This window comes from Dermacentor albipictus, chromosome 1 (assembly GCF_038994185.2).
Source record: "Dermacentor albipictus isolate Rhodes 1998 colony chromosome 1, USDA_Dalb.pri_finalv2, whole genome shotgun sequence".
NCBI lineage: Eukaryota > Metazoa > Arthropoda > Arachnida > Ixodida > Ixodidae > Dermacentor > Dermacentor albipictus.
The window spans coordinates 248,153,335-248,297,513 of record NC_091821.1 but is presented as its reverse complement, the minus strand read 5'-3'; the positions used below and the strand labels follow the sequence as shown (position 1 = coordinate 248,297,513).

Sequence of the window (144,179 nt, the reverse complement as noted above, 5' to 3'; positions counted from 1 at the left end):
CATGGCCAATGTTCCGCGGTGTATCGTAGCTGCTGCTCTTGAGGTTGTATCAAACCTCGCTGAAAGTTTATCTTCAGCAGTCGGTGGAACGGGTCGGGAAGGCTTAATTAACGGTCCGTTTCATTGTTTATTTTTTGCACTTTACATCGGAAATTTAGATTCGGGAAAGCAGTGCATGGCAGACAGTCTCTCTCTTTCTCTCTCTCTCTCTCACACACACACACAAGTGCGCAAACACGCACATGCGCGCGTACACATAGACACGCACTCACGCGCGCGCACACACGCACACACACGACACACACAAAGTACATTAATGCGCAAGTTGGTACTACATAATTGAACAAAAGAATGGCGAACGCACAGCGTAACGAATTATTGTGCTGTTCTCGCGTGTCTTTCACTACTTCAGGAAAATGAAATAACTTCATGGGAGGGAAATGTATCCTGATTTCGCTTCCTGGGGGGAGTCTTCTGAAACGCGTATCAATGAAGCATAAAATGCAAACGCACCGCAGTTCGTATAGAATATTTGTTTTTTGAACATGACAAGGGGGGAGGGGAAGCACGAAAAGCAGAAATATCTTTATAACACCTATAGGAACGTTACTCTCTCACTCAACAGCCTTGTTTGAGATAAAGATGATATATAAATCTGAGAACAGCTGGCTGTTTTATAAGTACAGCAAAAAAATATCTGAACAGAGCTCTTAGAACGTCTGTCGAACCTATAGAACCTATATTCGCGCTTCTGCGCACAGGTTTCGCTTAATTGTTTACTTGTACAGCGTGCTTTCTTTGCCACAATAATATTACAGCTAAATACCCACTGTGATGGCTTAGCGGTACGGCGTTCTACTGCTGAGCACGAAGTTGCCGGCTCGATTCCCAGGCGCAGCAGCCGCACTTAAGTGCGGCGGGCAGAATAAAACAATAATAATAAAAAAAACCCCTGTGTCGCTGTTTGTGTGCATGTGAGAGAACTTCAGATGACAAAAGTATTCCAAACTTCAAAATGTGGTGTCTCTCATAGCCCGGGCTGTGCTTTGGGAAGTTAAATGTGCACTGAATAGTAATGGAGCTAAATGTACCACATGTGGTGAATATAACTCGAAGGAATAATTAGGCGAACCGAGGGGCTCGTTTTCTTCTTAGCAATCAATTTAGAAAGCAACAAAAGCATACTGTTTTTAAATTGAATTGCAGAAATAGTAAGGAAATGAGAAATTAAAGTGGAATAAAGGAAATCTTGCTGGCCCTGGGAGCCGAAACCATGCACGACGTTTGCGATACGCTGTAGCGTTTCAATGTTGCCGCGCTGCATCGATTCTCAACAGCAGTATTAACACCAGAGTTGCAGAGTGGAAGCTCCGGGGAAACAGCATGGTATTCTACACATTGAACACTTCTGAAGATCCAGATACGTTTATTCTCTACAAGGATAAAGTGTACATCAAGATAGCAACTTTTAGTTGTCAAGAATGATTCGATTTAACGAGAGCATCCTTGGACCTACGACATAATGACGGAGGCCAAGAATGACGCGCAAACAGTATCGCTCGAGTTCACGGTGATTTGGAAAGCGTGCCATTTTTTTTTTCGCACACTGTCGGATATCCACAAGCTGCGATAACCGGCGGGCAGAGAGGTGTGCTCAAGAAGAAATGTTGCTCGTTCAAGTGCTTTTCGTTTTTGTGTTAGTCGCATCGACGTGACAAAAGAATAGTACCCACGCAAAAGATATGGTATGTAACGTTATTTGTAACCTTGTTAAGACCCCAAAAATCTGTTTTTACGCAAGCGCAAGCCGTAAACAACCAGAGAAAGCACCGTATGCTGGGCGTGGTGGTAACCGCGCTTTGTCCGTAATCTCTTCATTTTCGTACTGTGTAATTTCGCGCTGTAGTTTCAAGTACAAGAGAAAACGTTTCACTGGAATACGCAGAAAAACACCTGGCCACTAAAAACAGTGTAGTATACACGGATGCAGCCCTATACCCGTGGGACCACAACACCAAAGAACATAGAGTTGTGGCAGTAACTGTGGATCACATGGGCGAGCTGATAAGCAGCGCAACCCTAAGGAGCTGCACGGTAACAGAGGGGGAAGAAGCAGCTGTGGCTCTAGCAGCGGCGGAGGGTTACCGTAGAAACAGATCCCTGATAATACTCACAGACTCCAAAGAAGCATGCAGAAACTACACGGCAGGTAGAATCAACAAAGGGGCGCTGCGAATCCTCCTCGAGGCAGGGCTTCCGAACGAAAAGATATTGCATACGAGTTTCTGGGTGCCGGGTCACACCGGAATAGAGGGTAACCAGAGGGCCGACAGTCTAGCTCGCGAGCTTACATACCGAGTGGGACAGTCAATGGACCCGGATACCACTATGACGGTGGAACCAACGTACGCGGAAATAGTAAACCATCACAGAGGCAAAAGGATAACATATCAACCACCCCACCCATCTTTAACACAACACGAAGCAGTCGGCTGGCGAAGGCTGCCGACAGGAACATTCTCCAATCTACACATCCTACATAAAATGTTTCCCAGTCAATACAGGGATACATGCCCATGGTGTGGGGCCATTCCAACACAATATCACATCACATGGGAGTGCAGAAATAAATTCTCTTTCCACAAAGAAAAAAACCCAGTGCGGAACAGTGGGAGGGCCTGCTCACCAGTGGCGTGCTCACAGTCCAAAAAGGATTGGTGCAGCACGCTCTCAAAGCGGCCAGGCTCAGCGGTGCTCTGGAATATAGGGGCGCCGACCACTCAAGACGACGGAGACTTCAGTCTGTTAGCCGCTGAAAGCTGTAAATAGAGCAATAAAGTTTTTCCTTCCTTGGCTGGAGTTGGAGGAGTGCATTGGATCAGTTCAGCCGCGCAAGGCGTGGGAATTTTCCAACTCCCGCCATTGTGAGGGGTTAAGAGAGAGAGAGCAAATGATAAACGAAAGGTAGGAAGGTTAACGAGGACTGAGCCCAGTTGGCTACCCTACATTGAGGAAAGGGAAAAGGGGACGGCAAGATCAAAAGAAGAGAAAGTCCACTGGGGATATAATTCGGTCAATCAGTCCGGATCACAGACGCTGACTCAATCCAGTAGCTTTCAAATATCGCAGCAGTGCTTTTGTGGCCTTTTGTAGCTGCGATATGCGAGGCCATGGTCCCAAGATCTTGTTCATGGTGAACGGCTTTCTATCTAACTGATTGAGAGCTGTGCAGAAGTCATGTCTTTCATTTTCAAAAGATGGGCAGTATACACAGTAGATGTTCTATAGTTTCTTCGACACCGCAGGCATTGCACTCGGCGCTATTAGCCATTCCAATCAAAAACGTATATGCATTGGTGAATGCGACGCCCAAGCGTAGGCGGCACATCATTGTTTCCTCATTTCGCGGAAGCCCTTGTAACAGCCGCATGCAGATGCATAGATGGGTCGAGGGAATGCAATCGATTTTGGGTGAATCCAGGTGTGTGCCACTTCTCCGATGTCATACGGTGCGCTAGCTTGCTTAATTGTTGGGCTGCGTCAGTCCGCGATAAAGGTACAGAAACAAGGGTTGCTCCTTCGTGTGCATTGCTAGGAGCTTCGTCAGCGAGGTCGTTGTCGGAGATACCGCAATGGTCAGGCAGCCACTGAAACACGGCGTCGTGTCCTTTCGCAATCATATGATGGTGTATTTCTCGTATCTCCGACACGAGTTGTTCACAGGACCCGTGACGAAGAGATGACAGAAGACATTGTAAGGCAGCCTTCAATCGCAGAATATCGCCCACCGATTAGCCGGTTGGTTGTTAATATAATTAACGGCACCTCGGAGGGCAACAAGCTCCGAACCGGCTGATGTTGTCAAGTGAGAAATCTTGTATCGGATGTTTATTGATCGTGATGGTATAACCACTGCGCCGGTGGAACTGGTCTGAGTGGAAGAGCTATCCGTATATATGTAGACTCGGTCAAAGTAGAAAACGTGCAAACAATCCAGAGCTGTTTGCTTCAAGGCCAGGGTAGGCAGGTCGGTCTTCTTTCTTATTCCTGGAACCGTAAGAGGCACTTGAGGTTGTTTTAAACACCACAAAGCTGAGGTTGAACGTGCTGAGGGTGTGAAGCCCGATGGTAGGGAGGCGCAATGGATTGTGACATTGTTGGAGAAGGACGCCTGTGCTCGTCGTTCTGGCAGGCAGGCAAGAGAGCTTGATTGCATCCGTGAAACATGACGAGCATGGGCCCTAAGCGTGTCGGTGCTAATGTAAGTCGTGATCGGATGGTCTTGAGCCATTATAGTGGCTCCTGCTGTTGAGGCGTTCCTCGGAATCCCTAGGCAAACACGTAGTGCCTGTGCTTGCACGCTCTGAATTTCTCGAATATTTGACTTGCATGTTTTAGCAAGCATGGGAGAGCTATAGCTTATAGAATCCGATAAAAAGTGCTCTATATAACTGGCGAGGAGTTAAAAGGAGTGAAATTGCGGGGACATCCACTCTCTGGAATGGAGTGGGAATAGAATGGAGGGCGCCACACCTCAACTCTGATTGACACTCACTGCATGGTCTTGTTGCATGGTGAGTCGGACGCCCGGCTTCATTTGCCCTATCGTTACCGGTAATTCTGCACTGGTTCGACAAGAACTGAAATATAATGTCATGGCCGTACTCTATAAAGCTTGGCGGCGAGCATGCATGTCTAATTTCGTATAATACTCGTGAGATCCACGATACAGGGCAAACTGTAGAGTTTGTAGGGTGGCCTTGGAGTCGCTTAAAATTGCCCATCGATTAGGCTTTTGTTGAATCCCATCATCCTCACCACCTTGAATAACCACAAGTTCCGTCGTTGTCGATGTCACAACATGCGAAAGGTTGAGCTGTATGAAGGGTTGGATGGGACAATCACTGCTCCGCTAGAGCTGTTGGAACTGCAGGGTGGAACCGCCTGTATAGTTGGGCGCCGCTTTCACGAACGCTTATTCATTTCTTATTCCAACAAACCTTCAGGCCACCAAAGCGCTAATGCACGTCTTCAAGGCAATTGGACTAGACGAGCGCTTGTGTCTATAGACTGTTTTTTAATGCGCTCCGCCATATTGCGTAGGCAGTGGCGTCATCTACGGATAGACATGCTGACTTGGGCGAGCGCTCCATGTTGTATTCCAACGTATACGCTCGGCGGCAGTTTCTGGTGGTTTTCGCATCGCGCGGACTATTTCTTACGACGTGGCGTCTTCTGCATGGGAAACGTTTCTGTGAGATGTACTGAAGCAATTTAAGTCAGCGTGACCGGAGTTTCTGCGGCGATGAGGCGTACAAAGCACCCAGTGGAATGTGTGCGTGCGTGTTCGTGCCTATAATCAGCCTCGGCGATCAGTTGTGGGTTTCTTTGTGCAGGCAAGCGGGGAGGGGGGGGGGCGCATTCTATTACGGCTACAACTGTGCATGCGGTGGCTGCGCGCGGTCGTGCAGCCGTATCTTGAGAGTGTATAGGTGCGTCGGGAGCTCGTAGCTTTGTGCGTGCTGTGCATTCTTGGCGCTCACTTTACATTGAAGCGATAGGCAGCGCGAAGGTCATTTCGCTCGCTGCTACTGCCACGTTTCCTTACGCCAGCGATTTGGCAGCGAGTGTCCGCGGTCATCGAGTGAGATGTGTTCGTGTTTGCTTTGCGCGCTGACCCCATGCTTGTTACTTTAGTTAGCAAGCAAATGTTTACAAGTTGATACGGCCAGTAAAAGTAATATGCTTCGTATCTATGTCTGCTAATTCGCTATCGCAATCGATGCTTCGCCCTTCGTGCGAAGCTGCAACTTTTTTATTTATTTCTTTAGGCGACAATCGCACGGATTCTTCTATCTTCCCAACCCCAACTATATATATAGCTATTTGAGATTATCGTCGCTTGTGTCAAATTGCGTATAGCGCGGGTGCGCTAAAGCTCATGCAGTAATGCTAAATGCAGTACGCATAATGCATTGCGCTAAATGCAGTAATTAAAGGGACAGATTTACAGAATCTCATTATCCGCTTCACGCGGGCTTCTTTCACGCTCGACAAACTTTTTATGTAGCGCGTATTGGGTAACAGAAAGCTGTACCGGGACTTTTTCATGTTGCTCTACAATTCTCTTATTGACACTTTTCGTCTAATCATAATATTTGAGAAGTTGATTGGTAAATTAAGACTAATTCTGTAACTAGGCAAGATGCAAAACATAATCTGAGTATCTACAAGCGTCGGCAAACAACATTACCTTGATTCTGTCCAGCTACGTGGCATATGCATACTTTTAAAGTTTCGCTGAAGTGACTGAGTCACCGCGGCAGCTGAAACCAAAGTCACATGGGCATCAAAGGAGCAGTGTAGAGTGAACTCTTGTAATGAAAACTGAACGTGTTAGTCCTGCTATAATTCAGGGCGTGCTATTTGAGGTAGAGGTTGCTGAATTTACTGTAAGCACTTTTTCATGATTGAATATGTGGGTTTGAATCGTTATTGAATTGGTTGTAGCACGTTTTGTTTTCGTTCTTCCGTTCCTTTTTTTGCTACTTCGATTAAAATAGTTTCGTAGTTCAGTTGCGCAAAGAAAAGACAGGATCATTATAAATTATTTATTTTGTCAATAAATATGAAAATAGTATATGTACAAAAAGGGACACAATGACAAGAATGGTGAACTTTGAGTTTCGCGCTAACAACAGCGGTGCTGTCGATGACTCAGAGATGCATTCGCTGACAGAATCCAGGGTCCTTGGAGTTTTCAGGACAGGTCACACACACACACACACACACACGCACAAAAAAAAGAAACTGTAAAATAATTACATGCATCGTTTGTACACAAATCGAGGCTGTTGGCAACGGCCAGCTTTGAGCAAGGATGGGCTCACAATGTTGAAAAGCGCCTGCACTTATAGCGTGCGTAATCTCTGAGCTTTGAGAAGTACAGTTTCACTGGGAGGTTTCAATTGGCTGGTAACGATGGTGATATAAAATAATAGTTACAATTTTTGCGTGTATTGTAATTCGGAACCCGTATCGACATAGAGAATCGATATGAATAATAATCGGTGACGAACGATGTTTTCTCTTTAACAAGACATAAACAAATTAGAAGTTCGTGTAATTTAAGGTTTAAATTAACACTAAAAGTGCTGGTAAACATGGCACTATACATATGGTATAGAAAAAGGGATGAGGCCAGAAAGGTTAGTGGCAGCTGCCTCAGGGGTAGCATATATCACAACGCACAACTACTCAATCCTATGACGCATTCACTGATAATGCATTGTTCTCACAGCAAGAGAGTTGTAGAAATATGTTCTGCTCTGATGCAGACGTCTGAGCACTCATAAAATTTGCACATCAAAAATAGTTTTCCTCACTTCTGAGCACACTTGGACCCACTGTTGAAATGTGATGCGAAGGCAAGAGAACGTGAGGGCATGCTGCAAGGTTACCCGGCCCTGTCGTGCTCACTTTGTGTAGCAATGTTTCTTATGGCACTCATTGAGTCTATGTATTTGTACAAAACTATAATATTTTATGTACAAGTTTCGCTCATTTTGTACAGGAGCACTATATAAATATGCTGTCATAAATTATCAAACTTTCTCGTTCATCTAGCACACTTCTTTACTTGAACACTGCAGTAGAAGACATTACTTGGAAAAGTTGCACAGGTTAAGCTTCGGAACTGGTCTCACGTAACGCTTACTTAGCCTAGCTCATGACCAAGGAGGCTTAATGTCTCATGCATGCAATTACAAGAGGGCAGGTATCGTTGAGTCGTATTAACGCTTTAAGAACAGCGATACCTTCGTTAATTACTGGAAGAATGGTAATTTGGAAGGTTCTCTTAGTTGGACAAATAATCACACGCTAAAGAGCTGCAAGGCGAAAAAAAAAAGCAACAACGTAGAGTACAGTTGTCCTTCGAGGTGAACCAAGTCACGAAATTTTCTCGCTGTGCATACATCGGGTTCGTTCTAGACCCCACTTTTTTTAGCGAGGAGTGGCAAGCTCCAAGCAGCGGCCAATTGGTGATGCTGTCCTCGGAGAATGCTGCACTGTTCACAGAAAAGACATTTGCGATGGGTCATCAGAAGTGTGTCCATTTTGTCGGTGGGGCTCACATGAAGAGGAAGTCCGGCGCGCCGCCGAAAAAGTAGGGAAGGCCAGGAAGCAGAGCTCGCTCGTGCGTCTTCACGTGCTTCTTGAGGTGGTCCTTGCGGCCGAATGGCTTCTGACACAATGGACACGGGAAGGGCCTTAGTCCCGTGTGAATGCGCTTGTGTCGCGTGAGCTCTTCGTTCCGGGTGAATGTCTTGCCGCAGCCCTCGTGCTCGCAGGCGAACGGGCGCTCCCCTGCGCAGACGTGACAAAGAACAGGCCTTGAGTGCGGCGGAGATTGCAACACTTGTCACGATAACAGCACATCGTCTGCTTCTGCAACCAAATTACCAGAATGAGAATCAATGATGGCTGCGATATATAGTGTGCATAAGTTATGATAAACGCAGAAGATGCATTCACCTTGGCCGCGGCCCGCGTGCGAGCTTTCTATAGAATGCATATATACTCAATCTCGCAAGTCGTTTCCAGCATTGCGGAAGGTACGAGGCGTACACAGGCAATATCCTTGCGCAGCAGAAATATAGTTCCGAGCGTAACTGTCTCATTAATGACAGGATTGGAGAGTTTTGGTTTTGCTTGGTACATTATGTGTTACATCAATACGTGTATTGTTAGAACCTTTGCATATGCACGTACCGCGAATTTAGCAGCCTCGGAGCAGCCGACGCGGCGCGGATGAACACCTCTCTAGGGTCATTCGGCCTTCTTACTGGATAAGGAGTCCGGCAGCTTCCACAGTGCTGGAAACAACTTGTGAGATGGAGTATAGTTACGGTCACCACCGAACGCTTTCCGTCTTTGCCGCAATAATACTTTTTTGCATGACATTTTTGTGCAAGGTGAAACGCACCTCGACAGAAAGCGTCACGCTCTAGCCAAGTGATTTCCGAGTGGCTATTTTGTCTGCAGTGCCTCAACACAAACTTTTACTTCTACGCAGCGATATCACTTCATGTGTTTGCTTTGTTCCAACTTTTCGCGTAATATTTTCTGATACGACAAAGGAAGGAGCCATTGGTACTATTGCGGAAAAATGTGTACCGTTCGTCGCAATCTTTGATTTTTTTTAATACAGTACCCAGGCAAAGAGCTCTTAGTTCAAGAGACAATAAAGCGAAAATATAAATTACGGCAATTAAGGCTTCCATCTTTGGCCAAGTAGTCACGAGCCAGTTAGAAGTCACGTTACTGTCCCAAGTTCTCATATAGCATTTTTTTTCTTTTTTTGGATTCGGACTGAATCCAAAAAAAGAGCCACACAAATTCTAGAAGTTCTTGCAAAGCCCCGTTGATGGCATCTCATGGGTTGCGATGTATACACAATGCGTGTAATGTGAACATGCAATGTGCGCAATCTGAATATAAACTGTGGACGTGTAATGACGGCGTGATGACGTACTCGTTGTTGTGTTGCAGTTTCTGCTGGCGCTATACTGCCTTGTGATTGATCAGGTTATTTTATGGCAGTGTCGAAGATGTTGCACCACCTCTTTGCGGCAACCGAACTAAGTTTGCTAATTTCGATCTGTCGAGAAGAAAATATTCGTAGCAGATTACCGACCGCATTTCTGGAGAGAACAACAAGGCGCAATCTCTATACTTATCAGACAGACATACGGCACACATAAGAATTTCAGAGGTTGGGTTATTCTGAGTTTATGACTCAGTCTTGAAAATTCAGATTGCACACGTATGCGGCGAAAACCATTGAGAGTGTGCTCTTTAAAAAAGTCACCGCCCAAGCACTCCGTACAGATGGTTAACCAGCGAAGGTGAAACGTGCGGCTCCGGTGTTCGTCACTGGGTTAATCCCGACGGTTCATTAAACGACGGCTTTGTAGGCTGCCGGATTCTCGGTGCGCAGTTGCTGCTTGCGCTCGGTTGCACAAGCCTGTTCTTGTGCCCGGGCTCCAGCATCGGCACGGCGCATACGAGCTCGTTCCTGGTTCTGCTCGCGGCGTTGCCGATCGAAAGCTGCCTGCTCCTCAGGAGTACGTACAACGTGTGGCCTACCCATTTCGGAGCCGGAGAGAAACTGCTGCGCGCGCGCTCGGCAACGACAGAGAGCAATGACGTCACTACTGGCACAGCTAACCCGACACCACCAAGGTAGCACAATGCCTTTTCACTCTGATCCATGACGTCGTGTTACCTGGCCAGACTGCCATAGAATCTAATGGGGATGCTCCCGAGTAGGCAACAGGGATTTTCAAGTCACCGCTTTCATCACGCCAGCTTTGTCAATGGAAATCGCGGGCCAGGTAGCGTGACGTCATGGATCGTGTAGTAAACAGGCCTTGTGCTATGTAGGTGGTGTTGGCTAATTGCATGCCTCTCTCTTTCTCTCTCTTTTCGTACATGCGCCCAGTGTTGCGCCGGAGGAGTTTTCGGCGTACAGGCGATCGACAGACGGACGGACGCATCGGCTATCCATATACAGCTTCGCTGTAAAAAACGAAAGCCGTCAGCCTCACTTGAATGCCTGGCTTGTGCCGCAGCAAACATGCCACGATACACGAAAGAACCGGGGCACATATTGTTACGTCATTCACCCTTTAGAGGTTAAAATGCAATATGGCATTCGGTTATGATATGACGTAAAACTTTATTTCATACCAACCATATATGTGACGGTTGTCTACATGTTTTGTAGGGAAAAGCAAGATTCAATGTACACTGTCGTCCTTTATGAAAGGGAACACGCGAGCGCATGGCCTGCGCTCTGCGGCGGCTACCTACAGTGCCAACAACCTACAGCTTAAGAAAGCACGTCCGCTTTTGGCGTCATCTATTGGCAAACAAAATAACGACCGTGCTTGTGCACCACGCTCGATTTGTTGGCGGCAGACGATGTGCTACAGCCATCGCCCGTTGCGCGAGTGAAGAGGGAGCGTAATCTGGCAGCGCTTGTGCACCGGCCATGACTCGTTATTTTGTTTGCCAACAGATGACGCCAAAAGCGGACGTGCTTTCTTAAACTGTCGGTTGATGGTGCTGTAGGCAGCCACCGCAGAGTGCATGCCACGCGCTGGCGTGTTCCCTTTCATAAAGGACGACAGTGTACTTAAGGGAAGTATATACAGAAGCCGCAATAAACCAGTGTAGAATACATGTCAGGTGCTGTGTATATGGCAAATATACAAACAACTTGAATACCCCCTCATTTTTATCTGTATCGCTACTAGAAAGTACAGGGGCGAAATAAATAATTTGCCGCATATGCCAACCCTAATAAAGATGCATTGCATGTTCACACAGGAATACGTGTTTGAAGCCGCACTACGCTTTACCGCTATATAAAAGTGAACTTGCTTAAAAGATCGCCCTTCTTGCCTTGAACGTCCTTGTGCATTCCTATATTGCCTTCTTCAAGCTTATCACTTTATTGAAAATTCATTGGATGAAAATGAAAATGGATGTTCTCACTTCGCCTAAAATTTCTATTCTTCGGAGGTTTTCAACCCATTATACAAAAAAATGTATGTTTAGAATATAAAGAATTGCGCATGGTGACTATGACCTACCAAACTTAAGTTGAATTTAGTGGCGCACATTCTTGAAACTATTTTCATTTATTCGTGCTCTGAAAATTAGGTCACAAAGTAAATTGTGTTACAAACGTGAAAGACTTCACTGCTCTAAAGAAGTGTGTTGCAACAAAATTAACTTCTGCCAGCAGTTATAGCATGTAGTTCCATGCTGGACGATGCTTTAATGTTAAAATTGCTGCTAGCCGCTGATAGCCGAGGAGTTCGTATACAACCTGAGCTTCTTAAGCAGCCGACGAAAGGTGTCTGTGTAGAAACACACAGATGGGCAAAAAAAAAATTGGAATGGAAAAGAATCGCGTTGGCAAGGAGAGACGCTTTATGAAGTGCGAGCCACGTACCGTGGCTGCAAGTTCTTAGTTGACGACTGAAGCCACGCGGAGTCAACGCACAACTTTATTGTACTTAATGCTGAAACTTGCTTTTGTAAACTCACGGCACGGTATGCATATATTTATCCTCTAAGTATATATCCTCCGCTTTCCCGAGCGTTCACTACCATTCGTCACCTTTTTTGTGCTATCACGTTAAGAGAGGCTGAATCTTTCGCGTTAAAAAACTACATTGTGCTCCTCTCTCCCCAGGACAGATGTCTTTAAATGTTCTTTCTTTCCTAGGACCGTATGGGAATGGAATTTGCTACCGGTGGAAGTCGTGACACCAAACTTTGCTGATTTGTTTTAGTTTGCTCTATCCCCCGCGCAATAATGCCTGTTGGCGCTGCGGGATTTGTTTGAATAATGAATGAAGATTGTGCGTGGCCATCTTACCCGCACAAGAGTGAGCGCATTTTCTTTTCCCTTTAAAGCTCCATCATAGAGCGTGAGCGCATGGTGGCAGCGTTTAAGGCTTCAGAGTTGCGATAAACATGGGACTGGTGAGCAAATAACGAACAATAAAAGACCAGAGCAGAAAGCCAAACAGCAATGTCGTGTAGAAAGACACAGGGTAAATATTTGTACCGAGTCTTTCAACTATAGCCTGCCTTATTTTCGCTATAGTCTTTAGTTATTATTTCCTGCGGCCTAAATATGCTGTATTGGTCGAGTAAACGCCCGAACGAGGGTCACCGACAGTTCAGTGTAGCTCCCACATACGGTGCGCACGGGCCCATATCAGGTCTTCTCTGCCCCTTACGTTTCGTTCCTGGTTTTCCATCTCCCACAGTAAGGTATACCAAACCGGATCTTGAACCTCCCTATATTTATTCCTATCCTGCTATCTCTACAGAACGATTCTCTATTACAGACAAAATGCTGTAGATGTGCTCACGTGAAACCAACGTACACCAAATGCGAAACGACTGCAAGATCGAGTATTAAGCTTGCTCACGCAGCTGACGTAATCCAACCGTATACGTGTGGCACGCTTTTCCACTAGAGCAAAGCGTGAGCTGATTTCTTTTATTCTTCTTTATTGCATGCATGCAGCACTAATACACGGGCAGATGTGCAGGAAAATGCCCCACCCACGCGCCTTTGTTCCATAAGTGAGGAAATATTCACCGTCTCCAGTTCTGTCTGCGCTCGATCTTGCATGCGTGTTACAAAAGCACCTGGTAGCTTTTGTAGCATGTGGGGTGGAATCAAAACGTTTGCGAAAGATTCTTGCCGACAATATCTGCATGTTTATATTTCAGTATGCCCGTGAGGAAAGAAAGTCGGATGACACGCATATACCTGTACATGCAAAGCAAAGCTTCATAAATCAAAAACGAAACTACACGAGTAGACATTGAAATCGCATACATTACTGCATGATTGAGCAGCACCATTAAGGACTCCGATTATATAAGGTTTTCGAACATTATGAATGATTTGGCCAGTATGTCTAGAACGATGTCAGAGAGAAACCTCGTACGCAGAAAAAAAAAATAAACAGCACAAAGCACGATTCAGATTTGTAAAAAGGAAAAAAAACGAAAGTGACCAGAAGGTTATCGTTCAAGCTACAGAAGACACACACATACACTCTGAGTGAGGTCGGTCGCTTATTGGAGTTGCGTAACCAAAGGATCACCGCTGTGACAGAACACGACGGCGCAACAGTATGCACCAGTCTCGAGCTGGCCACCGCGCGTGTTGTGCCACTGCGTTTTCCTTTCGTGCGAAGAGCAGGAGAGGAACGTACCGGTATGGATTCTCACATGTCCTTTCAATTGTCCATTGTTCGAGAAAGACACCTTGCAGTGCGGACACTGGAAGCGCTTGGGCCTTTGCTTCTTGGCCTTCCACCGGGCGGCCAGCTCTTGCTGGAGGAACGCGGGCGCGTGCGCGGATGCGTGGTGGTGCGCGGCGGCGGCGGCGGCGACATCCCACGCGGTCATCGGGAAGGCCGGTTGCAGTGCCGCGGGCAGCAGGTACACCGGCTCGGGCTGCACGATCCGGGGCTCGGCGCTCTGCTGTTGGGCCCAGGGCCGGAAGATGGGCGACGCGCGCTCCTTGCCAGTCATGGCTCGCTCTGGCCCTTCGGTCGAGAGGGCGACTCTACTCGTCGGCCACCGCGGCGGCCGGCCTGGGGATTGGCCCCCGGCGGGACAATGCGCCGGGGACGGGCGTGAAGCAGGCGGAGACTCGGGAGAGAAGGGGGCCGCTGCCCGCCCCTCTTTAGTCGGGGGCTCGGGCTGACGTCATGGACCCCGACGGGGGCTCTCCCTTCGCGGAGGGGGGCAACGTGCTGAGTGTTTAGGGAGAGCGGCATCGCGCGCGGGTTCTGATGGCCGTCATCATGGGAGGATGCTGCTCCCCGCTCCCTAATTCAATAAGACCGCGCCAATCCAGGGCCCGTCGGCGGAGAGGGGGCGCGCCCTTCCACCCGCGGCTGCTCACCCCTCGTGGCGGGAGGAGGGCGATTGCATCTGGGCTCTCGCTAGCCGTGCCACGCTTTTGACGCCGGCCGACCGACACTGGACCGTCTGTTCTGCGATAACGAGGGCAGCCGAGACTGGCCGGACGCGCTCGCTCCTATAAGATGCGTTGGAGTTGCGCGCAAACTTCGAAAGAGCGTGATTCATTCGCCCTCTTTATAGGAAAAGAAAAAGAACATATACAGCGAGAGGAAGAAAATTTACTTAAGACAACATACAAATGCACATGCGGGATTGCATGCCTCTAATGTATCAATTCAGTAGAATCAAAGCGCGGGAAAAAATACCCCACTTAATGATGCATGTTACTGAATGACCACGCTTACTAGCTATCGCTCACTTGTAGCAATGTTGATATTGCTCTGCGCATCGTATAGCAATATACCTGTTGTGTAATGTGTCCTTCGCCTCGTTCCTCCCATTATCATCCCCCATTGTCACCCTTTTTCTTCCCCTCTTCCCCTTCCCTTACGTAGAGTAGCAGGCCAGATGCTCCATTATACGGCCGACCTCGCTACATTTTCCAGTCATTAAAATTCTTCTTCTTGATGTCTGGACTACAGAACGCCCAAAGTCGTCTTGGGTAACGAGTTTCGACCGAGACCGGACTCTCCTTTATGATGCCGCTACATTAAATAAAGGGCGGGCCACAGTCTTCCCCGTTATTAAGAGTGCAAAGATAAAAAACACCAACTTACGTATACAGTAGACAACAGTGACAAAAGAAAAGAAAAGCAAGGACGCACGAGCAGATGGACGACTCGTGTGCAGAATGCAAACTAAAGGTTCTCATAAATAAATGGGCACCAAACGGCCACGTCACCGAAAAACAGCTAGCGGAATGAGAGTAAGATATCTCGTCTTCAAGCATCCGAGTCCGAGAACCGACGTTACCACAAGTATAACCACATAACCGCAGAAGCCTGAAAAAACAAACGTGGTCGTGTTCTTAGAAATAAAGGAACAGCTGATCACGATGCCTTCAGTTGTAAGTGAGCGTCTGTCCTGTGCACTCCGTTTCTTCCCGCCCGTTTCTCCGCTAAACGACACCACATGATGCACCAACTGGCCCAACAGTCTACGCTCTTAAAATATATGCACCAGCACATGTCGGCATATATATATATATATATATATATATATATATATATATATATATATATATACTCGTGCTATACCAAAGAGTTAGCCGATGCCCACATCAAGATCGGCGTCAGTTGAGGGCGAACGCCTAAAGGCCTGGAGATATTTACAAAGTTCATTTATCAACCGACTCTTAAGAGATCACTCGGATCTGCTAAAGCTTGCATGAACGCAGTTATAAAATATGAGAACGCTCTCCGCCGGCTGCCGAGGCGTCGCGCAGCTTCAACATTCACTGCAACAGGGAATTACGGGATCTGCAATTTTACCGCACGCTCCATAAAAGAACACTAAAGAGGAGTGCTGTGGTTACGCTTCTGACACTACCCAGGCGGCGCGACCGAGCAGCGATTGTCAGCGCCTCTTGCGGCACCTGCCGTCAAAACTGACACTGACGGACCACGGTCTGCCCACGCGGATCTACCAGCGTGATCGAATGTTCATGCTAGTTTTGAAACGAACCAATGGCGCAAGTTTTGCTGTGTTGTTTCAAACCAATCTCAAAATTAGACGGTCGGATCCGCCCTGCCATTCGCCGTAAAGGGAAAAAGCCCTATGCCGCCGGGCACGTTCACAGCGTGAAAGAAGTCGCCGGTGTGACTGTGCTGGCTAAGTATCACTCCCAGCAAGGCATCCACAACTACAGCGTATCTCTGGACGTGAAAAAACTCAACTATCATATTATGCTTTTATCAAGCAGCTCAATTGAGTGAGCAGGCACGACTGAGCTTATTAAGGGTTAGGCGTGGGTGTTCTTGGCCAACCATTTGAGTTACCGTCGACAAAACGTGTTCATCCGTGGTGTTCTGTTGACACGCTTGCGAAGTCTGATTGGCCACAGATGATAGGCGCCATTTAAGTTATAGGGTTTAACGTGCCAAAACCACTTTCTGATTATGAGGCACGCCGTAGTGGAGGACTCCGGAAATTGCGACCATCTGGGGTTCTTTAACGTGTACCTATATCGAAGTACCCCGGTGTTTTCGCATTTCGCCCCCATCGAAATGCGGCCGCCACGGCCGATAGGCGCCATATCGTTTCGAATTACTAAAAGGCTCTTTTAAACAACTTGCACAAAAATTGTATTAGACTGCTATGTTCTGCCAAGCAACCGCAGTACTTTGTTTGCAACTGCCGAGGCACCGGCACGCCACCGACAGCCAAGACTCGGGTGACCGTATCCGGCAATCTGAACCCAAGTAGAGCCGCCTCAGCAACTCACGCAAGCCAGAACACCTGCAGCCACAACGCAGTACGTTTCGTACCGCAAAATAAATACCTCTAAATGATATGGAGAATCTAAAAAAAAATTAAGTCGGCTTTCCGGCAAGACTCCTTCACGACCTAAAACTTCAGTCTACTGACTACAGTACTTTCTAGTGCGATCCTTCAGGAAGGAAGCGCGAGCACAAAACCACGGCCGGCCAGAAAATCTGTAGAGTCAGAGAGCAGCCAGTCCTGCGCGGCCGCTAGAGTCTTTGACGCAGCAGAACCGCCGTCCGCACGCTTTCTTTCCTGGGCAGTTTTCGATGTCTTGCAAATTTGCCATCGTAAAACCGCGGTATATGAGAACATTATGCAAAAAAGACGTGAGGCGTGCAGACAGGACACAAGAGTAGAGAAGTAGAGACACAAGAGAAGCGTTCGCGTTGTCCACGTCTCTACTCTTGTGTCCTGTCTGCACGCCTCACGTCTTTTTTGCATAATGAATCCTTATACCAACTAGCTCAGCTTTCTGTCGTTCTAAGTATATGAGAACGTTTATCTGCAGGACAGTGGCGCACGTGGTTCAGAAGTTTCGAATCACACGCGGTCATAACAACAACACGTGCACCAGCTGGATTCTACGCCGTCGACTGAAGTTGGATCAGTGCCAGAGTTGCGCTTTCGATGCTACAGGTGGCGCGGCCGTCGCCGGGAAACTCCGCTGTCAGGATCGCTCAATCTTGCCTTAAGAGCTAAAAGGGAAACTGTGGGGTTTTACGTGCCAAAACCACGATCCGACCAAGAGGCCCGCGGTAGCGGGGGATTCCGAAATAATTTGCACCACCTGGGGTTTTTTAACGTGCGCATACATCTAAGCACACGGGCGTTTTCGCCCCCATCGAAACGCGGCCGCCGTGGCCGGGATTCTATCCCGCGACCTCGTGCTTAGCAGTCCAACACCATAGCCACTAAGCGACCACGGCGAGTTGCCGTAAGAACTAAGACCAACGGCTAAGGATGGGTGGCGACACCGCCCTGAAAGTTTCTCGTATCAGTTGCCGTGACGTCATGGATTTCGACAGCGTTTACTCGGCCCTGGTTACTTGATTATTGGTAGAGAATGACTACATTGCACTCCAAAATAACGAAGGACTCAACCTATAGCAAGTTTCGAAAGCCTGTACCGGTCGCAATAAAATGGCCTCAATACGAGAAAACACTTCGAAATTCGTGTTGTCATACTGGCATACCAGCGCTGAGGTATGAGTGCGAAAAAGAAAGTTTTGTCTTCATTTGCGCCATTAGTGATTGATCATTTAGATTGAAATGAATGAAAATGGAGAGTATAGAACGAATATTCTGCCGCTCTAGACTAAACTGGTGTCGCTCATTCTTGTCGCTTTAAGGCTCTCACTAATAAACACCGCTTATACTCGGTTCTTGTGAAGTTTCGCCTCAACGCCTTCTGACGCTGCAAAACGAACAGTTGCACGAAGAAACACGTTACAACTGTAGTCATGACAGTGTGTTGCCAACTGCGAACTGACCACACCTTTTTCTTTTTTCTTAGTCCCAGTGCTTGATTAAACAGCGCCCTGTCTGGCTTATATCTATGTGGCCATAATAAATCGATATTTGTAGTCCTGGGCACCGCATTTGATATGTTTCCTGTGTCGAACTTTTCCGCACGCTTAATGCGAGGTGTTCGAAAATACGTTCGAAATTCCTTAGAAATAGGGAAGGTGCAATCATTACGCGGATTCCTCGGGATTGCTTTTACCACAGAGGTATACATATTAAGATGACTAGCGGTGAGTAATAAGACTAGTAATTACAAAAGCTAGGCTAAATAACTTTTTAACGGAATAAGTCGGTTGTCCTGACGCCAGGCTTGAACTCCCTCACCCGAGATCATAACTGTTTCCCGACATGCAGTTAGCTGAGGCGGCTGATTTCCGCAGCGTATTGAACGCGCCGGCCAGAGAGGGATAGAATATTTTTGAAGGAAGGGAGAGAGGTTGGCCTGAGCCAGTTCGCTCTATAACCTGCTACTCTGAAAAGGGGGAGGGGGAACGGTGACGTAAAGGTCTGATGAAGGGTGATGATGACGACGATGATGACGTGGAAGAGGGATGCATAACGTGCAATGAAGTTTATCATTCTGATGGTTATCAAGATAGTCCAAAAAAATTCATTCAGGAATGGCATCCAGTTAGCCACCGGGTTCCATATCTTGGAGGCGGGATTTTGAGAAAAGTTTTCGTCAACTAGCAACAGTCGCACCTCAGTAATAACTTCCTTAGATGCTACCCTGCCTCTGCGCCAAGTTTCACCGGGAATTCATAAGCCGCTGGAAAGCGCGAGTGTCACACCTCAGCACATACTCATGAGTCGCGTGCTACGTCACCGTCGGGCGAGCATGCATGCCTTTGCGATAAAATCAATCGCGAGAAATTCGCTTATCTATAGCACATCTTCTCTACTTTTAATGCATTTTCTGAAACGTCTGGTATTATCTGTCTTCGCAATAAACCTAAACAAACACTAAACAAACAAGAAAGAAAGACTTGAGGACACAATAATTATCACCCGTATTTACTATTTATATAACTGTAATTTTAAACTTTAAGATAATGATGAATTCCCGAAAAAATGCCGAGCCTGTCCGCATTTTGCATTTACTATACGTGTTTCGGGTAGGCTTGGGTTGCACTGCTCAAACTGGCGCACCGTTATTATATACAAAAGCTGATTTGGGGACAAGACATGACGGAGTCCCATTATTTATTAGCCTAAGTAAAGAAATATTTCAAGTTTGTATCGAGCGAGGTAGGTTACAGTAAGCCCAGTATTGGCTTGTAATAACTATTTAGTGCTGGTGTCTAAATGTTATTTTTCTTACTGCGCAAACTTGTTGCAGGGCCAGTTGAATGATTATTCTGAAAGAAATATGCATTTCAACTTATACAAGGACGAGAAAGAAGAAAGACATGGACTGGTTCAAACTTTAAACTCTTACTTGTGTCGGAAGCCGTCAATTTAAAGACGTTTTTACAGATGCGCAGTGAACCAGGTGACAATCCCTATGGTGAGACCAGAAACAGGAAAATGTTGGAAAGCGATACAACGTGCAGTTGAAGTCGATCAAAGACTATGTCTTCTTGAGCGAGTTGGGGGTGACAATGGGGCATAGTCACTGCCCACGGCACTACAGCGCGTCACTAATTAACTAATTGACGAATTAGGAAAATGTCACCTATTATTATTTTAATTAATTATTTTATGTCACATATTGGAATTTACGAATTTGTAGCCGCGGTGAGTGCACAAGGCGTATCGTCTTCGAATAAATTCTCAGGATGACACCGGTTTTGCAATATGCACTGTCAAACTTACCGCAAAAGAGAATGAACTATCGTTCCACCTACTTTTTAACAAACCGCCGTTTGATGCATTGAAACACAAAACTCGCTGAAACGCCAGGGTATTTCGTCGCACACTTTGGGAATGAGTGCCGCGAAACCGATATCAGCTTGAGCATCCGTTGCAAGTGGATACGCCTTGCGTACTGGCTGACTACAAATTCGTAAATTGCAATATGTACCATAAAGTAAATTGGTAAAACTTAATTACTGACATTTTGTTAATTAGTTGATTGTGCATTTCTATGTAATGTATAAGTAACGTCCGCATCTTCAAGCGGTCCAGCTCGAGAAATAGAATTGAGCTATATGCCGAAGGCAATTTCAGTAAAATTCTGTATAGTATTAAAAAACACACTTGGTATAGTGGTCTTACATTGAGGATGGTGAGACTGGAAGCCTGATATTCTCTCAAAAGCGTGGCTAGATATAGAGGGTAACTGGGGTTTAACTGGAAAGGCAGCATTCGTCCGGCTATAAATAATTTCAATTATCGCGAAAATAGGATCTAAATTTTTTTAAAATACTACTAACCTGAAAAAGGACATTTCGCTCAACGACAGATACGAGCCAGCGCACATAATTGATCAAATGTCCGTAATGATGAATAAATCGTCAAAAGCAGGGAAAGCTGCCCTTCCAAGAACAGTATAACGTTTAGTGGCACAAGTATTTTTCGAGTAAGAAAAAAATGGAGCGCTGTGTTTTAATGTCCCTGCGTACGATATATAGTAATTAAAAGGAAGACAAAGAAATAAAAGCCTAAAGAAAGCAAGCATATCCAGGGACCTTGCTGGATGAATGGATGTTATGAGCGTCCCCTTTGGAACGGTGCGGTAGGTTGCGCCACCAAGCTCTTGCTATTATACTGTCTAATGTCCTACCTAAGTTAAACAATAAAAAATAAAAAAATAAACACTATAAACTCCCACACCCAAATTTTCTGATCCCCTATTGCTAACTGTGCTTTTGTACGTCTTCGTTTTTTGTCGTTTCCCTACTTCTCGTCCACCAGTCCTCCAATCGCCTCTTACTAATGCCTATTGCGGACATGTTTACTTTTCCACTGCTCCCGCTGAACCCAAGGGCTTCAAGGAGGCCAGTGGTGCCTAAATCGACCGCTGGGTAGACGTCTTCACATTCTAATAAAACATGCCCCATAGTTTCCCTAGCTTTACCGCAGCAAGCACATGCTTCTTCTTCCTTCTTATATCTCGCTTTATAGGTGCGTTTTCTAAGGCATCCCGATCTCGCTTCAAAAAGTAATGAGCTGCCCTTTGAGTTATCATAAATTGTTTCTTTCCTGATTTCGCTTTTTCCTCTTAAGTAGTTACCCATGGCAGGTTTCCTTTCCATTGGCGCCACCCATAAGATTATTTCATCCTCTCTGACTTTCCGCTTGACCGTCTATGTTGCTGTGTTGCCCACCCTACAGTCCACATACTTGCTGGTAAGCTTCCTAGTTCTTTTCCTCCACTGTGAATCAATGTTTTTCCTGTACAGATACCTCAACACTCTCCCAGCCTATTTACTTTCTTCCATATTTCTCAGTCGTTCTTCATACTCAGTTTTACTGCGAGCTTCCCTCACTTCAAAACTAGTCCAGCCCATATCACCATGCACAGCTTCATTTGTAGTCTTCCCGGGAGCGCCCAATGCGGGGCGACCCACTGACCTTTGATTCCCATCGAGTCCTGATTGTACCCCTGATTTAAAGCAAACAACCGCATTTCCAAAAGTAAGTCCTGGAACCATCACACCTTTCTACGTACCTCGGAGGACCTCGTACCTATTGTATCCCCATAGCGCTCTGTGCTTCATTATGGCTGCATTTCTTTTCCCCTCCACTGTTATTGTTTTTTCTTGTGTTTCCATTTATCTATTGCCTTCGTTTATCCATATACGAAGGTATTTATATTGTCTTACCCGAGGTATTTCCTGGCCCTGTATTGCCACTGTCTGTTCAATGTTTTCATTGAATACCCTAACACCTGATTTTCTAACACTATATTTCAAACCTAAATTGTTGCCTTCCTGTCCACAGATATTAGCCAGACGTTGCAAATCCCTTTGCTTGTTAGCTAGCAACGCAATGTCATCCGCATAAAATAAACCTGGGAGCTGCTGCTCAGCTGCTCTACCCACCTGTTTGTATGAGAGATCAAACCCGATATTACTTCCTGTGTTACTTTGTTTCAATTCGAGCGCCATCATATGGAATGCAGCTGCGCGTTCGCTGCATCAACCACACCTGCGGCTTCACAGGCATGTTCTCTGAACTTAAAGAACATTCATATTAACGGCTGCTCGGACGAACAGGTGAAATGCACCGATTGCGACGCTGCCTTCGTCCGCAAGGACTTGGTGCACCACTATACCGCGAGTGCCCGGCCAAGACTCGACCTTTGAATGTTACGCAGCATAATAGCGTTGTCGAAGGACCTATACACACGAAGCATGGAGCTGGAAAACTTAGGTGAGCTGGCATCGGGTGACGGAAGTCAGCAGGACGCTGCCGTCAAAGGCACAGGTTATTTAGCGACATGCCTATATAAGATTAAGGCCGTGTCTTGTGGAACACCAAAGAGGTCATCAAGCGTCCAGATGATTGATGCCTTCCTCCACCGAAAAAAGCGATGGCTGGGCCGTTTCGATCTCCTTCAAAGGCACATGTGTTTGTGGCGGCACGTGAGTTCTCAGACGTAATTACAGTTGAGCCAGCAAGCTCATGGAGAAAAAAAATGTGCTTTTGAAGACTCGCAACGCCTGCGGCCGGCTACACAGCTAAACTGTGTAAGCAGAGCAAGGAAACGAACGTGTGTTCGAGCTTGTATCGTTCGGCCTTCGTCTGCTGCAACAGCTTCGTCGAGTAGTTCGCAAAAACAGTCCACGTGATCGTGATGCATCCGAGCGACGAGGCGAAGGACGTCAGAGCTGCGATTTTGATGGACCATCATGCAGTAATAAAACCTTGGCCGGATCAATGCAGCACGAGCAGCTTCAATGCGAAATTCAGCTTGGAGATGGGAGACCAGGAAGGTTTCATTCACGACGAAAACCTGTACGTCACACTAGAGTTTCAGTGACGTGCGTGCTATTTGGCTGCTCGTTTAAGCGGTAGTATAGATGACCTGCCTCCTTTGGTACAAACATAGCTGCATCCTCGTGCTTTCTTTAGTTACAGCGATCTTTGAACCCTTGGTTTATTGCGACCCCGTGGCACACAGGAAATGACAGTAAACAGTCGCTATCCACATAACTTTTGATCATTGGTTTATGGTCGCGAAAAGAACTGGAGGGAGCTAAAATAATTTCGCCTTTAACGAGGGCCTTGCCTTTTCATTACGTGGTTCCGTTCTTCCATTCCCACGCGGCCAGCTTGCCTATGAACTGTGCAGTGGTGTGTGCTTTGCCTTGTGACACTGAAGGCTTTTAGGCGGTGTCTGTAAGTTTGAAATTAGCGTGTGACGAAGATCAATAATCAGTCAATCAATTTTATTAACGTGCCCAGGAACAACCTGGTGGTCTTGGTATACTCGCGCACGTGAGAAACGGTATAATATACATACACAGATATACAGGTTGTCCCAAGTATTATGCACCAAGATTTAAATATATGCCAATGCCACATAGCTGGACAGAACCAAGGTAATGTTTGCCGTCGCTTAGAGATACTCAGATTATTTTTTGCATTCCGCCAAATTACACAATTAGTCGTAAAATACGGGGAAGGTGGGAGATGGAAATTCAAGACGATGAGCAAAACGAGAACAAGGTGAAAACAGGAGCCAACGTTTCGACAAGGGGACTTGTCTTCTTCAAGGCCGTTAGTCGTAATCATTTAATCAACTTCTCAGATATTACAATTAGTTGAAAAGCGTCAATGAGAAAATTGTAGAGCGACATAAAAAACTATCGGTGCAGCTTCTTGTTGTTGAATACGTGCTACATAAAAGTGTTTTTCTGAGCGTGAAAGAAGCCCGCGAGTACACGCAATATTGCCGCGGGACTGGCCGCTCAAGGCATGTATTCGGCATGTATTAACGCGATAACGTTAAAGAGCCCGTGTCGCAGAAAATCCGTTGTCGGCGTCGGACGTCGTTTGACTGACTGAATAAACTTTATTGATACCAGCAAGAGGTGGTGGCTGGGCCTATAGCTTCCCACGTGGGGACGTCGGGGTGTTGCTTCTTCGCCGCCTCGCAGGCTTGCTGGGTAGCAGTTGGTCGTCAAGGTTGGAGCTACGCAGAGCAGCGTGCCATCTCGACGAGAGGTTCGTGGGGTTAGTGTCGGGGTATTGTTGTGTACAGCCCCAAAGCATGTGTGGAAGTGTAGCTGGCTGTGTCTTGCAGATATGACACGTGGGATTGGGGTAAACGTCTGGGTATATCTTGTTGTAACGTTGTAACGAGGGGTAAGTATTTGTTTGTAGCAGGTGGAAAGTTGTAGCCTGCGCTTGGGATAGTTTGTTGTGTGGGCCGGGGAAGGTTCTATGCTATAAGTAGGACTTCACAAGATCATTGTAGCGTGTCAGGCGATTCCTACCAGTGGGGGCAGCCTCCCCGTCTCCCGCGCGGTAAACTATAGGCCTCGCGCTAGGGAGTGGGTAACCTCGTTGAGGTTGGGGAGGTGCTGGTGGGCGGTGCCTACATGAGCCATGGCAACCAGACGAGTGTAACCTGATGGTCGGTTGAGCGGGGTGCTTGTTGCAAGATGCGCAAGGCTTGGTGTGAAATACGGCCGTTGATATAGTTGATAACGGCGGAGCGGGAGTCAGAGAAGATGGTATTGGCATGTTGGGTCTAGTGTGGCTAGCGCGATGGCCACTTCTTCAGCTTCCTCAGCGTGTGAGCTCGCTAGGCTGATAGCATGGTGGAGAGAGCCTTCACGCATGGTGAATGGTGACGGCTGCAAAGCGGGAACCATAGGGATATTCGGCGGCGTCGACGAAACTCACACCGTCGTGGCGAGCAAGGGATTTGGTGACAGCCGTATACGTGGCACGTGCTGTGCGGCGTGCGCGGACGTATTCGTGGTGCATGTTTCTGGGGTCAGCGTTGTGTATGTCGTCTTCGCAGTCCTTGTCTTTCGCGCTGTGCGTTATTTTTAATTACTGCAGCAAGGCCGCAGTGGCAAGCAACGTATTAAAGGGCGGAACCCAGATGGCGTTCCTGCGAGCGCAACTATATTAAGTAGAAGGTTGCGCTCATTCTAATATCTATACAAGACATGTCGCATTGACTGAAGAAAGTGGCCAGCCAGGTAGGGGTAATAGAGTTTCTTTTTCGGCGCCAGAAAAGCGTCAGTGTTGACACTCTCGTCCTGACTACGAAAAGCCCGAGACGGTGCCAGAAGAAGCACTTCATTCGTTGTGCAGAAGTAGTGGTTTAAAATGTACCACTGTCAATGGGGCCGAAGCTACATCGGCGAGACAGGTGTAAATGGCCGGTTACTAGAACACAAACAAAACGTTATGCCTTACAGAGACTGGCGCCTGTCAACGCACTGCCAGTGACTATACGGTTGCTTGCCGCTTTTTTTCAAAGGGCAGCCTAATAAGCTCCGACAAAGGTAAATTGACCAGAGAAGTTACAGCTGCAGAAGCGAAAATCAGCAAAGGTTCCAAGTATGTCCCAACACCATCAGTTCTGTTGTCGGAAAAATAAGTTTTCTTCTTAAATTCAGCAGGAACATAAAAAGGGCGTGTCACACGGCTGTACGATTATGTATATCGAAGACACGGAATTTTCACAAAACATCAGCTGCTACAGAGCGCTCCGGTACGTGCTCATGCATTTGCGCGCCTCGCTTTGCCCTTCCACGCGAACCCCAGTATCGCATGAAACAACATCAACTCGCCCAAGAAGCTGCCCGGTGGATTTCTTGCGGTAAGCTAAGTTGTACACGATCAAGAAGTTTTGGGGAATGCATACTGCTATTAACAACCTTAAAGAGGAGATTTAGCATGTCTTGACTTTGGAGGCATAATTTTCGGTACATCTGAAAGGGCTGCACTATGTCCACCAGAATGACAAAACCGGTGCTCGAAAATATATATAAATTTACGATAGATAGGTGAGCAGGAAGGGCAAGGCGAGGGGGCAAGGATATGCTATTGACACGTGTACTTGTTTGTCTTTGTCGGGCGACACGTTTCACTGCCTAATAAATGTTATCGCACAGCGCGGCACGCGCCTGCATGTATCGGAAGTTTCTGGAATGTTATCGATGCTTCAAGTTCTATCCACTGTCTGTGGCCGAACCTTGTGTAATATGATTGCATGTGTGCGTGACGCGAATAATGTAGAATTTTGTGGAAGGCACGTGGGTCCCAGCGATTACTCTGGAACATTCGACGGCTGATGTATAAAAGCCGACGCGCTCGACCCGCTGATCAGATTTTGACGATCGCCGACTGTGTTCGCCGTTGTCGCCGTTCTTTAAGTGTAGCCTGTTCTTTCGTGGGCACAGGTTCGCCCAATAAAAGTTAGTTTCGTCTTTCATAGTATTGCTACTGTGTCTTTCATAAGTCACTCCACGTGACACTATAGTCTATTCTGGTCAGTGGCTGGGCTGTAACTGGTTGGCCACAGGTAGGTAAAGCCACAGGTGGGGTAGAGTGTAGGCGAGGCTAGGCTGTGACTGGCTGGTTGGGTTGTTTGCGTTTAGGAGTCGATGCGGCCCTCCTCAATGAAAATTGTTGAAAGAAAAAAGAAAGAAGCCGTCGAAGATGATTGTCAAATTCAGCGAATAGCTTGCACGGACCCACATGCACACACCAACACTAGCAATACTTCCGAGGTATATAGCGATGACGTCGATAACGATGCTTGATGACGGCTGCATCGTGGACATGTTTCGGTAGACGGCATGACAAGGTGCACGACAACGATGGCAAAGCGACGGCGACGCAAATGATGACGCGACAACGACGACGGCAACGTGACCAGGACGGCGGGACGACAACGCAATGACGACGGCAATGGCTGCGCACCGGCGGTTTCTTCACTTGAGGTTTACTCTACGGAGGTCACACACTCCACTTTCAAGCCACAGAGATGCTACCCTCTGTGGGACTCGGGGTGAGCCGGCAAGAAGGAACTGCGCCCCTCGACAAGAGACACGCAGCAGATATCGGTGACAAACGCGCACCGTAAGCCTATATATATTGTGGGGTTCTCACACCCTTGCTCTTGGGACAAAGGAACGACAACACAGTAGTGCAAACAATCGCAAGGGCATTTATTGCACCTTGCATATATCAGTGCCTGCTAGCCGAGTTGCTATCCACAAAACATGCCGATGGACGCGCGACAAGCCGCGGAAATCCGACTCACCGCGACCGGATAGCGAGCAAATATGTTCGCCCCATGCTGGATCCCAACGCCTGGTCGTTCGCGCGTACGGTCACGCGAACGGTGGCGCGTTCGCACGAGGCCTCACGAGACGGTCTCGCAGAAGTATGGATCAGCGCACGCGCGGTACGTCCGCGCTGCTTTCCGTTCGCGAACCAAAGAGGCAGCGCCTTCTCTTTCCCGCACCCAAGCAACCCCGCTGTGAGGCGGCGTTAGCAGCGCAACACTCGCGCCATCTCTCTTACTGCGCTTCAACCACGCCGACCGCCGCAGGCCCCAGGCCACGCGGCGAAGCCGCATTGCAGGAGACAGTAGCTACGCGGGAAAACAAGATATCAGGGGACGCGTTAGAATCGCTCATCCCCACGATATATAGGCAGCGGAGACACGTAAAGAAAGGATAGCGATGTGGGCCAGTTCGTTTGGGTCCGTGGTTTAAAATTTCTGCAGCGTGCGCAACACTTGAGTGCGGAAAGAAAGGTAAAAAAAGGACGAAGGAAGAAGGATTGCAAGATGACAGCACCTTCTGTTGTCCTCTTGCAATGCTTCTTTCTTCGTCCTTTATTTTTACCTTTCTTTGCGCACTTAGGTGTTTCGCGCTGCAGAAATTTTAAACCATGGAGACACAGGGCCACCACCCATGATCACAACATCAGGTCACCGACCACAAAAACAGGCGAAAGAGCCAAAGCAATATATTTTTTTATTGAACTATTCGGTGGTGGGATTCAACCCCGGACTCCCTGCATAATAGCCCGATGCTCTAATCGTTAGGTCCCAGTCGTCTTTTTTTATTCATAATATTTATTGCAAATATAAAAACGTGCGTGCTTAAAGTTCACATACAAAGTGGCCAATTGAGTCATATCCGCGTCTACAAGAACAAAACACGCGATTCACAGGACAATTAGGAAAACAAACGGTTCTTCAAATGGGAAGCAAACAGATCCACTTCAACAGTAAATATCTCTTTGGTGGGAAGTTTGTCTGAAAAAAAAAAAAATCATTCACTTGTAAAGTGACATCCACGCATTTCGCGTGCCAACGGTAGTTACATTTTTGAGGTGATTTGCGCATTGGTTATAAATACAAGAGCGCACCAGTTTCTCCTGTTCTTCTCTCGTGATAGGTAGCGGTTTGTGATTCTGTGTTAGGCTGCAGCGCCTTTTGGAATGACCCACATTCTCCAGTCGTTTCCTCGTAGCAGCTGCAATGAATCGGCCCAGCTCGTAACGGAGCGTGTTGTAACTTTTCTTGGGTGCCGTACAAAAAAATCAGTTGTCATGCCATTACTGTCTTAATAACCTAGTCGCCGTCGTCTCGCTGCTATTGACACAAGTAGGTAACTCACCCTATATTTTCCTTGTTGCCGTTGTCTGTTGACTTTATGTAGTTGTGACATACAAAAAACCGGGAGCCTCTGCTCCCATTCTTCTCGGTGTTTAGAGAACTATGTTTTCGTAAATTGTAAACGTGTTCTAATTGCGCGCTGTTGTTTATGTAGTTTTCGTGGCGCTGGTCTTCTGTGATAATTTTTTTCTCGAAATAAGTTAGCCTTGAATAAAAATCAATGCTTGTTCTCCGTATACACCTAAACGTACGCCTAAACGGCAGAGCTCTAAAAAACATTGCATAGTGTTGGTTTTGAAAGTTAGCTATGCCGCAGTACAGCAATGTTACGCGTTGAAACATACGCATTGTATAGCGGTGAAACACACCAAAAATGGAACGGGACGACTGTGACGGGACCTAATATACAGGGTGTTTCAGCCAACACTTTCAAAGTGTTTTAAAGGTTGCCTCTGGCAGATAGCTCAATTATAGTTTATGAGCCGGTCTACTCATAGCGGTGGACACTACTTGCACAAAAGAAAATGAAATGCAAATTCGACTAATTAACAAGAATGCACTAATTAACTTTTAAGTTAATTATCTTATGACCCACATTGCAAATTACAAATTCTAGCAGTGGACTTCGTAAGGCGGATCCACTTGGAGCGAATTCTCAAAACGACACCAGTTTCGAAATATAAATTCCGAACTTCGCGAAGAAATGCATTGGCGTTCCAGTTACTTGTTTGCTTCAGTGCATGGAACGATGTTTTGTTAACAAACTAACTGGAATGCCAATGCATTTCTCCGCGAAGTTTGGGAATTTATATCTTGAAACTGGTGTCATTTTGAAAATTCTTTCCAAGTGGATCCGCCATGCGAACTCCACGGTTAGAATTTGTAAATTCCAATATGGGCCATACTGTAATTAGTTAAAAACATAATTAGTCAATTTTTATTAGTTAATCGATTTTGGATATCAATTTTTTGTGCAACTATTGTCCACCGCTTTGAGTAGACTAGCTCATTAATTAGAATTGTGATATCTGCCACAGACAACTTTTAAACATTTTTGGAAGTGTTCACTGAAGCACGTGCCCTGTATGTGTTCCTTAATTATACACGCGGGCACCCGCTTTCTCCTGTCACAGTACGAGAACCAGAATGCCTAATAAGTGTGTTGTGAGGCCGTCAGAGCTGTTTCGGACGTGGCTGTGGTGATTTGAACTCTGGTTCTGCCCACCTTGCACGCCCTGTATATCAGACCGTACGCGTTCCTTAATTATACACGCGAACACGTGTCACATTCGGTCACAGTACGAATACTGAGACGTATAATAAATGTACTGGAAGCCATTTCAAGCTGTTTCAAACGTTTCTGTGGCGATTTAAGCCCATTTCCTGTCTAACTGCTTTGTTCATATATGGTAAGTCAAGGAATTAATTTTGGCGTCACCACTGCCATTCATTTCGCCGTCCCTGCGGCGACGCACGGTCGGCGACGCAATGATGATGATAACGTTACGACAATTGAAAGACCAACAAGAATTCGGCAGGGTTCAAATTCTATGCTTCTTCGACTGTGCTTCCTCTCTGTTCGGGCCATTTAAAGAGTGGCCCCTTCCCACTACTAATATGCTTCATCTCATTGTGTTCTGTATGCTTTGCCGCATAAAACAAGTGTACTGCGCTAAAGCTAACTTTAGAAAACCAGTTTTATGCAATGTTTAGACCTTGCCAGGCTAAACTTAAAATTTCCGAAAGAGCACACCATGCTTGCTAGGGCAGGGAGACGCAACATGACGAGTGAGAAACTGGCAATGTACTGTACCTAAATATAAAATTGAAGTTATTGCATTGCATGACGCCTCATATCTTTATTATTTAACATTGTAGTTAACATAAGATTAACATTTACGCTTCTGAATATTTCTGGCCATCCGGCGCACAGGTTATACGTAACGTGAAGCTGTCTCAGGAAGATTGGTCTCCAGAAAGATTTAAAAAACGCAGCAACTTCTATAGGGTAACAAACACAAATATAGTGAGCTTGAAAGAAAATTGTGGAACGCGAATAATTCAGTGTGTACAGAGGGATGAAATACAGGAATCTAGGCGAGAAATAAAGTGTGAAAATTCCGAGGTAAGTTATGAATAACGTTGACGCTGAATAAAAAACCCTAAAAGCATTGGGCCAGGGGAAATGACCCGATTTGAACCAATAAATAAAAAAAATATGAACAGGTGGTGGTTGGTGACAGTGCAGGTAGTAATGATTGAATTCACTGTGATAAGAGCTGGCCTCGGATTTCAGCAAAGACCACTATGCCTACTTTAACGCCCTGAAATCAGGTGTCCTGTCATGAGATGCTATCCGCAAGTTCATTCAAGCGTCCGCGGACAGTTGCGCTACTGCCGATGGTGGTATATTTTCCCTTTTTCTGCTATGACATCACGTTCGTGACCTAGCGTTTTCTGCTTTGTTTCTCGTTGCGTGAAGGCATCATATTACGAATGGCAAGTAGGCCTTGTGGGCGTGCGCCTTGCGTTGGGGCCACGACAACAGCAGCCGGTCCAAACTCTGTCCACGCGTCGGTGCCCTCGTGCCGGAGCAGCCAGTGTGTTTTCTCCTGGATGGGATGGTGGCGCCTGCCAGCGGCACTTTTTGCAGTCACTGAGGGGCGCGCTTGCCCCTAATGGGGCACTACATGTCATCACGAGTGCGCTTGCCATTACCCTTTCCATCCGTGATACCCTTGCATCTTGAAACTATGAAAACGCACAAAGACGAGAACGAAGAGAGAAGACGGGACGAGACGCTTACTCACAAATGAAAAACTTTGTTGAAAGGAAACAAATATATGCACGCAATAAAACGGAGTAGGAGGGTTGCGCATGTGTGTGACGGATCACGGGTTAAAGCTTTCAAAGGCAACGTTACAAATTAAAAAAGAAAGTCTAACTATCAAGAAAGTCAAAACACAGTTATCCAAGAAAACAGTCAAAACAAGAAAGGCTGACACAGTTATCTCCTCTTTTCTTTTTGTAGTAGGCCTCTGCCATTTCGCGGGTTAGCTGATTGTTACTCTTGAAGATCATCTGAGTATCTTTCAATACAAGATATATAACAACCACATTCCTTACAGTGGGCGGCTAGATGGGAACTCGGTTCCGGGAGAGCACGCACGCTCTTCCTTCGTATCGCAAATCCACCGGGCGACCATCAAGGCGAATACGAAGAGGCAAACAAGGCAATTCGCTCTAAAGAAGGCTATTAGGTAACCACAAAAGACAGAGAGTTGTTTTCCTAAGACGAGTTTTCACGTTCGAGCCTCAAGTTTTGTCAAAAGGACAGGGCTGAAGCTTAAAAGTTTCGTAATCACTTTTTCCCCCACGCAGCCTCGCGTGCCCGCGAATTCAAGCCTGTTGGCGTAGAAAACCATTAAGCGCACGAAATACGACCACGTACTTCTTATATAAACAAAGTACAAGTCGCGCAGCAATCGTGTTAAAGCGTGCAGACAAATGGCAACATGCTCAGTGAACTGCGCAAAACGTTCTCCCACCCAATTCGATGAATTCATACCTTTCTTAACCAGCCGCGATTACTGGACAGTATCGAGTAGACATTCTTGCCTTTGCTGAAACTATTTTGGCGTACGAAGGCGCAGCAGGTCGTGGTGAGGGAAAATGCCGTGAAGCGACGTCGCACTTCCCACAAAACTTAGATAAAGTCTTTCGCAAAAAAAAACAAAACAAAAAAAAAGAACACTGAAGAGCAACAGCGCCAAGATGCGCTCCTCGCTAGTCGTTAGACGCTTCTCAAGCGAAAATGGCGGTGGAGCGCGACTGTAAAGAAACGAATCCGGCGCGAGTGCCCACGTAATGCCATTAGGCCAATAGCAACGCGGCGTCGGCATCGACCAGGGTGGAGGAGGAGGAGGAGGCGGCATTCCTCAAAGCGTGTAGCTGCTTTACAAAGTTTGAGGAGCTTTATGCTGCAGTGAGGCCATCTGGTGGTGCTGCAAGGAACCGAACGCTGATCTGTGATTGGTAGAGACACGGCGCAGAACGCTATGATCGGTAGAAAACTTTCGCTCACAGTCAATTCACCGTCAACACACCCACGCCGACGACACCAGATTTTCTGTGCCACGGCCCTTACAGTTGTCGCTTTGAATTTGTGCGACTTAGTGGTGTGGGAACTGCTTTCTTGAGCTGCTCTAGACGAAAGTCTGCAGCGACATCGCGACTGAAGACGAAGGAAGACGAAGAACACTCTCGCGGGGATCAGTAACAATGCGAAATTTCTGCCCACGACATATTTGAATGACCGTTTACAAGAATGTTTGGCCCGCTTCAAACTAAATGTAATAGTGACTGATGCTTCTTCGTGTGAAGAGAAGGCAGGCGTGGATATCTACTCACCATCCCTCGATTGGTCTTTTTCACTTCACCTACCAGATTACGCATCAATTTTTCATGCCAAACTTCCGGCAATAGTTCTTGCCTTGCGGAAATTACCCCTTCATACTACAAAAGTTATTATCGTCACAGATTCTCTATCTGTACGCAGCACACTTACTGCGTCTACAAAGTCGGCAGCATTGAACATGTTTTATACATTAGCTCCGCCTCACCTAAGTTTAGTTCATACGGTATGGGTCCCAGGCCACCGAGACATTCATATTAATGAAATAGCCGATTCCTTAGCACGAGCCTCTTTAACAGGTCCTGTGATATCTGTGCTGCCGGCAACTGCGCACATCACTGCAGCCAGATATAGGCAATTTTCTTTTAGCGAAGACAAAAAAGCCCTGTCATTAGCAATATCAACAGATTTTTTGCACCTAAATTATTCTTGGAGCCAGCAATGGTGTCCCAACCGGAAATTCGAAGTTTCATTTACTAGGCTGCCGTTGCCGTATTCCAACACTTAATTTATACTTGCACAGATGTAGTCTGGCGGTATCTCCTCTATGCTACCTCTGCAATGAGCCGAAATTCATAGATCATTTTTTATTATCGTGTCGATTGTTTTATACTAATCGAAAACGATGTCTATAAATTCCACTTCAAAATTTAGGATTGCCTTTAAGCAGTAGTGTTATGCTCTTCCTTGGGGCAACAGTATTGGGATAAAGCCACAGGAACGTTTGCTTAGCCATTTATAATTTTCTTTGCGGCACAATAAGAATACCTTGTTAATATTTCGTAGAGTTCACAATTGATTTACTTCTACTTCAATTTAGAAAATTCAGAAAGTAAAAGCACAAATTCACACTTTAAATCTTACTAGTATTATTATTCAAAATTTAACTTGCTCATATGTTTAAGTATATCCTTTATTTTATGTATTTCAGTAACAATTTTCTTCTTTAATATTCCTATCAACGCAAGACTGATTACAGTATTGATCACTGCTTTATCTCATGTATTCACAGTTTATTTTTCAACTTGGGTTGTACATCTATCTTCCTTTTTTGTGTTATTTATTTGTTAACTAATTTATTTATTTTTTAAATCATATTAATTACAACCCGATTCGTGGCATATCCTCCATAGTGGGTTTATGCCATTAATTGAGGCTTCATAATCATCATCATCACCTCGTGACATCCCCACGCTCTAGCCAACTGTTCGAAGCGGGGTGGCCGACGTTGAGCTCCAGGTAGCTCAGTTCCATTTCGGACACCGACTGCGACCCGGAGAAGTTGCTGCGCCCAGACAATCCAGCCCTTCAGGCCGAGTGTTACACCGCCCCTGCTCTGCAGCCTGGATGAGGTACAGCGGAGCCCCCAAACTACGCCGGGTGGTGGCCCCGGGACGAATCCAGCCACTCTGGGCCACGCGGCCCACCCGTGGGCGTTCGCCGTGGTCTCCGCGGTACCACCCTCTGGAACCACTGTACTTTGTGCCCATTCAGGGAGGAGTACCATTGGAGGAGTCGGAAGCAAGCGGTGGGCCCAGTTGGCAAACAAGAACGAATAAATTATTGCAAATTGAGTGCAATTGGATCGCCTTCAACCGGTACATACCTGCCGTGACCAAGAGAGCCGCCGCTGCCGCTGCTGTAGCTGCCAGCTGGCACATGGTTGCTCCCGGCGAGCCAGACATTCCACCGCCACCGTTTCGCCGGCCAGGATTGTTCGAGTGCCATCAAAGGTCCTCGCACTCCCAGAGCCGCCGAGGAAAGCATCAGCAAGTTTTCGCTCCGAGGACCCCCGCGCCGCCATGGAGGCCGGCCCAACTTCCGCAGGACAGATCGGGATCCGGGCTCGGAAACAGAAAACAGCTCGCCATCGCCGCCGTGGGCGCCACCGGAGGTGGCTTACGACCATACCGGCCCAGGCACCAGAACAATCCGAGGATTCCACGCAAGGAGAACAAGACGCCTGCGAGCCACGTGCACTTGCTGTCTTTCCTGGCAGCGGCGAACACGGCGGCGTTGCCGACCACGGCGATGCACGTGCCGGGCCGCCCATCCAGGGCCGCTGCCCTATGGAACAACTACGTGTCAGCTACTCCATTTTCACCCTCACTCAGGGCGGCCTTCGCAGCTGACGACAGCTGCGCGTCGCCAGCACTCTCGAAGAGAAACTAGGTGCCCGGTGCGCCGGTCCCACGACGGTGGCGTTCCCGAGTCCGACGCGCTGGGGGCCAAGCCCAAGAAGCTCCCGTGCGGGAACAAACATCTGCAAAGACTCCCTCGGAAAGTTCAGGTGGCAACGCCCGGTTTACAACAGCGGCAACAAGGCGTTTGCCCGAGCGTCGGCTTTCGGGGACATCCCCGGACATAGAGTTCAACGGTCCTCAAGGTCTTCAACGCCACTGGCAAGCAGGACAACGCTCGCGGTACGGCGAGCGACGGCACGCGTGTCCTCTCGGTAACTAAGGGGTCTCCCCGGGAGGAGCAACGTGTCAAGCGAGGGGACCGCCGCGTGCGGTCCAAGGCCGAAATTGTCGGCACCAACATCATCGTTACTATAGGGAAGAGCCAAGACCGAGAAAGAAGTCGGACACGGGACCTGTGGCTGTAGGGGCCACTGAACAGAAGCGACACCGTTGAAGACGTCTGCTAGCACCGGCCATTAATTAAATACATTTATATTTTCTATGAGATGGCTCTTTTGTCTAATACGAGGTGTGTCGGGAGTGATAAGGATAAGGATAAAGCCATTTTGAAAATGTGGCATGACGGCGATTTTGTTTGCTTCTGTGATTGGCTGGCGGATTAACAAAATCCCGCGCGGTCCGTATGCATTGGTTGCCAACTGCTGTTTTTTTTTGTCAGTTGTATCCCACTATAGTGCCAATTTTTCAGCAGGATGAGCGAGTAGAAACTGCTCCGCTTTCTTGTCTCTAAAATGGTTCCTATCCATTACGTGGCATCGTACAAGAATTAGGCATTTCTGACTTGATTCTACAGCGAAACTGTTTATACAGACCCTGTGCCATCGTTGTCGGAGTTTGCTAAAACTATCGTCATCATCAGTGGCGCGAGTGTCATCGTATTCTTCCACAGCTGGCTTCGTTGCCGCTCGTCATTCCAGCACAGAATTTCACTTCTGTCGTCGTAATAGGGACGCCGCGTTTCCGGTGGTATGAGCCATTGCTTAAGAGGGTATGAGCCATTCATTATCTTGGGTGACGGACGGATTTAATTTTGACTCACGCACTTTAATTATGAAGAATCGCAAGCGACAATGCCGGGTGGGTGCTGCTAACCACTCCACCGAGCATACTCGAGACATCGAACGCAAGCGACAGCGGCAGAATGCGAGCATACCGTCACTGAAGTCGTTCTCTCCGTCGCAGCCTAACGCGTGTGTAACCGCATTAAGAAACACAAAGACATCAATCGTCAACCCAATCCAAGCAGTCATATAAACGATTGCCGCGCCCGCATCCAGTGGTGCGCCCAATATCCGGAGCTTTCGAGTAGTGATTCCGCACATTCCATCCCAGCTACAACTATGGGAAGACCACGAGTAGTGCCTACTGCTGAGAAAGAAGCTGCCTACGGCAACAGCGAAAATGAGGTGAAAGAATGATGAAACAAAAGATTTACTGTATAGATTGCTTACGAACTTTGACTTGCATGGTGTAACACTCGGTGGAACTAACACAGCTTCGCTGTTCGATCACCTTCACGGACTGAAAGGGGCGCTGATTTTTTTTTAGCGGTTCATTGCAAATGTGGAAGCCTTACCTACATTTGGACTGTATAAACGCGTTTGTGTATAAAAAAATAAGGAAGTAAAATAACATATTTATTTTAATCAACTATTAGAATGTATACGATGAACACAGCATACACCATTCCGATTTCATAATACATGACCTATACCCAGCAAGACTAACGCAATATGAAATGAACGCAGTGAGATGCACGCGTCAAACTTGCAAAACAGAAATATCCTAAAGTTTTTTTTGTGTGTGTGGCCACAATAAACAACAGAACTTACATCTTTTCCGTTCTGAAAGTAACGTTCTTTTTTTTGTGCCAGTATTGTCATCTTCCTTTTCTTTTATTTACTTACTTTATTTACTTTTACTTAACCGTTCCTTCAGAAACGTTGTGCTGATAATATTGTACTCGTCAAGAGTGTTTTCTAACTTAACAAGTGCGCACATGACATCCAAGAGGCGGAAAGAGCTTTGACGTTTACCAGATAACACGCATGTGTTTTTTTTTTTATATATATGCAGTGAGGAATTCATATATTAGATGCATCTTTGGCTTTTCAAACACTGTCGCCTACTTTTCTGATCTGTTCTTCGCAATACCATGAGGCGTTGACTGTAAGGTGATCGACAATTGTGACAGAAGCTTTCAGCCGAGGTTTACCGTGCAGGTCTCACGTTCATGTTTCTGGCGCCGAGGTTACTCGGAGGCGCACATTCACTTCCCCAAGGGTTAAGAAACATGGCGCTTTTTGCGGCGCTTCGTGCGTTGCCACACGTCATTTTTGAAAGGCCCAAGCAAGTTGTGAATATTTTCGCAGGCTTCCGTTCACCGTTTCGTGTCGGCTGTGCTCTGGCTTCGAAAGGTATTACGCGCACCCATGCAACAATATTGGTACAGAGTCACACCGCAAGCGGGGCACCGGCAATTCAAACTCCAGAACTTTCCGTGTCCGCGGACGATGTCTTCCGCTCCTAACACGAAGCGGGAAAATGTATGACGCTCACCTGTTGATCAGCACAACACGTAGGAGCAGCGAGTTACCGCTGTCACTATTTTACTAGTTCTGCAACGCGAGGCTCCCTCTTTCAAGCACTGTAATATTTCAATCAATCAATCGATCAATCAATCAATCAATCAATCAATCAATCAATCAATCAATCAATCAATCAATCAATCAATCAATCAATCAATCAATCAATCAATCAATCAATCAATCAATCAATCAATCAATCAATCAAACATGTTTATTAAAGTGCCCAGGAACAACCTCGAGGGTCTTGGTGCTGGCGCACTCGGCAAAACAGTGAAGAGGAAGAGAACAATGCAAGCTCACACACACAAACACACATACACACGCGTGCACACATAAAAAAAAGGAATAATAATTTCGCGAATACAGGTTTTAACAGAGCATAAAATGTGTACACGAAGAGAATACAAAGCAAAACTGGAGAAACAGAAGAAAGGATTATAGAATGACGGAACACACAACAGACATGAGAGTTTTTGTTCAGTTATTGAAATATCTCTGCAACTCCTTTCAGGAAAATATCAAGGTTAGGTATGAAAATATCCAGGCACTCTGAATGGGCGTTATATGTCGCCTGTACTCTAGAGAGAGGGTCACAAAAAATCTGAAGGCTGAAAGGCGCGCTGTTTCCTTGTGCCTTCCTGCGGAATGTAAAAGTGCACATTAGAAAGCAAGTGCGAGCAGCAGATTTTTTCCATGTATTAATTTTTGAAGAGAAAGAACATCCGATTTGTTGCATCTAGAGGTGAGGGTAGGTAACGTGAGTGTCTGTGTTAGCTCTATGAAGATGGAAGGCTTTTGACAGAATCGATGTTTAAATATAGATGTGAACTCTTTTGCACATTTTCGAGGAGTTCACAATTTAACCTACACGTGCCGCGCCAAACCACGGAGGCGTACTCAAGAATTGGAAGGCATACGCTCTTATATAAAGTTACAAATGGTGGGGGTTGTTTGAAGTCTGTCGTCACCCGACATACTGTGCCGAGCGTTCGAAGTACACGCTGCCTTGTCTGTTGAGCGTAGGGCGAGAAACTCAGAGAGCTATCGAAGTACACTGCAAGGTCCTTCGTTCCCTGAGCTCTTGGCAGAACATCTTTAATGCTATAGGGAAATAAAGTCCTGTTAGTCTTCCGCGTAAAGCTCACAACTTTCGTTTTTGATGCATTTATGACCAGCTTGTTTTCAGCGCACCATGACGCAAAATTTGCAATGTCCTTCTGAAGAGCGGCGTAATCATTAATATTTTTTACCGCTTTGAAAAGTTTTGCGTCACCACCATTTAAACAAAATTGAAGAGTACTGAATGACTGTCGAAACGTCGTTAATAAACAGCGAAGAAAGAAGCGCTCCCAGGACAGACCTTTGAGGAACTCCACATGTAACCACTGTTAGGATCGGCCTGCAGCTATTTCAGCCCGCTGCACGTGTTCCGATCCAACCGGGACGGTGGCGCACTTCAGAGAACTGCGGATAACCGGCAGCCACGTGGCGAGGAGTCAGCTCAGGGGAGTTCTCGCTTTTCGAGACACCAGACAATGTGCTACTCGGGCGCGCTACCCGGAACGGCTCAAAGTTCTACGAAGCCCCTCTGACGTCGGCTCCGGACCATTACACCTGTATGTGTGTGCGGCACGTGTATGTGAGCCCTCCTCCTCCCAAAAGGGCGGGTCATCTTCAATGACGTCGAACTATGACGTCGAGCAGAGCGCTTATAAGCAGCGATTGTGGCTGCTGGAGTGTGCTCGTTGTCGTGCTCGAAATGTACTCGCAAGCTGTGTGCTCGTAAGCTGTTTGCTGTATGCTCGTCTTGCGGGCTCCATGTGGGAGTCACGCTAGACTGTCAATGTATCTCATGTTCAACTGTAAATAACAAGTAAATAAATCCTGCTCTCCTAAGTCATGACGAAGAGTCAAGCTTCTTCCTACAGCTACGACTGTCAAATCTTACATCTGAATGGCAGCGGTGAGATCGGCCTACAGCTCGTAGATCGTCCGACAACTCTAACAAATGGTGGCAGCGGCGAGATCGTCCGACGAATCCTACACGGCATAAAGTTTTGACGAGTTACCATTTACACTAACGTAGCAATACCGGCAGCGTATGTAGCTTCTTATCAGCGCTGTGACAGAGTGGTGCAGATCAAGTTGTGTCAACTTATGAAGGAGTATTTTGTGGCATACGACATCAACGCCTTGCTGAGGCCAAAATAAATGCCATCCAGTGGTCCTTTCTTATACACTGCTTGAGAGGCATGCATCATGAAGCTAACGAGGTTGGTAACTGTGGAGCGTCCCGATATGAATCCATGCTGCTGAGGAATGATAGTATTTTTAATAGAGGATGAAATTATTGAGTGCAAAGTTAACTCGAATAATTTAGATGCTGTGCACAGGAGAGAAATATGCCTGTAGTTACTCGCAGCCGTTTCTACCCCTGACTTAAAGACGGGAACAACCCGGGCTGTTTTCCAAACGTTTGTGAACGTGTTCGTCTTTAAAGCAGAATTAAAAATACAAGTAAGCGCTGGAACAAGCAAGGACCCGTACGTCTTAATCAAATCAGCTGGAATGTCATCAGGACCACACGAAAAAGACGGTTTTAAGCGTTTGACGCTCTTACAGACAAGTTTCTCTGAGACCGATAGACTTGAATCCAGGGAAGGTTGATTGGAAAGCTCACTAACTCCGTCAGCTTTACCGTACACAGACCCAAAGTGTAGGGCGAAAGCGCCCGAAACATCTGGGACAAGTTGGCTGTCGTCACTAAGTAGAGATATATATTGTTTCGGATTAGTGTTCACGAACGTGTCTCCAAAAAGACTGAATTTTCAGAAGTACTAGCTTCCACATATGCTACATAGATGGAATGATCACGCTTGTAAAGGTGTTTAGAGAGTGCCCTGTACATTTTAAAATCTGTATGCCAGTGTTAATAATAATAATAATAATAATAATAATAATAATAATAATAATAATAATAATAATAATAATAATAATAATAATAATAATAATAATAATAATAATAATAATTCTTTTTATTATTTCTAGAAAACAGTACATTCAACAGGGCTTCCAAAGCCATGTTGGGCTTGACTGCAGAGCTTGACAGGCAGCGTAGAAACTGTTACAGGAGAATAGCAATAGAGAAAAAAAGACAACCTAACACAAAAAAAGCAGATAAAGCCATGTTTATATATATATATATATATATATATATATATATATATATATATATATATATATATATATATATATATATATATATATATATGTAATATTTCGTATAAGGTAGTGTTCGGAGATGTCACATGACTGTTATCGGCAGTGCTTCCCAATGTCCTGAGCGAACCTTGCTCGATAGGGGGTGATCATTTTTAAGTTTTCCAGAATTTTTAAAAATTTGTCTGTGACAACATAATTCTTGTCCTCGAGCTGGAATATTCGAAGAGCCGTGATGTACTAGCACGAGAAATAAAAAATCATATTCAGCTAATTAACAAAAATTGATAATTAACTCCTTTACTTAACGGCACATATTGCGATTCACGAATTGTAGCCGGTGAGCTTGCAAAACGTATGCACTTAAAATGAATCTCCAGGATAACCCTGGAGCGTTCATGGGCATTTCAGTTACGTTTGTGCTTCAATGTATAAAAGAGCGTTTTGTTGAAGAAAAGTGCATTTTCACGGTGTTTTTGATGGCGCATATCTTCAAACTGGTGTCATTATGGAAATTTATACCAACTGGATACGCCTTGCAAACTCACCGGCTGCAATTCGTAAAGCATAATATGTACCGTAAAGTAATTAAATAAGAAGGTAATTAGCGAACTTTTAATTAGTTGAGTATGTGTTCCGACTTCTCGTTCAAATAATGTCCGCTTCATTGAATAATCCAGCTCAAGGACTAAAACTATCTTATCTGCAATATGCGATTTCTTGAAATCGGAAAACATAAAAGTGGTTACCCTGGCTTTACACTACGTTTATATTTTGTAGCGATGAAAAGTAAATGGGTATAGCGCGTAGCAAAATCTTAACGCTTATTGCCTAATTAGTAGGATTGGAAATATTTATTAAATCCTTGTTTGTTCGGTATTTTATTCTGTGTCAAGGCCATGGCTTGCCGGGCTAAGAAACACTTTCTTTGAAGGGACAGCACAAGCGAACTATGATTTTTCATGTTGACATTAGTTGCTTTTCATTTGTTTACTTATTCGGTATTTTTACAGCATTGTAAAACGCCTAAAAAGTTTTTTTTGTCCCATTCTGTCATCGTTTCCTACACTCTGGCCCTGTCGCTCCCCTTCCTCCCATCCCACTTGCACTGCTAACAGCCGTTCATGTGTCAGAAGGTGTATAGCTAGAGAGATACAGCGTGGTCAGCAGTGGTTTTCCTTACTTTCCCTTTATTCCTATTACTTAAAGTAAACACTCGTTACTACTACACTAAGCTTACAGCGGGCGGAAAAAAGAAAGAAAGATCACATGTGACGTACAGGCAAAGTTGGACGTGTGTTGGCACATAGCTGTCTTTGTAATAAATTACGTTTTTAAGCTCTCGGCACTGTACATAATAAGTGCGTTTTACGAATGGCGCAGAATTTAGCCCGCTGCCTTTGGAGAACAACAAGTTCCACCCAGATCAAATTTCTAGGAAAAGGAGTGGACACTATGTTAAATGTGTATGCGAAGCTAAGTGTGTGTATATCAAACACAGTTTTCGTAACATTTTCCATTAGCAAGGGCTCAAAAGTGTTGGACGGCACTTTACGCTATATGTTTTCCCAGGGTCCCGAGAGACTTCTAGGTCACACTGAACTTACATTATGTGGGAATGGGGGGGGGGGGGGGGGGCTGCTGATTGTGTCTAAAGTGTGACAGAACTTTAATGAATCTGGCTAATTAGGAGCATTGCAAATAATTACTGAACCCTCTTCTTTTCCCTATTTTTATGCCTTATACGCGAGGTTCGTACTAGGCGTTTTCGGTGAACTTAATGAGGCACCTTGTTCATATTTGTTGAAAACGAATGGTAGGTTATGGGTGATAAATAGGATACGAAGTGGGTGAGTTACTTCTAACCGTTGCAGTAACTTGAGTACTCAGTAACTTGAGTAACTTGAGTACTTGGGTGAGGGAACAAACGCGAGTTAATGATATATTATTTGAAATCAAGAAAAAGAAATGGGCATGGGCAGGACATGTAATGAGGAGGGAAGATGACCGATGGTCATTAAGAGTTACGGAATGGATTCCAAGGGAAGGGAAGCGTAGCAGAGGACGGCAGAAAGTTAGGTGGGCGGATGAGATTAAGAAGTTTGCAGGGACAACGTGGCCACAATTAGTACATGACCGGGGTAGTTGGAGAAGTATGGGAGAGGCCTTTGCCCTGCAGTGGGCGTAACCAGGCTGCTGCTGCTGCTGATGATGATGATGAGTACTCAAGCACACTTGTAACTTGAAATCAAGAGTTTGGTGGAATGTCGTCTGGTCGGGAAGTAACGGCATAATAAGAAGCAAAACAGAATGCCGACCAAAATGTGGTTGTCTAAATATTCCTGAACGTTTCGTCTTCCAGAGAAAGCCTTGTTCACTGTGCTGACAAGCATAAAACCTGCAACTTAAATCCGCGTCAGAAATCGCTTCAGGCATCTTGCGTATGTTGGCGGGAGATTGCCATCTTTTGTTGGTTGGCCATATGTGTCTGTAATTCAATGAAATCAAGAAATTGACGAAATCTTGTCTGGTCGGGAAGTGACTACATAATAGGAAGAAAAGCAGAACGCCGACCAAAATGGGTTTGTCTAAAAATTCTTAAACGTTTCGCTTTCTACATGGAAGCCTTGTTCACTGTGCTGAGAAGCATATGTCCTTCAAATATGGCACTGCCCCACTGTGGTGAGCAAGCAACGAATAAAATGGCAGTAGGCTAATGTGGTAAGCAGGATGATGTTCATTGTGACTTTCTTGAAAAATTGGCGTGATCTCACTGCAAGATACATGCGACGATTCGAGCATTAATGGTAGAAAATGAGAAATAAGTATGCGAACGAAATATATAAAAAATATATTAGTTAGTAACAGAGTAGGCGGCCTCACAAAAATAAAAAATTAAGAAGAAAAAGTAACGGGTGTTTATTTCTGACAGGAAAAGGGCCACAAGTCTAGGTGAATGGAAATATAGATGTAAACAGGGCGTATAAAACGGACGCATATGCCAATTACAGCAGATTAAGGTCTAGGTACATGATCTTTAGCTCTTCCAGGTCGAGAACATAAACCATGGAAAATAAGAGAAACCGAAGCAGTTCAGTGAATAAAATCTCACAGATTCTAACTACTTCCTTATTTGAATCCGTGTTTCTTGGTGTTTGAATATTACAATTTCACGTAGAACAATAAGACGTGGGAATGTGATAGAGCATGATTAAAATACAAAAACATTAGCAAAGCAATATCTTTGTTTCGCAGAGATATTCGTAGACGCCTCGGCGAACCTTCATATAGATGTTAACCCTTTAAGACGAGTATGAACCGCTGAACTTAAAACCAGAGACAAATGGGAGCCAGGCAAGGAAGTCGCTGTGCTATCAATTGACTTTTACTTTCTCGCATGCTCCTACAAATGCACAAGCGCAGGCGAAAAACAAAAATCCATATAACGCGTGTGCACAATGGGAGCCGATACGTGATCGGAAGTCCCCTGCAGGAAAGATACGCTCGTCTTCGCTATATGAGCCAATTAGCTCGGTTGAATAGTCCTTTGGCGCTCTCTTTCTTTTCCCTCGTTTTATTTTTGTCACTGCTTCGTTACGCGTCGATGTCGCGGTGACAAGAATTATTGCGTTTCAACACTATAGATACGGGAATGCGCCAGAATAAACCAAGCTCTCGTGCGTGAGAAAAGGGCACCGTGTGAATGAATGACGCCTTCAAGCCAGCGCTCACAGGCAAGACGCGACTCATTTGTGCGAACGGCGAAACGTGTTCGGGCAAAACAAAAGGAAATTAAAGGAATAAGTTGGGGGGGGGGGGCAGAGATTATGAACAAAAGAAATAAACGTTCGCAGGCCAGTCGCGGCGTGGCATGCGACCGTCGCAACCGACATCACCACACTCGAGGAGACCGTCAATGCTGCTGCGTAGGCAGCCTTCACGCGAAAGCCTAGGCCCTCGACTGCGTGTGCATGAAGGCTTTCTGTTACTGGTTAATTGATAGCACTGTTCACTACACACCACACACTTTGCACTTGTGCGCACATGGTAGTGCGCAACCGTGTTAACGCGGCACGCGTACCCTTATCAGGAGCTGCCGGTATACAAGCCAGGGCAGAAATAAACACGGGGGTTATTTTGCCCTCCATCTGCCTAATGGTGCGTCTGAGACTGTGCTCAGGTCGAGCGTGCCATAGACACGACAATGAGTAAGCCAGCCGAGCCGAATCAAAGATTAATTGCAAAACAGCAGTACTCAATGACAAACACTATATAATAGGATCGTGAAACTGCAGCACACATAGAGAGAAAGATAGAATAATGGGCTGACTCCCGCTTGTTTAGGGAGGGGAGTTAGAGTAATGAGAACCTGTTGCCCCATTCAAGAGTTCACATAAAGTCTGCGTTCTCAGTTTTTCCGCTTTAGCCGTTCTATACAGTAGAGCTTATTTCACAAACATTATGCCCGACCATTAGGGTTTATCGCACAGGGGGCGAACTTCTTGAAAAAAATGGTAGCTTACGTAAACGTAAAACCGTAAGAAGCTACTTCTCGCTTTTACCGTCTTGCCTAACTGTCACACATGTCGACACCAAGCAAGCCTTGCACGTTGGAGTGTCATTCACCCATAAGTTCGTGTAAATGTTGCGGTAGGACTCACCTACAGCTGCAAAAGACGAGAGTCACAGATGTCATTCTTCCACGTAGTGCAACCGCCAATGTGCCACGATCAATTAGTTGTCCTTGACATCCGTGAGGCAAAGGTACTTCCGGATTTCCAGCCAACAATACTCGTTCAGGTCTGCAAGTTGCGCCTTGCCGTCGTGTCGGGAAAAGCATTCAACTCCGTGCTTAACGACGCCGGCCATCTGCATGAATTGGTCGAGACCGTTGTAGGTCTTACGTGCTCGGCTGATCATCGCGGCTGCTTCCGCGGCGCCTACCCTTGCTTTGTCCTGGATCATCTCGACGAAGTTCGGGTGACCAGAGACTAGCTCCAGAGCGCGTGCACACCGCGGATCCCAGTGTCCCAAAACGAAACGCGCTGCTCGGCTGACGTTGCTGTGGTTCCTTCTTACGATGTCCTGTATGGCGCAAATCTGGGTCTCGTACCCTGGGATGCTGGGGACCTCGAGGCGAAGCAAGATGTTATTTCCCGACATTCTCGGCCACAGGTAGGTTAAGAAGGCGGCGTTGAAGGTGTGGCGACTGACCGGCAATGAAAGCTCGCTGATCAGCGGGTTGACCGAGACTGTCTCCGCTAGCAACTCGCAGTCCCTATTGCTGAGGCGCATATGCAAACTAACACTTCTCAAACTGCAGTTTGCAGACAGTGCCACAATCACGAATCGCCTGGGGTAAAGCGCCAATGAAACGTAGAATCTGCCTTGGAGAGAAAGCCTGAGGTTCCGGAGTGTTGGTGAGTGTGCTATGTGAACGCACATGGCCATCATCACAGTCTCGTCCGCTACATCGAGGTAGTCTTTCACGCAAAGCGACTCGACGTTAGGGCAACGGGAGAGTGCTATGAATGTGCGCCAAAAAATGTTCCTGTCTGCTATTTCTTTTGAGAAGATGGTTACATTCGTTAAGAGTGTACAGTCTTGCAGCACCGCGATGTTTTCGGGAATTAAGTGGTGCTCCGCGATGATGACTCTTTGTGTCATTCCTCCACCCTGGATCACGCTGCATGCCTCCCTGCACCTAAATCTAAGTACACGGGTGTTTTTGCATTTCGCCCTCATCGAAATGCGGCCGCCGGGGCCGGGATGCGATCCCGCGACCTCGTGCTCAGCAGCCTAACACCATAGCCAGTGAGCAACCACGGCGGGTTATGTATGTATGTATGTATGTATGTATGTATGTATGTATGTATGTATGTATGTATGTATGTATGTATGTATGTATGTATGTATGTATGTATGTATGTATGTATGTATGTATGTATGTATGTATGTATGTATGTATGTATGTATGTATGTATGTATGTATGTATGTATGTATGTATGTATGTATGTATGTATGTATGTATGTATGTATGTATGTATGTATGTATGTATGTATGTATGTATGTATGTATGTATGTATGTATGTATGTATGTATGTATGTATGTATGTATGTATGTATGTATGTATGTATGTATGTATGTATGTATGTATGTATGTATGTATGTATGTATGTATGTATGTATGTATGTATGTATGTATGTATGTATGTATGTATGTATGTATGTATGTATGTATGTATTCCTTAAACTTTCCAGTTGCATATGTTTATACTAGATCCTTGAAGACAAATGTATTTGAAGACAACCTCATTTTGTTTGGTATTTACAAAACGTTTATGTTCCGAGATATTCATGAAAGTTGACGCACAAGACGGTAATCTTGTATTCAGAAGTGGGACTGTCGGGTGTCACGTCTACGTGAACTGTTTGGGTGAAGGCAACTGGTCAATAAACCCACACGTGCTACCTGAAGGCATCAGAGCTGCCGGATTCGAGACCCTCGCTATGTAATGAGTGAAAAGAAAGGAAATTGAGGGACCCGATTTTTTTTCGTTATGCAGGTGTTGATCGGAAAAGTTGTGTCCACCAGAGCGTATAAACCTCCTTTGCAAGCAGCAATTTCATAGCTAGCTTAGAGTGTTTATTAAAGTAATCAATAATTTAATCTACTACTTTGGAATCTACTATTTCGATATAGTAGATTTTAATCTGATCTGGAAGAGCGACACCATGCAGTGTCACTTTATCTTAAAAACAATCCGCAGCCATCGGAAAAACTAACGTCGAAGGAAAAAAAACGCCCTTCCACTCTGTGAAAAACGATGACCAGTGGAGCTGTGTACGTGGGCCCATTAGTGGCGAACGGCACCTGCACCGCGGGTCGGCGTGGCATTGTACTATCTTCGGAATTTTTTTCTACACGCGGACACAGTAGTGGGCGAAGTAGCCCTTAACAGCTTCGTTGTAATAAACACACTCCGTTTAAGACGAAGGCATCAGCTAGTTCATTGGTAAACCAAAAAAATAAAAGTACTTTAAAATTCTTGCCGCTTACCTTCAGGAGTGCAAGCTGCAGGTGCAGAAGCATTGGCACGCCGATCACGACGTTTCTCTTCCATCATATTGGCAACACTCGTACTAGCAATACTAGCGTCTTCTTACCTCCTTCCAAGCTAGAAGCTTTTTAAACGTGCACAACCTACGAGTAAACCACACGTGCTCGCTCTCCATCTGTGCTGCAACGATGCCGTCATCTCAGTAATTGTCAGGTGGCATTGTCCTTCTATAGGTCTTTATCGATCGCTTCCGCTTTTACTTGTGCACTCCAACAAATAACTTCGTAAGCGGCACCACGGAAAACCGGCCCATGCATGCCCAATAAGTGTTATCATCAAATAGCCAACATCGTGAGAACTCAATGCAACGTGCGGTCTTTTGACTCGCGCGGCTGCCGCATCTTATACCCACAGACGCGCTTAATTAGGGACGCGGTGGACGCACAATATAAAATTTCTCTCGCCTTAAACAACTCCGATTAGACCACTCCTAAATAAGTGACTTTCGTACAATCTTCCGAATGACGTCAAGCGCGCTTCTTTACTTGGACCTCATCGCCAAACTATGTGAGCCTGAACATGACGAATTTCGCTCATTTTCACCGTTGAAATCTCTTGCGCTTCGAAGTTACTCGACCATCGACTTCAATACTCCTTTACAGCGTTCCTGCGATGAGCGTCGGCGTGCCTCGGCGTCGGCGTCGTCGACGTAACCGAGCGAACGAGCAGAACGAAGGATGAAAGCGTCAACGCGGATCGCAGCGGGAGATGAAAAGCGAAGAGAGCGCGAGGAGGAAAGCGGAGGAGGCTACAGTGGAAGCATGAGGGAAATGGGGAAGGGGAGGGTATAGGGCGAAAGCGTGGATGGATGGATGGATGTTATGAGCGTCCCCTTTGGAACGGGGCGGTGGGTTGCCCCACCAAGCTCTTGCTACTATACTGCCTAATATTCTACCAAGGTTAAACAATGAAAAAAGAAAAAAAAAACTATGAACTACCACGCCCAAATTTTCTGATCCCCTATTGCGAACTGTGCTTTTGTACGTCTCCGTCTTTTGTCGTTTCCCTACTTTTCTTCCACCAATCCTCCAGTCGCCTCTTACTAATGTCTATTGCGGACATGTTTGCTTTACCACTGCTCCCTCTGAACCCAAGGGCTTCAAGGAGACCAGTGGTGCCTAAATCGACCGCTGGGTAGACGTCTTCACATTCTAATAAAACATGCTCCGTAGTTTCCCTAGCTTTACCACAGCAAGCACATGCTTCTTCTTCCTTCCTATATCTCGCTTTATATATAGGTGCATGTTCTAAGGCATCCTGATCTCGCTTCGAAAAGTAATGAGCTTCCCTTTGAGTTATCATAAATGGTACCTTTCCTGATTTCGTTTTTTCCTCTTAAGTAGTTACTCATGGCAGGTTTCTTTTCCATTGCCGCCACCCATGATATTAATTCAGCTTCTCTGACTTTCCGCTTGACCTTTGTTGTTGTGTTGTCCACCCTACAGGCCGCATACTTGCTGGTAAGCTTCCTAGTTCTTTTCGTCCACTGTGAATCAATGTTTTTCCTGTACAGATACCTGAACACTCTCCCAGCCCATTTACTTTCTTCCATATTCCTCAGCCGTTCTTCATGCTCAATTTTACTGCAAGCTTCCCTCACTTCAAAACTAGTCCAGCCCATATCACCCTGCACAGCTTCATTTGTAGTCTTCCCGTGAGCGCCCAATGCGAGGCGACCCACTGACCTTTGGTTCCCGTCGAGTCCTGAGGGTACCCCTGATTTATAGCAAACAACCGCATTTCCAAAAGTAAGTCCTGGAACCATTACACCTTTCCACATACCTCGGAGGACCTCGTACCTATTGTATCCCCATAGCGCTCTATGCTTCATTATGGCTGCATTTCTCTTCCCCTTTACTGTTATGTTTTTTTCCTGTGTTTCCATATATCCATTGCCTTCGTTTATCCATATACCAAGGTATTTATATTCTGTTACCCGAGGTATTTCTTGGCCCTGTATCTCCACTGTCTGTTCACAGTTTTCAAGAAAAGCCTAGCGCCGCTCTGCGGTGACGACCGCTACGAGATGACGCCAGAGTATGTAGCGCGCGTCGTCTGCTCACTGATGGCATGCGGCGAACGCATCCAGTGATACTATACAGGGTGTTTCACGTAACTTGTGCCAAGGATTTAAAAAAGCGGTTACCCGCAGCTGAATGAAACCAACGGCATATAATTTGTCGTCGTGTGGTGCTCCTTAGAGTCCGCTTCATTGAATAATCCAGCTCAAGGACTAAAATAATGTTATCTGCAACATGCGATTTCTTGAAATCGGAAAACATAAAAGTGGTTACCCCGGCTTTACACTGCGTTTATATTTTATAGCGATGAAAAGTAAATGGGTATAGTGCGTAGCAAAATCTTAACGCTTCCTGCCTAATTAGTAGCATTGGAAATATTTACTAAACCCTTGTTTGTTCGGTATTTTATTCTGTGTCAAGGCCATGGCTTACCGGGCTAACAAACACTTTCTTCGAAGGGACAGCACAAGCGAACTATGGTTTTTCATGTTGACATTAGTTGCTTTTAATTTATTTACTTATTTTGTATTTTTACCGCATTGTAAAACGCGTAACAAGATTCCTTTGTCCCATTCTGTCATTTTTTTCTACACTCTGGCCCTGTCACTCCCGTTCCTCCCATCCCACTTACACTGCTAACAGCCGTTCATGTGTCAGAAGGTGTAGTTAGACAGATACAGCGTGGTCAGCAGTGGTTTTCTTTACTTTCCCTTTATTCCTATTACTTAAAGTAAACACTCATTACTACTACACTAAGCTTGCAGCGGGTGGAAAAAAGAAAGAAAGATCACATGTGACGTACAGGAAAAGTTGGAAGTGTGTTGGCTCATAGCTGTCTTTGTAATAAATTACGTTTTTAAGCGCTCGGCACTGTACATAATAAGTGTGTTTTACGAATGGCGCAGAATTTAGCCCACTGCCTTTGGAGAACAATAAATTCCACCAAGATAAAATTTGTAGGAAAAGGAGTGGACACTATGTTAAATGGGTATGCGAAGCTAAGTGTGTGTAGATCAAACACAGTTTTCGTAACATCTTCCATTAGCGAGGGCTCAAAAGCGTTGGACGGCGCTTTACGCTATATGTTTTCCCAGTGTCCCGAGATACTTCTAGGTCACATCGAGCCTACATTATGTGGAAATGAGGGGCTGTATGTTGTGTCTAAAGTGTGACAGAACTTTATTGTTTCTGGCTTATTAGGAACATTGCGAATAATTACTGAACGCTCTTCTTTTCCCTATTTTTATGCCCTATACACGAAGTTCGTACTAGGCGTTTTCGGTGTTTTCGGTGAACTTAATGAGGCACCTTGTTCATATTTGTTGAAAACGAATGGTAGGTTGTGGGTGATAAGTAGGATACAAAGTGCGTGAGTTAATTGTAACCTTTGCAGTAACTTGACTATTCAAGCACACTTGTAACTTGAAATCAAGAGTTTGATGAAATCTCATCTGGTCGTTAAGTAACGGCGTAATAAGAAGCAAAACAGAACGCTGACCAAAATGTGGTTGTCTAAAAATTTTAAACGTTTCGTCTTCCCCATGGAAGCCTTGTTCACCGTGCTGACAAGCATAATACCTTCAACTTAAATCCGCGTCATATATTGCTTCAGGCATCTTGCGTATGTTGGCGGTAGGTTGCCATCCGTCGCACTTGTAACTTGTGTATTCCAATACACAGCGTGGCAAGTGTTTTTTACGAACAGCGCAAAATTTAGCCCCGTGCCCTGGGAGAACTATGTACGCCAACAAGATCAAATTCAGTGAAAATCTGGGAGAAATTATCGCCAATGTTTTCGAAAGATTTAATATGTGTGCTGATCAAATACTGCCGTTGTAAAATAATTCATTAACAATTGCTCGAAAGCGATATATACGGACAAAGTTTCAAGCAGGCGTGTCATATGTGTACAGCGTTTTAAAGTATGTGTTTTAATGACAGACGACCTGAAAATTCTTATTTATCAGCTCCAAAGAAAGGGCTTCGCTGGAAATTGAGTTGCGATTCTGCGAAGGTCGCAAATGACTGGTGTTACGGTTCCCTTTGCACGGCAATGAATGGATCGATGCCAAACGTGTGAGAGGCGGCGTGCCTAATCGCCATGCTCGTCAACATGAAAAGACTTATCCGTCTGGGGTATGCGACGGGATTATGCGCCAGTGCAAATCCTACTCTCCTTTGTCCTACGTTCAACTATTCTACGCCCAAGAGCGGTTTCTTTATGTGTTCCTCAGTGTGAGTTGACTCGACATGTCCTGACAAGGCCCGCAACGAAGGAGCTAAAGAGAACGAGTTTGTTCGGATGGTGGAGGGTGTAAGAAGGCCAGCGAGTCGCCACGTGGAAACGCATCTTCTCTGCACTCCTCCTCAGCCCGAACGTTTCTGTATTTTTTTTTTTCTTGGAGCGCACCGCGCACCCGTAACGATATATTAAACTTCTGTTATTTGTTTTTACATCACCTCGTCTTCCCTGCCGAACCCTCTCCGATGGTCAACCTGGTTCGAGCTCCAAGCAGACGCTGTTGAAGGTCGCCGAAACCCCGTCCCCGTAACAGCTTGCGGCATCAGTGGGATATGAATCTGCGAGCCTCGTCTACCAAGTCGCAACGTAATGCAGCGTTTGCGATGTTCTTGGCTGCAAGGTGGTGAGTGCGGAACTTTCTCTGCGGAGTTTTGCCAGGTTTTGTTGAATGGTTAGAACAGAACGGGTTATTCGAGCTATTGTTGTTACCTAGTTTGGCTGTGGCAAGATAGTCATGCACAGTAGAGAGAGTAGCACTGAAAACAGCCATGAATTGGAAGTTATTTCGCAAAGCGGAGTTGGTGGTGGCGAACGAGTTGCACCTGGATGTCACTGACGCACTCCGAAAACCACACTTGATTGAGGCTATTCTTGCTATTCTTGCTGTAGAGGCTGAGGATGATGAGTTTACAAAATGCCTGGAGATCATTAAAGAGAGGGAGACTGCAAAAAGTCAGCCAGAAGAGCGGGGACATGAAGAACGGGAACATAAAGAACAGGAAGAGCGTGGGGAAAGGGAACACGCACTTGAATTGAAACGACTGGAGCTTGAAATGGAACGCGCTCGAGCAGCAGGTCAGAGGGACGAAGAAAACAGTGCAGGAGAGCGCGTATCGTTGAAGAGGACAGAGCTAATGCGGCCGTTTAAGCTCGGAGAGGACATTAGTTTGTTCTTTGTGACCTTCGAGCAGACGTGCCAGAAGCAAGGGTTCTGCCGCTCATGCTTGGACCCAGAATAGCAGCTCTGGGCCGTCCGGATGGCTGAAGATTCCACCAGAAAGCAAGGACTGACCGCCGTCTGAGGAGGGGGGGGGGCGGTAACTGGGGTTTAGTCTCCCGATCCCCGCCACCCTGGACCTCATCAAGGACACAATAAAGTTTTATCTCTCTCCCGCGAATCGTGGTCACAGCGTCTGCTCATACTGTTACCGGGCGAGACAACGGGCGTAATCGCTCGCTTAACCAGACAGGAAGCTGAGGATTATGATAAGGTAAAGTCCAGTTTGCTGAGGAAGTATAGACTGTCAGCGGAAGTTACGCGAAATGTAAAAGGCTAGGAAGGAGTCCTATACAGAATTTGCATATAAGCTTAAGTCAAACATGGAGGAGTGGCTCAAGAAAAGCCTATGGTTCTCACGCGAAGGTTGTTCAGTGCTTTGCACTTAAACAATGTTATAACTGGTTACCCGAGAACGTGAGGTACTGGGTTCAAGATAGGCCAGAAGTTAGCGCTGTAGCCAGAGCCGCTGAACTAGCTGAAGAAAGTGACACGTCATGCTCGCGAAGTCAGCGGCGGTCTAAAAGGCGATCCCAATTTCAGGCTCGGCAGGCCGAAGCTAGGGCCCGGGAAAAGAAAGGATGAGCCTATGATTGAGGGTACCTCAAAATGTAATATTTCCTGGTCGGAGGGACCCATGAAGTTAAGGCAGAGCAGCAAAAGAAATTAGAAGCGAGGAAACCCTTTCTTTGCTACAACTGTCACAAACCATGGCACATTGCTGCGCAATATAACAAGGCAAAGGTAGTGTTATTATCGGTTGGTTGCAATGACGAGAACATCAAGCTGCTCGAACCATACATGTGCGATTTTGAGGTAAACGGGAAACCATGTCGCGTACTGCGCGACTCCGCGGCTGCTATGGACTTGGTTCACAGCTCTTATGTGGAACCTGAGATGTTCACGGGTGAATGCGCCTGAATTAAACAAGCTGCAGAAGCTCACAGTGCAGGAAAATTTCTAGAACTTTATATAAAGTTATTTATTTCCTCAATCAACGCAGGTATTCGGTCTTTAGATTCAACGTAGGGTTTTACTTCCCTGTTTCTTTCACCTTCATTGTCACATTGAAGCATTGACGTCAGATGTGAGGCCAAGCAGAACCGCAAATAACGCAGGAGCTACAACGCTATAGATTTTTCTCATGACTATGGGCAACCAGCGCTGAACTTTCACTGGCCGACTGCAGCGCCGTAACACACAGCCTAGCGAGTGGCGGATACAGTTCACAGTAGCAAATTCTACGAATTTGCATAAGCAAATTCACCGCTCATATTGAAGCACATACATTCTACAACTGATCTGTTTGGGCACGGACGTGCTAGAATGCAGCAGCGCGTGCGCTCCTTGCAACCCGCATGGTCATGGACAGAACTTGGCCGGGCGCATCGGGCTCAGCAAACATTGATAAAGGCGCGCGTATGCTGTTGCCTACGACTTTTACAGCGAAGGATCCCGACATTTTTTAGCATCCGTCACGTCGACCGAAAACCCAGCGAACAAAGAGAAACAGGAATGTCCGTAACGCGGAAATCATACAAGACAAACTCTACACAGCCAAGCTAGTACGGATTCCTGGCCATGAATCCGTGCCCGGTGGCGTCCGGTGCTATCAGCGAACCCCCGCTGTAGCTCGAGCGAGTACTTTCTGCAGCACCAGGAAATGGAACGCTAGAATAGGGCACGGATACTGGCCATCCGCTGACCAGATACGCAGAGCTCACGCAATACAGATTAGGGAGAAGACGGCTACACCCCACAGCTTTCCCCCCACAAGAAGGTATAGCTAGCCAAAGAGGCTGTCGTCTGGTAGCAACTATACAGACAACGCCTACTATAGACAAATAGTTCCCCACATAATAAAAAAAATTATGGCCTTTTTGTGACAAATACGCTAACCTATACCGCGTACACTGCCTGGGGGTGTCAGTATATAATCCGGCGTTTCCAGTTATTCCCGACCCCACCCAGTCATATAGGAGGCCACGCTGCTCAGCTCCAAACTGGACGACTTACCGGGCCCGCTCGGGCCGCTCTGGAGGGTCTGGAACAAGACGCACTTCAATCGCTTTGAATAAAGAATTACTACTACTACTACTACTACTACTACTACTACTACTACTACTACTACTACTACTACTACTACTACTACAACTACTACTACTACTACGACATATTTGCTTAGGTAGTGAACTGGGTCACATGTCACGACACAAGCGGGATGAAATTCCGACCGATGTGATAAGGGAAGGTTTGTGAAAGTGGAACATCAACTACGTTGTACGTTCTTTCGCAACGAAATGCTTTTTTTAATTCGGCTTAAACTCCCGATTAAAGTTTTCTTTCCGTTTCCTTTTTATTCCTGACCTTCTGAATTTCGAGGTATAGCCTAGGATCGAGACCCAGTCGGGGTTTACTTCCAATGACTTTAGTTCGCCCTTGTTTCAGGGGTAATAATTATAGCACTTTCTCATTCACTTCCTTCTTATTTTTTAGCTGTGCCTTTCCCTTCTCTTTATTTTCTGTAAGCTGACATTTTGGCATATCCGGCCTTTCAGTTGAAAAGCTACTCGTACTTTGCAGCAACGCGAACCCGCTATTTGCCGACTCCTGGCTGAAAAAAAAAAGGAAAAGAAAGAAAGAAAAAGGAAAAGAATTGATGCTGAGAAAAAAGGAATAAACCGTCAAGGAGTTATATTTTTCAAGTGTTCTTTATATCGCTGATTTTGTTCACTTATGTGACTCACTGCCGTCGGCGATAGCGAGGCAGTGGCTTCGTGCGGCGAATGACTAAGAAAAAGAAAAGAAAACATACGGAAAGGAAAAGAATCGCTACAGAATCGGATCTGGAATGATCAATGGAGCTCGCTTTTATAATTTCAGCAATATTTTTCGCGTGCCGGAACTCAGCGAAACAGCGTGAACAAAATGGCAAGAGGAGAAGAAAGTTTTGCGCCTGTTTGCGCGTTGCAACGGCATCAGCGGCAGAAATGAAACCGAAATATATGTTCCACAATCACGGTGAAAGTTTTGTACTCTTTTATGTAAAATAAAATTAGAAAAGAAACAAATAAACAGAAACCTCAGCCGCAAGGTCAAGCTTCTTGAATATTTTATATTTTTTGCTATGACTCTCTCTTCTGTTAGTAAACAGAGGTGCGTACTACGTTTCTGCGGCTCAGTCCACTCTGTGGGTAAACAGCGTCGGCCAGTAGTTCGAGTGTCGGCGTCAAAGCAGCACGTGTGTTCTGAACGTTAAGATGGCTGAGGTGCCGGTTAGCGAGTTGCGGAAGGCTATCTCAGGTAAGAAATTTATTTAAATTAATTTTCGCGCACATTTAATCGTATGTGATAAGTGACGGGAAGCGGTTCTCTGCCATATGTGGTGGTAATTTCGCGAATTGTCTGATGTGCTTTCAGAGATGTTGGATGGTGCCGATCTCGACTTACTTTCATCAAAGAAGATCCGGCAGCAGTTGGAAGAAAAGTACGGTATCGATTTCACTGACAGGTAAGCCATGTGTTTGGGATGTTATACTTTCGTGAGCTTGGTAGTACCTCGTGTAATTGGGAAGTGGAACGCATGTAGTTTGAGAGATCGCGTGGTTCCAAAAAGCGAGGCTTAGCTTTCCACCGTACAGTGTTCCATGGTGCTGAGTCGCGTCCCAGTTCTCATCGCTCTTAATTGCTCGTCCATGTATTATGGGTTTTAATGCAGTGATTACATGTAGCATTAACAATATAATACTACGGTGGTAATCATATCAGGTATTGGCGTATCTACGCAGAAAAAGACCGCTAATATGCAGTTCGTTGGTTACATGAGACGCTGCGACGCAGGTGACATCAGACATCTCGCGGGTAACCTCACTTGTCATTTGGTACCTTGCGCGTTTGACAAGTGAGCGGCAGCACAACATCGGAATCGCATTGCCTCGTAAAACAGCGAATTAAAGTCGGCTGAAATGAAATTATTAGCTCCCGAGCGCCTGTCGGGGGGCCCCGATTGCTTGAATGCCGTGGGATCGGCAGCAGAGACGGCGGACGATGCAATCTATTTGCCAGTATCGGGCGCGTTGCGTTCGGCATAGTTTTTGTGCGTATCGATGACATTTCTTACTTTTCAGAGATTTAATGCTCAGTGTTTTCAAGAGTTTCATCCGCCCAATGCCAACTGGAAAGTGATCGCGAACGTCTTTGGTGTATGCGGTGGCGCGCATCGACTGTGAATTCGAACACATCGTGGTGTGGTCATGAGGAATGTTTTAACTTTTTGCGCACACCACGCTGTGCCATTGCGCAATGCCTTCTTACCGATCACCACGACCTACGGCGTGCTCACTGGTTATAAGCAATATTTCTGTGGTAATCTGCGAGATGGTATACATACGCTGTGTCGCCTAGCACCTGGCGCGTCTGGTGTCGGCAGTGACGGATTAATCATTCACGGAAAAGCAATGTGTATGATTGTTGTTGGATGTAGTAGTTTTAAAAGGAGACCGAAAATATTACCCTTGACGAGGTTTTAGCGCGCGCGCTTAGTATGAAATAAAAGCCAGTCCTTATAATCCTCCCTGCAGACGCCAGCTGTAGGAAAGTGCCTGCGAGCATGTAGCGTCGCCGCGCGTCGGCTGTTCGAACGTGGTTCGAACACGTCGTGGTGGCATTCATGAATATTTTAACTCTTTGCGCAAACTGTGTTGTTACGCTGCTCTTTCATCTGGTTCACCATGAAAATACGATGTGCTTTATGAATATGTGGCATTATATTTCGAGTCTAGTCAGATGGGCGATCTGTGTGGTGGGTTAGTGAGCATCGGAACCCTCAATAGTGCTGCGTCTTTGTTACCGACGTTATGTATATCATATATTTTTTAAAGCTACAAAGCGGTCCAAAGTTCTAGGGTATTTGTGTGTTCAGCACCGCTCACGTCCATAACTGAAGTTGAGGTATGTGCCTGAGGTAGAGAGCAAAACTGATCGGAATCTCGCGTGGGATTTGTAAGCTTCACTAATCGTCGGTTTGTGCCAGTGGCTTAAGGCTCAAACAACTTTGTCTGGTTTACTTTTTATGAATGAATGAATAGACTGCTTTTAACAAGTTTTAACATATCTATGAATTAGTGCCTGGAAGCATAGACGTGTTTTAGTTTTAGCATTTGCCCTTTCATGTTTACACTAGAAAAACACGAAACATGTTATTGGTAGTGCTGTAATAATCTTGAATTGTAGCGATTCTTTATTAACCTGGGTCCAAGGAAAAATTACTTTTCAAACCAACCAGTGTTCCTTGTGTAAGTATCAATCATTTTAGTATGGACCTAGGAGTTAACATTTGTATTTGTAGTTGAGTACACTTCACTTCTCTTTTGTAGTTTTTGTTCACTGTAGCTGCCCTGTTGGAATGGGGGATGTATGGTATGAGGACAGTTTTGCAACGAATGTTATTTTCTGCCCGCTTCAAGCTCCACACTGTCTGTGTCATGAGCCAACTTTGGTCTTGAATGTTTGCCAAAAGCAAGCTCTTGGGTTGTAGGTCTTTTTTGTCTGCCTTTTTCTTTTTCAAGCGATGTGTTATGTAATGTGGGCATTTTTTGAGGGGTAAAGATTTGTAGCACAATTTTTTCTTAGTTTTTATTAGTAGGCCAAGTAACACTTCTCAGCATTTTGCCAGTCTTGGAAGCACTTGTGTAATGTGTTGCACTTCTTATAGCTTTCCATTTCATAACAGCTATCTTCACTGCATGAATTTGGTGTTGGTATATCTTGCAAGAATGCTAATTAGAATCAAAGTAAAATGGCATACATTGATTTGAGAGCACACCATAAATTTTTGCCTGATTATTTAATGGAGCTGCGAATTGTTTACTATGAAGGCGGGGATGTCAATAGGCACTATGCACTATTTAAAATTGTTTGTGTATCTACTTTTTTATCATTAATTTGTCTTTGTATGAATGCATTACCCTTATCTTACAGGGCATTGCTTGTTGCATGAGTTAACAAGTCATTAATCATGAACATAATCAAGCGGTTGGTACTTTGTACAAGTTTGGTATTTGTGGTGAGGTTTCCTCTCTAGCATGGAAGTTAAGGAACTTTTGGGAGCAAAATAGGTCATTCAGTGAACTGTAACTAGTGCAAGTGCAATTACTTATGCAGTTGATGTGTGCCATTAATTCAAAAGAACAATGCCTACAGTATTTGGTTGAGAAACACTAGTTACAGTAATTAACAAAGTAATTAATGGACTATGAAATGCCTTATTTTAAGGCAGGTGCCTTAAATTTAAAGCAACCAGTACCTGAAAGTATGTCTATTTACTAGCACTTTCAGCCATGCGACTGTTTGCTGTTGGATATTGGTGTGTCCTTAAAAGGACACTAAAGAGAAACACTGAATCAGTTTATATTGATAAAGTATAATTGAAGGACTCTAGTTTTGTTGATTTCATTTTTGGAATTCGAGCCGCAACCCCAACTCTGGTGTGTGATGTCATGAATGATAAAGTATTTTTTCACAAATAAGCTCTTGTCGTAGATTAAAAGTTCTTGAAACGCAAGTTCAATCTGTGGCTCTTTTTAAATACAAATGTGATTTATTTTCTTCAATAAAAACTTAACAAGGCCAGAGGAGACAGCATTAAAATCTATGACATCACAGTGAGCTGGTGCAGTAACTTCAAGGTGACGTCGCCTCTTGTCATTTCTTTTTGCACCTTTTCTCACTTACCAAGCATCTTCTCGCAGTAAGAGTGGCTGTTTTGCTATTGTGGAAAGGTAATGTACTGATACAAAAGGACTTGTAAAGAGAGACATTATTTGAGCTGGCAGAAATTAGGGGTGGCGCCGCCATCTTGAACCAACTCGCTGTGATGTCATGAGTTTTACTGCCATCTGTTTAGGCCTAGTTAATTCTTTAATGGTAAAAAGAGCTAAATTATGTTATAAAGAAGCTAAAGATTCATCGTGGCAAATTTTGGGAACATTACTGAGCTGGTGCAGCCCCAATACAAAAAAGAAAAAAAAAAGAATTTGTGGCATCACACTGACGTGTCCCGGAATAGGGGTCTCATGCTGGGGGTCTTGGTGTGAAATTAAGAAAATGGAGCTTTGACATTCTTTCTCACTTATACTGATTATCGTGAAATTAACAGAAATGTAGTTCTTGAAGGATAGTTAAGTCTAAACGGATTTATCTTCAGTGACCCTTTCTAAGGAAGCTTTAGCTCGGGTCCAACTCCGATTTCTGTATTCAAATACATGTAAAAGTCAGAAATACCTTTATGGAACAATTGCTAGACTAAATTAAATGAAAATGGTTGCACTTGAGGAAGACAAAGGAAAGCAGAATTTTGATTTAGGGTTTGGAATTCATTACACAAGTTCCCCTTAATGGTAAGTTAGAATAAAAAATTGAAACAAGGAAGTTTACAAGTACATAACCCTGCACCGAAAACACATCTCAGTTCTGTAAACTGCATCTGTGTGAAGCAAAAAAATTGGGTATATGAATTTATAGCTTACTTGTAATTGTTACAATATCTACAAGGATTTTGCACAAGTCTTGCTTGCAAATCTGCACTTTTATCAAAGCAGTGTATACACCAATTATGCCCTCTTTAGACGTAATATTAGGTGCAGTATGCAGAATTGTGATAGTTTTTATTGCGCAGTTAGAGTTGTGAACTTATATACTTGAGCCTTTTTTTTTTTCAAATTTAATCAATTTCTGTAAAATAACTGATGGCCTAAATCAAAATCCACTTCCTACTGTTACTAGATTGTAATTTTCTTGAAAATGCATCATGCCTCGTCAAATTCTGTGCAGTGGTTGCCAAGAACAATTTTTCCGTTCTCATGAATTTATACAGCAGCCCCCTAGCTAAAAGCTTGTGAAGACGTGCAGTGTGGTCTTGGTCTTCATTTTGCAGCTCGGATACTATTTTTACATGGGAAAGGTTACACATGAGGCTTATTTTGAGAATGCAGTTATTAAACGCTGTCACTAGGGTGTGTTGAACTCCTTTTTCGTGCAGTTTACCTTTTTGCATAAGGGGAACTTTGGACTTCTCGCAGTTGATTCTTGGTTGCTCCTTTCGTGCTTGAGGCACACATCCGCTGGTCTTTGTTTGGAATAGGTTGGCTTTTGATTTGCTACGTTCAGCAGGGAGCTTCCCAAATCTTTGGAATTGAATTCTGGGGTTTTATATGCCAAAACCATGATTTGATTGAGGCATGACGTAGTAGGGGACTCCGGATTAATTTCGGCCATCAGGGCATCTTTGACGTGCCCCCAATGCACGGGACACAAACGTTTTTTGAATTTTGCCCCCGTCGAAATGCAGCCGGGGTTTAATTCCATGGCCTTGTGCTTAGCAGCACAACACCATAGCTGCTAAGCCACTGCGGTGAGTTCCCAAACCTTTTCCGATACTATAGCATCTTCAGTAGGGTTTTCTGAGTGAGTTCATCAGATGATTCCAATTCTGATGCCCCCTGGAAGAGGCTGTTATCAGTGTTCTTTTGAACCTACATAGAAATGGTGTATATTTCTGCTTCTTCAACAGGAAAGTCCTTGCCCTCCCTTGTCTTGGTTGTCACCTATGTATAAGCAAGCATATTGTCTGCATTTTTCGTAGCAAAAAGGTTGACATGGGCCCTATTTACTAACCTGCACAAGCCATAATGCAGAATTGGAGAAAGAATAGCAAGGGAAGCTGCTGTAGTGAATGAGGACATGACTTGCAAAATGTGGCGACTGCTTGTAAATGTGGCGACTTGCAAATGTGGCGACCTAATGTACTTGAGTACACTTTTGCCATGTGCGGCAGCCAACTTTAGTTGGGGCAGACTGTTCGAACAAGTTGTAATGTTTGTCGAAATATCTGAAAGTCTCATTTCGCTATTAAATGCAGTTAGGGGGAGAAAAGCTACAAAACGTTCACTTATTTTGATTCCGGTCAGAGCATGCCATCTGCACATCTGCCATCTTTGTCCCCTCTATCAGCGATTCTGTGAAACATGAAAGCGTGACTACAGGTTTCCATGCTGATGGAGATGCAGTGCGAGTTGTTCTAGTTTAGGCTTACGATTTTTCTTGCTCATTTTGGACTCTGAAAACTGCTTCATTGGTTTATTTTCATTTGAGGACACTAGGACAAAAGGGTCTACGAATCCTCGGCCTAGCTCTTATTTATAGATGTGTCAACAGATTTGTGCTTCAGGACATTCCTATCAGCTCTGAAACACACTGCATTGAATGGGACTTATTTTATCACGTCATTTGGGAATGAATATCATGAAACTAGGGCTTCTGGTATGGCCATATGATGCTATGGACAGGGGTTGTAATTTGAGAGTTACAACATGGACCCTAAAATTATTAGCTAAAGCAATAATTGTTAGCTGGTTTATCTGCTCATATTGCACACATCCCGATGTGTACTGCTGCTGATAGTGCACAGGTGAAACAAAATTTCTTTGCAAAGCCTGGCACATTGAAGTTACCTTCAGTGGCTGCTGCATTTATGTTGTATCCTGATGTGATATGAGATATTGGTTTTGATAGGAAAAAGGAAATTGACGGCCTGGTCATGGAGCTGATCTCTCAGCCTAAAGGTAAAGAAGCCGAAAAGCCCAAGACAACTGCTCAGCAGAATGGAGCTGTGAGCTCCACATCGGCTGCCGAAAGCTCATCAAGTGATGATGACGACGAAGTGAGTATTTATTAAGGTTCACCGATATTAACACTATTTATATTCATGGTGTTATTAAACCATATCTGGCCCTTGCACAATTAAACACTATGCATCACTGTGGATCAATTAAACACTGTGCTATTTGTATTCACTAGTTGCACTTTCTTTCTCTCTCTCACAGGTGTTTTTGTGTTGCAAAGATATAGACGTAGTATGGAAGCATCAGAGTTTGTGGTATTGCTGCATCATATTTTTGGAGAATTGCAGGGTATTTTAACATATGATACCAAGTTGGCAATTTAATAAAGCAGCTTTTTATTTATTTGTATTATTTTTTTTTTTCGTAGTACGATGTATGTTTCATTGGAGATCACATTGCAGAAAAAATGATGTTCCTGTGCTGTTGTGTTGAAAAGATACTGTGTGGTTGCTCGTAACCCAGGCCGGCACCTGTGAAATTGAACCTGAAAGTATTGGTTTCACACTTAATTCTTTATCTAAATCCTATAGCATTCTTTTCATTTTTAACGTTAATTTAAGAGAGAGAGCAAGGACAGGAAAGGCAGGGAGGTCAACCAGAAGAGCATCAGGTTTGCTACCCTACACTGGGTGTGGGGGAAAGGGGAATAGAAAGAGGAAAAGGGGAGAAAGTAAGCACTGAGTGCGTGTGGGCGGGACACTATAACTATCGTTTGGGAATGGCCGAGAGCCAGATGTGTGATTCCTGTGGGTGCGAGGAGACCATCGAACGTTAATTAAAGTTTCAAGAAGTAATAAGAGTTTAAGGGCATTTTGAGCATGCTTTCATGCCTAAAATATCTTGGGCAGTTTTGCCTGAAGGGGAGCATTGAAAGCTGTAGTGAGGCATCTTAGTTGCACTGAAGCTCCTCAAACTGTGTTTTAAGAATGCGCTTGGGTGACATGTCGTCATGAGACAGGTTGCGAGGCGACTACTGCTGCACAGCAGAAACATCACCCTGGCAGCTATTAGGTGGCTCGCAACGCTGGTATGTTGAGGAGTGCCGCCACCAGCATTGCAGGCATCACACCGCAATGGTCTAAGAGATGAGTCAGACGGAGAACTGTCGGCATTTGTTGCTCCAAATGTGCTGTTCATTCCAATCGCACCACTGTACGCACCATGGTGTGGTACCTGCACATTTGCACAGCAGGATGCTAGTGTTTGCGTGTACAGCGCTCATGTTAGCAGCAGAAAGCAGGATTTCTTGGCTCCACTGAGAGCCGTTTGAGCAAAGCATAAGGTGCATCCACTTGGCTTTGTTGTTTTTGAGTCCAAATTAATTGTGTGTTTCCTGTGTCTGTGGACACCTTCTAATGCTCCACCATACTTCAGCATACTCACCCACGAGTACACCGACTCATAATCGCTTCACACTCATTTCAAAGCTGGGAGATAAGGGAGATAAAGCTTCAGTGAGTGACAAAGGGTGTGAGTGAGTGCCGGGAAGTTTGACGTTACACGAATAGAAACAGGAGTTAGTGCCGGTTAATATGAGTAGAAACGAAAGACAGTAATGGTCAATTTGAGTGGACAATGAATGTGTGCCTTAGCGAGCGTCAGTGTACATCAGTGCAGGCACGTACCCAGGGGGGGCACGGGGGGGCCCGGGCCCCCCCCCTGGGTACGTGCCTGCACTGATGTACACTGACGCTCGCTAAGGCACACATTCATTGTCCACTCAAATTGACCATTACTGTCTTTCGTTTCTACTCATATTAACCGGCACTAACTCCTGTTTCTATTCATGTAACGTCAAACTTCCCGGCACTCACTCACACCCTTTGTCACTCACTGAAGCTTTATCTCCCTTATCTCCCAGCTTTGAAATGAGTGTGAAGCGATTATAAGTCGGGCCCGGCCCCCCCCCCCCCCCCCCGAAATCAAGTGGCATACCCCTCCCCACCCACGCCACCACTCCTCACACATTCTTAAAGCACCGCCAGATCAATGTTGAGACTTCCCAGCTGTTCATCGGTCAGCATTATGCTGCCTTTTTCACTCCTTTTAGATGGCGGTAGTTATCGGCATCTCTTGTAATGTGAAGGACAGTTTTCTCGTAGATTCCGCACCCGCGCGATTAACTCGAGGTGCGTTCAGTTGTCACCATCTATTCAACCGTCACGCGCATAGCTGTTGCTTTTGTTAGTTCAACCTTCTTTGTTTAGGCTGATCCTGGGACGAGGAGAGGGATGCGGCTGTTACTCAGCTGGTCTGTACTCTCATGGAACGAGTTGCAGCTGGAGAAAACGCCAATTGCGTTTAATTTATCCCTTTGCTTCATTGTTTCCTTGAGTTACGGCTCGCCTCGACGCTGGCAGATGCCCGGAACCATATATGTGTGATATGGGTTAGATAAGGTGGGAAATAAAATAATGTGAAAGAGCGTCCATCATGGAACCCTGCAATAACCCTTAAACCCATAAGCAAGATGACTGTCGCCCGTTACCTCGTCTGTTTTTCCCTAACTGTATAGCACTTTTCGTGCAAAATTGGCAACTGGAAACAAAAATCGCAAGGAGTTGAGAAATTAAGCGATCTACTAAGGGAGAGAGCCAAGGCAACAACCAAACTGCAAGCAAAAGCGAATAATAAAAAAAAGTTAACCGTTGTTTATAAGAATATTTATGGATCAACATCTTTATTTATTTAAGAAGGAAGTAGAGAAAACGCCGTCGGAAGTGGAGAACAATGACTTGTTTTGAATGACGCTTCTACAGTTATCGGTCGAACCGCCTCACGTAACCACTTCTCTGCTGTGCTTATGTGGGTGTTTTTCTAACCTTTCGCGGTGAGCGCAGTACATCAAGAATCGCAGAGTCCTGCGCTCTACGCGGTTGTATGGGACTGGCGGCCGCACAGCGTTACGCAATTCGCGGAACTGTCAAAACTGAAAAACAAGGCAAAAATAACTGATATTCGAAACTATAACATGAGAAAGACTGAAGAAGACGTAAAAAAATGAACGTAGCCTGAAATCAGTAAAAAAGAAACCTGGCATAGGACAAACCATGATGTATGCACTAAAAGATAAGAAGGATAACATCATCAGCAATCTCGAAGATATAATAAAGGCAGCGGAAAAATTCTAAGCTCACCTGTATACAGTACCCAGAGGAGTCACGATAGTTCACTTAAAACAGTAATGAACAGGATACAGAAACTCTCCTATAACTAGCGATGAGGTCAGAACGGGCCTGCAAGACATGAAACGATGAAGAGCGGGAGGATAAGGTGGAATAACAGTCGATTTAATCAAAGATGGAGGAGACATAATGCTTGGAAAACTGGCGGCTCGTTATACGAAGTGTCTATCGACTGCAAGGGTCCCAGAAAACTGGAAGAATGCAGACATTATACTAATCCACAAAAAAAGGAGACGTTAAAGAATTGAACAATTATGGGACAATTAGCTTGCTCCCAGTAATATATAAAATATTTACCAAAATAATCTCCAATAGAATAAGGTTAGCACTGGATTTTGTCAACCAAGGGAACATGCTGGCTTCAGGAAGAGATACTTTACAATGGATCACATCCATGTCATCAATCAGGTTATCGCGAAATCTGCAGAGTACAATAAGCCTCTCTATGTGGCTTATATAGATTATGAAAAGGCATTTGATTCAGTAGAGATACCAGCAATCGTAGAGGCACTACGTAATCAAGGCGTACAGAACGCTTACGTAAAAAGCTTGGAAAATATTGCTACATGTGTGAGGTATTTGTTTGTTTGAACGAGGCGCGTAGGCGCCATTACTCCAGAAAAGAGGACGAAGAACGAACTGGGCTCGCGCTGTGAATCTAACCGGTCAGCACTGCAACCGTTGTTGTAAATATAATCTGTAAATAGCTTCTCGTCTTACTGACTCGTCTTTCGCGTTAGAATATCTACAGAGGTTCTACAGCTACCTTAACTCTACACAAGAAAAGCAGGGATATACCTACAGAGAAAGGGGTCAGACAGGGAGATACAATTTATTCAAAGCTATTTTTTGCGTGCTTAGAAGAATTCAAGCTATTAAACTGGGAAGGCTTAGGAGTAAAGATCGACGGCGAATGTCTCAGCAACCTTAGGTTTGCCGATGACATTGTTCTATTCAACAACAATGCAGACGAGTTACAACAAATGATTGGAGACCTTAACAGAGAGAGTGTAAGAGTGGGGTTGAATATTATTATGCAGAAGGTGAAGGTAATGATAAATAGCCGGGCAAAGGAACAAGAGATCAGGATGGCCAGTCGGCCACTAGAGACTGTGAAGGAGTACGTTTACCTAGGTCAATTAATCAGAAGGAACCCTGATCATGAGAAGGAAATTCACAGAAGAATAAAAATAGGTTGGATCGCATACGGCAGACATTGCCAGCTCCTGACTGGAAGCTTACCATTATTATTGAAAAGTAAGGTGTGCAGTCAGTGCATTTTGCCAGTGCAATATGTCGAGTGCCAATGCATTTGCCAGTGCACTTCCCAGTGCATTGTGCCAGTGCATATGGGGCAGACTTCAGAGCAAGTTAAGGACCACGCAAAGAGCGATCGAACGAAGATTGCTAGGCATAACGTTAAGAGAGAAAGAGAGTGGTTTCGATCAGAGAGCGAACGGGTATAGACGATATTCTAATTGACATCAAGAGGAAAAAATGTAGCTGGGCAGGTCATGTAATGCGCCGGTTAGATAACCGTTGGACCATTAGGGTTACAGAATGGGTACCAAGAGAAGGGAAACGCAATCGAGGTCGACAAAACACTAGGTGGAGCGACGAAATTAGGAAATTCGCGGTCGCTAGTTTGAATCGGTTGGCGCAGGACAGGGGTAATTGGAGATCGCAGGGAGAGGCCTTCGTCCTGCAGTGGACATAAAACATGATGATGATGATGATTATGGTGGTGAAGGTGGTGCCCCCCCCCCCCCCCCCCCCCGAAAAAAAATCCTGCGTACGTGCCTGCATCAGTGTGTATGTGAGTGCTGGTGAATGAGCATGGGTGGGTGCTGGTAAATGTGAATGGAAGTGACTATGAATGCTAGTGAACGTGAGGGAGTACGTAGCCTGCAAAAATATTGGAGAGTCAGTATGAGTAAGGTAGTTTTAGTCTGCCAACCTATGCCCTCCACTTGCGAGCTGCACTTGCAGTGTCAATACCAGTGCTGCATGATGGTGGTGTGAACGCTCCTTGAGTGTCCGTATAATCCCTATCACAATAAAAACAAAATTGGAACACATTGTTTACACCCTGCAGGCATTTTACCTGTTGGAAGTAACAGCACATTGCCTTTCTTGGTAGTGTTTATACTACAGTTTTCTCATTTATACTAGTAGCTTCAGAATGGAGTTCAGAGTACAAAAGGGAGGGAAACGAAAGTTAGCTGGTAATAAAAACACCAAAGCCATAGTGTGTGACACATCTGGCGATGGCAGTGGTTCAATGTGGAAGGTGGCTGATATCCAGAAGTCAAGCTCAGCACTGGAGTGAAACAATTGTAGTTCTTTGCATTTTGTCAAGCATTGCCTTGCCTGGAGTGAGCATCTCAATAGTATCAGCATTTTGTAATCGATAACTAGAGACACACGAGACTTCTGACTCAAATTTGCTCAATATGACTCTTAGCCATTTCAGCAATCGCAACAGAGGCACACTTGATATGCTGAAACAACTTGGAAAAGAACTTTGCCATTACACAATGAAACAGTGTCTCGCAAATCACTGGCCGCTCATTGCTAAGGCCTCCTTTCACAGTACTGATACTGAAAAATAAGTTAGAATAAAGATGGAAGTGCCAGACAGGCAAGCCCAAAGTCTGAAGGAGACTACCTGCTGTATGTGTTAGATATCTTTTTTGTTATGTTCCCAGTACCTATATTCTTGCAATTTCTTAATATGCTAACTACCGTAATTATTTTCCAATAAATATTTTAAAATTAAACTTTACACGCTTCTTCATCGCATAGTTAGGTGTGCAGTGAATTGCAGTAAATAAAATCGTGTGGATACTTGATATAACTCCATCTTATAACAAAGCATGTCTATCAGATGACCACGTGTTTCTTGGTTTTCATCACTGCACTCAGGATTCTTCAGATCTCGCTAGTTTTCGTTCATTGCACAGATCAAAACTTTGCTAGGTGGTTTCCAAAAATTTTATTATTATTTATTTATTATTTAAAATAAAGCTATTAGTACTTGAGCCTACCCTTATGTAATAAATGCCTTCAGGCTATTAAGGACAAATAAGTGAAAACATGTCAGCATTGCTAAGGCAGCTCTCTGGCTCAGTGTAATGTTGCCATTGCTGGCATTGTGGCCGCAGTGGTGCTAGCCATTGATATTTGTTGATAGGCAGGCAGAGGTTGCTGCAGAAGTTTTAGCTCGATGCAGTGCGCTTGCTGGTGCATACAGGAAAAGCCTGTGAGATGAAGCTCTGCTCTTGCTGCCTTTGTTGGCCTTAGTTCGAAAGCATGGTGGAAGTTTGCTTGGCTGCAGGCAGGAACAGGGCATTGGGAAGAGTGTTAGAACGTCTAATTCCCCCCCCCCCCCCTCATGTTGTCGCCAGTAAAAAATGCTGCTTGAGACAAAGGTGTAAATAAACAAAATTGTGTCTCACTGTATGAAAGGATGCACTGTGCCTAGCCGATTCTTAGTGATGGGGGAGATTGATGAGGTCCTGTGGCTGGTGCAGATTCTAAAGCCTTTAATTTAGTGTTCTTCCTCATATACATATGCACGTGGAGTCTTTCTCTGTTCTGAGACATTGCGCTTACCTTACAGGAACAAGATGATGATGAGGAATTGGCCCGCAAGCTTCAGGATGAGGAATTTAAAAGTCGCAGTCGTGCTGTGAAGAAATCGAGGGTGAGCATGTTTTCTGCTGTAAGGGCTGGAATATTGGAGAGTGAGGCAAAACAGAGATTGTTTATCTCATTGCTTTCTGTATCATTCTCTGCACTAGTTACTGTGCTGCACTATGAATTTGCATCGCAAGCTGCATCACCAAAGATGAAAGCTGCTAACGCTAACTTTGATATGATCAAAGGTTTGACAACGTGCACCAACTAAAAAAAAGAGACCGAATGGCAAACTTGCATACTAAACATAGCTGACGCTGTAGATGTGCATCATTCTGGTGGCATAATACGTACATAACAATCCTCCGGAATAGTAGAATGCCTGGAGGCACTCATAATTGCTTTTATCTTGTAGGAATACAAAAAATAGGCGCAGAATAAGACAAAGGTTTGGCATAAAAAAGGAGGTGTGTCATGAAACTACTGTGGATATCACTGTTGTTGGACGTAGTAGTACAGAAAGGAGACAGGAAAATATTACCTTCATGTGAGGTTTCAGCACGAGGGCTTAGTATGAAATAAAAGCCAATCCTTATGCTCCTCTTGCAGACTTAAATGAGTTTAAAAGAGAAATTTTGTGTTGGGACATTTATACCATTCAGGGTGACTATACAGCTTGTGCTAACATGACTTTATATTTAACCAGACTGCCAAGAAAGAGCCAGCTAAGAAAGCTGCAAAGGCACCGGGCACTAAGCGAGGTAAGTGACCTTTCTAAACCCTCGCTTTGCATTGCACATAAGGTTTCTTCAGCAGTTCAAACCCTATGCAGTTAAGTTCCCGTTATATTCATCCATATTCTTCTTGATGTGACAATTTGAGAAAATACTGGCATACTTAACTAATCCAAACACATGCATTCTCGAATAAAGCAAAGGCAGCTTATTAATAGCCTTAATAAGAAAAGTGTATAATTGGTGCAATCTGCCAGTACTTGCCTGCAGGTCCAAAACTTGGATGATAACAGGGAAACTGTAGAAGAATCTTATGACAGTACAATTCGCAATGTAACTAAAAATGGTAGGTTTAACGTAAGAGATAAAAAGACGGCAGTATGGTTTGGAGAATGTGTATGGGCACAGCTAAATCCTGGCACAACAACATTGATAGGGCTTGTAAAAAATTTCATAAAACGTAGAGTTCTCCCCAGAAATTTCAGGTGTCAACATTTTGTAACCGAGGGGGGTTAACACGCAAATAAGCTTTCATTTTTCTTCTCTTTTTGATACCATGTAACTATTTTAAATGGTGCATTACAATTCTGCATCTCGGATGCATTAACGAAAGAAGTGTTAGCCAGTGATGTAGCCTATCACGATTGCCACACGCCTCGAGAACCAAGAAATCTACAGCTTGCCGCCTTCAAAATGCATGCACAATGTGCGCCACAATTTAAATCTTCGTCAGCAAGTAGGAATGCGTCCTGTGGGTAATGGCAGCAGTAATAAATTGCGATGCTAGATTTTCCTCTTTCACTCACTTCTTTTGCTTTTCTTTTGCAAGGTGAAATGAGTTACTGTAGTCATCTGAAGCTCTAATCTCTCCCCTTTACGACAGTGCCAAGATGGTGGCATTGCATCAACGGAAATAGGCACAATGCAGTGGCGCCTCCCTAGCCCAATTTTCAACCTGTTTTTTTTTTTTTTTTTTTGACAGCACACAAGAAAAGTGCAGTTTTCTCAGCGTCTACTTAACATTTCTTTGCCACGTTTCTCCATGTGATAAGAGAACATCTGAAGCAAGTGGGGAAAACTTTTCTTTTTTTGACTAATTGGCTTTGATAATCGTTGAATCACCCCATAAGGAGCATGTGGTCAACTGGGTGGTAAACCAGAGCAGTGGGAGCCATTTCCCCCATCACCAGTTACGGGTAGAAACCTGCCATGAAACATGTGATTTACTGGCACAGAAAAGATTCATTATATCAAATTTTGGCTTGCTTGCATTTCCTGGCAAGCAACGAAGTGCCACGGCTTCTGCTTTTTTGTCAGACTAGTCACTCATACTTTGGAATGGTCTTTGCTATAATAGGCGTTCGTTAATTCGACTACAGTTAATTCGTTCCCTACCGAATGTTCCGGCTAGCACATATACATTTCTAAGGACGTTATTTCAATCTAAAAAAAAGAGAGAAACTGGCTTTCGCCAAATAATTCAAGCTTGACTTGTCAGCTTTGCCATAATACAGCCGTGTTATGCTGTGAAGCATATTCAGAATGACAAGAGTCCTGTTTTTGACATTGCTGTGGCGCTTCGAGTGCTCATTTCGCCTTTCGTTAATGTCTTGTATACGAGAACATTAACAGGGCCTAGTATGCATTCCTTAATTATTCATGTGCACTGTGCACCCAGAAGTGCAGAAAAAGTGTGTGTCTGCTACACAGTTGGGGGCACGTTTAAAGCCAACAGAAGAGCAGGGGTCTATCTAATACTTTGAAGGCCTGCGAGTAATCTTATGCGTCTTGATGCTTGTACTGTTGTCGGAGACAGCACATTCGTAAATTAAATAACACGTGCTATCTCCCATAAAAGTGACACATTTCACCGCTTGGCATCCTTCACCACATAGCACAGCTATGTTGGCACCGGGTGGCCGTTGTAAGGTGCCAGCAGAGAACAGTAAGAGCTCTGGCATGTGATGCAGACGACGGGGCAAAGGGCACACACAGTGCTTAAGGCCTGGCGAACCAGAAAATGTATTTTTGTTCGTCTGCTCTTGAGAATGGTCGCAGCTTATTCGAAGCGCTTGCATTTACGGCATCACGTAGTATATACAGCAGAAAACAAGTGCAAGTTGCGATGCAAAGGCACCCCACAAAGCTCACTGTAAAAGCTGGGAGGTGCAAGTTCAGCAGATATTTTGGAGATATTATTTTGCTGTGCATTTTAACGTGGTCGTGCATTTATTCATGTGAATTCGCGAAGTAGAAAAAAAAATCGGACAAGATGCACATATCCTTTTTTATTTTTGTGCTGCTTTGCCGATCATGCATGTGTTGGTATGTTCGCATTGTTTGTCCAGTTTCTTTCATTTACTTTATCATGCTTTGCCAATCAAAATTTTTTGAAACTACCGTAAAAACCGGACTATAGGTTGGACCGGAATATAGGTCAATCCCCCAACTAACGAATTCTAAACATGAAAAACAAAAAAAACCTTTTTCAATGGCAAAAGTACTGAAAGACACCCTTACCTTGAAACAAATGCAACTCAGCCGGTTGCACAATGGTGACAGTATTTATTTAAAGGCTGCTCGCATGTGCACCTGGCCAAGTGTTTAACAGTATCGCGCGACCATCGACCCGCGTGCTTGTCAGCATCTTATTAACGTTGCTGAGCGACGAAACAAACGAGATACGCGCATGTGTACACATGCGCTTGCTTTGGCTATTTCGCCGCTCCGCGCCGTGATGATAAGGTGCTGACAAACACACGGGTCGATGGTCGCGCGATACTGTTAAAGGTTGGCCGGGTGTACAGTACACAGAAGAGAACGAAGTGCGCAAGCGCTACTCCGAATCAGAGCAACGCCTTTGATCAGAGTCGTCCGAACTAGAGTCAGGTGAAGAGTGCTTTTTTGCTGCCCAGTCCAGAGGCGTGCGCGATCTCTACTGCTTTCACACGGATGCATTCGGCAGTCACAGGCAGCGATCTTACACGCAGCTCCCTGACGAACTCCGCAACCTTGTCTTCCAATTCTGCGGTCCAATGGGGAATGCCCACGAAATGACGTTTTCTTTTGGTTACTGCAAGTTGTAATACGCTGCTTCTGCCTCCGCCAGTACCGAATGCTCTTTTCGGACACTCCAAATTCGTGCTGTTCCGCCAAGTTGCCTTGGGCTTCCGCGTACTCAATCGCCTTTTTCTTGAAGGCGAAGATGAACTGCCGTCGGCTTCCGCTCATCTTGAAACAAAATGTGAAAAAGCAGCCTTCAACTAATATAACTTTGTGACAGTGGAAACGCAAAATAGCGGTGCCACAATGTCGCCACGCCGCGCTTCTGCTGATGGCGATGGCGACGGCCGCTGTATACTTAGTCCGCCCATCGTTGGAAGACTTCCGTAGCTTTTCCGCCAATGTCCGGTATATAAGACGAGGGTCGACTTTTCGCTATGGTATTTTGAAAAAAAGTTCGACCTATGTTCCGGTTTTTACGGTAGCTAAATCTTCAGTCATGGTCTATTTCATGCAACTTGGCATGATTAAAACTGGCGGTGGTGGCTGGTGCACGAGTAAGGCCTTGTCATGTACGAGACGCAGCTTAGGAACATATGCCTCAAAAGAAAAAGACTGAGCAGCTGAGGGGATGGCAAAATAATGACAACAAATCCGCGTGTTTGCCTATGTGCCCAAGCTCCGGAGCCATCACACAATTTACACGGAACACGAAACTCTTGCAAATGAACGGCTCCTTTATTGATGTTAGAACAACTGGACAAAAGCAAAGGTGCGTCGGAAATGTATGTACTACTGCCTATGAACTTAGCATATCCAAGCCTTCCGCCATTTTATCTGGTGAGGTTGATGTAGAATGGCCTTAATGGTTTCAGTCATGTATGAGTACCGTATTTACTTGCGTAATGACCACACCAAAATTCGATTTTTTTTCCTTTCCCGTGTAATGATCGCACCCCGAACTTGCCACAACGATATGTCATGTGCCAAGTCTAGCTAATGATGATCGCACTTACCCTCTGTCAAATGCTGTCGAATGCTACGCAAGCTACTCTTCAAGACATACCAAGTGGTCTGCACGCACCGAACATTCTTAAGCAGATGCCCCATTTCATTCCTTTCATCACTTTCCGCACTTCCATGAAAAAGAAAAAGCTACAATCAAACTGGCCTTGGCTTATTTGTAGGCCTTTTAATAGTTGGGGTCAACAACAAGAAAGACGCTTTTCCGATTCTTCTCGTCTGTACTCGTGGGCACGCAACAAATCGCAAGCGGCAATGATAATAGCCACGTTTTCACTGATTTGTTAGAAGTGTACCGTATTCATACGCCGACGCTTGTAACACAGCTAAGATATTTGCCCACCCATAGCGGAAGCGTGCCGTATTAAGGTTGTAGTGAAGACAAATGGCCGCAGTTTCCGAAGTGTGCCTGCCATGTGTTTCTGTCACTGGCAGCTAAGTGCGCCCATCTCCATTTCTGTCCCCTCAAAGTGGTCATGGCTACGTTATTGCTGCAAACTTGCTGATAGTAACGATATTATTTATTACTGATACGGAAGCAACTGTTTCAATGCGTGTAATGTACTCGCGAGAAAAAAAAAAAAAAGTTCGGCTTGCTACGTCGGCTGCCATTTTTGTTTTGGTGTCCTGCACTGTTGCAGTGGCAGCCACCTATTCGTTGACCTGTTGTCATCCCGCAGCCAATGCAAGATGAAAAAAGCATGTTTTTTATCGCGGGAAATTTAACCTGCGTAATGATCGCACCCCTGGATTTGCATCAATTTTTTTTACAATAAAGTGCGATCATAATGCGAGTAAATACGATAACTGTTCACATTTGGTTCCACATCATATTTCGACAACGTAAAACAAGAAACGATGGAACATAACCAACATAGCTGACTGCTGCGCCTGCTGCCCACGGCCTGGCCGTCACATGCCATTAAATTCGTGGCGCTGGGCCAGACTCGTCCCACGCCCGGTGCCTATTGTGGTGAAGCGAACTTTAGAGACAAACACTGCCAAGTGAATCACAGGCGTGTTCTTTATTTTTTTCTGCCTTTTGTTTAAGTCGACCAGTGTCTCCAGTCCTGACAGGATCAAATTAATGTGAATGGACTGTAATGACGCAACGCTAACCTTAAAAGTCTGTGTGGCCTGGCTGCAAGACAGTGATGCACCTTGCGCGCGTGGAAATGCTTCTTGCATGTTACTATTCAGGATAAGGCAGAAATGGGCGCAGCGCAAAAGCAAGCCAGCGTGTATGGATTTGTGCATAAACGTGCCTGGCCGTGTGCTCATTACAATACAATGTATAAACCAATTGTCATGTTGGTTATGAATCGACCAGGTTTGTCAGAAATTGTCAGGTTTCAAGTTCGGAACTGACTCTGTGCTTACTGCAACATTCCCATGCTTTTGGAACCAGCCATTATCGCTTCTCCTCCTCCTGTGCCTAGTTGCATGCCTCTCGGGGCTCCGGTGCTCCTTTCATTGTCGGTTCTTCCCCTCTAGTTGCTGCATCAATGACTACCAACACTACACAGATGCTGTTAGATTAGAAAGTGGCTTTCAGCTTGCATAACATGACCGAGTCCATTTCCACTCACTTGTAACATTGCGAGCACAAATGAAACGCACTCAGCTTGTACTGTGGGTCTGTGAATCGCACAGCAATGAATCTTGCGTGCCGATATTTTGATGGTCTTCCTTCGAAGTGCATATGTGCCATGCAGTTGTTTAGTTAAATCAAAACTAATGTGAGAGCTCGTCCGAGTGGGGTATCCGACGACAATCCTGGGAGCACCACTTGGTGCTCTGATGTGCAGTCGGGTGGGTGATTGGAAAGAACCATCCAAACAAGATTGGTCTTTTGGGAACGCTCTAGAGTGGTGAAAACGACCATGCGATGATGCTATTAGATAGCCGCCTGATTTTGTAATCACAGTATGAGGCCTCAATTCCCCAAATGTACAACTAATCATTAGTTGTTCTATTTTTAAGTAGTTTGTTAAAGGGGCCCTGAACCACCCCTCGGGCTTGGTGAAATAACATAGTCCGTGGGTAGCAGATGCTGCTGTGAGCATCTCAGCCAAGTTCTGCTGTTGTACGCAGCCCGGGAGCTCGCAAGCGGAGCACGAAGTCACCTTTTTCTCAAACGCTCTCGTTTCAAAAACCCTATGATCCTCGCTCTCTTCTGTGTGCTTTATTTCGTCATAAATTATTTATTTTATTTTGCTTTATTTCGACCAATACGCGGCTGCTATTGGTCGTTGCGCTCGGCTACACCGCGGCCGCCGCGAGGTGCCGCCACAAGTCCAATGGCTAAGCGCACTGCGGCTCTCTGAGGACAGCTGCGTTTGGTTTACGTTTAGCGCGGCATAGGCACCAAATCGGAAATTTGAGCTGCGTGTCACGGTGACGTCTCTGCCGTAGCCCTCATAGTGCAAGGCATTGGAGGAGGAAGGGGAGCACAGCTGAGGCCGTGTTTGATTGCCGATAACTCCGCTTCTGCTGAATGCGTTGAAGTACTTTTTGCGGCAAAGTGGTTCTGAAACAGCCTACCTTCACTTCAAATGTCTCTACACTTTGATACAAAGTGGTTCAGGGCCCCTTTAAGAAGGGCTCCTCTACAGCCGCGAGAATTGAGCTGTGGATCAGTGCTCTCTTCGAGGCAACATTGTGAGTGTCCTGTCGATTGCTTGAGAAAATAGGCTAATATGGTAGGGAAGGTGAAAAGAGTGAAGGGTGCTGCAAGCTCTGAGGGAAATGCAGATTGAAGGAGCGTGAGATTTAGGCATTGTGTGTCCAGGTTTCAGATGCACAATCATTGTGTGGCTTGCGATGACTGCTAAGGAGTTTGTGGTACTGTATACTGCACTGCTTCAGGTTTTCGTGGTGGGTAGAGGAGCCTTTGAAAACAAACCCTTAGCCATGAGGCTGTGGTATACAGTCGCCGACTGATTTTCCGGACTCCAAAAATTCGGACATGATTGATTTTTTGGTCTGTGTCGCGACACCGCCGTTCTCCTCATAGACCATAACGTATAACAACTGCCGAAAGTTCGGGCACTCCTTAAGCCAACTCGATCAAGAGCACCATGCACCGACTCTGACTGGTGCATGGTTTGACTCGCTGAACGCCATTTTTGTTTTGAGCGGAGCCTCCTTGCTGCCCCACGAAGTGGCGCTACTGCAAATCCCCGCTCATCATCATTTCTGCCTGGTTCCATAGAGTGGCTCTACAGCAGTTCTGGTTTCAGCTTAGTAAGCCATGTCAAGACAATCCAGCAGCTTATTTGTTTCTTCGGGCACGATGCTGCGAGTAGGCCACATTCTTCATTTGTGCGACTGGTGTCGGCATGGTGGTGTTTGATTTGTATGCTGTGTGGATGTTCAGGTGATCCAACGCGGCATACAGAAACATCGCGTCAAGTGTCTAATGGCGCCGTCAGTGCCTGTGCAGACTGCGCTGGGGAATGCTGGCAAGCGGGTGCCAGGAAGCCTAAGATTTGTCGCCTTCCGATGTGCTCCCTAATGACGCGGAAAATGTTCTGCCGAGACCTGCGCAGTGGTTGCATTGCGATTCTGGACACCGTCTCATTTGACAGTTTCACAGGTGCTGACACTGCTGTACTGACATGCGCAGAACTCGACGATGGCGAGATTATTCGTCAGGTTCATGCTGCACCGCCGGACGATGACTCCGAGTCGGAAGATGACGCACCATGTGCTACGCTGCCGTTTCATGCAGAGCATGTACAAGCAGTGACTGCTTTCAGCCGCGTATAGTGACCGTACGAGCCTCTCCGAGATTCAGGCTTATCTGATAGCACGTAAACGGAACAACGTGCAACGGCACATGCACGATTTCTTCAAGTCTACTGCCGAGCCTGAATAAGTGCGTGGAAATAAAGGATTTCATTTTTTTTTTCCTTAATCTGCTTTTTTGGACACCTGTTTATTGGGACATTTCTGCAGTCCCCGTGAGGTCTGAATAAACGGTCGGCGACTGTATTCAGTGTATGTTTTGAACTGGTCATATTAAGAGGATATATATATATATTGCTTTCAAGGAATTCTAGTGCTATACTGCTGTAGTGCGGGTTCGCCAGCTATGCAGTAAAGCATAAGAAGTGCGCACAACAAGTGTCTGTACCCCTTTATGAAATGTCCTGCAAGGGCATATATTCTGGGGATAAAGTTTGCCTGCTACAAGGTTACAAGGTTCAGACTACATCCAATGCTTTAAAACAAAAACAAGCTAACGTGGTATGGGGAACCAGTGCTGGCTAGGAGGTGCCACAGCTGTTTCACTGGGCAATTAAAATATGCTGAAGCCATCTGGTTGTGAGGCCATGAAAATTGCACAACATTTTCAGACAAATGTGCGCCTGTATCAACATTCTTTCTTTCCTGACGCTTCCAGCATGGCCATGCTCTACCGTGGCTACGAGGCATCACAGGGAGCACATGCATGTTCTAGCATGCTGATACTGAGTCTTATCAGAAGCTGGATGCGTTTGCTTCAAGATGAGTGGTGAATTTGCAGAGATGACATTGCACAGATGTGCTACTGAAAACATTCTCCTTTGCTCACTAGGATCTGTTATGGCACTGTTGTTGGCATTTCAAGTTTCAGTGGTTTTTGCCCATTGGTTGTGCTTTTTCGTCTGCATAGTTTTAAATTGTAGGCTCACTTTACTAACTTGATATTTTGCCATTAAATGTGAACATGTCTTAAACATAAGTTCTACCTATGGTTTCTGACACTGCACTTTCAACTTCCAGAAAGTGCCTATTCCCGCAAGTGTGCCCTTTCTCCAGAGCTGGCTGCTGTTGTTGGTGCTGAGGAGGTAAGACTGTCTTGTGGTCTTGGTCATTTTATAGGTTTTCTGTAGGGGTGTGTGAATATTCTAAAATTTCAAATGTTATAGAATATTATACTATAATATTTGTATTCAATTAAACTAGAAAATCGAATATCTTGCTGGCTGTGTGGGAGCAAACATGGTTCTTAGCATTTATGTCTATCTAAGAAAGTGTGTTTGATTTTGTGCTGAATTTTGCGACAATTTTATGCTGCTGGCGAAATTTCGCCTGTAAAACATGCTTAGCCACAGAATGCCTAAAGGTCCAACCACTGGCATGCGCCGGCATGCATCGTGTCGGTTGGAGGAAAAGGGCACCCAACCACTGGATAGAAGCTCTGACGCGCCGATGCTCGCTCTTCGGCTGCAGCGCACTATTGCTGGATTGTTTAGTCTTCTACCGTCAAAGTCTAACCTAAAACAGCCTGCTGTAAACTGAGCTGGAAACAATAAGTTAGGGATCTGTATGCTCTTTTAGATATGAAAAGCATGTTTGATTAATGAATGTGGTCCTGCCACAACAGTTTCTTTTTACCTTTGAAGTAACAATAGTGCACGAAATATCGACATCGCCGCTCGAGCTTGCGCATCGTCTGTCTACAAGATAAGCTTTGCAAACACCTGCACAACCATGCCATATTGTATCAAAGCTGTTGTACAAGTTCATTTTTGGTAACTCATTGCGCAGCCAACTATGTAAGAATTAGGCGTGGAAAGTATAACTCAAAAATATGTGTCACATAGTAGTGACGGTGAAAAATGATGCAGAGTCAGAACATGGTCAAAACTGGGAGTTACAGTAGTTCTTTATTAGTCGAACTTGTACCCAGCAAAAGCAACACTCATTCGCAACGATAGCGGCGAGCAAAGTCGGCGACCGTGGAAAATCTCATCTGTTCGTCAAACGCGTCAGCTTTCATATATCAGTCTTGAAAGTTCCAGCGTATTTGCTGGTGCCCGCAATCTTTCCAGAAACTACTACATAATTCGTGTCACGTATGCAATCGGATTGTATAGGGTTCATCGACAACAGACAACCGACAGAACCATTGATAACATTTGCGAAACTTCCTATATGTGCAGGTGCATCCTGCGCTGAGTCATAACGTTTAACATTTAGCCGCTGAAATACGGTCACCGGATACAGATAAAGTATCCGTGTCAATATAAATATGCTTGTTGGTGCAAGAAAGAAAAGGGGAAAAGTGGATTCTGACAAAATCGGCAGAAAAGTATTGAAACACATGCAGCACTCACAAAAAAAAACTTCTGCAATAGCTCAAATTTACATAATTTGTAGCTTGTGTCCTCTTGGTTCTTGATTCCGTCAAATCTTGCCCATGGAGCACTTCATTTATTAGAGTGTGTTAGTTGAGCGACTTTACGGTACGCTCCTCTCCAAGTTGCCCCCGCTAAGCCATAGCGGAGCGGCGGGTGATTTTCAACTTTTAGTTATACGTTTCACGTAGCGGAGTGGACCGTTCGTAGTTGCAGCGCCCACTGGCAAAATTCAGGATAATGAAAGGAAATAAAAAGACCCATTGATCACTTTTATAAACGAATATATATAACTTATTTGTTCATGAAGTATCTAGACGTATGCTTGTAATGCGTTACCGGTCCATTTTATCCAATAGAAAATAAAGTGCCATCTTGGGGAACGCGATATGATAGCCAGCAAGTTTTCTTTTGCATCCAATCCAATCCTTTCTGATGCCAACGGTAGCCAATGCGCTCCGCAGCGCGCTCCGCTTGGGCAGCTTTTAAGCGGACCATGTCTGTCGCTCTGCTAGCCTGCTTGCAGATAAGCGGAGGGCGCATGCACATTCGTGCTTCTGCACTGCTCAGCTGCTGAGCGGAGCGTAAAAATGCCAAACTATAAAACACTCTATTATTCTAGGTTGTTTTGAAGCATCAACACTGTATCGGGAGGCCTTCACATTGGGTGCACTGCTAGAAAAATTTTCACTATGTGAAGGCCATGTTCTATTGTAACTGGTTTCTACATGTCAAGTCTGTCTTTCTCGACAATGAGAGAGGGCGGGGGGGACCCTCCACCTGAAAACTTTCAATTCTTTGTTGATTTTGATAAACTTGCCAAGTTTATGTATTTCAGTGTGCTAGTTCTAAATATACATCCAGTTATCTAGCATAGTAAATAACCTTCCAGAAATTGAAGAAATTCAGCTTTATTACCGTATTTACTCACATAATAGGCGCACTTTTTTTTTTTTTTCAGAAAATCCGGCTCGAAGTTCGGGGTGCGCCTATTACGCGGGGTAAAATTTACGACACTTTTTCAACTCGCATTCCCGCGCTTTAAATTTTAACATATGTCAGGAATATGGCTACTCTCACATAATTCACCAATAAATCCAGCATAAAAGGGAAAATAAAAGCTACCTACTTACCTTTTAATGAACAGGCGAGAGACGTTGACTGAACACACACGTAAAATTTATTAAGACTATTCAGAGTCCGAGTCTGAGTCGGAGTGAACATCCTCATCACCGCCGGGTGGAGACTCGTCTTCCTTGTCTGAGCTCCACAGCATGTCGTCTTTGCTTGCATCCAGTGCATTGGAGATCCCAGTCTTCTTGAAACTTTTCCTGACGACGTCATCGGAAATCTCCCGCCAAGCTTCCACGATCCATTCGCACAACATTTCCATAGGCAGCCTCTTAATTTTGCCACCGGGGGTTAGTTGACGCTGTCCTCCAGCCATCCAATTGGTGTACAGCCTTCGAACGTTATCCTTAAAAGGCTTATTTAGGGAAACGGCTAAAGGTTGCAGCACGGAAGTGAGGCCTCCCGGAATCACGGCAATATCCGTACGCACCTCTGACAACTTCTCTTGTACACGTTCTACAAGGTGCCCGCGAAAACTGTCTAAAACGAGCATGGCCGGATACTACAGGCCGCCCGGCTGCCGGCCCCAGACGGTCTTGACCCAGTCCACCATCAATTCCGCGGACATCCAACCTTTCTCTTGGACCCTCACGTGTATGTCTCGAGGGAAATTTCCCTTTGGGAGCGTCTTTCTCTTAAAAGTAACATAAGGTGGTAGTTTGCGCCCATCCGCGGTCACTGCCAACATGACAGTACACCTTTGTTTTTCTGCACCAGATGTTCGAATAAGCACACTCCATGCACCTTTTTCCTATACTGTTGTATTTCTCGGCATGTCGAAACAGAGAGGAGTCTGATCTGCATTACCTGTATGTGACAAAGTGAAGTTTTTTTGCTGCCGGAGCCGTTTGACGAAACGGTGGAACTCGAGTACCTTGACCTCGTATGCTGAGGGCAAGCGCTGGCACAACGTTGTGCGCCTCCTCAGGGTAAGTCCGTGGCGTCGCATGAAGCGCGTTGTCCATCCGGAGCTTGCTTTGAAGTCTTTCGCTTCGATGCCCTGCACTCGGGCAATTCTGCACGCCTCCGTCTGCACTATGTCGAGAGACACTGCACAACCGTCCTGTCGAAGGCCCCGTATGTGTTGAACTAGTTGATCTTCCACTTGCGGATACTTTCCCGACTTTGCACTGCAGAAGGCCCGTCGTGACTTCTTTGTGGCCTGAAGTTCTTCTTGCTGACCTCGCCAGTAGCGAATGCTTGTCTCTCCGACACTGAAATGCCTGCTTGCAGCACGGTTCCCATGCTCGAGTGCATACTGCACAGCTTTCAGTTTGAATGCAGCCGTGTAGCTGCCATACTTCCCCATTGCGGAACATGCGACCACACGAACTGCACGCCATTGGCAAAATGGCGAGATGTGGCGTTTCGTCTTTTCTTTGCCTGTGTCAGCATGTGTAGAGCATTGATGGCAATGGCACTGTCACTTGTGTCGAGTCGCCCGGCCTTCGAGAGCCGCCCAGCTTTCCGAGCTGCCTAAGCGAAGGTAGCGAAAAGCTTACATCCGCGCGGCGGTTTGGAGAGGAGGGGGGTGTTATCGATAGTTGATGGAAGAATTATTTTTCGCTCGTTGATGCGTTTTTTTTTTCTTTTTTTTTGTTTCTACGGACGTGTTAGGTTGTCGTGCTCGCTGGCTTCGCGGCGGTTCGGGGAGGGGGGTGTCGGTAGTTAATGGAAGAACTAGTTTTCGCGATGTTGTATGTGCTGTGGGCCCTCAGCAGCTGCGATGGCAGCAACACTAATGAGACTAGTAGTCCAGCAAATGCGTTGATCAGCTTGGGTTGTGGAATGTGCTTGCGTTTTTTTTTTTTTTTTTTTCACCCGAGATGGAGGGGCAGGAGGGCGTCGGCTTGCAGTAGTGTAAATGCGGTACTGATCACAGTGCCAAGTTCGGGGCGCGCCTATTATGCGCGGAAATAAAAAAATCAGATTTTCCGCGACCAAACTGGGGGTGCGCCTATTATGCGAGTGCGCCTATTATGCGAGTAAATACGGTACATAATTTGCATGGAGGTGAGCTATCTACCAAACTACACATGGCATAATAAATACTGACATACGAAAATGATGTGGAACTAACAAAGAGTGCAAATAAGCAAGTATGGTGTTGTAACCCAATTTTATATCAAATGAGAACATTGCAAACTTCAGTGAGAGAAATCCATCTACAGTCAAACCCATCTATATCGAACTCGCAAGAAAACGGCTATCAGTTCGATATAGAGCATATTCGATATAAGCCTGCTAAAGAATTCCTTGTCATAAAAACAGATACCATTTATAAAATCACTTTATTGATAAAACTAGCTTAGTTTCCCATGAAATAGTCCTGTATTTTCTTCTGCTTTGGCAATTTCGCTGCCTGTGACTTGTGCACTTCTCCACATTGTCTAAGGAGTCTTGAGCAGCTGAGGACGCAACCTTCCGCATATGCGCAGAAGCACTGGACTAGTGCGAGTGCACCAATCACTTCGGAGGATGTGGGCAAAGGACCGTCGTTGCTTTCCTCAATGTGCCCACTTTAAAATGACACTAAGGCTAAACACTAAATCACTTTAGTCTATTACCCGCCGTGGTTGCTCAGTGGCTATGGTGTTGGGCTGCTGAGCACGAGGTCGCGGGATCGAATCCCGGCCACGGCGGCCGCATTTCAATGGGGGCGAAATGCGAAAACACCCGTGTGCTTAGATTTAGGTGCACGTTAAAGAACCCCAGGTGGTCAGAATTTCCGGAGTCCTCCACTACGGCGTGCCTCATAATCAGAAAGTGGTTTTGGCACGTAAAACCTCAAATAATAATAAAAACTTTAGTCTATTAAAGCATTGTTTAAGAACTCTGTAGGCAGTCATTTCAAAATAATAGTTTGATTATTAGATGCATAATGAAGGTCGAAGTATCAGTATTTGAATTTCGCGCCGAAAACCCGATGCCGGGACGTCACTGCGACTTCAGGGGTTCCAAAGTATGTTTTCGCATTTGGGCCGCGTTGGCCGAGTATAGGTTCCCGAAACTTGCCATATTTAATATTTGGTTCCTTTAGAACACAATGTAGTCAGTATGTACTGCTATATACTTAAGTAGGCCCTAGAAGATGCCATCAAAATCCATGACGTCACAGTGACCAGGTGTGGGAGCTTCAAGGAGGCGTCGCCACCCGTCTTTTGTTCTTGTGCTTTTTATGGCTCACTAAGCGTCTTATCGTAATAAGAGTGGTGTTTTTAGTGTTGTAGAAAGGTAATTTACTGATGCAAAAGGAACCATTTTTCCTTTTAGTGTCCCTTTAATTTGTGCTCGGTACGATGTCTGCGATGTAGTCTTCGTTTTCGGGCTCTCCCGTGGTCGCGACACCATCATCTGCAATCACAAACTCGTCCACCGTTGATTCGAGTGTAACGGAAATTCGGACAGCTCGCTCCAAACTTCGGCAACACCAACAACAGTTTCGTCGCATTCATCAGAATTGAGTCATCATGGAGCACGTGGAAACCGGCATGTATGAAGAACCACTCGTACACGGCCGTGCGTACGCGTCGGGCGTCACGGGCAATGGGTCGCAAGTCTGGCCGCTTTAGCCCTAATCGTTCCGAGAGTGCTCCTCGGAATCTTGCACGCTGCGGGGACGTCCGACTTCTCATCGCATTCTACCCGATATATGATTTCACGCTTTACAATGGAAGGCGAATTCTGCCGCTTCATCACGGCAACACTGTGGGAGAAGGCCCACAAGGGTCAAACACAATGAACAAAAAAAGCAGCGAGACAACTTGCACTTGTGCTATTCTGCAGGACGAGGGCACAAGAGCCTCTTATTGGCTGTCTGAGCAAGCGCTGCATGCAGGCCAGGATCATTTTTTGCAGGGGGGTGTCGACGGCTTGCCCGAGGCAGCGCGGTCACGGAAGGGAGGGCGGTTGGATGGAGCTGCGCCGCCGGGATTCCCCGGCAACGTGAGGGAAAGCCAACTTCTGGGGACATTTTTTTGCCGCTTGACGTTCAATATATCAGGAGTCACTGCTATTTTTGTTTGATGTAAGCGTAATTTTTGCTATGTGTACTCATTGTAACTATACCGTGTTCAGAAATTGTTCGATACAGTTGAACCCAACTAAATTGAACCCGTTTACATCGAATTATTCTATATATCAAACAATTTCTGGTCACGGTATAGTTACAATGAGTATATATATATATATAGCAAAAATTACGCTTACATCGAACAAATATAGTAGTGACTCCCGATATATCGAATGTCAAGTGGCGGAAAAGTGCCCCAGAAGTTGGCTTTCTTTCCCTCGTGGTAGAGGCGAAACCCGGCGGCAAGGCTCTATCCAACCGCTCTCCCTACCGTGACCGCGCTGCCTTGGGCTGCTCGGGCGAGCCGTCAGCACCCCTCAGCAAAATATCATCCTGGCCCGCCTGCAGCGCTTGCTCAGACAGCCAATCAGAGGCTCTTGTGCAAGATGGCGAAAGTGAGAGTTGTCTCGCTGCTTTTCAGGTTCATTGTGTTTGTGCCTTGTGGGCCTTCTCCCGCAGTGTTGCCTTATGAAGTGGCATAATTCGCCTTTCGTCGTGAAACTTGAAATCATAAATCGGGTCGAACGCGATGAGAAGTCGGATGACCCCGCAGCGTGCAAGATTCCGAGGAGCACTCTTGGAACGATCAGGGCTAAAGCGGCCAGACTCGCGACCTGGTGCCGGTTTCCGTGTGCTTCGTGATGACTGTAAATTCTGATGAATGCGACGCAGCCATTGTCGGTGTTGCCGAAGTTTGGAGCGAGCTGTCCAAATTTCTGGGACAATCGAATGAACGGTGGACGAGTTTGTGAGTGCAGATGATGGTGGTGCGACCATGGGAGAGCCCGAAAACAAAGACTACATTGCCGACAGCGTACCGAGCACAAATTAAAGTGGGCACATTGAGGAAAGCAACGACAGTCCTTTGCCCACATCTTCTGAAGTGATTGGGGCACTCGCACTACTCCGATGCTTCTGCACGAATGCGGAAGGTTGCGGCCTCAGCTGCTCAGACTCCTTAGGTAATGTGGAGAAGTGCGTGCGTCGCAGGCAGCGAAATTGCCCAAGCAGAAGAAAATGCAGGACTAATTTATGTGAAACTAAGCTAGTTTCATCAATAAAGTGATTTTATAAATGATATGTGCTTTTATGACATCCAATTATTAGCAGGCTTATATCGAATTATGCTCTATATCGAACTGATAGGGGTTTTTTTGCGAGCTCGATATAGCTGGGTTCGACTGTATGTAGAATGTTTAAATGTAAACGGGTTCGATATAGTCGAGTTCGACTGTAACTGCTAAATAAAGAAACATTTTTGTACAATTTTCTAATAAATGCAATGCTAATTTGTTTACCGTATTTACTTGCATAATGATCGCACCAGAACATGCCGCAGTAATATGTTGTGTACCAAGTCTAGCTAATGATGATCGCGCTTACCATCTGTCGAATGCTACGCGAACGACTCTTCAAGACATACCAAGCAGTCTGCACGCACCAAACATTCTTAAGCAGATGCCCCATTTTATTCCTTTCAACACATTCCACACTTCCATCAAAAAAGAGGTACAACCAAACTTGCCTTGGCTTTATTATTTGTAGGCTTTATAATGATTATGGTTAACAACAACGAAAAAGACGTCTTTCAATGCTTCTCGTCTGCACTCGTGGGCACGCAAGAAATTGTGAGCGGCAACGATAGTACCGTATTTACACGATTGTAAGTCGACCCCTTTTTTAAAATTTGAAAGTCTGAAGTTGGGGGGTCGACTTACAATCGAAACCGAAACATGGCCCCGCCAAAAAAAGCGATACCAACGGGATCTACAACGTGGTTAGAATTTTATGTTTGCTCTATGGCCCTACCCGTATCTTTTCGCTATCCCGCGTGTTTGTACGCTTTTCGGAAGGGTTCTTCAAGATTTTTGTGAGTTTTACAGTGCATGCAACGCTCATGGGGGGGTGTCGATAGTTTATGGAAGCGCCGCTGTTCCCATTTGCGGCGGCACCCTCAGAACGGCGGCGCTTGCGGGGAGTATCGGTAGTTCATGGAAGAGCAGTCACCGCTCGCTGGCTGCTCATGGGCTGCTCTTTCTCTGTATTGGTTTGACGCGTTCCACTTGACTGCCGGCTACGTGCTACTTCTATGCTTCCCCAGTCGTCATGAGTGCTCCAGGCCCACTAATCGTTCGGCACTCGTTCACAGCAGCGTTCAAGAGGGCTGCCATCCTTTACGCCGAAGAAACAAATCACTGCACAGCGGATGTTTCTAAACGGGTGGTGCGAGAGTGGCGACTGCAGCGAAGCGAAATTTTCACCTGTGACAAGTGAGAAATTTACCACGTGCCAAAGTCTGGACGCTTTCCGGAGCTGTAGGCTAAGCTTGCGGCGTACGTCGCTGAAATGCGTGATCGGTCCCTGCCAGTGAAGTGCGACGTGGTCATGAAACAAGCCCGGACCTTCGCCTTAATTTTAAGGTTCTGCTCCGCCGCGAGTACAACGAGTGGCTGGCGGCAAAGACTGTGAAATTACGCCAACTGGACCTGTCAAAAGAGCCTCCCTGATGGCTGCGTGTGGTTGGGTGCATTTGGCGTGGGCTGCTGTTCTGCAAGATGTCCTGGTGCGGTTGTTTGCCAAATTTAAAATTTCGCTGGACTACGACGCGCTGTGGGACCGCAGCAACGGTGACGGCACTAGTGAAGACGAGTAGTCCAGTGACCATGTCAGCTACTAATAAATTTTCCTTATCGAATGTGCCCTCGGGTATACTCTCTTATTTTTTTTTTTTTTGTTTTTCGGTCACGCGATATGGGGGGGTCGACTTAGATTCGAGTCGACTTACAATCGTCTAAATCGGTAGCCACGTTTACACTAATACGTTAGAAATGTACCCTGTTCATACACCGACGCTCGTAACACAGCTAAGATGTTCGCCCACCCTTAGTGGAAACATGCCGTATTAGGATAGTAGTGAAGACAAATACCGCAGTTTCCGCAGCATATCTACCATGTGTTTCTATGTCACTGGCAGCTAAGCACGCCCATCTCTGTTTCTGTCCCCTCAAAGTGGACATGGCTACGTTATTGCCACAGACTTGCCGATATTAACGATATTATTCATTACTGATATGGAGGAAACTGTTTCGATGCACGTAATCTACTCTCGAAAAGAAGAAAAAAAAATCGTGTTGGGCACTTTTGGCTTGCTCCGCTGGCCGCCATTCTTGTGTTGGTGTCCCGCACTGTTTCAGTGGCAGCCGCCTATTTGTTGACCTGTTGTCATCCCGCAGCAAATGCCGGATGAAAATTTTTTTTCTTTTTGTGGGAAATTTAACCTGCGTGATCGCACCCCTGAATTTGCAGCAATTATTTTGACAAAAAAGTGCGATCATTATGCAAGTAGATATGGTATTTGCACTCTACACAGCTTTGCCTTTCTGGAAAAAAATAGAATTACAGTGATAGCACAAGTACAAAAGGAGATAATGCACCTCCAGTACGGCATGATGATCAAAATTGTGGTTTTGAGAAAGCAACAAAAAACATTTCACAACTGATATATTGAAAGAAAGTTTGAAAAAATGGCACCAAAGGCCGTCAGTAGGCATTAGGTATAATTCATGGCCGTTAGACCGTTGCCAGTCGACGCCATGGCATGCACTGCGAGTACGTTCACTTCAAAAGGATTACATGTTTTCGGGCCCTCAATTCCCTGCGAGCTCCGCCCCGACACAACTTCACTGCAGATTTTGCAAACCAGTCAATTTTGTAGCGAGAACGTAATCCTGATCGCTCCACACCAGCTATGCAGAGCCACCACAAGTGTTACGCGAGAAAACGCCGAGAAGATTGTTCACTGCTGCAAGTCCGCCGACAATGTATGGAGTAGCAGGCTTCACACCCGAGGCTGTTCCACTATCGGCGGTCAGATCTTCAACAAAAGGCTGCATCTTTCACTCCATGGCCGTTGTAGATGCAATCTTGTTGAGCATAGCTTTCTCATGTGCTCTTATCTTATCCACTTCCTCTTCAATTACGACAGCTCTGTTCAATTCTTATGCGAGTGTAACCAGTGTGTGGATATGCGTGATCTAGCAAAACAGTTGAGGCGTCGACGTTTGGCGGCGATACGACTACAGCGGGGAGCTGCTGGGTACGTTGTGCCGACTGTAACGACAGAATCGCTTTTAGAAGTTTATTGCGTCTCATACGTTTCTGCCCGTAACAATTCACAGAATGAAACTTTGTTGGACCTCCAGCATATGCAGTGTCGTAGTCGCGAGACTAAGACAGAATGGCGGCTGTTTTTGTCGTTTGAGCGCTCGTGGTCCTTGGAGCCAATCATGACTCTACATCTTGGTCACATGCTCAAACTGGCCAATAATAACCTGTGCCGCATATCTATTTTTCTGTTTTTTTTTCCGTGACTGCAGCGCTGGCAATGTTGCCGACCGACGAATAAAGAAAGCCAGAAACGTGAGCTTTTGATTGATAACAAAATTGCGCTGGCAGAGGGCGTAGTTATCGAGTTATGCACTACGAAACTCGGGCGCAATTTGTTCCCGATTTAAAAAGCAACGCTTGTGGATTTGCATTTTTAAATCACGATAATGAAAGAACTACACGGTATTTTAACACGACAGCGTTAAGGAGCTCGTGTCGCAGAAAAGCTGGTGTCGTCGGCGTTGGCCGTGAGCGATAAATCCCCGCAGGCACTTCATGAATAAAAAACAACTTGTAAGATGGGCTGGGTGGGAATCGAACCAGGGTCTCCGGAGTGTGAGACGGAGGTGCTACCACTCAGCCACGAGCTCGATGCTTCAAAGCGGTACGAAAGCGTCTCTAGTGAATGTGGTGTTGCCTTAGAAACGAGCTGTTTCTAAGACTCAGGCGTCCGTTGCTTGCTCAGGCGCACATTTCGTTGCCGCGCCGAACGCGGCACTGCTCGACGCTCACCGCGTCCGATGCGGGGCGCGTAGTCGCTGCGCCGTAGCCCACTGTCTTACACCCCTTGGCAGGTCGACGGGAACGCTGTCGCGTTCCACTCTTGAAGGCGAAGCTTAAGCGTCCTCCAATTTTTTGTAACCAAGTTTCGGAGATAGGCGCGGAAACGCGTCAGGAACGTGGAAAATAAGAATTGAAAATTTGAATTTTTGGACGATTTTCGGTCTCAAAGACCCGGTTCCACCCTTAATGAAATGACATCCCGTCAAATACAAGCTTGAGAATCGGAGGATTTTAATAAGGGTCTTTGGTTGCCCTGTGTCAAGTCGTACTATAGAAGCACTTATTTGAATGTATGGGGGCAGCTCATTTGCATAATATAAGATATATACAAACAAGTTATTTTCACAATTTATACACTTCAAGTCACCAAAAAAAAAACTGTTTATTGTTTTCAGCCTACTATGACGTATTGACTGAGAAAGACATTCAATTTGTTGTGTGAGGCACGCAATAGTTGCTGTAGCATATTATTTTATTGCACAGCACTGAATTCAGTCACTAAGCCTTATTAAAACTCAGAAGAAAATAATAGCAAAATGCATATGATCAGGCATATAGCACTTTATTGCACTTTATTTTTAATTGCACGCACAATTTTATTCTGCAATAATAATCAATCAATCAAATGTTTATTATAGTGCCCAGGAACAGCTAGAGAGCCTTGGTACTGGTCACTTAAAAAGCAATATATGATACAAAATGTACAGAAAGCAAGTATGGGGCAGACAAAACAATGCTAGAGGAAAGATAGGGAAAAAGAAAACGAGGGAGGATAAAACGGAGTTAATCATACATGATTATCTATTAGAAGTAAAGGGGTTAACCGAGGGGCCCGATTTTTATTAATCATAAGAACCCAACAAACATACGAAGTCACGTGTCGCCACGAGCGACATCATAGCATGAACACATGTACATAGGCGCACTAGCACGTGTACGTCATCCTCCGGCTTGGAACACTGTGGCCGTGAGAAGGTAAAATGGCATTCAGTTTGAAATTTCAGATCATTCTGCGGCACATAGCGATGTAATACTTTGCAGACAGGATCATTATCGCGCATTGTATGTTTTGCGCTTGTCAGTTCAATATGGCCAGACCTGGTGAGGGGCCCTGCGTGCTCTCTCATTCGGTCATTGATGCTGCACCTAGTTTGCCAAATGTAGCGTTTTGCACAGCTGACTGAAATCGGATATACCAGTCCAGTGGAGCAGTGCACGTAACGCTAATGTGCTTTACTGTGCACTCATTCGTAGTGGCAGACACGAGCCAGCTTTTTGGGCTGGAGAAAATCACAGGTACCACACACCTGTTCACTACCTTCTTTAGGTTGTGACTAACCTTGTGAAGGTACGGCACCACTTGTGTCTTTTTTTCTAGTGTTATGCTCGACTTCACTTCACTTTATTCACCTTAAATACCCCCTGGGGGGTATTACATAAGGGTTGGGTTAATATGTTCAACAAATAAGTACACATCATTGTCTTCATTGCCCACCTTGGGGTTTCTTGTTTCCTTTCAGCTTTTGAAGCAAAGTTTCCCCCACTGAAATGAGCCCCAAGCAAGGGTAGCTGGCTCAAGCTGCTTAATCTGATTATCAAAACTCGTCTTGATCTTGTGAACACACGATTTTCTGAGTGTAGACACCAAGCAGGTTGTTGCAATCCCTCATTTAATAATTTTCAAGCGGGCAGAATCGTATGGTAAAAGCACTTTTTAGCACGTTGTTGAATAGCACCAACAGACATGTTCTTTTAAACACGTCATATTTATGTCTAAAAGCTGCAGCAAGTTATTCTGCACTGAACTTTACCTTCACCGATTGAAAATTACTTCATGTTCATCGTCATCTCATCACTCTCAGCACATTTTCTATGTCCATGAAGAATTGCAACATGTCATCCTTCGTACAGTCCATGTCTCGTTTGATATTCTACATTTATCAAACGGCTTCACAACACGCAAATGGTCTGGTGTCCCATGCCTAAACTAACCACTTCATTAGTTTGTCCTCCAACGCATGAAATTCTCTGGAGTGCGAAGAACGCTTGGTGCAACTTGTTACTGCTAGCCTAACATGTGAAATAACTTATCGTTTGAATGTGCTTTTGTAATCAGTCACCATCTCTATGCTATGCAAGAACTAATTTTGTCGTCTTCCCTGGTCTCAATGATGCTGGCTAGGCTCGCTCAGGTAGTAGGCTGTTGCGAATGTGGTTTTGGTTTCGTATCAGATGGCACCTATCAAGCAATTTTTGCACATATTTTCTTGGGAAAAGCGTGAAAATTGGATGAATATTGTAATAATTTATTAGTGAGCAACCGGCTTAACTTTCAAATATTCCTAGAGCAGGCCCAGAGTAGGCATTTATGATGGGAAATGACGTGTGTTCGATGCATTCGCTGTGCCCTAAAGGCCGCCAACGCGAACGCGGACACTACTGCAATAGGAGTCACCACTGTGGTCACCATTGGTGTCGGGTGCATGCGTGATGATTAACCAAGTTTGAATTATCTGGTGAAGGCTCATTTTAGCATTGAAATAACAAAAGTTTAGTCCCCAAAAAATATATGGATGCCAGCCTGCACCTTCGGTCATGATAGAATTAACGCAAGTCTACTATATGAGCATCTGGAGAGACTATGTTGTTTAGTAGAGGTGTAAAGCACACATGACCTAAACGTAAGCTCTTCTTTCTGCAGATGGCCCGAAGTGCAGTCGTGAAGAAAATGTGGTCTATTGTTCGTGAGAGGAACCTCTTTGTAAGTTTTTCTTTTCTGCTTTGCCAATTTCAAGGGTGATACAGCTGTGCCAATTGTGCCAAAGTGCTTCATTTGCGACTTGCTGCACCAAAATCGTAAAAATGCCTTGAATTGCACCCAAGCTGCTCCAAAGCACTGGGTGGCATCACCAAGGGTTTGTGTTTAGGCAGTTTTAGAGGAAAATGGCTGCTAGGTAAGATATCCAAGTGTTTGTCATTGTCCTTGGGTATCTGGAGTTGCCACAGCAGTCTGGTCTCACACCGTTACAGCATGCATACGTTCTGGTGCATTCACATGCAATGCTGCGTGATCATATTAGTGCGCCTGCAATAGTGTGTTTCTGTTTTGTTGAGAACCTATGAGTTGCATATTTTCTCGCTTATCCCATGAGAGGTCAACACGTGTAGAACAGTCGGTGCATGATCATTCTTGCCAGCATTGCCAGTAGACCAAACAAGCTTTCCTTGCTTGGTCACCCGGCGTTGAGAAACACCATAGTTCTGTTAAGGGGGGACATGGCGATTAAAAGTATCATTATTTATTTATGAACCAAACTTGATAAAAATTGGCATGCTTATTTAGTTCCTTCTCCTGATTCTAAAAATGCAGTTATTTTTTTGTAGGTTCATTATTTCATTACATAATTAAGAAAACAATGTATTTTACAATGCCTTTTTTCTTACTACAATAGACAAATAACCGCTGCACAAAAATAGACAAATGACATATGGTCCAATAGAAGAAAGCACAAGCTTCACAACATAGGAAGAACTTTTATGATTGGATCAGTATTTCCTACTTTATAGTGCACTGAACTCCATTGTTCTGAACATGGCCTTGCATTAGTCAGACAAAAGACAAATTTTAAAAACTTTAAACAAAGAAACTTGAAAAACTGCTTCCTATGTTTGGTGCTCCAAACATCAAGCTTCATGATGCAAAAAAAATTAATACTATAACTATGATAGCTACTGATATATCACAGTAAATGTCTTGCTGGGTGGGTAAAATTAGTATTTCGAGAAAATCAAGAAAACAAATAAATGTCACATTTAATTGTGAAGGGTCACAAATGTGTGCACATACACATTCCCAAAACATTAGTAGGCTCCTGGGGCATAGTCAGTTTGGGCATTTGTGTCTCTGTGGCGCTTTTTGAAGAAGCACTGCACATTTTCTGCCGATGCATGCTTGTGTTCAGATGCGGCTGATCGGCGCCGATCTTTTTCCGCCATGCGCTGCATACACTTTTCGCCAGGATTCATCGAGAGTTCTTGCAAAATGCTTGCCGAGGTTCTCCTGCAGCCAGCATTGAACTTCATGACTGCTTCCGCCACTGCAGCCTCAACGCTGAAGAGTGATGCGTGCTGCTCCTTCGGTGCGAGCGCCCATATTAGCGAGTGCAGGCTTTTATTGTTGTTCTGTGTTTTGCCTCGCTGGCAACGTTCAAGCAGCATCTTGTCAGAGAGCCGTTGGTAGATTGGCAGTAATGCCTTGCTTACATGAGCAGGTAAATTGTAGCGGTGCTTCGGCACAGGTTGGCCTTTGGCCTTTGCAGCATTTTGCCGGCACCAGGAATCGGGACCTTCTGGGCAAAGGCTATGATTCGAGGTGACGTCATTTGATGTTACGTGATAGTAGCTTGCCATCACGGCCTTCTCCATGGCTTCAATGTCACCAGTGTGGGACTTCAGAGCCCATCCATAATAAGAGCTCAGTTTGTTGACCAAATCTCCAGTCAACCTTCCTCTTCCACCAAGTGGCTCTGAGCCAGGCCCCTTGTGCTTTGACAGGGCATTACGTAGTGCTGTCCCCATCCTCTTATGGACATGGTTGACACAATCCTCTTTGTCAACTTCTATAAAGCCATATACTTTGGCCTCCTTTAGGGCCAAGAAAGTACGGCTGTCACCGTCCGACAGCACAGTTGTGTATCTTAGGCTGTACTTTTCCAGCGATCTTTTGAATAAAATGAGGCCAGCCTCCACCTCCATTTCACCAGCCTTCTTATCCGTATTTTTTTGACACTCATGACTGGCTTTCCATTCTTCGTATGAAGGGTCACCAACTTTTGGTCCACGCTGACAACCGGCACAAAAGTTGCTCAGCACAACGTAGTCCAGGACAAGTCCCGTGAAAAGTTCAATGACGGCGCCGACACCGATGTGCGAACTGTGCCCGCGAGTCATCCAAGACCCGTCGTACGATACAGCAACGTTGCCCGGGTTGCCGAAGTTTAATTGGCTGTAAAGCTGCCGGACCGACTTCGCGCATTCTGTTGTAAGCGTCTCAGCTGCCCGGGTCGCGGCGGGCGTCAACTTCGTTTTGACGTACCCCTGCCACGTTTTCGTATGCAGCCCGCGGTGCGATATATTCATTGTTGCGAAAATATCATTGAACGCAGTTTGCCGATTGCCGGTGCTTTGCATCGCGCGCGCAGCCAGAATGTTGACGGTAAACGGATTCACTTTCTGAGTCCCATTCACACGCGGCGAGCTCCACGCTGACGCTTTGTCGCCGCATTTCGAGCATATGAGCACCAGACTTACTGCAAGGCCATATTCGCGCTCCTTCCGGCTGATTTTCGCGCTACCGCCGCATGTATTACAGTTCATATGCTCCAGAAGTGCGTTCACCGATTCCAGGCACACCACGGTGAAAACTGTGTCGTCAATCGGGCCGGCCGCGACATCGCCAGCGGACAAGATCTCCGACTTACGGCTCACTGCTGCGGTTGATGCGAGCTCTTGTAGTTTCTCGTCGGATCTCATGTCGATTACCTCCAAATCTGAAGGCGTCAGCATAACGGTGTCACGACGGACGCGGCTGGCGTTTTCGTCGCAGCTACTCGTTGTCGCACCACCTAGGCCTAGCACTCGGTCGGCTCCATCAGTTCCGTCGCTTGACGCCGTTGGTGGCTCGTCCTCAACCACTTGCGACGCGGTGGGGCGTTTTTTGAAGTTGTTGAGCATGGACTTCTTCCTTTTCTTTCCATACTTGTGCTTGGAGTCAAACTTTCGGAGCGGAGGAGGCATCGTCGCGCGTACTCACACAACGATCGTATCGAACATGGCGTCTCGCCTGCGCCTCTGCTGCGGCTAGCAGACAGCTCGGGAGTGCGCCCAGCCAATCACGTGGCGTTATCTCGTCACGTGCATGCGACAGCGAATGAGAACGCGCGTTTCACCTATTTTTGCCGCCGGTTTTTGTATTGAACCAGCAAGCCTAACGAAGCGGCAGCGCGCGATATTTGAAGCCGAAACCGCGTTCTTTCAAACGAGACCAAGATGGCCGCCCTCAAGGCACTAGTACGCGAGCGCGGCGTCATTGAATGTGTGTCGTTTTCGCGTCGACACACGCGAAAAATCAGGTGCCCTATCTGTTTTTAAATTGTTCGTATGGCTGAAATATGACCTTACGAGATTGGAAACTTGGCAGATAGGGAGAATAATAGATGTAGATTAGAGAAATGCTATTTTCCAAAATTCGTTTTTTTATGATATTTTGGGTCTAAAGACCCGTGTCCCCCCTTAAATGACTTTTCATGTGGCAACTGCTAATGCACATTTAAATCAATCTGTTTATCTTTGTACATGCGTTCGTTGTTCTGCTTACAGCAGCATGAGTACGCATTGCGAAATTTAATTGTGAACGCTTCGAATGGGCTCTGTTTTGTACGATGAACACCGTAGCAGTGCTCATGTCATGTTTGAGTGTTAAGGACATTCAATTCAAAGTTATTTGAAGCGCCTGTACGGAAAGAATGTTATCGCTTTTGGGAAACACAGACTTTTGTTGTTTAGTGGTGAGCGTGCTGTGTTTAAACCCCGGAAGTAGAGGAACCAAGTGTGTGGAGGAAAAGACAGGGCAAGGCTCGGGGAGTGGAATGAAATGGCGGGATACATCCAGCTGTATTAAGCTCTGTGTTCCCTTTAGTTGTGGTTCTAAGGGATGCTATAAGTGGGCATCTTAGGGACCGTACAGTGGTTGAAATAAAGCATATAGTTTTAGCTAACGGGAATATCTCTCATGAAAAGGTGCTCTGCACCTTTAGCTTTAGCGCACCATAAGTTTTAGCGCACCATAAGTAAATTACAGGGACACGGGGACCCTGAAATGATTTTGACAATATTGTACAAACCTACTGAGTGGGTAGGGTAGGTTCTTCTGATCATTAAGTGACATATTTAAGCACTCCACATAAAGAATGGAATTTATTATACACTTTTGAAAACGTGCATTGCTACCAGTTGCAGCGGCAATGCTCCCCTGAGTTTTAAGCCCCACCGTTGCCGTCTATGTAGTGGGCACACGTGACGTCAATTAGGCAAGCTAGCCAATTGGTTACCCAGATAGTGCCATCTATATCTTTTCCAACTTTATGGGGAAAAATGTTGTCTGTAATAGTTAGAATGTTGCTTAATTTGTTCAACAAGTTACAAAAAGGAGAATGCACAACGACAATTTATCACTACGCTCTAGCACTTCCGGCTCTGAGTGAGTGTCATCTGCTTGTGTTCCAATATGCTCCGTATTTATGTGAGCTGCGCAGTCATTGTTGGTCTCAAAGTCCTTTTCTGCAAGTACCAGAAATCACTCTTGTTGCGTTTTGGGCTGTGACCTAGCGATTGGTGACATGTCTAGCTGCGACATGTCCCTCTGCAAGGCAACAGACAAGCGGAGGGGCTGTAGTGAATCAGGCGGTCCATATCTGATCAGCATCAGGATGTATGCATTTGCAGCCGTCACTTCGTGCTGGGGGATTACTACAATAAAAAGTTTAGCGTGTCCAATATTCTGGTAAACGCAGGCGGACTAGGTGTTTTGCCAGATGGGCCGAGGCGCAAATGTGGTTGGCCTGCAGGGTGCACCCACCTGTTGGCATAGAGCTCAACCAGACAAATACAGAGCCTATATAGCTGTAACCAAGTGTATTCTTCTTTGCTGCTGGTGTAGATTTTCGGCAGCAGTGTAATCATGAGCATGTTGTCTTTTTAAATGTTTAAAATGTTTTAGACTTGGTTACAGCAATATTAGCTCTTCGTTAGGCTGGTTAAGTGCTGCACCACCAGGTGGCCACGCTGTGCAGGCCGCTCACGTTTGTGCTAAATCCCCTTCATCACAGCAGTAACAGTATGGAGGGGCTTTAGTTTATGCCTCCGCCCATCTGTCAAAATGCCCAGGTCACCTGTGTTTACTGGAATACTGGACATGCTCGGCACTGCGTTAGAGAGTTCTCCCAACGTACGCTGCTTAAATAGCTCTTGGTGGGGATCAATGGCTATGGAGCCAACACAGCCCAAACGTGCAAAAATCCTTTGAAACCCGTTGTGTCACACTGATGCACTGGCGTTAGGGTTTTGGCACAAAATTCAAAAAATTAAACTTTGAGCTGCAGTTTCTCTTCTAATAATCGACCTATTATTGCAAAATACTGACAAAAGTTTTCAAAGAATACTTTATCAGTATAAATTATTTATTGTTTTGCTGTAATGTCGCTTTAACTTGTTCTCGAGCTTCTTTGTTAACCTCCAAGTTTCTGCCCCAAATGTTAGCACCAGTGGAATGCAATGATTGTACAGATTTCTCTTCAACGACAGTGTTAAAGCTCCCAGACATGATTTGATAATGCCTGCCATATGCACTCCAATTAATTTTGATTCCTCCGTAAATTTTCTTCCAATCTGGGTCCCCTTTGAGTGATTGACCTAGATCAACAAACTCCTGCACTGTCTCTAGAGGCTGACTGGACATCATGAATTCATTTCCTTGTCAGGGGACATTACCTTTGTCTTCTGCATATCAATCTTCAACCCTACTCTAACACTTTCGCAGTTCAGGTCCTCAATCATGTGCAATTAAACCCCAGGGTTGTGAACAGGAGAATGTCATCAGCAAACCAAAGGTTGCGAGATGTTCACCGTTGATCCTCACTCCTAAGCCTTCCCAGTCTAATAGCTTGAATACTTCTAAGCATGCAGTGAATAGCAATGGTGAGATTGTGTCTCCTTTGCCTGTCCCTTTTAATGATAGGTAATTTTCTACTTGTGGAGAAACAGGGTTGGGATTAAATCTTTGTAGAATCAGCTAGCCTAAGACAGGGGTAACTGGAGATGGGAGAGGCTTTCGTCCTGCAGTGCACATAAAAAAGAGGCTGCTGCTGCTGCTGAAGATGATGAAGGCACTTTTTGAAAAAATTTTGGGGGCAGTTAATCCAAAAAAGTAAGACGTGTGAAAATTGCTCTATTGAAATTTGCAGCTCCATAAAAGTAATTGTTCTTCGCATTAATATGCTCCAAATTTAAAATATTCTATTCCAAAAGCAAAATTTTTCTGCTCCAAAAATTGCTCCAAGAGCTGTTTCTCAGCTGTCCCACTCATGCAATTTTTCTCGCTGTTTGTAAACTAAAACAAAAGAAGTTTTTTTTTTTTAATCTTGTATTCTGAAAGCACATTTATCTTTTAGGACCCATCCAACAAGCAGTTTGCACTCTGTGATCCCCAACTGATGAAAGTCTTCGGTGAGCATTGCTTTTCACATGTTTCTTGGCACTAGTATTACCTTGTGTGCATTTTTTTTTCTTGCAATTAGGATTCCACTGCAGTCAAACCTATTGAAAGGTCTTCTGTAATGGCTAAATGTGTTTGCTTGCTAGAAGCAGAGTTAGTTATGATTAGACTTGCTTATTAAAGGATGTACACAAGAGCCTGCAAGCTATGTTATTGTTGTTTGATCCTCTAAAATAATGCACATTTACAGACAACTTCAGTAGTGATGATTTGTGAGGTTTGCCAGGCCATTTAAATGCCTGCTGTATGTAGTCTAGTTTGGTGAATATGCAGTGACCTAATGTTCCTGCCTGAGCTTTGAGCTTGTAAATTGATGCGTAAAAAAAGAATCCTTGAAAATAATGCACATTTGCAGACTACTTCAGTAGCGATGATTTGCAAGGTTCACCAGGCAAATTTAAATGCCCACTGCATATAGTCAGGTGTGCTCAATACGCAGTGACCTTCTTCTGTTCTTCTTGAGCTTTGAGCTTGTCGTAAATTGCTACATAAAGTCCACTACCCTGCAATGAAGCTTTGGTTTCAATTAATTTCGGGTTACTATGGACATGGTCAATCTTTCTGTGAATATCTGGAGTGCTGCCATTGCCATTGTGTTGAACCTATACTAGCTCCTAACGCTTGACAGAAAAATAAAAATGGAAAGAACTTGAGGCTAGTCAAAGAAGAGATTGAAAATGAAAAGTCAGGCAAGAGGTAACCCTGTGCAGTTGACCGTATGGTCAGGCCCTCTAGGTGCACTTGGCTACTACTTCTTGTTGTTCCAGTAGCCAAACAAAGTCTTGAAAATGCTCTATGCACACTTGTGAGGCCTAGAAATGCTGCCTACGCTCAAACAAGCCCTAGTCACTTGCAAAGCTCTCTATGCACATTTTGCATCATGTGTTTGATAGCCGTGGTGCAGCACTGCAGTGCCCTCTTCATTCCGGCTAAATTGGCTTGGCAGCCCTGCCATAATAAGTGGAATGCATTTAACAGGTGTGGAAGCACTGTTGGTGGATGGTGCTTAAATTGGTTGCTCTTAGCACCCTCGTTTTGTGGTGTGAATGCCGCACATCTTTTTCTTGTTTTGTACTGAGGCATTATGCATTTGTGAGCAAAGGCACCCATACATGAGGTTGCTGTTCACAACTTACTTAATGTATATTGGATATTGTTTGATCACTTCGGTTAGATATTTAAGGACCAATGGCCTGAATTCAAGGAGTGTTTGCTTTTGGTTGTGGTCCTAACAACTAAGCTGATTTATTACTGGACTTTGCTTTGTTAACATAGTGAGCTTCCTTAAATTCGACCTGAAGAGAATGAGGAAATTGGTTTAATTATTTGGAGAGTTGAAATAAACAAGAAGCAGAAAAAATACTGGCACAACTTCCGGTCCATTTAATAGGACTTGGCTTATTCTAACACACCCTAAAATCAAAGGCACACACACTTCTTATGGGTTCAAAGTAGAAAACAGATGTAGAAATGATAGTAGAGCCCCTAAGCAAAGTAAAAATTAACACAGTCACTATGTTAGCAAAGAAAAAGAGCATGCCTTCTATTCTGGCAATAAAAAAAAATGAAACCAGAAAACTTTATCTTATTTACACTTAGTGTCCATCATCGTCACTCCCGGACAGCAATTACTTGCTGTCTATAACCACAGCATGTCGTCCTCCATACGGTCCATTGCATGTTTGATATTTTACATTTATCAAACAACTCTGCAACAGTTGCAAATGAAATAACCCACACTTAGACGACCACTTCATTAGATCATCCTGCAACGCATGTAGTTCTGTGAAACACCAAAAATGTGATGCGACTTGTTGACACTAGCTTGGCATGTAAACACACCGTATTTGCAAGTACTATCACATCCCCAATTGTAACGCGCAGTTGTATTACAGCCCAAATACAAAGAAAAAAATAATTTGGTGCCAATTCTACCGTGCACATCAGGTACCGAAACCTGAGTTGACGTATACAGTGTTTAAGCAGTTTTATGGAACATACAAAGGCACACAGACACACAAACATCTGAATCTTAGTGGCTAGTCGTTATCGGAGTCCGACGACACCTCCTTTTCTCGGTCTACTGACCACAGACAGTCATTTTCAGGTCCGTCTAACGCATTACAAATGCCACACATACGGCAAACTGCAAAATAGTGACCGAAAACCAAAGTAGAAAAGAAACAGTGTCCACTCATAGTGTGGCTAGTTACCTTGCATGGAGCTTTTTTTTTTTAGTAAGAATCAGTTTTGTTTTTTATTTTGAATAGAATTAGTAAGGATTGTAACATGCATGTAAATTTGAAGGCACTTGTTATCCAAAAAAGGTTCGCATTAGAATTGTGTAAATACAGTATCTTTTGAATGACCTTTTGTAATCAGACAAAGCGGCGCATCCTCATCATGCTGTGCAAGAATGTCCTCATCATGCTGCCACCTTATGATGGAAATGGCGATGCCGTCGTTTAGGCTGGCTCTGATAGTACAGTCAAATCTCGATATAAGGAATCGCGCAGGACCGCCGAAAATAGTTCGTTATTTTGAAATAGTGTTGTAGTGAAAAACTTGTGGTTATAAGGCAATGGACAAACCTAGGAATGAAAATGACGTACCTTGGCATAGACGCATGTGCAGACAAGCATACTCTCAAATAAAAAGGTTTCACTCACTTCAAAGCTGCTTTATTTGAAGAAATAGTGATTTTCGTCTGACGCGTGTAGCACGCAAGACCGATTAGGATTGCGCCTACATCTTCCACTTTGCACAATACCTCATTGGGTACGTTATTGCATGGAGCGATAAAAGTGCGGACTTTGTTCATGTGTACTAAATCATCAATGTTCGACGCGATCTCATTTTCTGTGTTCGGTGGCCCACAGAAGTCTTCCTTCGGGTCGTCATCGTCACTGGAGACGTCATGAACGCAGTTAACAATCTCTTCGGTTGTCAGGTGCGCCTCTGTTGGTGTTGCGCTGTCGCTCTCCATGTAGTCGTCGAAGGAAGAGACGGCGGGCAGCAGTTCCACAACCTCGGTCGACATGTTTCCTGGGTTGTTGTCGGTCTCTTCCAGGTCATCTTCAAGCTGCACAGGTGCTTTGACAAGCCCTGCTTTTTGCCAGCAGTTGCTAATGGTGGACGCCTTCAAGTTCCACCAAGCTGCTGTGAGCATTTCCGCTGCCCTACGAATATTGATTGCAGTCGGCTGCTTAAGGCGGAGGTTGATAATCAACCGCTACACAAGGTGCTTACGAAATTCTGCTTTAACACGTTTTCTGCTTTCACACCCTAATTACAGTAGACTCTCATTAATTCAAACTCGAAGGGACCCCAGGATTTTGTTTGAATTATCAGGAAGTTTGAATTATCGGAAGTTCTCGCATATATGACTCTGAGCAAGATTACAGTGCACATTACAATTAATTATCCACTTAAATCATATTTTAAACATTTCACTCTGTAATTACACAGTATAAACAGAGCAGAGGTGAAGGATCCAGAACAAGTTTAATGGAAATCTATGGCTGACTAGACCGTTTGAAGAAATCATGAATTGTTGATTGTTTTTTCTTTACATGTGCATTAAGAACAAAGTTCTCTATTCCATTAAGAGCAGCCAGTTGTTCTTGAGAATTTTCTTCTACAGTCAGAAATTTGCGGACCTTGGCAAGCTAGTGGAAGGCCTGTGCTGCTGTCACAGAGGATTGCTCTTCTGATTCCTCTTCACTTTCGCTGCTGTACTGTGCTGCCAGTACCTCAGCCACCAAGTCGTCCAGGGTGTCTTCCCTGCACACGCAGAGGTTATCATCGGCAGCCGCAAATTCACTGAGGTCAGCAGCTATGTTGTGTGCTTGGAGTGCAGAAAGCACTAGCCTTGCTTCATCGCTCTCCATTTGGAGGCAGTCTTCACCTTCATTTCGAGCACAGTCAGGCAAGGTATCACTGGTGTGGCCTGGTATGCGGAAGGCATGCTGGAAGCAGTTCCGTATTGTTGCCGATGTTACTGCACTCCATGCGTCAGCTAGCATTCCCACAGACGACAGCAGTGTTACGCTGTACGACATGGAATTATCCATGCATATTAGCATCCTCTTAAGGAGTAGCTTTCTGTAGTTTATCTTCAGACATTTGATTACCCCCTGATCCAGAGGCTGGAGGACAGCTGTTGTGTTTGGAGGGAGGAATTCAAGACGAATTGCCTCCAGCCCCTCCACATCACCGTGAGCGGGACAATTATCCACTATCTTCAGCACTTTTCTTTTATCGCGCTTAAACCGCACGTCAAGTTTCCGCAGCCAATCCTCAAACAAAGATTGCGTCATCCATGCACGTGTATTTGCTGCATAAGAAACGGGAAGAGTTCGGACGCCTTTAAAGCATCTCGGACGCTTCGATTTGCCAACAACGAAAAGTTCGGGCTTGTGACTATAATCCATATTGGCACAAACCATGACTGTGAGCCGCTCCTTGCTCAGCTTTTCGGCGGTGCAACATTCCCCCTTGTGACACAATGTTTGCTGAGGAAGGCACTTGAAGAACAGTCCCATTTCGTCGGCATTATAAATGTCAGCCGGGGAGTATTCAAGCAGTAGGCTCTGAAGACGCGTCTGCTGCCAGTCGGTAGTAACCGCCTCATCGACCGCTGCCGCTTCTCCACTTACTGTTTTGAAAGTGAGGCCATGTCGCTCCTTGAATCGCGACACCCATCCATCACTACACTTGAAGTCTTCAATTCCAAAGCGCAAAGACAGTTGTTCGGCCTTCTCTCGCAGGATTGGTCCACTTACTGGTAGACTGCAGCTCCGAGCGCGCTTCAGCCAAAGAAAAACTGCCTTCTCAAGCTCCGGATGCGCCGCCTCCCTAAGCCTTTTTCTGTCGGGAGCGAAATGGCCTGCGTTGTTTCGCAGCTTGTCTTTCGCTTTCACAATCATTGTCAGCGTACTTTTTGTGATACCATACTTCAATGCCACAGAAGTCTTCTTCGCTCCAGCCTCAACTTCTTCTATGGCTGCCAATTTTTCTTTCACAGAAAGGGTTCGGTACTTCCCCCGCAGAGACATGATGCTACCAACGCAGGCGACCGACCAGGGAAAGAAAAGTGCGAGCGGTCACGTGATTCGGAATCGGCCGATGCTACTCGCGTCACTTTCGCACCTTTTTTTTTTTCCTTTTCTCGTGCTCTTTGTTTTTTCGTCAGGTTTTATGTCAGTTTTGAGCGTTTTGACAAACGCAGGTGGACAGTCGTCATTTCCACAAGTTTTGAGGGCTATGTGTTTTAATTTCGAACTTCCTGCTTTGAACTGGCTAGCAAGCATGCTAGCAAGCCACGGAAAGTTGAGCAACAATGTGCCCTTCGGGAGGCTTTTGTTTTGAACGTTTGTTTGTTAGGCTCTTGTTCGCTTTCTTTTATTTTTTTAGGCCATAGTGCGCTTATTTTAACATTTTCCGCTGTTGTGGTGATATAAGAAGTCAGATTTTCCACCAGTGGTGGCAACGATAGCCGATAATTTTCCGGTATGGACAAGCAAAAAGTACGAATTAACCGAATTGCGGTGTTTGAATTAAGCGGCCTTAAAATACATTGAAAGCATGGCGAACCAACCAAAAATTTGATTTTTGTTTGAATTAACCGAAAGTATGAATTATCAGAGTTTGAATTATCGCGAGTCTACTGTAAATTAAGTTTCACTGTGTGCATTGAAGCATTGTTTTGACATACTTGTCGCACCTTTTATGTACATCTTTTTTTTGGCCGTTACATTATTACTGCCAACTGTAGGGTTGGCAGTAAGGCCTCATCAGGCCTTACCGCCTTTTGTCCTGGTCCCCTCTTTTCCTTGAAAAGAATAAACTTCCCTTATAATGCCCTGGTATAGGGATTGCAGCAAGGATGTGTTGTTTGGTGGCAGAAACTTCAAGCGAACGTGTGTCAAGTGAACATTCACAGTGTGAGCAGAGCAGTTGTCAACAACCAGTAGAATTCTTCGGTCATCCCTCCTCATTTGGTCGTCGAGTTTGATGAGCCACTCGGAAAAGAGTTCTCTAGTCATCCAGGCTCGTATATTGGTGCGGTAGTTGTACGGTGACATGACGTTTTTTATGCAGCGAGGCTTCGCGTACTTGCCGATGACGAGCGGGTTGATTTTCTTTGTGAGCCTGTTGCATTGCAGCAGAGCAGGACTGTTGCGCGAAGATACTTCTTCCCTCCTTTGCACTGCTACCTTTTGAAGTGCATTGTCCAGTCTGGCAGGAGCTCATAAAAACATGCAGTCTCATCCGCGTTGAAAATATAGTCTTCGGAGTATGATTCAGCCACCTCTAGAAAATGATCATTGCGCCAGGAATTCGTGCCTTCCCTGTCCGCAGCCTTTTCCTCGCCCGAAACTACCTGCCAAGTTATTCCGTTCCTTTGGTGAAAACGAAAAAGCCAACCTGCACTGGAGTTGAACCCAGTTATTTCAAGTGCATCTACAAATTTGTAGGCTTTTTCTTGAAACATTGGGCCAGACACAGGAACGTTTTGCAGTCTGGCATCTTTGAATCACTGAGAACAGCTTGGCCCACATTTTGAAAGATTCCCAGTCACAGCAGTTTCCTCTTAGGAGCGAGTTGCAATTCCCGGTGATCCTTGACAATCTTGTCTCGGTCTTTCAAAATGGTTGCGACGGTCGATAGGGCAATGCTACGCTGTCTGCACACATTGATTTGCTTTTTCCCTGCGTCGATTTCCTGCAATATGTCCAATTTGTCTTGCAGTGCAAACTGCTTTCGCTTCTTGGCACTGTCTCTAGCTGCATTCATCATTGGATCTCACGCGAACATCGCCATACCTTTGTCGTGAAGTTCTTGGGGAAGTTTGTGGTGGAGCAGTTGGCACTTGGCATAGTGACTTTTCTACTTCAGATTTAAATCTTCAGACTGACCTATTTAGAAAGATTTTTATTGAAATTTTTTTAGTGATCATGAAATGAATCTTTTTCGTAAACATGCATTGTTTATTCATGAATACAGGTGGGCTTCCCCAGATACTTATAATAAGAATTTTAAAAAAAGTAGATACACTGAAATATGTATACAGTCAACGACCGATCTTTCGGACCCTCTAGGGAACGTAAAAACATCCAAAAATTCCGGCAGTCTGAAAAAAAAAAATGAATGCATGCAAAAAGACTCACCTTTTTTCTTTTTTTCTCGGATCTAGAGGTAAAGGGCGAAGTACCAGGCTTCCGAAACCCTGCCAAAGCACCAGTGAAGTGGCCATAGAAAGAAGCGTTCAAGAACTCTGTATGCAGCCGACTACCGGTTTATTATGTACATGTGCATCGTCGGGCAGCCGGTGTTATTGCTGCAGTGGCTTGAAGAACTTGTTGATTGTTGTTTAGATGGCGTTTTGGTTGCATGCGATCATATTTGCCTCGATCTGAGCAAGCGTCATGTCAGCACTGTACACCAATGAAAGAGTCAACAGTGCTCGCATCAACTCGGGGCTTGTAGGCGGCGCAAGCATTGGCTCCTCATTTTCAACATCGGAGCCTTCTGAATCCCCCACAGCCTGACGGACCAGTTCCTCGTCAATAAGTTCTGCACAGAAGTTGAGCTCGTTGTCAGCGTCAATAAACTGTTCAAAAGTTATTTCCGTGAGTATGGAAACCCCCAGCAGAGCGGAGGTCGTTGATCACGTCGTCCATGGGCGGGCGCGCGTCAGTCGTGTTGTTGCTTTCGGGCGAGTCTGGTTCCTCTGTGGCGAGTACGAAGCCCGCGTGGCGAAAACAGTTGCGAATCGTGGCTTGCCTCGCTGCCTTCCATGTGTCCGCAAGCATTCCAACAGCAGACCGAAGATCAACGTTGTAGCCTTTGCCGTTTTCCGCACACAGCACCATGCTGTTTAGTACCCGCGAACGGTACAAAAGTTTCAGATTTCGGACGACATCTTGGCCCATTGGTTGGAGGACTGCAGTCGTGTTGGGTGGCATGAATTCCAGCTGGACAGCCTTCAAGTTCTTGATGTGACCATGAGCGGCGCAGTTGTCAGTGAAGAGCACGACACGTCTGTTCTGAAGCTCGAACTTCCTGTCCAACCTGCGGACATAACTTTCAAACAACTGCTGAGTCACCCATGCCTTTCTGTTGGCTTTGTACAACACTGGCAGCGTTGCCCCATTAAAGCACCTCGAGTTCTTTGACTTCTTCATTACTAACAAGGGGAGCTTCTTGCTGCCAGACATGTTGCTGGCAACAAGAACGGTCAGCCGTTATTTACTGTGCTTGCCACCATGGCATGGGTCACCAGCAAAAGCGAGCGTTCTTTCCGGCAACATCTTAAAAAACAAACCAGTTTCGTCGCAGTTGAAAACGTTGCCAGCAGAGAACTGCTGCAACAAAGACTGAAGTTTTTCGTTGCGGTACTGCTCAATAACTGCACTGTCGACGCCGCCGCTCTCACCGCACATCATCTTGAACTTGAGGTCGTTCAGATGTTTAAAGTTCTTCAACCATCCATCACTAAATTTAAAATCCTCAATGTCCATTTGAACCGCGAGAGTTTCCGCTTTTTCTTTCAAGATGCAGCCCGAGACCGGCAACCGCTTTGATATCATCAAATTAAGCCACACGACGAGAGCTTCCTCAAGCTTTGGATGAACGCCTTGGCTTGCATTCTTTTTTTGGGCACCAGATGGTTTTTCGACCGCTTTTAAGATCTTGCCCTTGTTCTTGAGGAAATCCGAAACTGTTTGCTTAGAAATGCCGAACTCCTTGCTCACGTCAGCCTGCGATCGGCCGCTCACGACTTGCTTAATAATGGCGGCTTTCTTTTCCATCGTTAACCGACGGTACTGCTTTCCGTGCTTCGATGCCATCAGCGAGGACGACGAAGATGGAGTGGAGGCCATCGAAGGAGAGCGAAATCCTCAAGTTGCAAACAGTGGAGTTCGCTGACGAGTGTTGAAGCACCTAACCTAGGCCTAGCGTCGCAGAGCACACTTGACACAACAGCACAACCACACACCATGCTAGCCAAAACGTGGCCTGCGCAAACAAATTAAATGGCGCCGCTCTGGAAACTCCGCCGGAGGCGGAAGTGCAGTGATGAACATAGCCAGCGCGGCCAGACCAAATCGGCGTGTGACGGCTAGATTCGGTTAGTTGTGGTTCAAAGCAGTGATATGCTTCGGCTGCAAGTCGATTTCCTTCGCAAGGGCACTGCGCGAGGAGCCAAAGGACCTTCTGTTGCATCAAAAAGTCAGGAAAATTGGTCGGCGGGGGGTTCGAGCGTCCAAAACTTCAGATGTCCTTATACATTGATTCTATGGGGCTTGTGGCGGTGCCGCGAAGACGTCCAAAATATCAAGCATGTCCAAAAATTTGGGCGTCCGAAAATTCAGTCGTTGACTGTATTCGATTTCAGCCCTTGGGTAGTAGTCTGCATTGGAGGAATCGCCGCACAACTCACTCACAGCAGAGCAACCAGCGTGCATGCCCATAGTGTAATCGAACCACCTATGTGAGTGCATGCAAGAAAACTCTATGGTTGTGCACCCATCAGAAAAATATAAAGAGTCAGAAACTTGCAGTACTCTTTTGTTCCATCACCAATTAAATCCAATCAGTTTTTGTGAGCAGAGTCTCAAGAAAAGAAGTTCAGGCATGGTAGCATTGTTTTGATATACCAGCGCCCACTTGTAAACAGATGTAATCACACCCCTGTGAGCAGCAGACGAGCGAGCGTCTGTGCAACGAACGGAAACAGCCTGCAAAATGAAGCCAAAGCGCACCACTGCGAGCAGTCACTTAAACGCTTATAAAAAAATCTTGGATTGAAAACCAAGAGACTGCAGAGGGAAAAAAAAGAATCCTTGTATCCACACAGGGTGGCAGCACTTGCTGGACTAAAAAGAGTTGAAAAATTGGCATTTTTTTCAAACAAACAAACGGTGCTGCAGATGTATGGCGTAAACCACTTTGGTCTTGTTCGCGGCGCTGTATGTTTATGATATTGACCCTAGAAGTGTTCAGCACCACCAAGACAGATGCTGCTGCTACTGGAGTCGGGTACGTGCATGCTGACCAGCAGAGTTAATTATCTTGTGAAGGGCAATTTCAGGGTCGAAATAACAAAAGTTTAGACCCATAGTAATCTATGGATGCTGACTGGGACCTTCAATTGTGATTCAAATCATCAGTTCTAAGCTGCTAATACAGATGGTTATCTACAGGACGGGGCCCCATAGTCATACTGGATCTTATATGTAGACTCAAGTGCTGATGGTTTGTGAAACAGGCATTTCGAAATGTAATGAATGTTGCTAATTTTACATTTGGATGGAAGATAGTGGCTCAGATGAGGGACAAAGATAGCCCAGTTCTTGATTGCTTCACTTTCTGCATTCTTTTGCAATCATCAGGCAAAACCAATAATTTGTGTCTTGAAAGCAGGTGCCTTGTTTACAGCTCTGCTCTGCAGTGCTGTGCTCTTGGTATTCCATCTCCATAGCAGTGCTACCAGTTTTCTACTGCTGGAACAAGCTAAATACCATAGAACCTTCATATGTTTCATAAAATTGCTGGAAAAACAAAGGTATCCATGGAAACATATGTCATGAAGTCACTGAGAGCATTTAAAAATGAGGCGAGAAATAAGTCAAAGGGCACTCAGTTGTGCCTTCATTAACTAAGTATGTCTCTGCTGGTACATGTTCTAGCTCTTCAATAGCAAGTGTTGCTTTTGTATAGATTGCAAGCCTGTAACCACAGTCACCACTACATGGGGCCACGGCGGCCATATTTCGATGGGGGCGAAGTGCGAAAACACCCATGTACTTAGCTTTAGGTGCACGTTTAGGAGCTGATAAAAACATGCTTCACTTCACTAAACCTCACTTCAATTTAGACCACCCCAGGTGGTCTAAATTTCCGGAGTCTCCCACTATGGCGTGCCTCATAATCATATCGTGGTTTTGGCACGTAAAACCCCATAACTTCATTTATTCACCACCACATGGAGTGACTGTTTGTGTGATCTTTTTTCATTGGCACATGTTGCAGTGCAATTTCTGTTCCATGCTTTAAAGGGGCCCTGAACCACAACTCAGGCTTGGTGAAAAGGATAGTCTGTGGGTGGTGTACGCTGCTGTGAGTATCTCAGCCAAGGTTTGCTGTCGTACGGAGTGCGTGGAGCTCGCAAACAGATCGCGAAGCCACCTTTCTTTCAAACGCTCTGTTTTCAACGGAAGGCCCTGACCTCACTCTTTTCTAGACCGCACTGTTTCATCATTCCCTTAGACTGCTGCTATTGGCTGATAGCCGACATCAAGCTGTGGTCGGCTACATGGCGTAGGTGCCACCACGAGTCCACAGGCTGAGCACACTGCGGCTCGCTGAGGGTAACCGCGTTTGGCTTATGTTTAGCTTGCTGTAGGCACCAAAGGCGGAAGTCGTGGCATCTACGTTAACATCCAAAACGAAATTTGAACTGGGTGCCACGGTGACATTTAGCTGTGGGCACGCCCCACTGGGCCGTAGCCTTCACAGTTCAAGGCATTGAATGAGGAATGGGAGCCCAGCAGAGCCAGTGTTTGATTGCCAATAACTGTGCTTCTGCTGAATGCATCGAAGTACTTTTTGTAGCAAAGTATTTCTGAAATAGCCTATTTACACTTCAAATGCCTTTCTCCACTTCAATAAAAAATGGTTCAGGGCCCCTTTAACAATCCAGGCAATACAAGAGCAGGCTTTTCATGCCTTCAACAATCAACTCGGTGAATGATGCATTCATTATTGTAATTTTAGTTGTATGCCATAGTGTGAAAATATGTTGCAAGGTGTAACTGTTTTGGCAACTTTCAGCAACCTAAACAATGACAGCAATGGCTGCCCTATTTTTGAAGGCTTTCAGGAGTTTTCTCTTGTAAGATACGTTATGAGCTCGCTGGTCTATAAGGAGGTGATTATGCCGATTGCAACCAGCTTGGCAGTACCTAGATGCAGGAGAGATTATGATGACTGACACAGCAGCTCATTTGGAAGATCAGTTTTATGAAGTAAAAGCACCAAATTTAACTCTGGCTATGGCACCTTCTCTTCAATACCTTATGTTTCATTCTTTTTGTGATGACAAATGGGGAACGGCATTAACACTGTAAATCCTCAAGGTGCAATGTTTAATATGAGTATACTCTTATGGCATGCTAGTCATGATGTCATTAATGTAATTGCGTCTACACACCAAAACAACGAATATCGGTGGGACTTGGTACATTAATTCACAGAACTACACCAAGTTTATTAGCTTCAAACAGTATATACACATTTGGCCAAGTCATGTTGTGACATTGCACTTAGAGGTTCATTGGTATAGAACAATATAGTTTTGTTATTAACTGATGTGACTTCGGTGGCTAACTTGTCGGTAACAGTGTGTATATTATTTGTTTTGTTCTTTGTGCATTCTTCCCTTCAACCTCTTTTTCCAACATGCTCATTCCTGCATTTGTACATGCACCACAGGTCAGAAGCGTGTGCGCATGTTCGGGATGATGAAGTACTTGAAGAACCACATCAAGGACATCAAGTAAATGGGCCATCGGGGAAGCACGGCGATGTGCCTTGGCGGAGTACGCGCTTTTGCTTCCCTCTTCCCCCTGCCTCGTCCCATCTGGCCCATCTTCCATTTTTGTTGTTGGTGTCACTCTCAGTGTGACATTTTGAGTGTTTATCAAGTGCCGGAGCAAAAACAACATGCTCACCAACTCTGTGTTCTTGTTGTGGTCTTCAGAGTTGCCACAAAGAATGGGCACATTTTCTTCAAGTACGCCACTCTGACGTACAGACGTACAGCACGCATCTTCGAAGTCATCATTGCAGTCTTGTTAATATTATTCACCTCCCATAATCACTTCAAGTTATAACATTGTTGCACACACTGGCAGCAGCATTGAAAATTCTTGAATGACGTAATTTTCTTTCATGGGTAATGAATTTTTTTTATTTTTTATTCATTTTACTCCTGCCCTTTCCTCAACATGCAATCATTGCTGCTTGAAAAACAGTAGAGCAGGAACATATTGCACAGCCAGTGTAATGGATTGAAGTTATGGCTGGCTAAATAATGCTCTAATGGTAGTGCTACGTCTGCGTGTTTGTGCTGGGATATTGTGTGCAAGTGTTCAAAAGTATTTTGCTTTGTTCGAGTGTTTATTATTATAGGTTTCTTTCTTTTTCTTTTTTTTTTTGAGAGAGAGAGAGAGAGAGCTCCAATGTTGGTCATGCAACATAGTTGCTTTGTAAAGAAGTCAAATGTATTGTTTCCCGGAAATTTTTTATGGCCCTTTAGAATCTGGACAAAATGCTGTTACTATCAACTGTTCTTGGAGAGCAGAGGTCTATGTACCATTTTTGGAGCATAATAAAATGCGCCTTGCAAATGGCGCTGTTTTTCCCAGTGCTCTTGCTCATTTGTCCAACAAAAGGGACTAACCTTGCAGGTTACAAGTGGAGCTTAATTTTGTGTAAAGGATGAGAAGCTGAGGCATACACCTAGAATGCCTATTGCTAGGGGCTGACATGAAGCCCAACAGACAAAATGTCTACACTTGCCCACAGAAGTTTTGCATCGTGAAAGCCTTATTTTCTTGCAGCCTGTGCACAGAGCCTGAAATTAAGGCTGGTGGTTTATTGCTTGCACCGACAAGTTCACTGCCTCTGTGAACAGCTTTTCCACATGACAAACTTGCTGCCACTTAAACGACTGCGGACACAAAAGTGTTGTATCTCGCATTCTTTAGTTTAATCAGATAGCCATTGGCCCTCTAACTACAGTTTTGTTACGGTATTCCTTTAAGGTGACTGTTTCAAAATGCCGACAGATGTAGTGCGGCTTCTTGGTGTAGGTAGCGGTGCTATAGATAGTGAGTTATGAGGAAGGAAGTTTAAGGAGATGTATGCAAAAATGCTAGAATAAAAAACATCTATAGCCTAAGCATACCGATGCACTAAGAGGGTCCTGCTACTCACAGGCAGCAGGCTGACGATGGAGCTTACCTGATTAAATCAAGCAGGCTAGGTCACTGTCACCGCCCCATTTCGAAGGGGATGCCAATTAATTATCATCATCATAGGCTGTTTTGACAAGTTGTGCCGGTCAGCCTGGTCAGCCAAGCCGCACAGTGACATGCACTCCGTATAATCCATGCTTTCGCTCTGCGCTTCTCCGCATTCCATATGATGCTAAGAACAAAAAACGGTGCAAGAAACGGGACAAGGATGGTAGTGTTTTTGTCTCATCGTTGACCTGTTTCTTAGGCTCTTTTTATTCTAAGCTTCTGTCAGAATGCGCAGCGCAATTCGTCGTCACCTTCTCTCCCCTATTATCCCGTTGTCTAAAGCTTTCGACATGGTGATCACAATGCGGCTTCGACCTACTGCAGTGGCCCACGCATCAGTGATAGCACGTGAACTCCACGCGCATTTCGTGTGGCTGCTCGCCCTTCGTCACATGTGTGCTTCCACATGCACGAAGCTCTTTTATATCCATTTAGTTTTTCCTTGTGGTGGCCGACTCTTCTTCCACCCATGTAGCAATCTGTTGGCACTTGTTATGTGTTATGTCACGCTGAGCCATTTAACCATGGCGTTGCTGCTCGCCTCATGCTGGTTAAGTTGCGCTTTGTAAGCAATAAGAAAAATGCATTGCAGACTACTTGAATTTGTTAATTTTGCTGCCATTTGTTAATTAAACCAAATTTTGCAATGGACGCATTAATGGGAGTCAACTAATTCATGATTTATTGCACGTTGGAGAAATGGGGGCGTTCATATCGTGATTCCAAAGTCGGTGGCTATTTTGAGGTAAAAATAAAAAAAGAAAATGTTATGTCAGCGGTTTTTTGAAGGAGTCCAGCACATATTCTTGAAGTTGTAGAAAATCGATCAACCCGCTACGGTAGCTTAGTGGCTATGGTGTTGGTTGCTGGGCATGAGATCGCTAGTTCAACCCCAGCTGTAGCAACCACATTGTGACGTGGGCGGACTGTAGCAGAATTCCTCTTTCGTGCTTGCCTAAGAAGACTCAGCGCCGTATAGCGCCGCCACCGCGAAGCCGGTGCATGGCCTCCGACATGCACGGCGTGCCTGTGCGTGCAAACGCTGAGAAATGCATCATGCGGCAGCCAAGCTTGTGCTTCTCTCTGGACATGCTGCGCCACCTAGTGACAATGCCAAGAAGTCCGCGCGTGATCCGAACGTGAAGCATGATGCGCCAATGCTTGGGAAGGCTGAAGGTTGTTCCCTCGCTTGCTGCATACTCTGTGACCCATACTCAATGACCCAACCTGGCAAACGGTTCATTGAAGAGCTTCAAATACCCAGTCCATTCATAGAGCTGCTCGCCAAAGTTCTCACATGAAAGGCGTTCATTGAAAAGCGGCATATGCCCAGTGCATTTGTGGTACAGCCTTCTAGGAACCCTTGTAACGTGGGTTCGATTGCACTCAACGTCGGAGAAAGAGGATTTTTTTTTGTCATTGAAGAGCGGCACACACCTCTTGGCATATCATACTAATATATTATTAAGAAGGCATTAATAATGCGTTACTGAGAACCCTAAGCATGCTGACGCTATAAAACGCTGGTGTACCGTGCATTGGGTGCACATTAAGAAACCCCAGGTTTGTGCCAAGAACATGAGTGAGACCCTACACATCCTGAAAATTTGTTCCAAGCAGATACATCTAGCAAACTCACCGCTTGCAATGCATAAATTGCAGTATGTGCCATAAAGGAATTAGTGATTTTTGTTAATTACTCTATTATGCATTTCAATTTCTCGTGTAAGTGATGTCCATCTCAAATTAATCCAGCTCAATCTCTGGAATTTTCCTATCAGCCACAAGTGATTTTTTCAAATTCTGTATGTTCTGAAAAAAAAAAAGAAAAAAAGACACCCTCTGTAAGTTAGTGAATGACTACAGCTTCACACCACCCAGGAGTTTCCAAAGTTCCGACGCGACAGCTCCCATATCCGCCTAACGAAGGCCGAGTAAATCCACAGCCAATCTTGTTTTATGGAAAGGTGAGCAGGAGCCTGTGCCGAATTTAAATGTATTTTCACTGTTTGCGCATCCAAAATTTAGAGATGGGGTAAGTAGAACATAAAAGCATACTGTGGGCAGGAGAACCACTCTTTCGGTTGACATGTGGACTTCATTGTCGACAGAGATTTCTCTGTATTGTATTCTTGGCACGGAGGCACGTTCGAAGCATGTTCAGTAGATAAGGAAGCGCTGCAGCGGACGATACCCGAGACTCGCTGGATGCCATTGCTCTGACGCCTGTGGTAAGATGGCATCTCGGGCTTCAATTTCTTTTGAGGTACTAAAGTCTGCATGGAATTCTGTCCCCACTGCAGAAATATATGTCAGACTTGTTTTCCTTTTCACCTTTTTTGCGCTTGACTCGGAAATGGTTCTGTGATGCACTTGCCAGAAGCAAACGGGTGTCCGTGACCTAGTGTTGCAACGTGATCGGTTTTTCTACCGTTGCAACCAATTTTTCCTGCATGGAGCCAGCAGCAGGTTCGACCCATGCATCGGCACGCCATTTGCTGGTTTTCAGATTCACCCTAAATCAACACATTATAACTTGCATTACAAGCGTTTGTTAGTATAGGGCGTTTAACACTGCAAACGGATAAATTGCCACAAGCTGATTCAGTCATAGTTCCTGAAACCGCTCACTGTCGTGAAAGTGTTATGTTATTCCTAGAGATGTGAGGGCTCGGGAAAAAAAAAATACTTTTTTGGGAGAAAAACCTTTTTTTTCTTTTTTTTTCTTTGTGCTGCACAATAAATGTGGGAAAATAGCAATCCAGATGTACCGAATAAAATGAAATGCATTGATGTGAATCATGCGAAGTTAGGTTGATGTCACTTGGGGAGCATAATCATTCAGGTGACATGTTGATTCATACAGTTTGTGTAACATCTTTGATGGCGGTGATGTGCTGCATCTCCATCGTTTGTTACTCGGAAAGGCAACCTCGACATGCGTCGCATGTTGCAGGACATAGGATCCGAACTGTTGCGGATTAGAAACTACAGGAAGGACAGTCCTAGAAATACTCTTTTTTGTAATGATCGAGAAAAAATCTGTTTTGAAAGCCACATCGGATGCCTTGTCTAGCCTGTCGATGGATGTTCGAGTCTATACACAGAACACCATTTGCTGTTGCTTTAACCCGTGCTACTGACCACGTGAGCCGAGAGGTTGGCAATTCAGTGCAGCATTTCTGAGTAGCTATTCTGTGTTTGTGTTTCTTTATGTCAAAGCAAGCCGCACCATTCTGTAGTAGTCCCATCTGGTTTTTTACCCTATAGTGGCACAGAAGTGCACACCCTCCCTTATCACCGTTATATTTTTATAACTTATTCCACCAGTAGCTCTTCTCTGCAATGGAGCAGCTTGACCTGATTTTCTGCCTCATTCGAATAAGGAAATCCTCCACAGAAGTTCCTTCTTTTCTTTGGGTCTCAATTTCGATGCAAGCCTTTATGCTGCCATATTCTAAAGTTGTAGGCTGTCTGACTGCCCAACTGGAAATGATGCACTTCTGGAGCAAGAATTTGGAGGTGCTGCTTAGGACAAATTGCTTAATTCACTATAGATTTTACGTCAGGCTGGCGATTTCAACTGTTATTAAAGGTGCACTAGCGCAAATTGTTTGTTGTTTGGCAGTATTAGTACATCACACTTCACAAATTGCAAGAAGGAAGCTTTTACCGTGAGGAGAAGCAAGGCAAAATAAAAGAAAAAAATAAACCCAAAACTGGAACTCGGGTTGCGGCGCTTCTTTGAAGTTCCTCATGCTAGCTCATCAAGACGTCACGGATTTTTATACAGCGTTTGCATGCACCTATAGTTGAGTTTTTCATTAAGGAAGGACTATAATTTACTGTGCATTTTGAATAAGGCTCAACCTAACGAGTTTTGAGAACTCGCCTGCCGTCAAAAGCGGTCCAAATACGATAAGAAAACTTGAAATTCGGGAAGTCATGTTTACGGGACGGTTCTGAGGTTTAAAAAAGAAAATGGAAGTGGTTGAATACATCTACAATTGTTGACACGTTTTTGTGGGTCGCAGAAGAGCATATGCTTATGGCTGCTCCTTTACTACCCTTCCGTGCGTCTAAAGGCTTCAGAAGAACTTCAGTTTGGCCTAGTTGGTGTTTACAGCATATCATATTGACCGCAAATAAAAATGGGGACAGCGGGAGTGAACACAAACACGGGCGGTAATAACGAACACACAAACAACACCGCCCGCGTTGTTTATGTGTTCTCTCCCGCGGTCCCCATCTTTATTTGCGGTCAATATGATATGCGTCTAGAGGCGCCCACACGTTCGACAAAACATTTTTTCATGGTAAACTCGCAACACGTAATTTACCACGTTGCATCCGCAGTCCGAAAAACAACTTCTAGAAGTGGCAGATAGTACGTCAGCCTCTGCCCCCCTCATAGAGTAAAGGAGCACAGCTTTCATGGTCGCTTGACGAGAATTCGGGAAGCACCAATAATCTCCAAGCGAATGAAGAACTGGGTTATTTGTTATATAATGTCAACCATCTTGGCCATAACTTTTCAAAACAAGTCTTTGCCTGTACCCTCGTCTGCTGGCATTTTTACTTCCGTATGCTAAGAATGCAATATGCTTAGGATATTTTTGCAGTCTTTCCAAAATTTCCGGAAAAAAAAAGTATTTTGTTCTCTCTCTTCTTTAAGCCTTCAGAATTTCCGGAAATTTTTCATTTCTATGTATAGTTATTCCAATTGAGTTGCTTCCTCCTCCGGAGCTTCCTTCTAGTCCAAGCGGACACTCATCTCCGATATGTGTTTGCGGCGGCCACCCGCGATTGGCGCTTGTCTCGTTAGACGCGTGCGCGAAACGGAAGTTCGTTCTGGCCGCCACAGAACCCCGCGTACGACGGAAACGGCGCTCAGCAAGCTCGATAGAGACCGACGAGTAAAGTCTATGGCCGCCGGCTTTTCCCGCTGGTCTATTAAGAACACCTTAACGTGTGCGAAATTTTATGCAACGCATTTATCTACTTTTCGTTTTTTTTTTCTTCTATTTTTGCCTACAGTACTTGTCGCAAAAAGCGCGCCTCCTTCCCACGTCGGTGCCGGTTCGTTATTTCTGTCTTGGAGTTCTTTCTTTTTCAATGTTTTTTTTCCCTTTGTCTTTCCTTCTTTTATTTCTTCTTTATATGTCTTTCTTATTTTCTGTCCCTTCATTTTTGTTTCCTTCTTGGTTTCCTTTTTCCTTGCATTCTTCCTTCTCGATAGAGGCGGCAACCCCATGCCGTGGCTTGGCGAGGGAAAAGAAACGCCGAGTGGTTCGCTGCTTGCTGGATTTGCTCGCGTTGCTAGGGGATACGGTGGACGGCAAGCAGCGCGTACTTGAACGTAACAATGTTCTGCGCTACTATAGAAAGGTACCAAGGAGCCATGGGTGGTTTCCTGCTTAATGTTACCGAGATTTTTGCAACGGAACTGGTTTGTGGAATCGCGTTGTCCGTCAGTTAACCGGGCGTCGGGACCACGCCTGGAATATAACGCACGCCGCACTATAGTGCTCCGCACATTCAACTGCGAAATCTTATTTGAAGCATAACTGCGAGTCGGCCTAGTTGGAACATATTCATATTGTACTTTTTGTGCGCAAACAAACAGGGACGAAGAATAAGGGCAACACAAGGACGAGCGCTTTCTAAGGACGAGCGCTTGGTTAGAAAGCGCTCGTCCTTGTGTTGCCCTTATTCTTCGTCCCTGTTTGTTTGCGCACAAAAAGTACAATATGAATCTTATTTGAAAGCGACTCTGAAGGGAAACATATTTCCTTTAAAAAGGATAAATAAAGTTGTTACTACTGCTGCTAAAGAGAAACATAAAATCAGTTAAGATTAATAAAATCATAACTGATTTCATGTTTCTCTTATTCTTTAAGAACTATTTTCGTTAATTTCACGTTAATGGTTTGATTTTTCGAGGAGAAAGGTCCAAGTTGCCCTTCTAGAATTTCGCGCCGACACCTCAGAGCAGGTCCGCCACGTAAGTTACTTGAGAGTATCTTTTTTTTTTTTCGTATTCGGGCAGTTGCGGCTCAGTAAGTGTGCTTGCAACTTGCCTAGTCATTGGCTTTTTGGCATACTGTGTGGTCCATATTTACCGATAAAAATTTAACTTGGCTCGAGCAGGCGCCGTCAAAATCCAGGGCGACGCGGCGAGCTAGTGCGGGAACTGCAAGGCGGCGTCGCCACCGGCGCTTTTCGTTCTCGCGTCTTTTCAGGCTTCTCTCGCAGTGGGCTTCTAATCGGCATTCTATGCAGGGACATCATTTAGGGCCAATATACGCTCGAGCCGCCCATCGCCGCAAGCCGCACCGCACACTTTCGGTCGTTCAAAAATTGCTCGTATCCAGCACTTGTGCACAAATTACCATTTACACTGTGTGCACAGTGTATACCTTACACATTGTAAACCGAAATTTGTGCACAAGTGTTTGATACGTGCAATATTTCGCGCGACCGCACGCGTGCGGTGCGGCTTGCGGCGATGGGCGGCTCGAGCGTACATCGGCCCTTACTAATGCAGCTCAAGTTACGTTTCTCTTTAGCGTTCCTTTAAGGTGCACCCAAATTTCGATAAATTGGCATTTTCGCATGTCACCTCGCGAAAGTGAAACTATCCTTGAAAGCGATCGACCGAGAATATGCGCCCTTGTGAACAAGTTTTACCAACTTGAGTCGGGTTTTATGCATGGGCTGTTTATTCAATCGTATATATATATTTTTTTATTATGAAAGGCGAGTCGAAATTGAGCGACAAAGCTTCAGGAACCGCCAAGCCATTAATTAGAGGAAGAACGTTACGTTAACAAATTGCAAAAGTAATTCGGTATAGAATCCGCGAAGAGTTAATACTGTTTTTGACGACAGTTATGTTTTTGTTTAGTGTTCTTCGAGCACGTTAGTACGCCAGCCAATCGCGATGCTGGTTGGCGGCATTATTAGCGAAGGTCGATGGCTAACGGCTCCTGTAGGAACGAAAACCTGCGTGAATTCGACCTGTCTCTGACGTGCTCACAGTTTACCTCATGGTAGTCCACTTTTAGGATTGTCGTGAAAGACTTTTGTTCGAGGGATCAGCGTAGGTCATTTTCCCACCGCACGAGAAATCAAAGTTGGCGGTGGCATGTTTCCCTTTTCCTCTCTTATCTCTTGCATGTTATCGCTGCGCGCCAAAACATCGCTCTTGGCGCACTCGCCTTGCGATGGTGGCAGCGGAAAATTCCAGAGCATCTGACAACGTCATGTCAGCACTTTCACTCCCTGCCCCGCTCAGACAAAAACGCCATTTCACTCTTTCCACACCGAGGGCTCTGGGCCAGATTTCAGGGATCACCCGACCTGCAAGGTGATAATCTCTTGTCATTGTGCTGTGAGTGTGTACCCCCCACGCGTCTACCCCTCTACTCCGATGTCGGCAATTATCCGAAGTCCTGACAACAAACTGCACGCTTTTGCTTCTTTATGATAAGTAAGTGCCTTAGAGCATCAATCGTCCGGCCCGCCACGACGGGGCCGTCATTCGCGCTGGTGCGTAGATATTGCGCGTTATATCAGGCGTGTTTACAACGGTCGCTTCTATAGCCAAGTGCGGGTCTCGTTACCCCTGCGTTCCGCGCTGTAAACACATCTCGCCGCACAATCGGCCGTCTTGGCGTATCATCTTGGCGCTTGGCCATTACGCAAAAAAGGGGGGAACAGTCTCCTTCAGGTGTCATTCAGTACTTGATGTTGGCGCACGTGAGAGCTGGGGCTGTGCGCAGCGCGGACAGTCTAAATACGAAGTCACTGTTTGTTAATACTGCCATGCTTTACTGTCAAAAAAGAAGAAAAATAAATGCAGATCTCACGCACTGTGGGAATCGATTTAAGCGAAGCTTTCTGTGTTGGTTGCTTTGATTGACGATAATGAGCGGTGATGTTGACGGTGAAAGCTTAATTTCTAACACTAGAGTGGTGAGTTGATGTTAAACGTTACCTTGCGTGCACCACTGCTGTTTGCGTATTGCACAGAACATACAGGAAGAGGTGTTTGCTTGAGCATTGTCATTGCCTCACATGGCACATCGCATCGTGGCATTAGTATTAAACTTGAATTTGATTATGGTTCTGTACGTGCCAAAACCGCAATCGGATTATGAGGCACGCCGTTGTGGTGGACTCCGGATTAATTTTGACACCGTGATGTTCTTTAACGTGTCCAAAAAATCTAAGTGCACGTGCGTTTTCTATTTCGCCCCCGTCGAAATGCGGCTGCCGCGGTCGGGATTAAAACCGTGACCTCTATACTCCGTTCCATACATAGCAGTCAACGCTGTGGAAGCTACGCAAGAAGTTCGGTGAAGAAACGTTTATCAATCTGCGCGTTCCGTCTTGTGCTTCGTTGCGCGTCAAGAGCCTTCGCTCGCAAGAGCATGCACGTGAGGCTTCTCGCGACGTGTTGCAAAAAAAAAAGAAAAGAAAAAAAAGAAAAACACGGAAAGAGCAACAAAAATAAAAATGATCTAAAACGAGGCATTAGCAGCCGTATACGATTTGCGTATTGCGTTTATTTCTCAGGATTTAAATTTGTTTCATTCAATATTGAGTCTATATAAATAGTTGGGCACAAGTGCGGTCAAAAAAACATCGAACTGTATACAAGTGCGAGCGAAGCCACCGCAAGGAGTCTCTCTAGCCTCCACAGCGTTGGCTGTTATGTATGGTACGCAGTATAGCAATGCCATAGCCGCAAAGCTACCGCGGCGGGCACAGATGTATTCATTTGACGGTCGACCGCTTCCAAGCGTGTGCCAGGCAGCAGCAGCAGCAGTGGGAAAGTCGAAGGAAGAGGCAAAGAAAGCTTCGCTTTAAAAGTGTTACGTGTACATTTATGCGACCTCATGTACAAAGGTATTGTTTTGTGTACAAAAGCCTGTATTTGTTTCTTTAATGACGCGTGGCGAGAGCGACGCCCGACCTTTTCAGATGGGAGTGGAAAAGTTGAAAGCAAAGAAGCGCGTGAGGCGCCCGTGAAGACTCATTTCGAGGAGCGCATACACACACAGCGTATGTCCTTCATGACGCGTGCTACCGCTTCTGTGGTGAACTTGTTGTCCCAAGACAGCAGCGAACCTGAAGAACCAAATGCCGTTGCTCCTTCGTATATTGTTTTCGGCTAACTACCACAACGCGTCGGTCCATTTTTACGTTTTATTTCATCTTACGTTTTGCAGCCCAATGTCTTGGCTGCTATCTTTGCAATCGGGAAATAAAATCATTTTGTTCTATTCTTTGCGCTCACAATGTAAGCCTGGCCCGCGTGGAGCTTCTTTTGCGCGAGAAACGCACATGGCACTGCCGCCCAAGTGGTGCTATCTATCACAGGCACTCCCCGCGCCCGCTTCTTACGCCCACGACGCTGCAATGGAACGGCACAGGCCACGCGAGGTGCGTTTTGGCGTTCAAAAAGGCCCCATGTGGGCCAGGCTTTGCTTCCTACAGAAGCGGCGCCCGCTTGCTTTTCATGACGCGTCAGCAGTAGCTAGCGCTGCAGAGACAAGCGGATCTCCTTTCTTGATAGGTCGTTTGGGAGCGCTGAAATAGTGGCGCTATCACGCGCTCGTTTCTGTATTTCGAGGGCTTTCTTTAAAGGCGTGTGCAAGAAGCTCCATCAACGGTAATTTGTTGGCAACACTTCAGACGGCCATTTTTAAACGTGACCCCCAACTTTCGTATTGGCACTGTCTTGGTGAAGCCAATATTTAAAAGGTTAGGAAAGGTATAGGTAATTAGTTATACTAATTGACTGACTTTGCAGAGCGAAAAAATATGTACCACATATTAGGCCGCGTGATTCTCAACGCTGAGTTAGTCTCCGACCCTTAGCACACTCCGTCGCTTTTAAAACATTGGTTACCTTTGGCTGGGACGCCCTGTTAACCATGCCTAAAGAAGTTGCAAATGTCACAAGCAAGAAACAAATACAAAGAGATCAGTTCCAAAGTTCACATATATTAAACATCAGCAGCCACACTTGTCTTAAAGAATGATAAAAATAGAGCAATAAAAACAGCGCTAAACGACGGGACGAGTGAAGGGACACAGACAACGGCGCTGACTAACAACCAAAGTGTGTTTATTCCGTCAGTCAGCATATATATGCTCCGCCGCTATCTGAAACCACAGAATCTACAGGATAGGGCATGCGCAGGGGGAATGCAATTAGTGTGACAAGAAGGCAATCTCCTTTGGAAGGAGAGAAATGGACGGGAGGCTTACACATGCATCACCACTAACGTGAATGTGGAAGGCTTCGGATATAAGGCGTGCGCGGTCATCACGATATTTTGACAGATAGGTTACACCTTCGAAGGATGGCTTGCAGCCGCATTCATTGCAATGTAGCGACAACTGACTATCTTTTGCCCGTTTTTGAAATTTGTTGAAGTGCTCACGCATGCGGTCGTTGATGCAACGCCCCGTTTGGCCGATATAAAAACGCTTGCATGAAAGAGGGATCTTGTAAACCACAGTCACAACAGTCAGCAACAAACCTCTGTCTGTGCTGTTTTTTACAACTGTAATCATGAACCAACCAGCCCAAATGCGTACTCTTTTGCATAAAAATAGAGCTTACGAGAGTCGTAATTTTATCGCACAAGCAAGTCAAATATGACCGGTGGGGGAAGAATTTTATGGGTAAAACCTGCAAGCAAAGGTGATTGGTGACACTATGCATTCAAACACAGTAGTGTGCTATATCCTCTTTATCATTCAAACTAGGGTGTTTTCGCACTGGCTGTTGAAATCGTTTATCAGACTCGCGAGCTCGGCCCGCACTGGCGACGGTGAGGTAGTTTCACCGTTTGCACGCGTGCTCTGCTACTAAGCCACCTTCAACGGGGGAAAAAAAGAAGGAAACAAGCAGGGAAACTGTTTATCGCTACCACATATTGAGGTGAGTAATGATGCATGACCGAAATTAACAACAGTCGTACGTCCTCCTTCGAAGAAGGGGTGGTTCGGTCGCGAGTCGCTACTGACATTCAGCGCGTTGGTTGCGATGTGCGCTCGCGCTGTCCGGGGCACCGTGCCAGCATTCACGTGACACCACGGGAGGCGTTACGTATCATTTGGCCCCTTGCTTCTTGGAGGGCCCCTGAGTCGCAGCTTTGCCCTCGAAGAGAAGCGCGCGTCGTTGCTGATGACAGCGGGAAAACGGAGTCCACTGAGGGCCGCGTGCCGATCAGTTTCGATAAAAAAAAAAGACCCCGAGGTTTTGCGTTAAATTAAATTCTGGGGTTTTACATGCCAAAACCACGATTTGATTATGAGGCACGCCGAAGTGAGGGACTCCAGATTAATTTTGAGCACGTGGAGCTCTTTAACGTGACCCTAAATATAAGTACACAAGTGTTTTTCTTTCCTTCTATTTCTTTTTTTTTTCAATCTCGGCGGTGGAGGACATTGAACTCGCGACCTCGAACTCAGTGACTCAGCGCCATAGCCACTGAGCTACGGCGGCGGGTAGTTTCGATTTTAAAGCGAGAGAAACGCTGCGATTTAAATTCCGTTGGCCCACATGCTTTGTGTATGTTTCCGAAATGAAGAAACTCTGCTCGCCCACTTTCGAGCTATCTTAACCTTATCTAACCCAACCTGACCTAACTAACCTAACTTCTAGGAACAATGTCCAAGAGAAAAGTACACATATACGTTAGTCAGCAAATGTTACTATACAGGGTGTCTCAGCTAACTTTAGCCAGAGTTTAAAAATATGCGAATGCCACGTAGCTGGATAGAACCAAGGCATTGTTGTTTGCCGTTGCTTGGAGATACTCAAATAGCTTTTTTCATTCTGCCTAATTAGATAATTAGTCTTAATTAATCAACTTCTCAAACATTACAATTACACGAAAAGTGTCAATGAGAAAATTGTAGGGCGACATGAAAAAATCCCGACACAGCTTTCTGTTGCTCAATACGTGCTACGTAAAAGTGTTTTTCCGAGCGTGAAAGAAGCCCACAAATGCACGCAAACTTGCCGCACGACTAGCCGCTCGAGGCACTGTGCGTGTATTCGCGAGCTTCTTTCACGCTTGGAAAAACACTTTTATGTAGCGCGTATTGAGCAACAGAAAGCTGTGTCGGCAATTTTTCATGTCGCTCTACAATTTTCTCATTGACACTTTTAATCTAATTATAATGTTTGAGAAGTTGACTAATTGAGACTAATTATCTAATTAGGTAGAATGAAAAAAGCTATTTGAGTATCTCCAAGCGACGGCAAACAACATTGCCTTGGTTCTGTCCAGATACGAGGCATTCGAATATTTTTAAACTCTGTCTAAAGTTAGCTGGGATTCCCCGTATAAGTAACATCACGGCACATCAGTTTACAATCACCGGCGCTGATAAAAACCTTAAGATTTATGAGCTTTCTTGTTAAATGTTTTTGTTTTTTCAATACTGGTGGTTTTGCCTGCGGCGCTGTGTATACGCGCATGATTTACGGTCTTGTTTTTATTGCGCAAACCCGGTTCGCTAAGTGGCGATCGTTGAGAAAGAAAGCACGCATTAAATGTCGCAAGGGGATGGTTGCTCCACGGCGGCTCCCTTGCCTTGTACACCGTTAGCTGTGTCAACCTGCTTACAAAGCCCACAAGGACAACAAAGAAGGAGAAAGTAGACGCGACGCTCGAATCTCTTTCATATGTCACTGCGCCTCATGTTTCAACCTCTGCAGTTTCTAACCGCAGCCGCAATGGAGACGAGCGTTGCCACGGCAGCGGCGGGATAGTCGCTGTTGCTGCCCCAAGTGGAGGGCGAATGAGGCGTGCGTCATACTGATGCATTCTGTTCTCGGCGATGTTTTCAGCCAACGTCGATACGTTTTTCGGTATTCTTTAAGCAAGAGCTTTCTGATTAATACAGTTTCGTTAACACGACTTCGGTAGCTAGAAGCAGCGGGCACTGACTGTATCATTACACTAGCCTGCATTATAGAATTTTCAGCGAGCCTATCTTGTAAGTGGAAGCAGCGACAAAAGCATGCCGAATTAATTTTTCGAGTTTGGCTCAGATCGAATGAAATCAGTACAACTCACCCCCCACCACCACCCCTCAAACACACATAAAAAGAGACAAAAAAATTACTATTGCAGAATAGATGACAAGAGCAGGCAATTGTAAAAAGAGATACATATGCACATACACACGTGCGGTCTTTATCAAAAGTTTCTAAGCCGCCGTATGTCACTGGACCTATTGTTGGGCTTCGAACGTGGCCCCCGAAGAACTTTCGCTGCACCAATTTTCGAGAGGACGACGAGGAACGGTGCCTCTCGCTCTCCCAAGCGTTGGAGCGACATGCGTGAATACTTGTACACTGTGACGCTCGGTACGCTCCGGTTCCAACTGCCGAAGAATATGAATGGCTGTACGTGAAAGCTTGCCGGCTGGTGAGGGCCCGCAACACATACATACATACATACATACATACATACATACATACATACATACATACATACATACATACATACGTACGTACGTACGTACGTACGTACGTACGTACATACATACATACATACATACATACACACATACACACATACATACATACATACATACATACATACATACATACATACATACATACATACATACATACATACATACATACATACATACATACATACATCTTATCGGTGCTGTTGCTTTTCTGTTTTCGCGCTACACGCGCTTGCGGTAGCGAATCGTTATACGTCGCGAGTGTATCAGCGCTTCTAGTTAGGCCAGTCAGCACTAGCAGACTGTTTCGACGCATGGCAAAGAACTGCCGCGTCAACCTTCAGGCAATTTAAAATGTGCTATGCGGAGGGTACAAATAGTGCACTGAATGTAAAACCGCGTCGTTCGATTCGATCAAAAGCGAACGCGCTTGTCGGTATCGGCGTTCCCGAAGTGTGTACTTTTGTTTAGCGTGCACAATTCGTACCAATAAGCTATTGTCTCTCTCGAGTCCCTCTGCTTCCCCGACTGATCGCCTGCGAAGCCTCACAAACAGGTGAGAGACTTCTAGTTTTGCCCTTAGCTGTATCTCCAAAGATACCCGTACGCGCGGCAGCGACAGCAAGTGGTCATTGCTGCAGCTTCGACGCACTGCTGTTATCGGCTGAAAGTGTTCTCGGAAGCATAGTTAAGAGCGATCGGTGCCCTGCAAAAAATAAACCCGCGATATCGCCACCTAAGCGCGCACGAAAAACAATAGACGGCTGGAGTATTTCGCTCACGTTATGCACCACCTTCGACGACTGCATGTGGCTCGCCAACGCACTTGCAAGATTTGTTTGTTTGTTTGTTTGTTTGCACAGTCGAATGGCCTAGCGGTCAGTGTCTCCGCGTTTCTACAGTGGAACGTTCGATCATTGTAGCATTTAGGCAATCTACGAACCGTACTGTGCTAACTGTCGTATTTGTTCCCACGATGGGTGCCCTAACAGCAAGGTAGAACGTTGCGATGCCCTCCTTTCTATTAGCACGCTCACAAATGTTTGCGTCATGCCGATGATTAGGCGGGACTTCACATGTATACTCAGCATAAGGCAAATACGTTTTGGCAAATCGAAAGCTGTCGTTTCGTCTGTGGCGCCATTTGTTTGAAAGAAATGAGTGCTTGTTGCGTGCAGGTCAGATGCAATTAATGTTGGTTGGAGCGCTATCCCGAGTGAAAGAAAACCCTTCTTTTATCACGCCGTCTATACTCGTAACACGTCCAACAAGCAACAACAAAATCCCGTTATCACAAACACAGCCCACACACATCGAGAAAAGGGGGAAAATGCTACTCAACCGAAGGATAGAAACAAAAATGTGCACGATTTTTAGACAAATTATCAGTTATTGCACAAGTTCGTCTATCATCACTTTGACAAATATTGTTTGTATGGAAGACGCCGAGTTGGTGAGAATGAACATGTTCTTGAGAGAAGTTTATGGCAAGCAAAGTCGGAGTGCTTTCGGAGTCGGAGTATCTTCTGTGGCACGTAAAAACGAGAAGAAAAAAAAGACGTGTGGGAACAGGAAGGTCTGCGGATTAAATTGTTTAGCGATTGCCATTAAAACTACCAACATCTGACTTCAACCGTCTAAAGCTCAGAGAAAGTACGATGTGTTAAGTGAACCGAGTCATGGCTTTTTGCCAAAGCGGTGGTTAAGATGGTTATAATATTTTTCTGGCGCGTTTTCAGTTCTTTGAAAGATGTTTAGCGGGACTTCCTTCTCTGTTCTTTGTCCGCTCTTGTGAGGCAAGCGTGACACGTACTTGTGTCACTAATAGAGCGAAGGGACGCCTCGTTAGGCGAAAATCGTTTGTCAAGCAAGCGCGCACTCTGCAAAGCCCCGAATCTGTCAGAGCAATTCAGCGACGCGGAACGCATTCCTGGCGAGAACGCGCAGAGAAAAGCAGGAAATGGGCGTATACGCACGCAGACGCAAACAAGCGTTCAAAAAAAAAAAGTAAAGGTAAGAAAGTTGAGATGAATAACGGGAGACACGCCAGATCGCAGACAACTCTGCGACAAGATGTTTTCCGCGCGCACTTGAAGACCGCGCACGAGCGATGGCCCGCGTCGGTATACCGCAGCGCTCGGTTAAACACTCGCGCCTGTTCGCACGTCGGCCTCGGCAAACCGCGGGTTCTTGGAGCGGCCGACTGTGCGTGTGCTAAACACGACGCATTACGCAACGTGCAGGCGATGCTGGCTGCCGAAAGCGCACTCTCGAGTGCGTTGCTCTGAAGCTCTCGCGACCTTGACTGCGTAGCATAGCTTGGCGCCTGGGAAGTCACCGGCCGACTCCGCGGTGCCGTTATTCGCCGAAGAGGCAAAGACACGAGCCCCTGTACCGGAACGGGGGTCGTTCAACGCATAAACGGGCGATCGATCGACCCGCTTCGGATTCGTTAAACTTTGTTTCAAGTTGCTTGTCCGGTTCTTCGTTCACCACGGCGAATGTCTGCGAGAGCGTGTTGCCTCGGCGCAGAGGTGTACGCGTAACCCTGAGGCATGAAGCCGTGATTTTACAGAAGCAGTCCTGCTTGTCAACTCAATGCCGCAACAAGAAAAAGAAAAGAAAAGAGAAAGAAAGGAAAGAAATAAAGGAAAATCTGGTACTTCCACTCCACGATTTTGGATCTATTCGCAATGGGGTTGAGGTATTTACGGCTAACGCGGTAAACCTACGTCCTTGTGACGCATGTCCCGTACTGGAAGAAAGTTCAAAGCAACATGCATCAAACAGGGCTCAACGAATATTCATCTTAGTGTGCGATGAGTTGTAGAACAGTGCAGCTTTCTTACAGCAGAGCGCCACAACGTTTGCCACAGTGCAGCAGCGTGCTATGGAGGAGGCAACGATAATAAAGGTCAACAGGCGTATAGATAATTTCGGAGAAGCGTCGTGCGTTGCCATCACGGGCGTTTCGATGATGGTCGTTTTCGAGCGCACACCTATTACGACAGATTTTTGAAGTGTTCGAAAGTTAATCGTCTGAAAAAAAAAAAATCGAGAAAACTGTACAGTCCTCTAAACTAGAGAGATGTTCACAGGAGGATGACGGCTTGAAGGGATTACAGCGGCTGATAAAGGAATGTCGCTGGAGCCAATGTTTCGAGAACTCCCTTTATCGAAAAGCTGGCTCTTTATTCAAACACTGTTAATCACTGTGCAGTCATCTGTGGGATGATCGTGCCACGTTTCACGTTTAGCGGGAACCGGCACCGATGGAAGAACAGCGGCAGCTGTCCACAGTACGAACGATCACAATTGCGTAGCTTTCTTTAAAAGGCTCTCTCATTGGATCAGTTCGTTTATGTGCTGGCACAGTGTGCTACGCGTGTGACTGCAGTGTTAAAGGGCATAACGCCACGCCGGTGCCTAAGACGCCGAACACCGCAACACGCTTAGGAAGCAATGTTCTTATCGCGCAGATAAACAATTGAAGCCAAGTTTCGGTCGAGATCAAAGGGTTCTTAAATACTGCAGGAAAGTTGGCAGTTAAAATTAAATTATGGGGTTTTACGTGCCAAAACCACTTTCTGATTATGAGGCACGCCGTAGTGGAGAACTCCGGAAATTTCGACCACCTGGGGTTCTTTAACGTGCACCTAAATTTAGGTACACGGGTGTTTTCGCCCCCCATCTAAATGCGGCCGCCGTGGCCGCGATTCGATCCCGCGACCTCGTGCTCAGCAGCCCAACACCATAGCCACTGAGCAACCACGGCGGGTAAGTTGGCAGTTCGTGAACGAGGAGATTATACACGCTGAAAGCTTACTCATGGGGGCTGTTCGCACCCCCTGCACACACGCACGCACGCCTGGAACGTTCGTGCGCGGGTACCTGCAGCCGCCTTGCAACATCCGGGCGGACCTCGAACACTTAACCTGGGACTGCCCGCTGTATTCTGGCCCCCGGCAAAGGGCCCTTGCTTCGCTCCCAACGGAATGACGACCAACCTCCCTACAGACATGGGTGCTACCGCGACTCTGCATGCAGTGCTGCGGCCGCCAACGAGCTCTGGCGGTCACTGTACGAATTCCTGGATGATCCGGAGGCTCCAGCCACTGGGACCAGGCTTCATCTCGAGCGTACCAGCGAAATCATCAGACCCCATGATGTAGATAATTAAGTCCCCCACTGTTTCCCTTACCTTCTCCCTCCCGCCACTTCCCAAGCCAATTCACTGCAGCCCTTTAACGGCAAAAAAATGTGAATAAAGACGTGTAAACGACAACACATGCGCACATACAGACACGCACATACATACACGCACATACATACACGCACATACATACACGCACACACACACATACGTACACACACGCACGCACGAACACACGCGTGTGTGTGCGTGTGACAGACTGCTGAGCACGTGGTTGAGGGTTCGATTCATGGCCGCGGCGGCGCGCATTTTAATGCGCGCGAAAGCATACCGAAAGGATGGCATATTCACATTTACTTTAAAGAATACTAGGTCGTCAAAATTAATCCGGAGTTATCCACTACGGCGTTCCCCCTTATCCAGTGTGGATCTTGAGATATAATGCGCCCTCATATATAGTTAACGTCACGGTTTCTCGATTAAGACTAGGATTGTGGGGCATGTAGCGTGTGCAGCTTGGACTGCGGTATTTACGTTATCCGCATTTGAAGGTGAAGCTGTTTTCAGATTTAGGCAAATGCTGCGAAACCTGCGCTATCCTTGCCCGTTCTCGCTTTTTGAACCGTCTGTGCTTTGCACTGCAGCCGTACAGCATGTTGTATATACAGTGCAGTTGACGCTATACGCGCGGATACAAATTCCTCCGTGGAAACAGGGTTCCTCGATTTGAAACGCAATGTCGAAGCTGGTGCTAGTTTGTGTTTTGCTTCTGTCAACTTTTTAACGTGCATTTCTTCGTTTTGTTGCGCCAAAGCCGTCTCAGAGGCACCCGAGGAATAGTACGCTGTCACATTTCCCCGCCAGCGGTGCTGAATGGGTGCCGGCGCATCATCAACAGAAAAAATTCCAGTGGGACCTCGAGGAGCAATCTGTCAATCACATACTCCGATTCACCGATCCACGTCAGTGATGCATGCGGCTGACGTCGCGCCGCCGGCGTTGCAGGCGCTCGTGTTTCAGTCGGCCGTGTGGGAGCTAATAATAAGCATACTACTCAGCGCGCGTTGCACAGCTCGCAGATACAGCGACCGAATGCAGAGCAAACAGCGTTGCCCCCATCATCTCCCCTCTCCCTCTTACCGTGTATCACCTCCGATCGGAGGCTGCAGTCGATATTCTGCTCAGCCGAGCGTGAAATGAGCTCCCGCGTTGTGGCAGGCCGCGCCTGAAGCCATTTCCGACAGAAGCTGTCTTCGCGCTGGAATCTGCTGACGTTTGGAATGGCGTAACTGAAATGCGCAATACATAGGCCTTTCGATTGCGCATGGGTCATGCTCTATTACAAGCGGATCCAAGGCGTAGGACAGAGGCCACGTGCACTTTGATTTACTATTTAGATTCTTGCAGCCACCACTGGCGACGAAGGGTTTTTCCCGAGGAAAGGCGCCTAACGGCAATTGCTAACGAGCTGTCAGTGGTTTAATGACTGAATACGACCTTGTACAGCGATGAAAGATGCAGCGACTTGCAGCGTTAGAATGAAATGTCCCTGGAACTTTCGATGGATACATGATCTGCCCGCTCTGCTCCCCGAACAGTGAACTCAAGTGCGCGGGTGGACCAATGTCAGACCTCTTTGGCTTAGCCCATGATAGGGACAATATGCCCGGCATTGCATACTCACTGCACATACTGACTATGCTGCCAGCGCAACACTGTTTGATATGCAAGCAGATAATAGCTCGTTCGCAAATGGCACCGAGATGAAAGGAAAACGTTGAAAAATACTGCTGAAATGTCAGCTTTCTCAGCTCTATATTCATTCTCGTACGTAACAAAAAAATCAATCAATCAATCAATCAATCAATCAATCAATCAATCAATCAATCAATCAATCAATCAATCAATCAATCAATCAATCAATCAATCAATCAATCAATCAATCAATCAATCAAAATAAAGTAGTCTATATGACCACAGAAACGAAATCAAAGTGCCACCAAGAAAAGCGGTATAGTGGTCTGACGCCAACGACGACGATACCAGCCGTCAAAAACACGGCAGCTCACAGGTCTTGCACCCGTGATCCACTCCTGGGTGCATGCGGACTGAGAGCGTTTTCTTTTCTGGTGATTTTGTCTCCCCAGGAAATATGAGCACGGCACCTGCACAGTACTCATCTCTCCGAAAAAAGAAAAAGCGGAAGTGGAAGGAGTGGTCCCGTAACCGGCTCGCAGGGAGTGCGAAGCCTGCCTTTCCGCGTGCGACATTTCTGGCTCGTGCGTCGCGCCTTGTGGTCTAGCGGTTGCCAGAGGATAGGCCCCTTCGGGATTTCTAGTACCCGTCCACGCGCGCGTTCGGGTCACTTCGAGTGCACTGCAGGCCCGGCCGGCTGGCGAGTGGCTGTGCGTGGCCACTGCTGTTCGCGGAGAGGCTCCTGACTGCTAGCTGTCTGTGTATATGCAGTGTACACCGAGCGTGGCAGGGAGGGGCTATTGTGGCAGGCCTCCTTATCGGCACGCCGCACCATGGCATCTCGAGGGTCCCAGAGAGGCCGCCGCCGAAGCAGTTGCGGCGCCAGGCGACCCTACATTCGGGACCTGCGTTGTTTCTCCACGTCGAGGCGTAGTCCTGGCTCGCGCCCCACGGCGCGCTGTGTACCCTGCACTTCGGTTGCAGGGCATCTCCTCGGATCTCGGTGCTTGCTGATTCCAGTGAAATGTAGAGCGGGATGGTTGCGGGTGCGCGACTCTTGTTGATACATCAACAGTAGATGGCAAGTGGACGTTTAAATAATGAAATAACAGATGTGAAAATGTGAATGCGCGGCCTCAAGGCAGAAGACGAGTTGAATGAGCAGATATCTTTGTTCGCAAGAACTGTTTGTCGTTTAGCCGGTCGCCTTCGTTAATAGTACGTCAAGTTGTTTATTTATTTTGCAGGAACCGTCGGGTGTTACAGGAGGTTTCATGATTGGTCAGCGCGCATCGTTGCGAACAGCTATAACATATAAAACTCTTCGTGAATACGGCCCAAGATTCTTAAATTGATGCACGGTAAACGCTGCACAAATACACATAACGTCGGTATATCTTATCAGAGGAAGACAAAACACGTGCATGGACATTTCCCTTGTAGGGGCTGCTGGCGAGATAATAAAATAATTTTGGTATGGAAATGTACATGAACATAAAATTAGCGAATCCGTGTCCTTTCACCAAGGTTACACAGAGGACGTACAGGTCAAGTCATGTCCTATATAGAGTTGAGGAACGCCAGGACAAGGCAAGCGCACGTTCTAGTTTATCCATAGTCGACTACATTGACCAGTTCTGGCGGCGCCGTGGTTAACACTACGATTAGTAGTTAACGGCGCTGTGGTTAACAGTATTACGAGAGGAATAACATTACGGTTGAAGGCTTCACATGTCACGGCGTCTACAACTGCGGAATTCACAGCTCTGCGCGATGCAGTTCAGTTCATTGACACAGATATCCTTGAAGTAGGGGCCTTGTTTGGCGACTCAAAGCCGGATTTACAATGTATGCAGTTGGTTCTCCGACGTGGTGCTCATGACCAGTTGACACATGAAATCGTCACACATCGCTACCACGCGAGGTTGCCTGGTCATTGCGGAATCGCCGAAAATTATTACGCAGTTATTCGTTTGGTCTGTCTTGCAGCGGTCGTTTCCGGTTATCAAATGTTATCAATAAGAACCGATTTATTTGCTACCGTGGATTTCAACTGCATCAAGTAAATGACGACAGGCGTATGTGCTTTGTCGTAAATCTCGGTAATACATAAACAATAACACTCGCTATGGATGTACAGTGCGTTTCGGAGTTTCTAAGCAGGAAGCTCTGAAAACGGTGTAATGGTAGAACTGAGGCATTCAGTTAATGTAATTCTTGGGGTCTAACAAACGTTTGGCATCCCATTCAGTTCGAGGAGGTTATCTGAAAGAATTCAGTCAAAGTACCGATTTGGACGAGTTGGTTGTGCATTGCGAAATGTTCTCTTTCTATTTTTTTGCTTGCGCTATCAGACACGGACATAAAAATGAACACCTAAAGCGCTTCGCGTGTCCTGTACCCCCTTTTCTATGTCCGCGTCTGCCAGCCCGAAATCTATTTCGCATTTCGCTATCTGAAAGTAGCCACAAGCATATTCGAAATCAACTTATTAAAAGACCAGAAAGTTCCCGTACTGATCATTCCCACTCCCACTGAATTACCACACTGAAGCCTTTCGCAGATGTGCTACTAAGATCGTACGCGCTACTAAAATCGCGTCCGCGGCGGCCTGGTTTCGATGGGGGCGAAATGCAAGAAACGCCTGTGTGCCGTGCATTGGGCGCACTTTCAAGAACCCCAGGTGGTCGAAATTAATTCGGAGTCTCCCACTAGGGCGTGCCTCACAATGAGATCGTGGTTTTTGGCGCGCAAAATCCCACAATTAAATTTTTTTCCCCTTTAATGGGCTGCTAAACACCTGGAAACGCTTGGGCACGCTCGAAAGTGTCGCGGCATCCAGAGAAGATGTCTCGGACGTTCCGGCTTGGGACGCGTTGTTGGCACCTCTTTGTTTATTGTCCCTAACAGCCATGCATTAATGACGCTAGTGGGGTGTATAACACAAGAGATTATTATACGACTGCGAAGCAGGAATAACGCGAATAAGCACCTCGCAAACGTGCAAAGATAGAAGCGAACACTTTCCATTTATGATGGCCCCTATCACACATGGCAAAACGCACGTAACGCTGTTTTTACGGCAGAATCTGTATATTATCGTAAACCAATCGCAGGAGAAAGGTTTCTCAAGCGCCATATTACGCCATAAATTGTTCTTCAGTTAGTTTTTTCTATTTTTGCTTGCAGCAATATACATTAAGTGTACTTTATCTTTCGCACTGTCTGTCTCAAGTGTAATATCATGCTTCCCCCCCCCCCCCCCCACACACACACATGCATGCGACTGGAATACATTGTTGGGAAAGTTGGGGCTTAATTTAAATAAATAAAGGCGAGCGATAATAGACGAGGGCAAAGCCGAGAAGAGAGAGTACGAGCGCTCGTTGTCTTTTCTGTGCTTTGCCCACATCAGTTTTGGGCTATGCTTTACACTTATTTAAACAGTGCATGCTTAAAGAGGTCCGCGGTATGCAGTACATTACAAGTAAAGCCTTAAGTGCTACTACGTTCCGAAATATCACTTTGTTTTGAAACAGCCGGCTCTACTGCACGACATTTCGATTACTCGGAAAGAGTTCAATTTTTTTTTTCTCGCCCGCTGCGGTGGATTAGGGTGTATGACGTTGCGCTGCTGTGCAGGAGGTCGCGGGATCAAATCTCGGCCGCGGCGGCCGCATTTCGGCAGGGGCGAAATGCAAGAACGTCCGTGTGTCACGCACTGGGGGCACGTTCAAGATCCCCTGGTAGCCCAAATTATTCCGGAATCCTCCCCACTACGGCGTGCCTCATAATAAAATCGTGATTTTGGCACGTAAAACTCCTGAATTCATTCAGTTTTTCAGCGTACATGTTCTAAGTCCACGCGTGATGATGAACGCGTTTGTTTTTATATTTCTAAGGACCTGCTATAAAAGCAAAAGAAAAAGCCTATGTCGCCCCTTTTTATCTCCGACAGAAAGCTGCTGTGTCGAGGACGCTGTGGTTCGCAAAAGAAACAGACAAAAAAAGCTTTTCCACTGAGTTTCTGCTACTTGTTATCGAGTTTTCCTGGAAACTGTGTGTTTACCAACCCTTTGTTCCCTGCTGTTTCTCTTCAGATTATAGTGAGCAAATGTTGAACTTAGATTCGATAGGAGCGACTGTATCTCCCTGAACTTAGCTTTCTTTGTTGCGCAGCATCTTCTATATCTCAAAAGTGGAGCGACAACAACATACTTCGCGCTGGCAGTTTCTTTCTTTCTTTCTTTCTTTCTTTCTTTCTTTCTTTCTTTCTTTCTTTCTTTCTTTCTTTCTTTCTTTCTTTCTTTCTTTCTTTCTTTCTTTCTTTCTTTCTTTCTTTCTTTCTTTCTTTCTTTCTTTCTTTCTTTCTTTCTTTCTTTCTTTCTTTGCATTGCATTGCTTATTAAGCTATGTACAAAGGGCCTCTGGATGCGGCGCACCGTGAACTGCTTTGCACGATAGTGAGTGCCCACGTATGCTGTCGAGTGGTGGAAAGGAGGAAGGAAGAGAAGGAAGGAAGAGTAGGAAAGCAAATTGGCGTGCAAAAGTACTAGTCCTTTTCTGAGGCTACTTCTTCCTTTCACGTACGCACGCCCTCGAAGGCCTCCAGCGCACATTTATACCTAGCCCTGCTGAATGTCTTGTCGCATAATGGCAACAGTGTGCATGAGTGCGGTACACTTTAAAGGGAACGCTCAAATGTGGGGATCTCATATTGCCGGCGCTATAGGTTCAAGTGGCCTGCTGAAGCAATGTCACCGGGATCGAAAGGAGTCCGAGTTACCAACCACAAGTTATCAGCTGCAAATCAAGCCGATTGTACTCTTGTGAGAGTATAGAAATCCCGATATGGGGGCTCTGCATCCAGGTGTGCCGTTTAACAGTGAGAATGCAGTACAAAGGCTCAATGCGCCTGGAGGGGAAACGGAGGGATTGGAGGAACTCGCGTGTTCTCACACGCGAAGGCGTATGCGCATGGTGGCTCGACCCGACTGGCGACGTTGCGGGCCAGCCCGATTTCTGACTCGACCCATTCTCGCGTCAAGTTCAAGTAAACGAAGTTCCCTCCACCGCTGCATACCCTTTTCGCGCTCCCGTATTGTCTGTGTGGCTTTCTGTATATATATATATATATATATATATATATATATATATATATATATATATATATATATATATATATATATATATATATATTTACCGGAATTGCCTGGCGGCACTTTTGTGCACAGGCGCGAGCGTTGGGAGGGCATTAATGAATCTCCATCACGATGGCCGTAGTTGCGAGGGGACGGGTGTTACAGAAGCAGGTATGGTTTTATGCAGCGCTTTCGCGGAGGCGGCAAAAGCTTTCTATAGGAGACCACGCGTCGGCAGAGGTATACATGCTTGTAGCGCTCACTCATGCCGAGAACATGGGTGCTCAGCGCTCGTGTGCCTGGAAGCCTATATGGAGCCCAAGGCGTCGGCAGAACGTTATCGACTGCTTCAATTGTCTACGATGGCGTGGGGGACCAGTCTCACTTTGTCATCGTCGCGAAGCGTTATCTCTGCATGGAGCGATTGCGGATCGACATAACAGATTCACGCACCGTTGTGACAGCTGTTCACTACGCGCCGAAATAGCATTTGGCGTCGAAATAGCGGAATAGCGTCGAAATAGCAGGTGTTAAACATTTTAAATTTAGTTCTATTGGGTTTTTACGTGCCACAACGTGGCTTATGAGGCACGCCGGGGTAGATTCCGGGTTAATTTTGACCACCTGCAGGGGGTTCTTTAACGCGCACCTAAATCTAAGTTCACAAGCGTTTTTGTTGTTTCTTTTTTGCATTCCACCCGCATCGGGATGCGGCAGCCGCGGTCCGGATCGAAGCCGCAACCTCTAGCTCAGCAGCGAAACGCCATATATATATATATATATATATATATATATATATATATATATATATATATATATATATATATATATATATATATATATATAGCCGCATAAATATATCTGAGCTACCGCGGCGCTTGGATCGGGGTGTAACGCTGGTCTCTTGAATGCATGTATGTTCGAAAGGAAGCGGAAGTGCTAATTTCACTAGTACCTGTAGCGATTTAAACTGTTATTTGGCAGTTTGTAGGTATGGTCGAATATTCAAAGTTTTGATTAAGAATCGAGTACTTTCGTTGGAAATTGAAGTGTTTGTCTCAGAAATTTAATATTCGATCTTTTCGCATTTTTTTTTTCATTACGAACAAATATCCGAGGTTTCTATATGCAATTTTTGGAGGCCGCTTCCACAGAAAAAAAAATTCAGTGCATATGTTGTGTGCTGGCCACTTGCTTACTAGTAAGCTATATTCAGTCGAAGCTAAGCTATTCAGTCGAATCAACTGTGATACAGCTGCCTACTTCGCCGCTATATAAGTAATGTTTACACACAGCGTAGGAAAAGAGAATGGTAGCGCAAGTGTCAGTTCTAAGCGTATTTTGCCCGTTGTAGTTGCCTTTTTCTTGTTAGGGAGCGCGCAGTGCGTGGGGTTAGACATATGGACGCTAATCGACGTTAATTCCCGTGGCCACAATGTTTAGCATCGTCATGTTCCATTAAACGAGGAGTCAGCACAAAAATGAAAGACAGACGCCCGCCTTGAGGTTCGTGCCCCTGCATTCTATGACGTCACTGATTTCGGCAGCGTCTACTCGTGTCTAGTTAATCGTTCGCCGGCAGAAGGCGGCGGCGTCATCGCATTTTAAAGGAGTTCTGTATAATCATGCTGTCAACAGCATTGAAAGACCCATAAGCCTGAATATCCTTTGCGCGTGATCGTCTCAGAGAAGGCATCGTGGCAGCTCCAAGTAGTACGGTTCCTGCAAGAGCACCTGAAGCGACTACCAATCGAAGATCCCTTCATGGTGAGGTGCTTTGATGACGTTATCTTAGAGCTGAAAGATGGTCTGGGATCTGTCGCCACAGCTTTCTCACTAGACGTTGAAGGCTTATATTATACTGTGACGCGTGAAGGTATTCTATGTGTTGTTCGTGAAAAAATTTATGAAATGGGTGAACGGAAATTCCAGAAATTAGTATGCATGAACTGCGACAATTTTTTAACGTTGTTAGAATTTTACTTGGATTCGGCTGCCATTAGTGACAATGGCTGTTATTACATTCGACGCACAGGAACCTGTATTGGTTCGTCAATAGCCAACGTTATGCGATATTGTTTTAGCGTCCTTTGACAACCGTGTTAATGCGGAACGAACTGGGAAATCAATCATTCGTGTATTTAGGTATGTTGACGACTATCTGATAGTCCTTAACAATTCAGCTGTTCTGTGTATTGACGATGCTGCAGGAAATTGTCTAAAGATTTTCACCAAGTTTTCCCAGGGGCTCAAGTTTACTTTTGAACTTCTTAATGACGACTGTATTATGTTTCTAGATCTTAAAATTTTATTTTCGTCAGATGACTACGTATGCTGAAGATACAACCCAATATCGAAGAAAAGCGTTTTGCTTTTCGATAGCGCACATTCGAAATTGATAAAGAGAAGCATAGCGACCACATGCCTTCAGAATGCGTTCCATAAGTCATGTGTTCACCAAATTGAGCATAGTGCGTCTAGCCAAGTAGACAGACTGAAACATGCAGGTTTTCCTGTGTGTCATTTCATCTGTCTGTGAAACATTGCTTAAAAAAAGGAAAACGGGGAAGGAAGTGGCCAACCAAAGATTGGCACAAATGACCTGTACATGTAATTCCATACCTACATAAAGTTTCACATAATTCGAAAAAGGTCGCAAACAGACACAATGTCAATCTAGTTTTTTCAGCGCCTTGTAATATCAGCAGTGTGTAACCTTCAAAACAAGAAGCACCAGAAACGCATGCAACGTCATACTAATCACCGGACCAATTACACCGAATGCACTTGAGATGTTGCAATGCGTATCAGATACCCTTAGATTGTGGGTGCACTTATATCGGACAAACCGGTCAGTGCTTCAATGACAGGGCTAGACAGCACAACAATGACGTTAGAAAAGGATACGGCACTCACTTGGCCGAGCACTGCAAAAAGTCCGCATGTACGCCCACCTTTGGTGACACAACCTTCTTGAGGAAAGATAAAACAGAACGAGAAATAGTTGAGGCATATTTTAATAGGAAAGCAGGCGACAAGTGCGTCAGCTGTTCATCTTTGGTTTTGCAAGAAAAAGAAGTGACGTTTCTTTCGAGGTATCTAGGCACATGAACTGATTGAGCGTACAATTGTGTGTATGATGTGATTCATTTACAGCCTTGTGTGGGTACAATGATGAGTGCATGATGTACCTGATGCGCTGAGCGTAGATAGATGACCGTATATAGTAAGCACCAATTGGAAGTGGTGCCAGTCCTGTCGTATCTGTTCCTTTCGTTTTCGTCTTTAGCGGGTTTTATGAAAACTGTTGAAACAGTCAATATCTTTGAGAGGTGGAATCAGGTTAGAAATACAAGTGTATAAAGTTTGATAAAGAATAATCTTTACTTTGTTGAAAACTAAGTAGAGTTGGCACTATAGTGGCCAGAAATTGCAGTATGCACAGGGGAAAAAGAAAATTACTGATGTAGGATTTTAAGCCACATGCTTTGCCCATACGACCAGCATGCGAGAACAGGCGCTCGGAAGCTACAGTTTTGCTGGAATCGACATGAATTCCATCGCTATGTCAAACACACGCTCAAAACCGGCGCGAATGCTGTGCCGCGTCTTTTGTGAACTGGGAGTGGCAGCACGATCGACGACTGGGGTTTCTATGTAGTATGCCATGGATTGCGAGGACATTTCGAGCCTCCGGCTTCGGGCGGCGTGGGGGCAATGTGGTGGTAATGGCGTGTGATGCTCGTTAAAAAAAAATTTGGTGTTTTACGCGCCAAAACCATTTTCTGATTATGAGGCCCGCCGTAGAGGAAGACTCCGGAAATTTCGACCACCTGGCATTCTTTAACGTGCACCTAAATCTAAGTATACGGGTGTTTCCGCCCCCATCGAAATGCGGCCGCTGTGGCTGGGATTCGATCCCACGACCTCGTGCTCAGCAGCCTAATACCATAGCCACTGAGCAACCACGGCGGATGTGATGCTTGTCTAGGCATTTCTCGGGACTCGCAAAGAACAGTCGACAGTCGCTCTACCACAGCCGCACACTCGCTGCTCGTGCTCCGCCATTCTAGTGCGATTTCAAAAAAAATTTCGCGCCACTCCTGTCAAACTGTAGAAAGTAATTAATCGAACATGCCTAATCGATTAAGTCGACTAAATGAAAGGTGGATGTCGATGACGACTAATCGTTTTGCGGGATACTTTTACTCGAATAATAGCTCATCGATGTTACCAATCCCTATTCCAGTATGATATTCAACCTTTCCCCGGCAAACGCACCCGGGTACGCGGGTCCGATCCCAGCAGCTGCGACCGCATTTATAACGGGGGCGAAATGCAAGACTACTCGTGTACTTTAAGTGCACGTTAAAGATCCCCAGGTGGACAAAATTATAATCCTATTGTTGCTTTAGGACGTAAAGCCCCAGCATTTAATTTTAAATTGTATCCCACTAAATGAATGAAAATATAGATTTAAAAGGCTATGTTACCATGTTAAGGCAATGCCAAAAGTTAATAAGCGAAACATTCAATCTATAATAAATGAGTATTACGCTTGTTAACATAATGGAAGCGGTGAGAACTATCTGCATGCGTAAAACGAGACGGATGTTCTCAGTATACCTGCTGAGTAAAAGGCACTAAAGGAAAGGCAGACGTCATCCTCACCACACAGTCATCGATTGTCCTGCTTACAACCTTTAGCTTTTTTCAGCTCGCATGTTTCTGTTACGGCTCACGCGTTTTGGTCATGCGTATAAGATGGCTCACCTGGCAGGAGCTCCCAGATGTTCTGAAAGTGGGTGTGT

General features: G+C 45.5%; 2 protein-coding genes and 1 pseudogene across 2 annotated transcripts; 1 reads left to right on the top strand and 2 right to left on the bottom strand.

Moving 5' to 3' along the window:
* Positions 1-8,131: 8,131 nt before the first annotated feature.
* On the bottom strand, positions 8,132-14,136 carry LOC135900270 (Krueppel-like factor 13). Its single transcript, XM_065429712.1, has 2 exons — positions 13,815-14,136; positions 8,132-8,367 (listed from the first exon to the last, which is right to left on the bottom strand). The coding sequence occupies exons 1-2, from the start codon at positions 14,134-14,136 to the stop codon at positions 8,132-8,134; spliced, it is 558 nt and encodes a 185-aa protein (XP_065285784.1).
* Positions 14,137-19,067: 4,931 nt separating this feature from the next.
* On the bottom strand, positions 19,068-19,228 carry LOC135901796 (U4 spliceosomal RNA; annotated as a pseudogene).
* Positions 19,229-57,044: 37,816 nt separating this feature from the next.
* On the top strand, positions 57,045-114,209 carry Non2 (upstream activation factor subunit spp27 homolog Non2). Its single transcript, XM_065429966.1, has 9 exons — positions 57,045-57,198; positions 57,316-57,406; positions 63,466-63,613; positions 70,383-70,466; positions 71,106-71,160; positions 79,930-79,994; positions 94,142-94,201; positions 100,668-100,722; positions 113,273-114,209. The coding sequence occupies exons 1-9, from the start codon at positions 57,156-57,158 to the stop codon at positions 113,338-113,340; spliced, it is 669 nt and encodes a 222-aa protein (XP_065286038.1). The 5' UTR covers positions 57,045-57,155; the 3' UTR covers positions 113,341-114,209.
* Positions 114,210-144,179: the final 29,970 nt, after the last annotated feature.

Bases quoted from the DNA above. Each gene is read 5' to 3' on its own strand.
- LOC135900270 (XM_065429712.1), bottom strand. From the start codon at position 14,136: ATGACTGGCAAGGAGCGCGCGTCGCCCATCTTCCGGCCCTGGGCCCAA. The intron at 8,368-13,814 runs GTACGTTCCTCT...ACGTCTGCGCAG, and splicing joins ACATGTGAGAATCCATACCG to GGGAGCGCCCGTTCGCCTGC.
- Non2 (XM_065429966.1), top strand. From the start codon at position 57,156: ATGGCTGAGGTGCCGGTTAGCGAGTTGCGGAAGGCTATCTCAG. The intron at 71,161-79,929 runs GTAAGTGACCTT...TTCAACTTCCAG, and splicing joins GGCACCGGGCACTAAGCGAG to AAAGTGCCTATTCCCGCAAG. The intron at 94,202-100,667 runs GTAAGTTTTTCT...TTTATCTTTTAG, and splicing joins TTCGTGAGAGGAACCTCTTT to GACCCATCCAACAAGCAGTT.